The 127,767-nt window shown below is 54.4% G+C and overlaps 1 protein-coding gene across 9 annotated transcripts; it reads right to left on the minus strand.

Annotated features, from left to right (window-relative positions):
• Positions 1-34,136: 34,136 nt before the first annotated feature.
• MEF2D (myocyte enhancer factor 2D) lies at positions 34,137-121,469 on the minus strand. 9 transcript variants are annotated; one of them, XM_030965329.1, is made up of 12 exons: positions 121,376-121,469; positions 95,048-95,116; positions 76,647-76,936; positions 69,386-69,589; positions 59,376-59,513; positions 55,467-55,677; positions 50,860-50,916; positions 45,330-45,523; positions 44,321-44,341; positions 40,126-40,255; positions 35,757-35,988; positions 34,137-34,485 (listed from the first exon to the last, which is right to left on the minus strand). In XM_030965329.1, exons 3-12 carry the CDS (start codon positions 76,698-76,700, stop codon positions 34,155-34,157), a joined length of 1,572 nt encoding a protein of 523 aa, XP_030821189.1. In that variant the 5' UTR covers positions 76,701-76,936; positions 95,048-95,116; positions 121,376-121,469; the 3' UTR covers positions 34,137-34,154. The 9 variants fall into 9 exon arrangements, with proteins under 9 accessions (XP_030821189.1, XP_030821190.1, XP_030821191.1 ...); XM_030965330.1 differs by lacking the exon at positions 121,376-121,469 and adding an exon at positions 120,914-121,042; XM_030965331.1 differs by lacking the exon at positions 121,376-121,469 and adding an exon at positions 109,738-109,763.
• Positions 121,470-127,767: the final 6,298 nt, after the last annotated feature.

Consider the following 127,767-nt stretch of genomic DNA (forward strand, 5'->3'; position numbering starts at 1 on the left):
GCAGCTGGACCAGCAGCACCCCAAAAAGAGCAGAGCTTTGAGGATTGGTGCTGGGAACAAGTCACCGCTGGCTGCCAGCCCTGCTGTGAGAGCATCTCTAAAAACCATCCCCTCTCCCTCCAAATCCAGCTGCGACTGCTTGTGGGAAGGAATTCAATCTGTGCATTTCGAAATGAAATAGATACATGCAAATTTCTATGGTATTGGTGGATTTCTTTGTGGTGGCACTGCAGTGCCATTCCACACCTGCCCAAGCCAGGCTGCATGGGGCTGCGCTGGGAGGACAAGCGACACTTCATGTACCAGGGACACCTCAAAGGGCTTGAGCCATCAGGGCCTCCTTTTGTTTTCAGTTTAAAACTGTAAAAGGCCAGCAAAAAAATTCCCTCAATAGGGAAATGTCTATTTTCCTCAGATACTATAAAATCATTATTTTTTAAAAAAACATTTTTAGCTACTTTTCATCATTACAGGCTGAGAATTTTCAAATATGAAATGTCAAAAAAAATTACATATTTTATCCATCACAAAGTAAAAGTTCATATCCACTGGCAGTACCAACCAGCACAAGAATTTCTGCCCTTTTGCCAGCGCTCATACAATGAAAGGGCTTTGGCCTCAGCACCAAACTGCTCTGCTGCATTTCTGCACTGCCAACATAAGCATTAAACCCAGAACTTAAAGGAGATCCACTGAGTGAAATTCATAATTTTCAGCAATTATATTTGTATAGGCTCATTCTCCTCAACAGCTCACTGAATCACAGAAAAATCAGTGTTGTGTTTTCTCTTTTTTCCCCCCAGTTCCAAACTGCTGCTAAGCAAGAGAACGATGTGGAGAGCGGATACCTCGCTCCCAAACGAGTGTGTCTCCTATTAATGTCTCCAGCAGTTATGTGGCCAGAAGGGAGAGCAGAGTAGACAGTGCTGAGTGTTAACCAGTCAAATCATAGTGTCCAAGCAAGCTTAAACGGCCACATGTAAACTGCAATTTGGATCAATGTCACGCAAACACACAGGGCTTACTGCTACAGCACTCCAGGAGTAAATCAGGGAGAAAAAAAAGGAAAAAAAAAATAAAAATCAGCTATTTGCAAGACTATTCCAAAGCCCTTGGGGTGAGCCCAGCTCACAGTCACACAGACACTTCCACCACTGGAAATGGTTATCTCCCACAGCAAAAACTCAAATTAAAAAGAAATTCTATCCAGCCAAAGAGTGACGTGCTCCAACAGCACCCAGAAACTGCAGCAAAGCTTGTGGCACCAGGAACCCCCAGGGAGCCATCCAAGGGCTGAGGGGGCTGGAACTGGTTCCATTTCCCTCCCAGACTGGAGCACAAAGGGATGGGTGATGAACACGGAGGTGCTTTAGCCCCACAGTGTCACCACATCCCTGAATGGCAGTGGGGGTCACAAGCATTTAAAAAGGAGCTTTTTGCAGCTGGGAATGAGGTGCAAAAGCTCCAGAGAGGCAGCTTGGGCCTGATGGGCTTTGAACCCACCCTCTCCATCAGCAACCAGCACAGGCACCTCCTGCCCCTGGCTCCAGGCCCTCCACACATGGTTTGCTAAATTCTTGGAGGAGTTTCATCCTTGTCCCAGTTTACATCCCCCCACTCCTGCTCATGCCTTTGTTAGAGCCAAGAAGTGACACCATCCAAAGCAGCCTATGGCAGCGCCGCAGAGCCCGGGATTGGTCACCCTGGAACACCAAAAGATGCTCCCACAGCAGCACTCCTAGCCCCTGATTGGAGAAAAAGGCACTTTTCTCCTCCTTGAGGGAAGCCACGGGCCAATGGTGGATGGCACATGGCAGCTTCCCAGGGCTCAGCCTGAATAAGAGTCCCTTGTCCCCCTTCATACCCAGACCTTGGGCCACCACTCGGTGCCGACATCTCAGACACATCCTGGAGCACCAGCACCCAGCTGGACCAGCAGGAGTGGTGTGAGCACCCAGCAGGACTTCTCCTGGCCTGGGAAGGACGAGTGAGGAGAGCTCCGTGCCGAGAGCTTTGTCACCGCTTTGTCATCAAAGCCAAGGGCGTCCAACATCACCTTGAGATGCTCAGGGTGTGAGCATCCATGGAGGAGGTCTCCCCTTCCATGGAGGGTGCTCTCCCTGGGTGGGAGCATCCATGGAGGAGGTCTCCCTTCCATGGAGGCCTTCCATGGAGGAGGTCTCCCCTTCCATGGAGGGTGCTCTCCCTGCCCATGGAGCCGCTTCCCTGTTGCCCTGTCCTCTGCAATGTCCCTCTCTGGCTGGGCACAAACAGCCTGGCCAGGAGAGCAGCGCTTCACTCCCCTCAGGGAGGAGCAGCAGGATGGCAAAGGAGAGCAGGGAATCAGATAAGAGCCTGTAAAAACTTCCCTACATCCTTGCCAGCACCAGGAACAATGGCAGAACCTCAGCAGGAGGAAGGAACGAAGGTTCTCCCTAAGCTTTCCCCAAGCAGATCCTTACAGAACTCCACTTAACACACGTGCTAAATTATTCTGAATTAAAGGCCATGGGTGAGGGGGAATAAAATCTTGTTTATTAATTTCAAGCATTCATATGAGCAGGATAAATCTGTCCTGTCACATCCAGCGCTACAGCCCTTCCCAGAAGGAAGTGCCAGGGACAGCTCCTTCTGCCCTTTTGGGTTTTTTAGAGATCCCAATGAGCACATGAGCGAAACGAGCGGGTCCAGCACAGGTCAAAAGTCAGCTCATTTCTACATCTCGCACAAGAGGGTTTTCATAAAGTCACAAAGCTATAATTGCTCCTTTCCAAAATTAGTTCAGGTGCCATCACCCACATTAGCTCTTTATTATTATAAAATCTTTTTTGGTTTTGGTTTTTTTTTTTTTCCTCCTTGGAATCACCGTTCTGATATTATTTTATCTTAATCCACCATGAGATCTTTGTGTTCTTCTAAGCAAGATCAAGACACCTTTTCAAATAGGTTGCTGTGTTTTGTAGGTGGCATCTCAGGCACCCAGTCTGATTTTTAAAAGCAAGTGGGAAGCACCCAGTTCACCTCTTTGACTCAAAATTCCCTTCTAGGGTAGAGCAGATTAAAACATCCCAGTTTCCACAAGGAAGAGGCTGACACATAATCCATTAAAGAGGGATAAGAACCAACATCAATTGGCAGAGAAGATAAATTAAGCAAAATCAAGCTCCCCAATTAGTCTCATGCGGTTCCACACACATGTTTTATATATATATATATATAAATCTCCCTTGTAAATCCCCAAATTAGAATCTTGAGTCCATTCAAAGCAACATTCATAAACAAAGGGTTAAAAGAAGAAAGGAAGCTTTTGGATAGAGACACAAGGGAAGAAAAACAAAGAAAACTGCAAGAAACCATTTTACAAATCACCATATCCCTCTTTCTAATACTGATATCAAGTTATAGCTGTCAGGGAGGAAAATTTATGTATCTGTATAACAGATAGAGAACAGGGGGGAGGGAAGATAGAAAAAAGGAAAAAGAATCCAGCACTCGTATTTGCAGAACAACCATTAATAAACATTGCTCTGTTGCTGCTTTATTAAACAGATAATCCAACACAGTAATCTGTATTGATTTATGGATTTTCTGATGCTCTATGACTGGTTATGCAATGAAAGTTCATCCTTGATCTGTAGTCTGGGTCCTGGACTTAACTAATTCATAATCTGATTGGAAGTTTTACTTTGTTAATTCAATTACAGTTAACGGCCGAGGAGAGAGTGGCAACATCTTTGTCTTTGGTTTCTTCACATGCCCAGAACCAGTAAACTCTTAAAATCACAGGAGGCAAATAGGTTCTTTAAAAAAAAAAAATCCTACCTCGGGTTTTAATTCCAGTCTCTGAAAGTTGTCTTTTCCCCCATTTTTTCCGCCTCTCATTTCCTTTCTCTTCTTTTTTTCTTTTTTTTTTTTTTTTTTTTTTTTTAAAAATATATTTTTCTTTTCCTCCTCTTCCTTTTTGATGAATTTCCTTTCTTCTCCACATCCTCCTCAGGCGTGTAATGGGGTTATTTTTACTTTCGGTTATCTAGCTTTATGAAGAATCGACACCACTCATACAGCTAGATAACCAAAGATAACAACCAACCCCTGGAGTCTACAGCATCAGCAGGAAAAAGCCAACCTCCTCTTCTCCAGGGGCTCGGGGGCACGTGGCTTTTAAGGAAGGAACGAGGGAGGAAAACGAATAAAAAGAGATGCAAATATTAGCAGCCAGATCCGTAATATCTTCACACAGCTCCAGCCCTGGCCCTGCTCCTGCAGCCCGAGCAGCCCAGGGCACAGAGTCCTGAGCATCGCTGGGACAGGCGGGCTCAGGCCCCTAGGAAACGCAATTTGGAGCAGAATTACAGGATAACCACGCAAGGGCTGCCTATTTTCTGCCGAGTTTCAATTTGTTTCATTTGCAAACCAAATGATATTCTGCAGGTGCCGAGAATTAAGCCCACATTATTTTTAATAACTATCAAATTAATGCATTCAAACTGGTAATAATCAAAGCAAATATAATTTGCACCCACAACTTAAAATATGCATAAAAGACCAAAAGGACATTTCCCCACCCACAAATGCGTTTAACGCTCTCTAAACAAAATGACTGCGAGAAAAACCTGCCTGTTAATATAAATAGTAACTTGTGATGCTTTGGATTCAGCCAAGATCTGGAGGAACAGCGATGAACAAACACAGAAAACACAGAGGAAATGATGAAAGGGATGGAAGGGAGGAAAGAAGGAAGGGAGCGACTCCTGCTCGCGGCTCAGGACCCCGGCCCTGAGCAAGGACCGCGCATCTCGGGCAGGGACCGGGACCAGCATCCCTCCGTTCGTTCAGGGGGAGAGCGCAGCTTTCCCCCGCCAGCGAACCGCATCCCCGGCTTTCCTCTCCCCGCATCCCTCCGTCCTTTCTTCTTTCGCGGGGAACACGCATCCCTCCGTCCTCGCTTCGGGGGCTCTGCTTCCCTCCATCCTCCTTTCCCCGGGGGCGGCGGGGAACCCTCATTCTCCTTCTCCAGAGTGACCTGCGTCCCTCCACCCTTCCCTTCCTCCGGGGAGGAACGCGCATCCCCCGCACCGTTCCTCCCCTCCAGGGCAGCCCGCATCCCTCCATTCCTCGGGGAAAGGAACCCGCATCCCTCTCGCACCCCACATCGCCTCCACCCCCGCGGCCCTCCCTTCTCCCCTCCGCTCCATCCCTCCTTCACCTGCATCCCTCTTTCACCCTTCTCTCTGCGGGGAGCGCGGAGCCCTCGCTCCGCCGAGACCCCGCGGCTCCTCCGCCCCCGCGGAGCGCAGCTCCGGCAGCGCGGGGGGCCCTGCCGGCGGCTCGGCCCGGCTCGGCCCGGCTCAGCTCGGCCAGGCTCGGCTCGGCTCGGCTCGGCTCGGCTCGGCTCGGCTCGGCTCGGCTCGGCTCGTACCTGGTGCCCGCAGCCGCTGCCCGCAGCCTCTGCGCCGGGGGGAGCGGCGCGCGGCACTTTTCATTCATGCTTTCACACTCCCGGCCCTCGCCGCCGCCGCTGATTGGTCCGGACCCGCCTGACGTCACCCGGGCCGTTCCCACCCCTCTGCAGCGCTCCCGCTTCATCAATGGGCTGGGGAGGGGCCGCGGGCAACCTGGCACCCCCCAAACCTGGCACCCCCCAAACCTGGCACCCCCAAACGTGGCACCCCCCAAGCTGGTACCCCCAACCTGGCATCGCCCCCCGGCCCCGCCGCCGTCCCGCCTGCCCCATCGCCGCCACCGCCTCCGCCGTTCTGGCCTCTCCCGCCCGGTGCCACCGCCATCGGCACGTCCAGCATCACCCTGAATCGCCACCATGGCCAACATCATCCTCATCATCATCTTCTTCATCGCCACGCTCATGGCCTGGGCTTCACCAGGCTCAGCGCGGCGCTCCTCATTACCACGGGCATCGCCACCACCCCCAGCGCCACCGCTCACGGCCACCAGCCCTGGGCGGCACCAAGTGTCCCCTGCCCCAGCCTTGACCGCCCTGCCAGCACCAATGTCCCCAGGTCGCCCACTCTGTGCCCCCCAGGCTCAGCGTGCCGGGCTTCCCCTTCTCTGGGAGGCGAACACCACCCAGTGCCAGTGCCAGTGCCAGGGCCTGGCTGCAGTGTGCAGATCCCAAATGGAATCAAATGCTCATTTACTTCTGTAGTTTTAACCCCACCGTTAATTACCCTTTGATTTCCCTGCTATAAAATATATCCCATTAAAAAAAAAAAAAAACAAACAAAAAAAAAAACCCCAATCAAACAAACAAAAAAAAAAAATCCACCATGATTTTTCCTTGAACAAGAACAGAGGATTTGGGCTGGTTTGTTGGTTTTTTCTTGTTTTTTCATTTTCTCTTTTAAGTTTCTTTACCTTGAAATTATTTTTTCCCAGCTGGTTTGGGCTCTGTGAGTTTGGGCTGGGAAGTTACTCATGGCTTTTGTCTCTTTCTGGAGCTGGATTCTCCCGCTGCCACCACCGGTGCAGCCAGTCCGACCTGCCAGGGCCTTCTCTCCCAATTGCCCCCACTGGGAAAATGGGAACCCACGGGTGTGGCGCCCATCAGGCCCAGCACTGGAGTGGGGAAAGGGGGTTGGGGGTGTGGAAATAGCCCCAAAATAGCCCCAAAATGGCCCCAAAATAGCCCCAAAATAGCCCTGGGGCTCTGCTCCTCAGGCTGTTCCACCGACAGCCCCTCCCCGTGGCCTCCTGCCCGGTTCTCTGCGAGCCCCCCTGCACAAAAAGGTTTTTGGGGTGCCGTGTTGCACCTTTCCCCTTTCCCTTCGTCCTTCCAGGCTTAGCTGGGGCGAAAAACGCCGATTTTGGGGAAACTTTATGGGTGCTCACGGGGGAAGGGAGGGGCTGCAGCACCCATTGGAGGCACCCAGGGGTCCTCCCGCCTGCACCCCCATATCCAAAGTACAGCCCCCGATTTCTATCGGGGCACACAGACCCTCCCTGACCCCTCCCGAGGCCGCTCGCCCCCCGAGGTTTCTTTTCTCCCTCCGTGGTTCCCCAGCACCCACCTGGGCCAGCGGCTTCTCCGAGGGCAGCGGGGGCCGGAGCCGGGGCCGGGGCTGTCCTGGAGGAGAAATCGAAAAGAGGAGAGAGTTAAACATGCAGCAGCTCCCGCGGTGCCCACGCAGCTCGGTGGGGTCCCGGTGGAGTCGGCTGTGACCATTCCCCACCGGCACTGAAATGGGATTTTAGGGCCACAAAAACTGAAATGGGATTTTAGGGCCACAAAAAATGAAATGGGATTTTAGCGACACAAAAAATGAAATGGGATTTTAGGGACACAACCGCCTGCCTGCCCCTCTTTTGATTCTTCTCTTTATTAAATTCACTTTTTTTATTATTCTTAATTTTTCATTCCAGTCCCCTCCAGAAATTATCATTATTTTTTTTAACCTGCCAAAAAAAAAAAAAAAAAAGAAAAAACAAGACGAATTTTGCGATTTATCTTGAAAAAGGCTGTAAAGACAGGGATTTCGCTTTCAAATTTAGATTCACCCTGGGATTACCCCGATGACAGCGCATTTTTATTTCTAATTTTATTTAACATCGCGTTAGAACCAACCCGATCTGGGAGGATTTAGGGAAGGGCACGAGCGATTTGCAGAAAATGCTCGGGTGTGTTCTGAGTGTCTTGACAAATAAAAACCTGCTCCGTGCTTTGCTGCCTTTCTGGGGGGAAAAAAAAAAACCCAATCCAAACCGCAAGGAAGCAGAAGGAGCCGCAGCGACCGCGGGATCTCCCTTTGAACGGCAGATTTGAGGATTTCCAGCCTTAAAACTTCCACGCACATCAGTGCATATATAAAAACTTGATTTCCGCGGGCTAAAAACGGGGAGGATCTGACCCGGTGGGTACCGTGGGGTTTTTTTTGCAGAGCCGGGAGTCCACGTACGACCCCAAAAATAGCCCAAAATAAGCCCGGGTTGATTTTTCCCCGCTCACTCTTTGAGCGCAGCTTCTTCCCCTCGCTGAGGAAAGAATCAAGGACGGATTGCAGGCATGAGGCTTTTCAAAGACCAAAAACAAAATAACAACAACAAAACAAGGACAATAAGAACTAAAATATAAGTTAAAATAAAAATTAAAATGAAAATGAAGATTAAAGCTTCCTTGGCAGGAAAAAAAAAAAACAAAAAACCAAAAAAATAACCCAAAAAAGCCATGCGGGCTTTTCGATCGGCGGCAGGATTGGAACACCCGGGCCCGCTGTAACCGAGAGGGGAATTTCGGCCGGAGCACCACGTTTGGCTTCAATAACTTATAAAAAACCCCTAAACCCGTTTAATTTAGGTGCCCTACACGGCCTGAGGAGGGGGAGCCTTAGCGAGGCCACTCCAGGGCAGGAATTCTCGGGGTTCGAGGGTATTAAAGGAGCGGCTCCCACCTTGTTGTGGTGGGGGGAGAAATTTAGGAAACGCCGCACGGGGAAAAGTTCCCGAGGAGGGGAGGAACCGTTCCCCCTCCGTTCTGCCTCGGAGGATGTGCAGAACCTTTGCTCTGGGGTTATTTCCACGCGCGTTTCATTCATTTGCTTATTCCAAATTTGGGATCCAGCTCTGCGCATCCCACCCCTCCCCAAATTCCTGCCCGGGGATGGGGGCACCAGGACCCTTCTCTGCCCTCTCCCCCGGTGTCCGTGTGCCCGCCGCCCCTTCCCCGAGGCTCGGTCCGACCCCCGGGCACCCCCGAGGGGAAGGCGCTGTCAGGAGCGAGGATTTGGGGGTCCCTCCTCCTGCTCCCCACGAGAGGCGCCCAGAGCATCCCCTGGAGCAAAGCACAAAGCCCCGGGGCTTGGCCAGGCCGCTCCCATCCCCTGCCCGAGGCACTGCAGGAGCGGCTCCGCACCCCAAATCTGGATTTTCCAGGCGGGTGAAGGTGAAAGAAGTGAATCCCTCACCCAAAGCGGCTCTGGGTCACCCGCAGGCCGAGAGAACAGCGCGGGGCCGTGCGATGGACGCGCTCGGCCGTGCCCAAACTTTCTCCGCTCGGATGCCGGAATGCCGCGGGACGGGAGGAAAGGGAAAAGGGCAAAGGGAAAAGGGAAGGAAGCTCCCCCTGCTCCGGGGATTTAGGAGCAACTCCGACCCCGCAGCCCCGGCCCCAGGCAGGAGCTGGACCCGCTCCCGGGGCATTTTCCCCCCGGCCCCGCAGCGCTGCGGCCCCCAGCCCATAAGAAAGACGCTTTCAGAGTCCTCTCCCCCCTCCCCCCCCCGTCCCCCCCTTACTTTTTTTTTTTTTTTTTTTTTTTTTTTTATTATGGTTTTCTCACCGAGTCCAATAAATCGCGCGGCTCGTCTGGCCTCAGACGTGTTCAGCAACCCAAGCCCCGCCGCTTTTGTTCCGCCAAGTCTCACATTGTTTGTCCGGCTGTGCGGGGAGGCTGCGGGGGCTCCGCGGGGGCTCCGCGGGGGCTCCGCGGGGCTGTGCGGGGCTGTGCGGGGCCGGGGGTGGCTGAGCGCTGCTCCCCTTCTTTCTCCTGGGTCACCCCGACTTCTTCACCCACCTGGGGGATGCGCCCGATGGGCAGCGGGTCCTGCCTGCGCTAGTCACCAGCTTGGAGCGGTGCGCCCTGCGTGCCAGGCTGCCCGTAAAGCTCTGCCTGCCCTCAGTGCCCTCGCTCACCTGCCCGCTGTGCCCTGCTCGCGGTGCCCTCGCTCACCCGCCCTGCCCTGCCCTGCCCTGCCCTGCCCTGCCCTCACCTGCCCGGCTCTCCCGCGGGTCCTGGCGGTGGCCCCGAGCCCGGAGCCGCCGCTGGAGCGGAGGAGCGGGGGCCGTGCCCGCCGTACGGATATATAGGAGCGGCCGAGGAGCCTCCACGTAGCCCATACGTAAAGTGTACGTGGGAGAGTTAAAAAAAGTTGGGATGCAAATGCGGGGCCAGCTCCGTGTTGTTGGGGGGGGTGTTCTCCGCGGATGGGGGGAGCTCAGAGCCGCGCTATTTCCAAGCTTCCTTAACCTCTGGATTGCTCGAAATCGATCGGCAAAACGCAGCGAGCCTGGCAATTAGGAGCTCATTACCATATATGCAAATATGGCAACCTCTCTCTCCGCAGCCACGGAGGCGCGGGGAGAGAGAACCGCAGCAGCCTTTGGGGGTGGGAAAGGGGTGAGGCGTGCGGGGGAACGGGGATAACGGGGGGAAAAAAGGTGATTTGAGGGTATTTGGGTGTTTCTGGGGGAAAAGCAGCCGAACCGCGGGGGCACAGAGCGCTCGGGGGGCGCAGCCACGCGGGGCCGGGGCCCGTTCGCCTGCTCCCAATTCCCTCTTTAATTCCAATTCGTATTTTCTCCCTTTGCCATAAACGAGCAGCACGGCCCGGCCCCGGTACCGGGGCTCGCCCGGGAGCCGCTCCCCAAAGGGTGCGGTGCCCTCAGCCCGCCCCGGGAACAAAACCCGGGAATTCGGAATAAAACACGCGCGGAGGGCCCGAGCCGGGCTCCGAGCGCTCCAGCCCCGGCCCCAGGGAGTGTTTTAAAGGTAACCTCTGACTTCTTGCGTTTTATTAACAACCAAACCCCACCACGAAGCGGAGATCCCCGGCACACGCGCTGCACCGCGAGTTCCCCGGTTACCTGCGGGTTTATAAACACCGCGGGGCTTTTTCTTTTTTTGCTCGATAAGCAGAGATTAGGGGCAAAGTCTCCCTGGCATTTCCTGAGTGTTGATTAAAGCTGGGGGGACACGGCAGGAGCAGCGCAAGGCGCGGATTTTCCGCCGGCCAGCGGAGCGTTTTCGCCCGTGGCACCTCCCAAAGTTTCCCCCGGCGCGGGGCTTCCCCCTCGATTTGGGAATTGACTTTGTTCCCCTCCTTCCACAACCTGTAATCACGGCGTATTAAAAAATAACTCCCGTTTCGGCTTGAGCTCCGATTTTCTTCCCTACAGAGGATTATTTTCTTCTTCCCCCCTAATAAAGAACATTTTCTCCCTTTTGCCCGCCGTTCAAACGCCCAAATAACGAGAATGAACTCAAAATCAGGAATCAATCCCCTATTTTTTGATTTAGTTTAAGTGATAAAAATACAGATAAAAGCACCCAAAGTGAACAAAACCTCGGCGAGGGATGGGGGCGGTGGGGGTGGCAGCAGCCCAGCCCCGGGGCACGGAGCCCGCCCGAGCCCGGGCTGATAACAGCAACAGCCGTGAAACAGAGAGAATTGCGGGCGTCTCTTCCCTTCTTTCTTTCCAATTTTTTAGATAAAATTTAATTTTTTTTTTTTTAATATTTGGGAAAAGCCTTTTCCTGCAGTTTCCTTTCCACCTCGGCAGCTGAGCCGCTTTTCCCAGCCCCGTCCGGGTCGCTGCTCTCTGCATTCCTCTACCCCATTCCTCTTTAATTCCCGACTCACCAGGATTTTTTTATTATTTTTTAAATCATTACTATCATTATTATATTTTAAAAATCTATTTATTTACTGCAAATGGCCAGAAACGACGAACATCCTGCGCGGCCGCGGGCGGAGGAGCCCCGACCGTTTCTGCCCGTCCCGGCTTTTATTACTATTATTATTATTATTATTATTATTATTATTATTATTATTATTATTATTATTATTATTATTTTATATATTTCAGCCGTCGTTCCTGCAAACCCCCCGTGAGTTTGGAAACGTGGACAACGCTGTATGGAAAGGAAACTCAAAAATTTGAAATTCCCTTTCTGTCCCCCCTCTCTTGGCAAATTCGCAGCCACCGACGCCCGAGGAGAGGAGCCGTTTTCCCTGCAGAAATCCTCACCACAGCCCCGAGAACCTCTGGCATCACTTCCCCACCCTCCAGCGAGGACGGCGGCTTCGCCCACGAGATTATGCTTGAAAAAAAAAAAAAAAAGGAAAAAAGAGGTGGATTATCATTTTCCCCCCCAAAAAAGTGGATTATTATTTTTCCCCCCCAAAAAAGTGGATTATTATTTTTTCTCCTCCTTATCCCTAAGTAGCAATTCAAGAAAGTGAGGAGCTTTGCTTTCCGCCGGGACAGACGGTGATTTTTGGGTCTCAAATCTCCTCTTTATTTTCTCTGAGAGCGAACTTTGAAGAGGAGGGGTTGGAGCAAAGCGCTTGAGCAATTTCTCCCGGTTTTTTTCGGAATTCTCTCGGCACTGCTGGCTCCTCCAGCGTGCTCCAGCCCAGGAGCTTTGTGCCCATCTCATTTCGCGTTTATTTTTCCAGTGCCAGGGGCTGCCACCGGGCACGAGAAGGGACGTCAGTGCCGCAAAACGGGCGGTTTAAACTTATTTTTGCAGGGAGTTTCTGCTGGAAGGCAAATCCCGCTGGGTCTCAGATGATCCTGGGGGATTTTCACCGGGATTTTCGGGGCGGGGGTCCCGGGGGAGGGGGAGGCAGCGACCCTCGGGACCCCCGCCCCGCGCGGAGCCGCGCAACTCCATTAAAAATGGAAAAAAAAAACCTCCAGAGAACCCGAACAAAGCCAGATTCCCCCCAGAAGGGTGGGGTTTGCAGCGCACCAGGGGAGGGGGGAGGGACGCCCCCAGCCTGGGTAATCCCGGGGGATTTTTGGGTGCTCCGGTGCCCCCGGGTGTGCCAGGATGGGACTCGGGGAGAGGCCACGAACACCAGAGTGGGAATGGGGGGCACAAATTCAGCAGCAGCACCCCCAAAACTGAGCGGAAGCGGCTGGGATGTGCCCAAACCCGGGCGTGCCACCCTCCCCTGTGGGCACCTCGGCCGGGCGTGCCAGGGGTGTGGCACAGGGGGCACAGAGGGATTTCAATCCAGACAGCAAAATTCCATATCCCCCAGCAGCTCCCTGCACCCAGGGCACCTGCAGGGGGATGCTCTCCATGCCCTCTGAAAATGCCCTCTGAAATTGCCCTCTGAAATTACCTTCTGAAATTACCCTCTGAAATTACCCTCTGAAAATGCCCTCTGAGATGCCCTCTGAGATGCCCTCTGAGATGCCCTCCTGCAGCCCTGGGCGCTCACTTCTCTCTCCCCGAGGCCGTGGGGGTTTGGGGATCCTGCAGGACCCCAAAAGGGAGCAGCCTGCAGGTCCCTGTTGGGATTTTTTAAGGAAATTCCCTTTTTTATTTTTGCCTGCCAGCTCAGAGGTGTGGGAGACGCAAGGTTCCCCCGTTCCTCTCCCAGCCCATTCTCCCCTCCCACGTTTTCCTGGGGATTTGCACCCAGACCCGACCAGTTCCTCATTTTCCCATTTAACCCCAGAAGAGCTGGGCTGAAACATCCCATAAACAGGGGAGAAGCTTTAGGGAGCTCTGTAAGAAGGCCCACATTGGGGTCAAAGAGGATTTTTGGTTTTTGAAATATTTGCACCGAGATGTCCCCACAAACAGGGGGTTTAGACAAGCTGTGGGTTATTTTCTGTACACAACGCCCACACAAAGGGCTCTAAATGTGTGTGGTTGCTGCTCTGGGACATTCAAACACAGGATTTTGTTTGCAAAAGCCCCAGGCACCCCAAAACCTGGGGTACAGCTGCCTGAGCAGATCATACCGCTCTCTGCCACAACACAGCCAGCACTGGCTGGCAGGTCTGGGGCAAGGGGAAAGGCTCTGGAGCTGGCTGGTCTCTAAATAAATAAATTTATTTATAAATGTCTTTCTCTTGGTGCCAGCCCCTACTCCACGCATGGCATTTTTCTGCCTCTGCTGGGCACTTGTGCTGGGCCAGGCTGTGCCACCGCCTCAGCGTCCTCCAGACAAAGAAAATGCCAACAATAGGCTGCGTTTGGGAGCAGGTGGGCGCAGGCTGAAGGACAGAGGCAGAGAAGCTCCAAAGCCGTGCCCAGGCTGTGCCAGCCTTGTTCAGGCAGCTCCTGCCCATCCTCATCCTCTGTCCTGGGCACCCACAGCCTCTGGCCTGGCTGTGAGAACGCTTTGCTCCATCCTTGACCCCTCAGCCAGACAAACCCTTCTGGCCTCAGCGCTGGAAAACCTCGTGGTTTCCTCCTGGCTGTGCCCAGCGAGCGCTGTCCTGCCTCAGGTGGAGGGTTTGGGAATTCAGGAGATTTTAATGGTTCACCCCAAAAGGCTCCATGCCTTCAAAGGCACCCATGTAACCCAGCAGCTTCAGGGGAAAAGGGGCTTGAAGCCTGAAAATAAGGAAATTTTATATCAGGTCATCTCAGATGTGATGCTGTCCTCAGCTTCAGCTCACCTCCAAACCAACATAAAAAAAAACAAACAAACAAACAAACAAAAAAAAAAACCAGGAAAAATCCCACAAACCCCAAATCTAAACTAAATATCAAAATTCCTTTTCTGTCCTGACAGGGAGCTCTGTTTTGTCCTGGTAAAATTGGGTGAAGTGTCCCCCCTGAGCAGAAGCTCGATGCCTTCAAAGGGCACCCATGTAACCCAGCAGCTTCAGGGCAAAAGGGGCTTGAAGCCTGAAAATAAGGAAATTTTATATCAGGTCATCTCAGATGTGATGCTGTCCTCAGCTTCAGCTCATCTCCAAACCAATGTGAAAAAAAACCCCAAAACCACGAAAAATCCCGCAAACCCCAAACCTAAACTAAATACCAAAATTCCTTTTCTGTCCTGGCAGGGGGCTGTGTTTTGTCCTGGTAAAATTGGGTGAAGAGTCCCCCCAGCACCTACCCCAGCTCAGCTGCCTGGTCCTCCTTGCAGCAGGTGCCTTTTCTTTCTCTTCTGCCTCAAAGGGCTTCGCTCTGGGCAGCTCTTTTGGAGAGCAGCTCTTGTAAGGGATGCCTGGCACGAACACGGCCTGATTACAGCCCAGCTCGTTAAAAAAATGTTCCCTAGGTACTGAAGGGGATAACAAGGATATTTAAACATTCCCAGCGTGCACCTTTAAGCAGCAGAAAATAAGGGAAATTGCCATCGTTTAATTCACTATTGCTCCTTTTGAACTCCCACTGGCTCTGCCTGCAATTGTTCCCTTCTCAGAGCTGGGAGCTGCATTACAGCAGCACCAGGGCTGCAGGTCCAGAGGGCTGGGAGGGCTGAGCACAGCAGGACCAGCTTCCCCACATGGCAAAAGGGCTGATGGAGCTGCTTTCCAGTTGGGTTTTGAAAGATTTCCCTCAATCGCCCAGAGCAGGCTTTGGGTTTGAGGCCCAGAGCCCCAGTTTGTAATTACTCCTCTCATATTTTGTGTGTGCCAGGGAGAGGGAGGGTGGAGCAGCGTTTCTTTTTTGTCTGTATCTCTGAGGAAGCTTTTTCCAAAGCGAGAGAGAAAAAAAAAAAATTAAAAAAAAAAAATTAAAAAAAATCCACAGCTGGTGTTGGTGGATGAGACACTCAGCCGTGTTCTGGTAGGGGGAAAAAAGACAAAGTCTAATTTTAGATGTTCTGAAATGCTTACAACATGCATCCCTCCAACTGCCTGGCACGGGCACCAGTGGTTATTTCCACACTGGCAGCAGGAGAGAGCAGGGACCTGGGATCGTGCACCAGCTTCTCCCCAGGTGACCCCAAGGGATGTCCCCTCTGGGGCCTTCCTGCCCTGGGCACTGCCAGGCATCAATGATTACAGGGCTCCTCTCATTTGGGGCGATTTTCTCACATTTTGGCTTCACCAGAACCCCTTTGGGAATGTCTCCATCCCCCCAAAAAGCAGCTTTGGGAACGTCTCCATCACCCCAAAATCCCATTCCCAAAAATTGCCTCCATCCCCCCAAATCTCCATTCCCAAAAATCAGCTTTGGGCGTGTCTCCATTCCCAAAAATCAGTTTTGGGAATGCCTCCATCTCCCCAAAATCAGCTTTGGAAATGTTTCCATCCCCCCAAAAAGCACTTTTGGGAATGTCTTCATCCCCCAAAATTAGCTGTGGGAATGTCTCCATCCCCCCACAAAGCACCTTTGGGAATGTCTCCATCCCACCTAAAAACAAATTTGGGAATGTCTCTATCCCCCAAAATCAGCTGTGGGAATGTCTCTATCCCCCAAAAAATCCCATTCCCAAAAATCGCTTCCATCCCCCCAATCTCCATTCCCCCAAAATCAGCTTTGGGAATGTCTCCATCCCCCAAAAAAAGCAGCTTTGAGAATGTCTCCATCCCACCTAAAAATAAATTTGGGAATGTCTCCATCCCCGCAAAATGCAGCTTTGGGAATGTCTCCATCCCCCAAAAAACAAATTTGGGAATGTCTCCATCCCCCCAAAAAGCAGATTTGGGAGCCCCACTGGTGAAAACCCAAACCATGCTCTGCCAGGCCATTGTTTGACAAGCAGCTCGTTGTTTCCAAGGGGTTCTTCCCCCAAACCCTGTCTCCCCCTCCCCATTTCCCCCAAAGTTCCTCTCTCAGCCCCTGGACCCCCAACCCCATTTCCCCCCTCCCAGATTTTCCTGGGGAATTTTGGTCCCAGACCCAACCAGTTCCTCACTTTCCCATTTAACCCCAGAAGAGCTGGGCTGAAATACCCCACAAACAGGGGGGAAGCTTTAGGGAGAGCCAAACCCCCATGTTCCCACCCCAAAACGTGGCCCAGGGGCAGCACAAAGAGCTCCGAGGGCTCAGGGCTGCAGCCCCTGGCCCAGCCCAGCCTCGGGGGAGGGTGAGGGTCTCAGCTTCCCCAGCCTCTCAGAAAAGTCTCCTCCATTCTAGCAAATAACCTTTCTGTCCAGAGACTTGCAAAGTTTTGCTTTCTCCCTCCAGGGTTAGGCACAGCAGGAGTGACAGAGAAAGCCAGAGCTTGTAGGAGGTTCCTGCGCACAATAACCTCAGAGGAGTTTAGGTCTAAAGACTAAAAGGCTCTATTTACTTTCACTGACAAGGAACAATCTAAGCAGATGTCCTTTGATGGGATTAGTTATTAATCCTTGAATCATGGGTAAATGGGAAAATGATCCATTATTTTCTGCAAAATCCTTCACTACTTTAGATTTCAAGGATGGGGTGGGGGGGGTTGTTAGCTGAAAGGTCTCGACCTGTCTGTTTTGGACATTTTTAAAATGTATTTTTTACAGTTTGTGCCGTGGAGCGTGACTGTGAAACAAAATTTAAAAATTAAAAAAAAAAAAATCAAGAAAAAAGGGGTTTGATTCCACTAAGGGCTGAGAGGAGTGCACTGTGTCAGACACACAGCAGTGATGGGCCTGGGCATTCCTTGGGTAAATACTGGGAGGTTTAAAATAATTATAAATAAATAAATAAATAAATAAATAAATAAATAAATAAATAAATAAATAAATAAATAAATAAATAAATATTATAATAATAATGAGAATTATGATGATGATAATAAGGATAAGGATAAGGATAAGGATAAGGATAAGGATAAGGATAAGGATACTACTACTAGTAATTATGATGATGTTGATGATGATGATGATGATGATAATAATAATAATAATAATAATAATAATAATAATAATAATAATAATAATAATAATAATAATAAATAAATAATGATGATGATGCCACCTCCAAAGGCCCATCCTCCAAGCGGCTTTGGTAACTCTGCCTGAATGTTTGGATGCTCCCAAACTTTCTGTGTGCTGCTGGGCATTCCCTGCAGTGGGCACAGGGATGAAGGAGGGAAAAGAAGAACTGGTGACACTGGGATGGCTCAGGGGACTCATTTCCCCAAATCCCTGCAATCACTTTGTGGTTTTAGGGGAGGAGCAGCCACAGCAGGGCCATCCCGAGGGCTGGGCAGCAGAAACATCCCTGCAGGAAGGGCTGGGGGTGCCCCAGGGGAGCTCCCACCCCTGGGTCCTCCATGAGTTGGGCACAGGGAAACAGGAGCTGCCAGAGGGCAGCGATGGATGGGATTTTGGGAAGGAATTCTTGGCTGGGAGGGTGGGCAGGCCCTGGCACAGGTGCCCGGAGAAGCTGTGGCTGCCCCTGGATCCCTGAATGTGTCCAAGACCAGGCTGGACAGGGCTTGGAGCAACCTGGGATAGTGGAAGATGTCCCTGCCCATGGCAAGGGGTGGGATGAGATGAGATTTTGTTCCCTCACAACCCAAACCATGCTGAGCAGCCTGCAGCATTTCCAGCCTGTGTGAGTGATGCAGGACCTGGATCAGCCCTGGGTCAGCCCTGGATCAGCCCTGGATCAGCCCTGGATCAGGACCTGGATCAACCCTGCCTTCCCTTCTGAGGCTGCTTTGGAGAAACCCCTGAGATTGGTTTCCCACTCCTGGGAAAGGACAGTTTGAAGCTGTCAAGCTGAAGTTTGGAGCTGGAATTGCCAGGGAATGAGAGGAAGGGAAACAGAAGCTGGAATTGCCCATCCCGAGGGCAAAAGAGCTGGAATTGCCCATCCTGTGAACAAACTGGAGCTGGAATTGCCCATCCTGTGGCTCTGTGGCCACAGCTCAGCTTTCTGGGGTTAACACCATCAGTCCCAGACAGACACACAGCCCAGCCCTGCCTCCATGCAGGGAAAGCAGGAATAGACTCCCAATGAATAATTTACTCTGCTTTCTTTTGATTTGTTCTGATTGTGCACAGCAGTGCAGGCTCGGAGGGGGAAACATGTTCTGATTAAAGATTTATACAGGGCCTATAATTTTGTTGTTGTTGCTTAAATCTACTTCAAAGTGTGAGCAGGGTGGGTGTAAAATAAACACTGGGCAGCAGCTGGGAGCTTTTGGAGGGGTGTGAGTGCACACACCAGTGCAGAGCTGGTGATCCCACAGATGGGAACTTTGTGCTCTGCAAAGGGGCTCTCCCAGGCCTGCTCCTCACACCAAATACAGTCAAAAAGAGATTGAAATTACCTCTATTCCCTCAAACTGCTAACTGCAGGCTCCTTCTGAGCTGAGACCACACCTCAAAATTTTAAAAAATATAAATTGGGCTTTATTCTTTTACTACTCTTTCACTATTCTTTCACTATTCTTTTACTACTCTTTTTCCATTCTTCTACTGTTTTTTGAGCACACAGAGAACAGTTTGTGGCTGCAGGGAGTGATTAGACCTGGAGCTGGAAGAGGATCTAAACAAAGATCATCCCATACACAAATTTCAGCTTCCTCAGTTACTGAAACTTGGAAATGCAGGCAAGAAAAATGTTGTATTGCACTAAATAGTTTATTTAGTGGTTGTCTTTGTATTGGGTGATGGAAAAAAAAATGTTACTGGGTAGGTCAGGTCACGTGGATGGTGTATTCTCTCTTCTTTTCACATGGTTGCTCCTTCACACACTTCCCCCCCCCTTTCTGTAACCTCTAGTGGTTCATTCTACTGTGGCCCCTCCCCTCGCCCCTCCCCAATGGCACCTCATTGGCCACGGTCCTCTTTTCCCCGCCCCCTTTCCCTTGGGTATAAAATTGCCCCACATTGGGCGCCACCTGCAATAATCCACGGCTCTCTCTGGCCTTTGTGTGGGTCCAACCCGGCCAGCTCGAGCCCAAGCCCACAGAAAAACTGCAGGGCAAAGGATTTTCCCTTTTTTTCCTCCCTTTTTGCCCTGGCTGCCACATCCCTGGAGAGCAGAGAGCACCTCTGGCACAAAGGGAGAGTGAGACAAACAGAATCATCCCCATTGCCAAAAATGCCTTTGATAAACCAGAATCATCCCCATTCCCAAAAGTGCCTTTGATAAACCAGAATCATCCCCCATTGCCCAAAAGTGCCTTTGATGAGCCCTCAGGGTTGCCATTCCCGGCTCCAGCTGGCCAGGCAAGAGCCAGAGCTTTGTCCAAAGGGGCTCCCAGAGATCCTAGGCTGCTCCTTGGAAAAAACAGATTGCATCAAATGGCATTTTCAGCGAAAAAATGGGTGTTTTGGGGCTGGCTGGCAGAGCTCAGCCAGCAGAGCACCTTGGGACAAAGCCCTGCAAGGAGAAGAACCTTCAGAGCTGGGTGGATTTGATCCCACTTTTCAAACTGTGTTTTCCCAGGGGTGGGAAGCCAATCTCAGGGGTTTCTCCATTAATTAATTAATTAATTAATTAATATAATTGTGGAGAAACATTATTATATTAATATGATATATATTATATTATATTATATTATATTATATTATATTATATTATATTATATTATATTATATTATATTATATTATATTATATTATATTATATTATATTTTAATATAATAATAATGTTTCTCCATAAGCAGCCTCAGAAGGGAAGGCAGGGGTGACCCAGGGCTGATCCAGGTCCTGATCCAGGTCCTGCATCACTCACACAGGCTGGAAATGCTGCAGGCTGCTCAGCAAAGAGTCAGGGCATGGTTTGGGTTGTGAGGGAACAAAATCTCATCTCATCCCACCCCTTGCCATGGGCAGGGACAATTTTCACTATCCCAGGTTGCTCCAAGCCCTGTCCAGCCTGGTCTTGGACACGTTCAGGGATCCAGGGGCAGCCACAGCTTCTCCGGGCACCTGTGCCAGGGCCTGCCCACCCTCCCAGCCAGGAATTCCTTCCCAAAATCCCATCCATCCCCGCCCTCTGGCACTGGGAAGCCATTCCCCCTTGTCCTGTCCTGGGCAAACCCAGGGCACCACTGGGAATATCCCTCTGTCTGCTCTGGGGTGCCCTGACCCCCATGGAGCACTGACTTTGGCCCTCATTCATGGAGAAAGTTTCCTAGAGTTCAAAATAAACCAGAATCCACAAAAGTGTGAAACAGATTATAGAGAGTAGTGTGGGTGCATCACTGGGTGAGAAATTGAGGTTTTGGGATTTTTAGTGTGCAAGATGGAGGGCACAAGGTGTCGTCCTGGGTTTCTTCTTCCTTCTTCCTCATGGGTTTGAGTGGCATTTTGTAATTGCGCAGAAAAATCCGCACTGGGATCAGTTATTGGGTGAAAAGGGAAAATAATCCAGGTGTCATTTCTTAATTGGATAGTTTAGTCTTAAAAGACCTTGTAACAAAAAATTATTGGCCATTTTGTGCCTTCTAATGAAAAGCTGCCCAACTCATGGTTGTGAGACTGTTTTACTGATAAATAATAAACCCCTGAGTCCAAACATGAACTACTGTCTGGAGTGCCTTCAATCAGACTCAGAGAAACTGATGCTGTCCCTTTAGGCCCCTGTCCAAAGTCCTGAGCCCCTTTAGGCCCTGGAAGGAGCTCGGAGGTCTCTCTGGAGCCTTTACTTCTCTAAGCTGAACATCCCCAGCTCTTCCAGCCTGTGTCCAGAGCAGAGGGACTGCAGCCCCTGGATCATCTCTGTGGCCTCCCCTGGACTCACTGCAGCAGCTCCTTGTCCTCCCTGGGCTGGGGAGCCCAGAGCTGGAGCAGCTCTGCAGGGCAGGGTCTCAGCAGAGCAGAGGGGCAGAATCCCCCCTCACACGCTGCCCACGCTGTTGGGGATGAGCCCAGGGCAGTGTTGGCTTTCTGAGCTCCCAATGCACACACTCAGTTCCTATCAAACACATCTCTGTGGCTTTAGTCCTTCCCAAGGAATTCATTCCAGACTGAGGAACTCAGGAACTCGTTCCAGACTGAGGAACTCGTTCCAGACTGAGGAACTCAGGAATTCATTCTGGACTGAGGAACTGAGGAATTCATTCTGGATTGAGGAACTCGTTCCAGACTGAGGAATTCAGAAATTCATTCCAGAGTGAGGAATTCAGGAATTCATTCCAGACTGAGGAACTCAGGCATTCGTTCCAGAGTGAGGAACTCGTTCCAGACTGAGGAACTCAGGAATTCATTTGAGACTGAAGAACTCAGGCATTCATTCCAGACTGAGGAATTCGGGAATTCATTCCAGACTGAAGAACTCGTTCCAGACTGAGGAATTCAGGAATTCATTCTGGACTGAGGAAATAAGGAATTCATTCCAGAGTGAGGAACTCATTCCAGACTAAGGAATTCAATCCAGAGTGAGGAACTCGTTCCAGACTGAGGAAATCAGGAATTCATTCCAGAGTGAGGAACTCATTCCAGACTGAGGAACTCGTTCCAGACTGAGGAATTCAGGAATTTATTCTGGACTGAGAAACTCATTCCAGACTAAGGAATTCATTCCAGAGTGAGGAACTTGTTCCAGACTGAGGAACTCAGGAATTTAGGAGCTCCCCAGCAGTTGAGACAATGAGCAATGGAAACATCCCAAACTGACCCGAACCGCCCCACGCTGCAGCCCCAAAGCCTCGAACCCCCATTTCCAGCCTTCTGGGGCGCGGTGATTGACAGCTGTCAATCAGCACCGCACCGCGCTGCGCTCTGCTGCCACCTGGCGGCCGCTGAGGGGAAACGCGCCCAGCCCGAACCTCCCCAGCGCCCCCCGAACCCGACCCCGGCCTAGAAATTGTTAAAGGAAATAAAAACCCGGCCTAGAATTTGTAACAGGAAATAAAAACTCGGCTTTGAATTTGGTACGTGAAATAAACCCGACCTAGAGTTTGTTAAAGGAAATAAAACCCCAGCTTTCAATTTGTTGAAGGAAATAAACCCAGGTTTGAATTTGTTGAAGGAAATAAACCCGTTTTTGAATTTGTTAAAGAAAAGAAACCCAGGTTTGAATTTGTTAAAGGAAATAAAAACCCGACCTAGAGTTTGTTAAAGGAAATAAAGCCAGTCTTGATTTTGTTACAGGAAATAAACTCGGCCTAGAATTTGTTAAAGGAAATCAAAACCCAGCCTAGAATTTGTTACAGGAAATCAAAACCCGGACTAGAATTTGTTGCAGGAAATAAAAACTCGGTTTTTTGAACTTGCTAAAGGAAATAAAAACTCATCTTTAAATTCGTTAAAGGAAATAAAAACCGGGCATTGAATTTGTGAAAATAAATAATGTATGGGGGCTGGACCAGGGGGAAGGGATCTCCCCTGCACTACTTTTGCAATGATAAGGTGATTCTTGCACTGATAAGGATATTCTTGCAGTGATAAGGTGATTTTTGCAGTGACAACATGATTTTTGCAGTGAAAATGTGATTCTTGCAGTTACAAGGGGATTCTTGCAGTGATAAGGAGGTTTTTGAAATGATAAGGAGATTCTTGCAAGGATAATGTGATTTTTGCACTGATAAGGCGATTTTTTGCAGTGATAAAGTGATTCTTGCACTGATTAGGTGATACCTGCTTTGACAAGGTGGTTCCTGCAGTGACAAGGTGATTTTTGAAATGATAAGGTAATTCTTGCAAGGATAATATGATTCTTGCAGTGATAATGTGATTTTTGCTGGGTCTAACCCCTCAGCCTGGCTTAGCTGAAATCCCAGATCCCAGTGGGGTTTTTAAGGCTGGAAGAAACCTCTGAGGCCATTGAGTCCGACTGTTCCCCCAGCTCTGCCAAGGCCATCACTAAAGCAAGTCCCCAAGTGCCACATCCAAGGGTCTGTTCAATCCCTTCAGGTGACACCCCCACAGCACTGGGAGGTCTGTTCCAGTATCTGGCTGCCCTTTCCATGAAGGGATTTTATGAATATCCCACCTAAACCTCCCCTGGCACCCCTGAGGCCGTTCCCTCTGCTCCTGCCCCTGTTCCCTGGAGCAGAGCCCGACCTGGGGCTGTTCCCTCCTGGCAGGAGCTGTGCAGAGCTCCAAGGTCCCCCCTGAGCCCCTTTTTCCCCAGGTTGAGCCCCCCCAGCTCTTTCAGGCACTTCCCCAGCTCTGCTCCCTCCTCTGGACACTCTCCAGCCCCTCAAGGTCACGAGGGGCCCAAAGCTGGATGCAGGTGTGGGGTGAGGTCCCTGCTGCCCCTCCTGTAGGTGCCAACCCCAGAACATCCCCAGGTCTATCCTGAATCCAGAGGTGCCCACCAGGCTGTGCCACAGGGACCTCACCCCAAAATTACCCCCTCAGATCACTTGGCATCCTCACAGAAATTAATTTCCACCCCCTGTGGTTCTCACTGGGCATCAGAGGATGGTCCGGCCCCTCCAGGAAAGGTTTTGGGTTGGAAAGGCAGTGCCTGACCTGGAGGGAGGCTGAGAGGGCCTGGGGGAGCCTCACTTGGGGTGTCCTGGGGTGTCCATCCCTGCCCAAGGCACTGAAACCAGAAACTGAGGGCTGGGAATCACCATCTCCACCAGGAGCATCCATGGGGAGCCAAGAGCGTCCCAGAGGAGCCAGGAGCATCCCAGGGGTGTCAGGAGGATCCCAGGGCATCCAAAAGCATCCCAGAGGAGCCAGGAGCATCCCAGGGGTGTCAGGAGCATCCCAGGTGAGCCAAGAGCATCTCAGGCTATCCAAGAGTATTCCAGGGGAGCCAGGAGCATCCCAGGAGAGCCAGGATCATCCCAGAGCAACCCAGGGTATCCAGGAGCATCCCAGGGAGGCCAGAAGCATCTCAGGGGAGCCAAAAGTATTCCAGGACATCTAAGAGTATCCCAGAGGAGCCAGGAGCATCCCAGGGGTGTCAGGAGGATCCCAGGGCATCCAAAAGCATCCCAGAGAAGCCAGGAGCATCCCAGGGTATCCAAGAACAATCCAGAACATCAAAGAGAATCCCAGGGGAGCCAAGAGCACCCCGTGGGATCCAGGAGCATCCCAGAGGAGCCAGGAGCACTCCAGAGCATCCAGGAGCACCCCAGGCCATCCAGGAGTACCCCAGGAGTGTCAGAAGCACCCCAGGCCATCCAGGAGCACCCCAGCCCCAGGCCAGGAGTGTCAGGAGCACCCCAGGCCATCCCCTCTGCCCTGGGGCAGCCTCTCCCCCAGCCAGGGGTGCCCTGGTGCTCAGCCTGGCTGGGCCCTTCCCAGACAGGGGACGGGGATGGGATCTGGGAACCCCTGGGCAGGACAGGGGGGGCACCCTGCTCCTGCATCTGCAGCTGCTCCAGGGGGGTCCCACTGCCCTGAGCTCCTGCCCACGGGGGGACGGACACTGAGGGCAGGTGACATCCCCACCTCTGCAGGAGATGGAGCCCAGGGCGTCACCAGGACCTGAGATGGAGCCCAGGATGTCACCAGGAGCTGGAGATGGAGCCCAGGGTGTCACCAGGACCCTGAGCTGGAGCCCAGGATGTCACCAGGATTTCACCAGGATGTCACCACAACCTGGAGATGGAGCCCAGGATGTGGAACTGGAGCCCAGGATGTCACCAGGACCCGGAGATGGAGCCTGGGATGTCACCAGGACCTGGAGATGGAACCCAGGGTGTCACCAGGACCTGGAGATGGAGCCCAGGGTGTCACCAGGACTTGGAACTGTAGCCCAGGATGTCACCAGGATGTCACCAGGACCTGGAGATAGAGCCCAGGATGTCACCAGGACCCTGAGATGGAGCCCAGGGTGTCACCAGGATTTCACCAGGACCTGGAGATGGAGCCCAGGATGTCACCAGGACCTGGAGATGGAACCCAGGGCGTCACCAGGACCCGGAGATGGAGCCCAGGATGTCACCAGGATTTCACCAGGACCTGGAGATGGACCCCAGGATGTCACCAGGAGCTGAGATGGAGCCCAGGATGTCACCAGGACCTGTCCCCAGTGTCACCCTGCTGCACCCTGTCACGCAGAGAGCAGAAAAGAAAGAGCCAGAGGCATGGAAAATTATCAGAAACGTGTAATTTTTTTTTCTTTTTAATAGTAAACCTCTTTACAACAAATATAGTGAAAGAGTTTCCAAACAAAACTTATAAGAATTTCTCATGGTAATTATTATTATTATTATTATCATCATCATTTTTTTATATATTTTTTTTTCTCCTTATTGTGGAATATACAATAACGCATCACCGTACAGCACAAAAAAAGGAAATATTGAAAAAACGAAAATCGACGTCTCAACCACGTGCTGCAGTCCCTGGGAAGGAGCCACTGATTGTCAAGGGAGGAGAGAGGGAGGGAAGGGGACAGGGAGCGGGGATGGCATCCCCAGGGCACGGGAGCTTCCCAGCCAGGCCAGACCCCGAGGGTGCAAACACTTCAGAAAAGATGGAATTCGCCGAAAATCGCGGTTAAAACGTCACAAACTCCGGGAATAAACCCTCCCTCGAGGGACGGGGCCGGTCCCGCTGCTCCTGCCCCGCTGCCCAAATCCCTTGACTCGCACACACACACACACACACACACACACACACTCACGGCTGGAGGAGCATCAGGAAAAAAAAAACAGGTTAAAAATATATATATATTTATATATATATATATTATAGATACAGTTTCTCCTTTTTTTTTTGTTTTGTTTTTGGGTTTTTTTTTTCCCTTTTAAATTGCTTCTCAAAACAATAAATAAAACTCCTCGGGGTGGGGGGGAAGTGCACGTCCTGGTTTGTTTCTAGCTGTGCAGCACCCTGGGGGGAGGATGCAGAGCTGCCTGTGCTGAGCAGGGACATCCAAGGAACCATCACACAGAGAAGCTGACCGGGGGGAGAGAGGGGGCATTTAGGATTTTTAATTTTTTTTTCCTTTTTAGTGCATTATTTAGAAGTCTATTCTATTTTACAAAAAGGTTTTGCAGACACCCCAGAGTTTGCTAACACCTACCTGCTTAACTGAGCTATGGGGAGCCAGGGGAGCAACGGGAGGACCTGGAGGCTGTGGGGGACAGGAGAGGGAGCAGCAGCTGGGCCACGATGGTCCCCACTCCTCCAGCATCCCTGGTTTGCTGCAAATGCTTGCAAAGGGCCGTGGGGAGGAGGGGAGTCGTGGCCCGAGGTGGGCTGCTGGGCCTTGGGGATGCCAGGAGCCCGTGGGGACATCCCAGGAGAGAGCTTGGGGATGGTGCTGCAGCTCTGGAGAGGGAGGAGCTGGGCCAGTCTCAGGCAGCAGCATGAAAATCTCATTCTGAACACCCATCTGCAGTGAAAAATCCCTCCCTGACCCCCAGCACAAAGCTGGGGCTCCCCGTGGCCCAGGGTGGGTGTGGGGGGCGGGGGGGAGACACGGGGATGAGGATATTGCAAATCCCTCAGTTCCCAGTCTGGGGGATATTGCAAATCCCTCAGTCCCCAAAACCTTCCCAGGGATGGGGATATTGTCAATCCCTCCACTCCTGAAAATCTTCCCAGTTTGGGGGATATTGCAAATCCTTCCCAGCCTGGGGGATATTGTCAATCCCTCCATTCCTGAAAATCTTCCCAGCCTGGGGGATATTGTCAATCCTTCAGTTCCCAAAAACCTTCCCAGCCTGGGGGATATCACAAATCCCTCAATTCCCAGCCTGGGGAATATTGTCAATCCCTCAGTTCCCAAAAATCTTCCCAGGGATGGGGATATTGTCAGTCCCAGTTCCCCAAAAACCTTCCCAGGGATGGGGATATTGTCAATCCTTCAGTTCCAAAAACCTTCCCAGCCTGGGGAATATTGTCAATCCCTCCGTTCCTGACACCTTCCCAGCCCGTTTGGAGCTGTTTTGGCCACACCACCCTCTTCTGGTTTAAGCCCAGCACATCCCAAACAGGCAGAGAACAGAGCTCGGCAGGAAGATCCTGGGAAGTCACCCGGGTTTTCCCTGGCTGGGGAGAAGAGCGGCGCTGGAACCACCCTGCTCCCTGCTCCAAGGTCCCTGACTCCTGCCCAGAGCGTGGCAGAGACCCTGAGCATCCCTGCCCAGCCAAGAGATCCCCATTTAAAGGCACCCCCGGGTGTGCTGAGCTCCCCAGAGCCCTGGGGGTGCTGGGAACCCTGGGGAAAAGCAGCCATGGAATGGAATATATCCCAATATACCACTGCTGGATCCCAATATCCCACTGCTGGATCCCAATATCCCACTCCTGGTTCTGGGACACGGAAATTTGGGGAAAAGCAGCCCTGGAATTGAATATATCCCAATATCCCACTGCTGGATCCCAATATCCCACTCCTGGATCTGGGACATGGAAATCTGGGGAAAAGGAGCCCTGGAATGGAATATATCCCAATATACCACTGCCAAATGGTTGCTCCTGGATCTGGGACATGGAAATTTGGGGGAAAGCAGCTCTGGAATTGAATATATCCCAATATCCCACTGCTGGATCCCAATATCCCACTCCTGGATCTGGGGCATGGAAATTTGGGGAAAAGCAGCCCTGGAATTGAATATATCCCAATATACCACTCCAGGATCCCAAAATCCCACTCCTGGATCTGGGACACGGAAATTTGGGGAAAAGTAGCCCTGGAATGGAATATATCCCAATATCCCACTGCCAAATGGCTGCTCCTGGATCTGGCACATGGAAATTTGAGGAGCAGGGAGCCCGGGGAGGGGGTGCAGAGGAAGAGCCAAGAGGGTTAAACAAGAAATCGCTGTACAACTCGGCCATGTCCAAAGTCAGTATTATTACAATATACTCTGACAAAAATATAATCTCATTTCATATCAATACAACAAAAAAAAACAAAAACCAAAAAAAAAAAAAAAAAACCAAAACCAGTTTTCTGTACTGTTACCGTTGCTAACAGATTGAAACTCGCTATTTACAGTTACAGTAGCCAGGTAAAATACTACAGGTGAGAGACCAGAGAGAGGAGGGGCAGAGGGACAGAAGGGAGAGAAAATCACCAGGGGAAAAGGGGAAAATAAAGGGGGAAAGGCCCTCTTACATCCCGAGTGTGGCTTCCTGCATTGGACAAGGAAGGGTGGTGGATGGAGGTAGTGAAAACATAATACTTGTTTATGGGTCTGGTTGGGTTTTTTGTGGAAAGGAAAAGAAAAAAAAAGGAAAAAAAACAAAAAAGAGAAAAGTGAAGTGAGAGGGGAAGGTGGAATAAAGGATGAACATGGGAAAGGGAAAGCAGAGCAAACCTTCAGCTGAAGCCCACTGTTAGACACTCTCCCACAGCCCAGGAGAGGTGATGGGGACGAATTTTCACCACTTTGGGTGGTGAAAATCCCCCAAACGTGCCCAAATTGTGCCCCCAGCTGGAGAGATGGGAGGCAGGATGTGGCAGAGCTAAGGAGTGGCTGGGAAGATGCTCCTTCCCCAGCTGATGGATGCTCTCCCCTCACCCCAGGAGGGTCAAGGGGACCCCCAGAGCACCAAGTGCCCCTCAGCCCAGCCAAGCCTTGTCCCCAGAACTAGTGACAAGCACCCCAATATCCCAATTCCCACCCAAAGTGATGGGGGGAATCCCCCAGCCAAGCAACACAAGGGGAGAAAAAAGGATAGGAAGTGAAATTTTCAAGGAAAAGGTGGGGGTTTTTTTGTGAATTTGCTTTTTCCTTGGTTTGCGGAAATTATTCTGGAGAAGAAGAGGGAAGTGAAAAAGGGAGAAGGAAAAGGAAACATGTTCTTTCTCTTTGCCCCACTTTCCCCCAGGCCCATCACCACCAGCTCTGGATTTAACACTTCCACTGCCCCCAGACCCCAACCCTGGCAGTGGCCTCAGACACCCCACAGTAACAAACCCCTCCCCAAGGGACCCCCAGAGTGTCCCTGCCACAAGCACAGCCCCCATGGGGGCTCAGGTGCCCCTGACACCCCCACAGCCACTGCCAGCCTGGCCCAGCACCGAGCCCCTCATCCAAACACCCTGCACAGCCAGGCTCTGTCCCTGTCCCTGCACAGCCAGGCTCTCTGCTACCCACAAAACAACGCCCTGAGCAGGAGGCACCCTGTGCCTGGGCTGACCATCTGATTCCAGCTGACCATCCAAAAAAACCTACCCCACTAACCCAGGTGACCACCAGTTGACCACCCAACCTCAGCTGATTCCAGCTGACCATCCAACTCCAGCTGACCATCTGACCCCAGCTGACCATCCAACCCCAGCTAACCATCTGACCCCAGCTGACCATCCAACTCCAGCTGACCACCCAACCCAGCTGACCATCCAATTCCAGCTGACTATCCAACTCCAGCTGACCATCCAACCCCAGCTGACCATCCAATTCCAGCTGACTATCCAACCCCAGTTGACCACCCAACCCCAGCTGAGCACCTCCACAGCCCCCAGAGCAGGCAGGACCACCCCCACTGGTCCATCACCATCCTCACTGCACCCAGGCAGTGTTTCGGGCCCTTTTTAGTGCCCTTCCCACTATTTTAGGTCCTATCCATCATTTAGGGTCCTGCTCCATCCCTAAATCTCCTCCAGGGCTGGGCAGGTGACTTCCCGCCCCATCCTTACTCCTACAGCAGCAGCACCACCTGAGCCACACCCTGGGACCTTCTCCCTTCCTTCCACCCTTCATCCTCCTCCTCCTCTCTGCACACACCTCGGCCATCCCAGCCCATGGCAGAGCTCTGTGCCCCCCCCCCCACAAAGGGATGAACCCCCCCGCTCTGCCCCTGCCCCACACCTGGCACCAGCCCAGCACAGACACCCCAAAACCGGCACAGACACCCCAAAAATGGGCACAGAGACCCCAAAAACGGGCACAGACACCCCAAACCCCAGCTTTGCCAAGCCCTGGGGAAGACCAGCCTCCCCAGGCTGGGGGTCAGAGCCCCCCCTGTGCCAGCCCCCCCGGCTCAGCCCCCTGGCACCCCTGGCACCCCGCGGGCAGGGGGCCGTGCCGCCGCCCCCACCCCGCCTTACCTGGGCTCAGGTGAGGGCTGGAGCATCCACAGAGAGAGAGAGAGAGTTTAGAAGGTAAAGATCAGAAACAGACTTTGGTTAAGTAACCACACGTTTAGAAAGGAATATATCAGTTTGGAAACATCTCAGTGCATACTTCTTATATGAAAATATACACAAATGTATTTCATTCTCCAAAAAAGGAACAATTAAAAACAAAAGCAAACTAGCCCAAACACAATATATTAGCTGTTTTTTTGTTGGTTTTTTTTCATTTTTTCTTGTTGTTGTCATCCTTTAAAATCTTTAACGCTACACTTTGTTCAGGTTACACTTTTTTTTTTTTTTTTTTTTTTTTTTTTGTAAATGCTTTTTTTTTCTTCATGCATTTTACACCTTTATAGCCTTTGAGAATAAATAAGCTCCATTTTGCTTCCACATCTCTAAAAACTGCAGCATTTTAACTATTGTCATTTAAATCGTGCAATTTTTTTTTTTTTGCAACACCCCTTTTTAAAAAATGGAAAATATATATATATTTTAAAACTAAACCCTATACAACGCAAAAATTCCAAATTAAAAAAAAAATTATACACAATTGTAACTGTCAACAGTACAGATGAGCACGAGAAATAAAATTAGATCAGAAACATATTTATAGAAGCACAAAGGAGGGTGTTGGTTTCTTAGATTGTCATTCTTCTCGTTGTCTTTTGAAAATTAGGAGGAGTTTACCAGATACTACAGTCTGGGGGAGGGGGGAAATAAAGGATAATGACCCGGACAAAAAAAAAATATAGAATATAATAATAATAAAATAACCCCAAGCCCCCAACAAAGTAAAGACCCCAACAAGCAGCCCCCAAACCCCTTTCACTGCGACGTGAGGCCAACGGCGTGTCTGACCTGGGCATCCCCACCTCCCCACGAGCCTGGCACAGCTGTGGGTACCAACCCAGAGCTGGACCTGCCCCTGGCACCAACCCAGAGCTGGACCTGCCCCTGGCACAGCTCAGAGCTGGACCTGCCCCTGGCACAGCTGTAGGCACCAGCCCGGAGCTGGACCTGCCCATGGCACAACCCAGACCTGTAGGTACCAACCCAGAGCTGCAGGTACCAACCCAGGGCTGTACCTGCCCCTGGCACAGCCCAGAGCTGGAACTTCCCCTGGCATCAGAGCCATCCTTGCCCCTGGCACCAGCCCAGAGCTGTACCTGCCCCTGGCACCAGAGCCATCCTTGCCCCTGGCACAGCCCAGAGCCATCCTTGCCCCTGGCACAGCCCTGAGCTGGAACTTCCCCTGGCACCAGGGCTGTACCTGCCCCTGGCACAGCCCAGAGCCATCCTTGCCCCTGGCACAGCCCAGGGAGCGTCGAGTGCTGCAGCTGCAGATCCAGCCAGGCAGACCTGACCCTGCATCTGCCCAACCCAGCGTTTGTCTCTTGGTTTCATGGTTCCAGCCTCTCAGCTTCCAGGCAGAAGTGTGAACTCGGGAGTCAGGGCGTGAAGTCAATGAGCAAAAATTGTTTTTTTTTTGGTTTTTTCCCCCCTCCTGAGGGTCGCTCTGCACCGACGGTGCTGAGTGCTGGGGGGTCTCTGCTGCTGCCTCCTCTCCGGGGTCTCTGAGCCAGCTGGGCCCTCCTGCCATGCTGCTCCCTGTGGGGTTCCTTGGGTTGAGTTTCTTTTTTGTGAAGACAAAAAAAAAAATAAAATAAAATACAGAAAAACGAGAGCGATGAGACGTCATTATCCCGCCTAATTTCCAAAGCAAGGCCGTGCAAAGAGAGCTCAGGTGCGCGTCCAGGTACGTCCGGCGGGGCGGGCGAGGAAGACCACGGTCCACAGCAGCTCTCCTGCTTCCCCAAGGGCTGGCAGGGATGAGGGAAGGGAGGAAGGTCTGCTCCTGGTGCTGGCATTGCAGAGGTGAGAGCCGAGCGTGTCCCTGGTACCCGCTGGGTGTGCCTGGGGAGGGGGCACGGGGGGTTCAACTGCACAAAACCTGCCAGGGGTCCTTGCTCCTCTTGCCCACCCAGAGCATGGAACAGGAGAAAGAATTCCAAATTGATGGCTGGAGAAGAAGAAAGCTGTCCTTTGTGGCAGAAATTTGGTCTTTGGAGGTGTGGAGAGGAGGATTTTGTCTGGCACCACGCCTTGATCTGTCTCCGTGCCTTGATCCACGAGCAGGGATGGTGGTGAGGGTACCCAGAACGCCGGCACTGCTGAGCACCCACCACCCTGACCCACACAACCAGCTCCTCATTTTCCCCCAGCTCTGAAGGTCTGAAGGATTTCCTCTCCTCCAACCACTCCCTTTAGGCCGCCCTGTTCATTCCACAATAATCATCAGCTTTTTTTTTTTTTTTTGGTCTTGCTTTTCCAATTAGAAACCTTTTGGTTGGGAAAAGTTTGTAAAACCCCATAAATTTGGTTTGTCCTCATGCTGGGAGGTTTTTATGCCATCTGCCCCATTCCAAGGCTGAGCTGGCTGCTGACACCTGGCAGAGGGATGCAGGAGGGGGATAAACCCCAGCCTGACTCAGCTCCTCTCCCTTTGCTCTGCCTCAGGGTCCGGCTGAACCCCAGGAACCCCCAGCTCCTCCAGAGCCCCCCAAGGCTGGCCAAGCTCCAGCTGGCAAAGGTGGCATCCGGGCAGGTTTTGTGCCAGTTTGGGACTGTCAGCCCTGGGGTGGCCCTGCACAGGGTGACAGGGCAGCAGGCTGGGAGGGGGAACCAGCACAAGCACCTGCAGGGAAAAGCCCATCCCTAATGGCTACACCAGCCAGGAACGGCCCCTTCTCCTCCGAACCCTCCAACCATGAGCAGGTTGATGCATTTTTTGGGATCAGGGCACCGACAGCCATCCCTGGGAAACTGCCAGAGCAAGTGGCAACATGAGGAAATTCCTCAGTTTTTCCTTTTTCCTTCCATCAAATCACTGCTCAAGGCTCAAGGAGATTCTCTGCACAGCTCACTTGGTTGCCTTTTGAGGCCTAGAAACCTTCAGGCAAAATCTCGTTAGGATCATTACTTCAGTTGCATCTTTCAGTAAAAAAATCATTTCTTCCCATTTTCCTGATTTAAAGCTTTGGCCCATGTGCAACATTTCTAAAATGTTTTTATGGACGTTGTTTGCTAAAACCCACAATTTTCTCTCCAAACCAGCACTAAGATCCCCTCTCCACACACCTGCTGTGCCCAAGTGGAGCTGAGGGAAACAGGAACTCCAGTGTTCCAGTGACCCTGGTGAGGAACAGTGGAGTTCCCTGCTCAGGTAGGAAACGGGACTGTCATGCAAATGGGACTAAGCCTTAAAAACCTGCCTCTTCCTGCTCCTGATGCAGCTTCCCTGAAGCAGGCTGTGGATGTGGCTGCATCCCTGAGCTGCTCTCCACCTCCCTTCCCAGCTGCTGCAGGAAAACCCTTCTGGAGGAAAACCTGTGCCTAGCAAAGCCCTTCAAGCTGCCTCATGTCTGACCTGCCCCTCCCTGCACAGGCAGCCACGGGAATGGCCAGGAAGGTGCATTTTGGGGTGCTCTGTGCCCCATCTCCCCCCAGAGCCCATCCTGCTGCAGGTGCTCTGTCTTAGGGCTAGGGTCCCACCTCCCAGGGGGTTTTGGGGGCCCTCAGGGGAGTATCCCTGGGGGCTGCTGGGCTTGGTGAGCACACAGACACCCCCCTGCAGCCCCCATTCCCCCAGCCCTGGCCGGATGTCCTGCATGCGTCCCTGCTGCTGTGCTAGAATGAATGCCTACAAAATCCTAAAGCTATTTCTCAGGCAGTTTACGATAACTCCCCCCCCCACGCCCCACCCCAGCCCATCCCCATCACCCGTTTTACCCTCCCCTTGCCCCTTCCCAGCCCCCCCGGAGCTCGCAGGGATGCTGGTTATGTGACCCAGGTATCCAACCGCATGCGCTTTACGGAGGGGCTCTCCCCCTCGGGCTCGCTGCTGGCCCGCAGGAGACCCAGGGAGGAGCCAAAATCGGGGCGGGCGGGGTCGTCCCGCTCGCTGCTGCCCTCGTAGGAGCTGGTGTTGCTGCTGAGGCTGTCGACGGGCGAGCGGCCGGTGGGCTCGTGGCGGGGCTGGTGGGGGAAGGTGCTGAGCGGGGTGGCAGTGTTCCTCTCGCGGTTGGGCGACACGGGCTCCGACTTGATGCTGATGTTGGGGTTGGTGTTGACAGTCAAAGTGGTGGTGTGGGATAAGTGACTCCCTTGTCTGGTCAGGGGGAAGAGGTTGGGAAAGGAGGAGGAGGAGGAGGAGGAAGGGGGAGAAGAAGATGGAGGAGGAGATAATGGGAAATCTCTCATTATTATCTTTTTGGTGGCCTTCTAGCCTCCAGTACACAGAATTCAGAACTTTCACACACTACCATCCATCATCCATCCATCTCATCCATCCATCCATCCATCCATCCATCCATCCATCCATCCATCCATCCATCCATCCATCCATCCATCCATCCATCCATCCATCCATCCATCCATCCATCCATCCATCCATCCATCCATCCATCCATCCATCCATCCATCCATCCATCCATCCATCCATCCATCCATCCATCCATCCATCCATCCATCCATCCATCCATCCATCCATCCATCCATCCATCCATCCATCCATCCATCCATCCATCCATCCATCCATCCATCCATCCATCCATCCATCCATCCATCCATCCATCCATCCATCCATCCATCCATCCATCCATCCATCCATCCATCCATCCATCCATCCATCCATCCATCCCTTCATGGTGGAAATGTGGCTTTGGCTCAGTGGCTGGGGCAGTCATTGGTCCCCCCTCTTCAATTCCTGCCTCTCTTTGTCCCATGGTCTCAATGTGATCATGGGCAAGTGGCTTAAAGCTTTATCTGACTCTGTGTGGGTGCTTTATTCCAGAGTAAAAGCAGATCAACACCAAAAATCCTGCTCTAAGGTGCAAGTGCCTGTATCTTCTGCCCTGCAATCTCTTTGCAATACTAAAAGCCACTTTCTTCTATACCAGCAGGGCACAATTGCAGGCACCTTATCCTGCAATGTCCATCCCATCCAGCACTGCCTGCTCTCAGCTCCCCCCAGGTGAGTGAAGGGATCAATCCTACAGTGGACAGGCAGCAGGATGAGGCTCTGGGAGCATCACCAAGTGCCCAGCCAGGGACTCTGGGTCACTCTTAGAGCCAGACAGCACTGCCCAAACCCCACAGCTGTGCACAGGGACTCTGGGTCACCCTTAGAGCCACAGGGACAGCACTGCCCAAACCCCACAGCTGTGCACAGGGACTCTGGGTCACCCTTAGAGTGACAAGGACAGCACTGCCCAAACCCCACAGCTGTGCTGGGCACACAGCTCCTGCCCCCAGGAACACGGACCCACCAGGGCCTGGCACTGCGAGTCTGGAGAGCACAGGGGGCTCTCCCAGCTCCCTGGGGCTCTGCAGGTGTGGCACCCCCAGAGGAACTGCCCATTTCCCTCTGGTGTCACTCACATTAGGTTTCCTAGCGACACCGGGACCAGGTGCTGCTGCTGCGGCTGCTGCTGCGGCTGCTGCTGCTGCTGCTGTTGCTGTTGTTGCTGCTGCTGCTGCTGTTGCTGTTGCTGCTGCTGCTGCTGTTGCTGCTGCTGCTGCTGCTGCCAGGCAGAGATGTTGCCAAGGGACAGCCCTCCAGGTGAGCTGAAGGCCGGCAGCGAGGAGAGCTCAGCGCTCGTCAGCTGATAATCTGCAAAGGAGGAGCCCTGCAGTCAATTCCAGGTCAAACCTGCCCTGAGCACTGAGGGAGGATGGAGACACACCAGAGACACAAACACACAGTGTAGGGGTGTCTGTGGCCAGAGCACACAGCTCCTGTGTGCATGGTTTGCGTTGGAGTCACACAATCAATGGGGTTGGAAAAGACCTCTGAGATCCTGCTCAAGCTATGACCAAACACTGCATCAACAAAGGGACATTTAAAGGCCACCTAGTCCAACAGGCAGGGACACTTCTCACCATCCCAGACTGCTCCCTGTTCAACCTGGCCTGGGACACCTCCAGCAATGGGGCAGCCACAGCTTCTCTGGGCAACCTGTGCCAGCACCTCCCCACCCTCAGTGTGAACAATTCCCTCCTTCTATCCAATTCCCTCCTCAAATCCCCTTCTCTTCCACCCAGAGGGTGCTGCTGGCAGGACCTGCCCCCTCCACAACACCCCCAGTGCCCCTGCCATGGCAGGAAGGGCCATGAACACCTGAGACCCCCAGAGCCCCTCCAGCCAAATGCACAGAGCCAGACACAGCTCCTGCCCTGCTGGGGAAGCAAACCTGGCAGCTGGCACCCCCACCTGTGCCTGGGCACCCTCACCTGGGCCTGGGCACCCCCACCTGTGCCTGGGCACCCTCACCTGGGCCTGGGCATCCCCGCCTGAGCATCCCCATCTGTGCCTGGGGCACCCCCACCTGTACCTGGGGCATCCCCATCTGTACCTGGGCATCCCCACCTGTGCCTGGGGCATCCCCAGATGGGCCTGGGGCACCCTCACCTGTACCTGGGGCATCCCCACCTGTACCTGGGGCATCCCCATCTCTGCCTGGGCATCCCCACCTCTGCCTGGGGCACCCTCACCTGTGCCTGGGGCACCCCCACCTGGGCATCCCCACCTGTACCTGGGGCACCCTCACCTGTACATGGGGCATCCCCATCTGTACCTGGGGCACCCTCACCTGTGCCTGGGCATCCCCATCTGTACCTGGGGCATCCCCACCTCTGCCTGGGCATCCCCACCTGTGCCTGGGGCACCCTCACCTGTACCTGGGGCATCCCCACCTGTGCCTGGGGTATCCCCACCTGTGCCTGGGGTATCCCCACCTGTACCTGGGGCACCCTCACCTGTGCCTGGGCATCCCCACCTGGGCCTGGGGCACCCTCACCTCTGCCTGGGCACCCCCACCTGTATCTGGGCCGTACCTGGGACAGCCCCACCCCCGCCTGGGACACCCCGCGCGCCGTGTCCCGGGTGGCAGCAGGGGGCGCTCCCTGCCCGCCATGGGGACACGGAGCTGTCACCGTGACCCCCCCTCCACGGACACCCCGGGACCCTTTCCCTCCACTGTCCCCCCCCGCTCCATGGGCACCGCGGGACCCCTTCCCCCCACTGTTCCCACCCTCCATGGGCGCCCCACAACCCCACAACCCTTCCCCACATTTGCAGGGCAATGCCTGTCCCAGGCAGAACCCACTGAAAATCCCAGTGGGGCATCTCAAACCAGGGGGGGATTTTACAAAGAACGCTGGTGGAAAAAGCCAGGGAGGGAAGTGCTGCTCCTTGAGGAGATGGTCAGACCTTGGTCAGCCGTGTCAGCCCAACACAGCCACCCAGCAAACCCCCTCACACCCTCTCCTCCCCCTTTCCAGCGCTAATTTTGGGTGTCTCGTGGTTCCAGCTGTCCCCACCCCAGCAGCACACACAGAGGTGGCTGTGCTGCTGCTGAACTGCTGCCAGATCCCCAGCACACCCCACCCAACATCCCGGCACCGGGTTCCCTGCTCCACACCCCCTGCACTGCCTGTTCTGCTCTGGGAGCTCCTGACACTCCTGGCTGTCCCTGCAGCCCCCAGCAGCTTGAGCTGGAGCTGCCCCAGGTCACAGAGCTGGGGATGGGCAGGTTTGACACCCAGCACAGGGAAGGGCACAGAGCTGTGGCCAGAGGCAGCTCAGCACAGCTGCACCAGCCTGGAATCCAGGCAGTGCCCACCCAGTGCCCACCCAGTGCCCACCCAGCACCAGGTGAGTCCTGGGCAATGCTCCAGGCAATGCTCCAGGCTGGGAGTTTGTCAGGGCATCTGCAGCCCTCCACCACCTCTGCAGTGATCCCCTCTGCAGAATCACTGAATTATCTGGGCTGGAAAGGCTGTCCCAGACCATGGAGTCCAACTGTTCCCCCAGCACTGCCAAGGCCACCACTAAGCCATGTCCCCAAGTGCCACAGTCACCTCTGTTAAATCGCTGCAGGCATGGTGACACCACCACTGCCCCAAGGCACTGTGGTTCCAAGGCCTGAACATCTTTTCCACACAGAATTTTTCCCTAATATCCCACCTAAACCTCCCCTGGGGTGGTTTCTCCTTGTCCTGCCCTTTGTCACCCAGGAGCAGAGCCCAGTCCTGGATGTCCCCTCCTGTCAGGGCGTTGTGGACAGTGACAAAGTCCCTCCAAACCTCCTTTTCTCCAGGCTGAGCCCTCTCAGCTCCTTGTGGAGGACTCCATGGTCTGGGACAGCCTTTCCAGCCTGGAGAAAAGGAGGTTTGGAGGGACTTTGTCACTGTCCACAACTCCCTGACCCTTCACAAATGAAGCCAATTCCTGCCCAGCTAACAGGGCAGCTCTGGCACAACTGCCAGGTTCAGAGTTTGTACCCTACAGTGGTGCCCCTAAAGCACCTGGGCAGGAACACAGCTCTGCCCACGGTCAGCTGTGACAAAAAATAACTACAGAGAGCTGCAATTCAGGCTCCTCTGCTCTGAGCAGTGCACAGGGCTCAATTAAAACCTATTTTGGGGACTCTGGCTGGCTGGCAAACCACATGGTCACACAGGAGAGCAGCCCCATCACGCACAGCCAGCATCTCTGGGACTGCACCTACTCATTAGGACAGGGAGGATCCAACTGCCACTTCTGCCTTCTTCCAGACAAGCAGCTTTTGTACATTTTTTGCAAACTTTTCTCTGAGCCAGAACAAGTTGCACAGGCAGCCAGCAAGCCCTCAAAGTCTTGCTGGAGGACTGACAGGTGAGAGATGAGCAATCCTTGTGTTTGGGCACTGTCACTGTCGCCTCGGGCTGGTTTCAATCCAGCACCCAAATCACATGTGGCTGGGAGCAGGTTGGTTTGCATTCTTCCCAAACTTTCTGAGGGATTTGTTGTCATTATTACAACACCCACTGAGCTCTGAGAGCCCGGGGATGGGTGTAGCTGTAATTAGCATCCACTTGCACAGTGCAATGGGCTGCATCAGGCCTCACAGCCCTTCTGGCTATGACAATGAGCTCTCACCACTCACACAATGAATTCCCCTGGTTTTAGTCCTGTGGAAGGAACCCCTGCACTCAAGCATGTGCTGGCTGCAGTGGAGAGTTCCAGGAGCATCACTGCAGCTGCTCAGGGAGCTCAGGCACGTCTGCAGCAGCACATTTCCCTGTGCTGTGAACTGAGACACCTGAGAGCTCTGCCCTGGCCAGGTCCTGTCTGTGTCACAGCTCTGCCCTGGCCAGGTCCTGTCTGCTTAGAGGAGCTCTGTCCTGGCCAGGTACTGACTTAGATCTCTGCCCTGGCCATGTCTCACCCATGTCAGAGCTCTGCCCTGGCTCCTGTGTCACAGCTCTGCCCTGGCCATGTCCCACCTGTGTCACAGCTCTGGCCTGGCTCCTGTGTCAGATCTCTGTCCTGGCCATGTCCCACCTGTGTCAGATCTCTGTCCTGGCCATGTCTCACCTGCTCAGATCTCTGTCCTGGCCATGTCCCACCTGTGTCAGATCTCTGCCCTGGCCATGTCTCACCTGCTCAGATCTCTGTCCTGGCCATGTCTCACCTGTGTCAGATCTCTGTCCTGGCCATGTCTCACCTGCTCAGATCTCTGTCCTGGCCATGTCCCACCTGTGTCAGATCTCTGCCCTGGCCATGTCTCACCTGCTCAGATCTCTGTCCTGGCCATGTCCCACCTGTGTCAGATCTCTGCCCTGGCCATGTCTCACCTGCTCAGATCTCTGTCCTGGCCATGTCCCACCTGTGTCAGATCTCTGTCCTGGCCATGTCCCACCTGTGTCAGATCTCTGTCCTGGCCATGTCTCACCTGCTCAGATCTCTGCCCTGGCCATGTCTTACCTGTGTTGTAGGCTGTGGGCATGGCAGAGAAGGGCAGCCCCTGTGTCAGCAGACTCGGAGTGGCCACGGACACGACTGGTGTGGTGAGAGAGTGAGTTGCTTGAGAGACACCCAAGCGCTGTGTGTTTTGCTGTGGGAGCAAACAGGGAAGGAGTTAAAGCCCAGATGATTGGAGTTGGGTCATTGTCAGAGGTTGTGGCCCCCCCAAACCCCCTGGACATGCACTGGACTGAGCATGGAGAGCGTGGGACAGGCAGGATTGATCCTCTGGCCATTCCACATTGCAAAAAAGCAAAGTACAAACCACAGCAGCTACTGACACTCATCTGCAGCTCATGGCTTGAGTGCCCTCCTGCCCAGGGCTGGGTTTCACCCACCAGCACCAGCCATGCCCCTGAGTGCATGGAGTGGAACATGAGCAGGAGGCCTCAGACAATTCCTCACTGCTTTCCAGAGTGAGCCTTGCTGAGCTTCCAAGCAGTGACCAAGGCACCAAAGCAAACCCAAACCAGCTGAGGCAGCACAGAGCTGACATCTCCCCGCAGCTCTGGTGGCCAGGAACAAGGCCCTGCCTCAAGGGAAGCTGAGGACACCAAGCACTGGCCTCAGGATTTTAAAAGGACTCTGGAATCCCTAAACTCAAAGCCCAGTGCTCAGCAGCCTGCTGGCTCAGTGCCCTCACAAGGTTTTGGTGACTCAGGTATTAGCAGGTCCGCCGTGGAAAAATTCTGCCCTTGGACCAGAGCACCCCAAGCTCCCCCGCTTGGTTCTCCAGGCAGTTATGTGGGCAGATCTATAGGTCAGATTCAGCCCTGTTTACAAGGCAGATAATCTGGGCTGTCTCTGCTGATCTGATTTAGATCAGACTCAAGAGGCTTGACTCTAATCCCAAGCACCCAGCACACGTCACCCTGTGAAGACTGGGGCAGTGCCCAGCCTGAACCACGCCTGGCACGAGGGTGGAACTGTGCAACCCAGGGCTCCCAGGGCCTTGCAGGGCTGGGCACACACTCTGCAGTGCTTCCCCATGGCCAGGCAGACTCTCCTGGGACAGGGCTGGAGCCTGGCACCCTGCCCTGCCCACCTGCAGGGGGTGAGAGCACCTGGCCGTGCAGGATTTGCTGCCCCTGCACCCACACAGTGCCCAGCCCCAGGTGCCCCCTGTGGCCTGGGCAAGGAGATTAGCAGGGCTCGGAGTGCTAAAGCTCTGGGGGGCTGCAGGAGAAGCTTTTCCTGGCACACATCCTGCTGGCAGCCAGCCCTGGCCATGCCCACTGCTGCGGGTTAAGGACGTGGCACAAAATGTCTTCACAAAGGCACAGCCCTGGCCCTGTCCTGCCTGAATGAGACCAGGGGGACGCAGCGCCCACAGCCCCAACCCTTCTGCAGCCCCCATAGCCCCATATCCCCTCTCTGCATCCTCATATCCCTTCTGCCCCTCTCTGCATCCCCATATCCCCTGTGCCCCTCTCTGCATCCCCATATCCCCCTCTCGCCCCCACAGCCCTTCCTTGTGCCCCCATAGCCCCATATCCCTTGTCCCTTTCTCTGCATCCCCATATCCCCTGTGCCCCTCTCTGCATCCCTATATCCCCTGTGCCCCTCTCTGCATCCCCATATCCCCTGTGCCCCTCTCTGCATCCTCATATCCCTTCTGCCCGCTCTCTGCACCCCATATCCCTGTGCCCCTCTCTGCACCCCATACCCTGTGCCCCTCTCTGCACCCCATATCCCCTGCCCCTCTCTGCATCCTCATATCCCTTCTGCCCCGCTCTCTGCATCCCCATATCCCCTGTGCCCCTCTCTGCATCCCCATATCCCCTGTGCCCTTCTCTGCATCCCCATATCCCCTGTGCCCCTCTCTGCATCCTCATACCCCTTCTGCCCCTCTCTGCATCCCCATATCCCCTGTGCCCCTCTCTGCATCCCCATATCCCTTCTGCCCCTCTCTGCAGCCCCACAGCCCCATTCTGCCCCTCTCTGCATCCCCATATCCCTTCTGCCCCTCTCTGCAGCCCCATATCCCTTCTGCCCCTCTCTGCAGCCCCACACCTCTTGTGCCCCTCTCTGCAGCCCCACAGCCCAATTCTGCCCCTCTCTGCAGCCCCACACCCCTTCCTTGTGCCCCCACAGCCCCATACCCCTTGTGCCCCTCTCTGCAGGGCCCCGTGGCTTCCCTGGAGGGCACAGGGATCACTGTGGCACAGGGACACCAGCTGGGCAGGCTGTGCCAGCCCCAGGGACACCCCTGACACCCCAAGGTGAGCGTGGGCACTGTTGTCATTATTACAACACCCCGACTTTCACCACAATCCATGCAGGGAGGAGGTGTGCAAGCTGCCCCCCACACTGTGCCACTCACACCGTGCCCACAGACAGCTCCCAGCTGGTACCACCCATGCAGCATGCTGCCAGGGCATGGACCCTGCTGGCCCTGGAGTGGTGGGAGTGTGGACAGGAATGGGGGGACACCTCTCTGAACCCTGGCAGGGAGGAGAGCGTGCCCAGAGCTGCAGGAGCAGCACTGAGGGTGCCAGGGCTGGGGCTGTGGGCACTGGGCATGCACTGGAGGGATCCTGACTCATCTCACAGCTGCCTGGGAAGAGGTGGGAGCTGCCACGTGGAGAGAGGATCTGCTGTGTGGGCTGAGCAGTGTGCAGGGAGCAAAGCTGGGGGGAAGGCTGGAGGAGCAGGGGGGATCTGTGGGGCACACACCCTGCAGGGCCCCTCCTGAGGCAGCAGTGCCAAGGTGCCTGTGCCACCCTGGCCACGTTTCATCACCCTCACTGGCATCCACCTCACTGCTGCCACCTTGAACGGGGCGAGTGTCACAGACATCTTTTATGGAAAACCCTTTCTTTGGGATTTTTCCTCCTGAGAAGCTGAGAGGCCTCAGGAACAAAATGCAATCAATGGTTATCTGCTGCTGTGGAATGCAACAGGTGCATCTGTGATTGGTCTCATGTGGTTGTTTCTAATTAATGGCCAATCACAGCCCAGCTGGCTCGGACTATGTCCAAGACAGAAGCCTTTGTTATCATTCTTTCTTTTTCTATTCTTAGCTAGCCTTCTATGAAATCCTTTCTTCTATTCTTTCAGTATAGTTTTAATGTAATATATATCATAAAATAATAAATCAGCCTTCTGAAACATGGAGTCAGATCCTCGTCTCTTCCCTCATCCTCAGACCCCTGTGAGCACGGTCACAGGTGAGGATGGTTTTTCACTCCAGGTTAATTCAGCCCAACAATTAAAACTGCAAATGCCAGCCCAGTGGATTTCCAGCCAATGCTGCTGCAGTGTGCAGCCAGGGAACAGGCACAGGGATCAGCAATGAGCAGATGGGGAGGGGGGAGTGACTGCTCTCCATCCACACGTGGGGAAACTGAGGCACAGAGATGCTGGAAGGGTTTGGGGACACAAAGAGCAGCAGAATTTGTGTCAGCCATGCCTGGCCCACCCTTGCCCTGGCCAGGAGTGTCTCAGTGCAGGCTGCCAGAGGGATATTGGCTTTCTCCTGTGTTTTTGGAGAGTTTTTCCCTGGCTGTGTGCTCTGCATCCTGCAGCAGCTCCTGCCCTTCCCTTGCTGGGCTGACCTGCCTCCCATCTGCCCTGCACCAGAATAGCAACAGAGTGAATCCTTGCCACAAACAAGGTGGCATTCACTTTGCTGCCAGGGAGAGGAGAAAAAAAGCCATAAAAATAACACAGAAAACTGCCCCGTGCACAAGGGAGGTTCAGGGAGTGCACTACCCAGCCAGTGGATTCACACAGGCTTTAAGTAATATCTTTAATATGGGAAGAGCCTGATTTACTCCCTGTCTCTTATGTGCTGGCCACGGGCCAGGTCTCCCTGTGCTGGTGGCTCCAGCCAAGCCCCATGGGCAGGTCCAGGGCAGTGGCAGTGCCCAGCTCAGCTCCACAGTCCCCAAAGGGACCCTGGCTGACCTCCCCAGGGGGACCAACACAGCAATTTTGGCCAGGGAGGAGAAACAGGCCCTTTGCAGCTCATGCCAGCTCCTTTTCCACTGGGAGCTGGGTTTTCCTAAGAGCTGTTTTTCTCTGGATTTATTTTCTGCAGCAGGATCTAAGCTGGTGACCACCCCTGTGTGTGCCCCACGCCAGGCCAGGGCAGGACTGAGGGGACAAACAGCACACGTGTCACCACACCATGCACACCCAGGGGGGAACTCACCAGAGCCAGGTGGTCCTCGGTCTGTGCAGGGGAGAGCAGGGAGAGAACCGAGAGCACTGTTAACTGCCACAGCCCACCCCAGCAGCACCGTGCCCACTGGCACCTCACCCTCACCTCCACGGGGCACACACGGGGCAGGGTGGTGATTGGGAGAGGGTCTGTACCATTCATGGGGCACAAACAGCTCACAGTGGTGACTGGGAGAGGGTTTGTACCATTTAATGGGGGACAAACAGCTCAGAGTGGTTGGTGTATTTTACCTGCAAACGGTGTCTGTACGGTTGCACCACAGGCCAAGATGGGCCGGTGTGTTTGTACCATCCATGGGGCACACAGAGCTCAGAGTGGTGCCTGATGCAGGGTTTGTACCAGCCATGGGGCACAAACAGCTCAGAGTGGTGTCTGGTGTAAGGTTTGCACCAACACAGAGTAATGGGCCTGTATGGGGTTTGACCACAAGGGGCACACAGCTAGATGGTGCTGGTGTAGGTTGCACCATCCATGGGGCACGGCATGTCTGTGTTAACCAGGGGCACACAGAGCTCAGTGGTGCTTGGTGCAGGGTTTGCACCATCCAAGGGGCACACAGAGCTCAGATGGTGCCTGGTGTAAGGTTTGCACCATCCAAGGGGCACACAGAGCTCAGATGGTGCCTGGTATAGGGTTTGCACCATCCAAGGGGCACACAGAGCTCAGATGGTGCCTGGTGTAAGGTTTGCACCATCCAAGGGGCACACAGAGCTCAGATGTGTGTGTGGTTTGCACCATCCAAGGGGCACACAGAGCTCAGATGGTGCCTGGTGTAAGGTTTGCACCATCCATGGGGCACACAGAGCCCACAGTGGTGCCCGCTCCGGGATGCTGCAGGCACGAATCCCATCCTTCCCCCTCAGATCTCCCCTCCAGCACAGCCCCATCCAGCTCCCACCACCACAGCCCCAAATTCCCCTGCAGCCTGTCTGCTGGCAGCCCCTTGGTGCCCCCTGGCAGCCCCAGCAGCGGCACTCACCAGGTGGTGCATCAGCCCCTTGCTGCCCTGCGAGGTGATGACTCGCAGGTCGGGCTTGCGGCTGTTCGGGGCCAGCTGAGCTCCGTGCGCCCCCGGCGGCGGAGGGGACTTGGCCGGGATGATCTTGCCCAGGCTGCTGCCGTTGGACACGGGCAGGAGCCCCGGAGAGGCCCTGGCACTCACGTAGCCATTTCCTGCAGGAACAGGGGGCACAGAGAGGGAGCAGGTGAAGGTTGGTGATGATGAACCACACTGCACTGGGGCTGCATCAGTGCTCCAGTGCTGGGGAAGGTGGAGCAGGAAAGCCTTATCAATATGATTGTCTGGCAAAAGATTTTGAGAATATAGAAACTATAAGTGAGATTGAAATGAAAGCAAGCTTTGAGATCCCTCAGTTACTGAACAACTGGAAAACAATGGTGTGGCCAGCTGAAGGTGATCCCCTTTTGATGGAACAACACCCTCTGCTTGCAGACAGGCCCAAGGGTCAGAGCAGCCCCTACAGCTTGGCAGAAGGGGCCCAAAGAGGAGTTTTTAGGGTTTAAAATGTAACACAGTATGGTAATGTAATGATTCTTACAGGCTGTATGGAAACGCTATAGGATTTGTATCTTGTACTAGATTGGTTAGTGAGAATTAGAATATTCAACACAGAAGATTTATTGTATTGTAACAGGAACTTCACTCTCTTGCCCTATTAAGCTCCTACCCTTTTTACTCTCTTACCTTTTTTACTCCTTTATGCTCTTACCCTCCCATCCTCTCTCCCCCTCTCTTCTCTCAGGCCTGCTCTGAGCTGTGCCTGGCAGCTCCCACAGGGCCCTGCACCCAGGCCCCTTGCAATAAACCCCAAATTCCAAAAGGCCCCTGCCCCCAGGCCCTCTGCAATAAACCCCAAATTCCAAAAGGCCCCTGCCCCCAGGCCCTTTGCAATAAACCCCAAGTTCCAAGCCCTGGCTTCAGAGATCTCTGCTCTCCATCCATCCCAACCATCCATGACTCCATGACTGCTCCTCCTTGCGTGACAGCAGCACCTCATCCCCTCCAAATCCCTCCTGCACCCCAGCAGGTTCACCCCAGGACAGGCAGCAGCCCCTGAGCTCCCCAACCTGCAGGGACTCCCCTTTGTTCCTGCAGAAACACCCAGCAAATCTCAGAGCCTGATGTGCAGCCAGGCTCCTTCTCTGCTTTGCTTGGGCACCACAGCCCTGCCAAGATGGGTAATTACTGGCAAATTCACTTTTAAGGTCTCTTTCTGCTACTGGGGCAGTGAAAAGGGGCTGTGGCACAGTGAGGACTCAGTTCACTGCTCCCACTGCCCCTTTGAAGATCTGAGGTTCCCTCCTTTCCTCCTCCTGCTGCCCCACTTAAGGATTTAATGTGCAAAGAGAGAGGGGGAAAAAAAAGAAGAAAGGAAAGGAAGAAAAAAAAAATAAAAAGGAAAAGATTTGATGAACATCAGGAAAGGAATAAATTGGATCAGATTACTGTTCTGATGAGGGTTGGTTTTTTTTCATGAATAGGCCCCAAAGATAGAAAGGCGTTCAGCAATCACCAGGATTCAGCCCTCACATTCATCGCACGTTAGACCGGGAAAAATAGGTCGCTGATTGCATTATTAATGACATGCACATCGAGCTGCATCTGCATTTCAGCAGGGGCTGCTGCCAGCAGCACTGCAGCCACGGGGGCTGAGCAAAAACCCTAAAAACCCTGCCCCCCTGGAGCTGCCAGGGTGGGCACAGCGGGCACGGGGGGTGGCATTGGACACGGGGGGTGGTGATGTTCCCCTTGATCCCACAGATAGCACAGGGGTGGCAATGCTGCCCTTGGTCCCACAGATGGCACAGAGGTGGCAATGCTCTGATCCCACAGATGGCACAGAGGTGGCAATGCTCCCCTTGATCCCACAGATGGCACAGAGGTGGCAATGGTGCCCTTGATCCCACAGATGGCACAGGGGTGGCAATGCTCTGATCCTATGGATGGCACAGGGGTGGCAATGCTCCCCTTGATCCCACAGATGGCACAGAGGTGGCAATGCTCCCCTTGATCCCACAGATGGCACAGGGGGTGGCAATGCTCTGATCCCACAGATGGCACAGGGGTGGCAATGCTCTGATCCCATGGGTGGCACAGAGGTGGCAATGCTGCCCTTGGTCCCACAGATGGCACAGGGGTGGCAATGCTCTGATCCCACAGATGACACAGGGGGTGGCAATGCTCCCATTGATCCCACAGATGGCACAGGGGTGGCAATGCTCTGATCCCACAGATGGCACAGAGGTGACAATGCTCTGATCCCATGGATGGCACAGGGGGTGGCAATGCTCCCCTTGATCCCACAGATGGCACAGGGGTGGCAATGCTCTGATCCTATGGGTGGCACAGGGGGTGGCAATGCTCCCCTTGATCCCACAGATGGCACACGGGGGCAATGCTCTGATCCCACAGATGGCACAGGGGTGGCAATGCTCCCCTTGGTCCCACAGATGGCACTGGCTTTTAGATTTATCAACAACAAAGGTGTAGAAATTCCTCAGGTCACCTGCAGTGCTGGTGGCCATGGAAAAGCCAAAAGAAACCCTAAACTCTTTGATATTCTCCTTCCAAGACCATGGAAAAGCCAAAAGAAATGCTCAACTCTTTGATATTTGTCACAGACATCTTTGATGAAAAATCCTTTCCTTGGGATTTTTCCTCCTGAGAAGCTGAGAGGCCTTAGGAACAAAATGTAAACAATGATTATCTGCTGCTGTGGAATGCAACAGGGGCATCTGTGATTGGTCTCATGTGGTTGTTTCTAATTAATGGCCAATCACAGCCCAGCTGGCTCGGACAGAGAGTTCAAGCCACAAGCCTTTGTTACCATTCCTTCTTTTTCTATTCTTAGCTAGCCTTCTGATGAAATCCTTTCTTCTATTCTTTTAGTATAGTTTTAATATAATATATATCATAAAATAATAAATCAAGCCTTCTGAAACATGGAGTCAGATCCTCGTCTCTTCCCTCATCCGAAGACCCCTGCAAACACTGTCACAGATATTCTCCTTCCCAAGGCCATGGAAAAGCCATAAGAAATGTTAAACTCTTTGATTTTCTCCTTCCCAGGGCATGGATGCACACGGGGCTCTCGTGGTGACCCTGTTTGAGGCACTCTCTGTATCACTGTGCGTTGGGGAGGCTCCCTGTGCTGGAGAGGAGCTGCTTTGGGTTCCAGTGCTGCCACCACTCACCCCCAAGGATGGGTGGGGTGGCCTTGGGCTGTCCTTGCTGCTGTCATTGCCATGTGCACCCAGCATGGATCCAGCCAGGCAGAGAAGGGCTGCACTCCCACCAGCACTCCCCAAGCACAAAAAAAGAGTCTAAAAGAGGAGCTGTGACCGTGCTCACAGGGGTCTGAGGATGAGGGAAGAGACGAGGATCTGACTCCATGTTTCAGAAGGCTTGAGTTATTATTTTATGATATATACTATACTAAAACTATACTAAAAGAATAGAAGAAAGGATTTCATCAGAAGGCTAGCTAAGAATACAAAAAGAAAGGTAACAAAGGCTTGTGGCTTGGACTCTCTGTCGAGCCAGTTGGACTGTGATTGGCCATTAATTAGAAACAACCACATGAGACCAATCACAGATGCACCTGTTGCATCCCACAGCAGCAGATAATCAATGTTTGCATTTTGTTCCTGAGGCCTCTCAGCTTCTCAGGAGGAACAATCCTACAGAATGGATTTTCCATAGAAGATGTCAGCGACAGGAGCCCTCTGGGCTGCCCCTGCAGCAGCCTGGTGTGAATCTGAGCGGGGACACTGCGGGCTCAGCATCCCCCCACGGGGCAGGGCTGGGTGCTGCAGCCCGAGGGCGGCACAGGCACGGAGCGTGGGCAGGGTGCAGGGACACAGCACTGCAGGATCCGGCCAGAGGCACCCGCAGCTGATGACTCAGAGGCAGCAGGTGATCACTGAGTGCTGCAGAGACCGCAAGGGAAGGAGGAGGAGGAGGAGGAGGAGGAGGAAGAGACGTAGCAGGTATTTGAGAACTGCCAGAGCCACAGTCCCCTCCCAGAGGCACGAGGGGAGCCCCAGGGAGGGTGGGGGGGGTCTGGGGACAGCAGGGGTCTGGGGCTGGCCCTGCTGCTCAGCCCCATTTCCTGCAGTGGCAGCAGGAACGCAGGGAATGCTCGGGTGACGTCAATGCTGACATTCAGGGGCCCTGCCAAGCTCTGCACCCGCAGGGGCTGCTCCAACAGCTGACACGGGGGTGGATGGGGGCCCCAGAGCTGCCTGGGGGCTGTGCCACGCTGGCCCCTTCCCTGTGCCCTCCAGGATCAGCAAAGCTCCGTGCTGGGAGACACTGAGACACTGCCCCACAACCCACCCCGGCAGGTTTTGCTCTGGGAAGAAATCCCTGTGGTGCTGGCACAGTGCTACCCAGCACAGGGAAATGGCAAAATCCAGAATCCAGAGTGCAGGGAAATAGGGCCCCAGAGCTGCCTGGGGGCTGTGCCACGCTGGCCCCTTCCCTGTGCCCTCCAGGATCAGCAAAGCTCTGTGCTGGGGACACTGAGACACTGAGACACTGCCCCACAAACCACCCCGGCAGGTTTTGCTCTGGGAAGGAACCCCCCTGGTGCTGCCCAGCACAGGGAAATGGTTATTCCTGGCAGAATCCAGAGTGCAGGGGATGGGGTTGGGTTGCCACGGTGCTGCAGAACCACAACTGGTCCAACCCCACCCAAAAACCAGTGGGACCTGGCTCCAGTTTGGTTTTAACTGGGGCAATGTGGGATTCCACACTTCTCTGTGCTGTCAGCTGGACACCTACTGCAAAAAGGGGTGAGGAGTCAGGCTCAGGAGCTTTTGCTTCTGCCCTTGCCCTCTGGGATGGATGGCATCTACCCTGCCAGGCCTGGGAGCACTGCCAAGGCCTGTGCTGAGAGCAGCAGCTGCTTCCCAGCACTACCCAGGGCTGGCTCTGCTTTCTGGGCTGTGCCTACACCAGCACTGGCCCAACATCCTCAGCCTGCAGATGGCAGAGGCAGATGTGGGGATGGAGATGTTGTTAGTGCATTTTACAGCAGAGGAGCTGAGCCATGAGGCCTGAGCCTCATTAGCACCGAGGCTCTCACAGTGGAAAAGGGCCTTAATGAGCTTCTTTTCCTTGCAGTAAAGTTCCTTTATAGGGCCCAAGCACGAGGAGGAACTGGCTGTTAATTGAACAGAGAACTGGCTGCAGCACCAGGAGCTGAAGCCAGAGCTACCCAAATCCTGGTCTTTGGGGGTCACCTCCCTGCTCTGCAGCTCCCCCCAGAACCCTGGGTAGATGGAGACTCCTTGGTCACTGGGGAGTCCACTGAAACCAGCACCCCCAACAAAGGCAGCCTGCAGCTCCACGTGCCAACTCCTTGGCAAAACCTTCCCCAGCGCTTCCCCATGGGCTCGACAGCAAAGCAAAATCCTGTGGGAGGTGTGGGGAAAGCAGGAGTGCCCCATGGAGCAGGGGCAGGGGCTGAAGGCTCCTTACTCACCCACGGGGCTTGGGCAGGCTCCGTTGGTGTTGTTCAGGTCTCCCCCAAGCATCGCCCCTGCAAAGCAAGAGGAGAGATGGGATCAGCAGCAGGGCAGGAACAGGGGGAGCATCCCTGCTCCTGGGGGGCAGGAAGCACGGTGGAGGAAGGCAGAGGGGAAAAAAGCAGGACTGCCTTGCTGGGGAGAAAGGCCTGGGCAAAAGGAGCAGCGTTCCTGGTGATCAGGTTGGGAAATGTTATCCAGGCAGATCCGTTTCCTTTGGGAAGGAGCCAGGTGCACAGAGCCTGCTCCAAAGGAGGCAGCTTGGAAAACACTGCAGCTGTTTTATTCCATGCCCCCTTTTGGGGGGGACACAGAGCTGGTGCTGCTGGGGGAGAGAGAGCCCCAGCAGCATGACAGGAAACAAAATCCCCCCTGTAATGTTCACAGGGACGGAAACCATCCCACACTGCCAGGACACCACAGAGATCCCCACTCCCAACACTTGCAGCAAAGCGCTGAAATTCCCCAGCAAACTGGGAAAAACTGGACCTTTTTATTCCCAAAAACCAGAACGTTTTGCCTTCTCCTGGAAGAAGACTCGATCTTTCTTCTGCCTTGTTATGAAGTTATTTCTGAAAGCCACCGATTCCCCAGCCGGGGCTGCCTGACCACGGCTGCAGCCAAGAGGCGGCGCGGAGGCTCCGGAGCTGCGACCGCAGTCAACCCGGAGCCCTGGGCTGGCCAACAGGGAGCTTTCGGTGCCAAACCCCACCTCTAACCACGGCCCAGCCCTTCCCAACCCAGATGGAGAAACCTGAGACACGAATCTTTATCCAGCCCGTGGCTCTCAGCGAGCCCCTGGAAGCTGGAGGAGGCTGGGAGGGCTGAGCTGAGGGAAGAACAGTTAAATCCTCACATGGTCCCAAAAATTGTATGGCCTGAGAAAGGGTGAAGTGAGCCACTAGATGTGACACGGCAGCACCTCCCTGAAGGGATGGGGATTGTGACAGTGGTCACAGGGGTTCTTGATTTGGGGAAGAGATAAGAATATTGACTCCATGTTCAGAAGGCTTATTATTTTATGATATATATATATATATATTATAACTATACTAAAAGAAATAGAAGGCAAAGTTTCCAGAAGCTAGCTAAAGTAAGAATAGAAAAGAAAGAAGAATGATAACAAAGGCAGACAGAGTCCAAGAGAGCTCGGCTCTTGATTGGCCATTAATTATAAACATCCAAGCTGGGCCAATCTAGAGAGACCTGCTGCATTCCACAGCAGCAGATAACATTGTTTACATCTGCTTCTGAGGCCACAGCTTCTCAGAAGGAAAAATCCTAAAGAAAAGATTTTTCATAAAGAGATGTCTGCGACAGGGGATGCAAAGCCAGAGGTCCCTGTGCCTCCCAAGTCCCACAGGAGGAACTCCAGCAGGGTTTTGTGGCTGTGCCCTGCTGTGGGACCCCACCAGCACGCCAGGCACTGTGCCCATGCTGCCAGAGAGGGCTCAGCTCCTTGGGTGAGTGGTGCCAACCCACGCCCAGCCCTGTACACCCCCCTTGGCTGCCCTTCTCCCACAGCACCCCCGAGCCAGCAGCACCAGGCACTGTCAGGGTACGCTGTGCATTTGCTTTGGAAACAACACAACCAGCTAAAAAAGATTGAGGGGGGAAAAAAAAAGAGTTTTTCTAACATGCAAGGCCCTGGCTCCTATAAACAGGATTTCTTCCGTGTCCCAGGCAGCCAGTGAATGAGAGACACAGATGGCCAGACTTGGAACACCTCTGTGCTCACAACCGCAAAATGATCCCCTCAAACGAGCAGGGAGAGAGCTGGAAAGAGAGAGCCCCCAGAGGGGTCTGCTTCACCAGGAAGCCTCTTCTGCTCTCAGCTGAGGGGCCTCAGAGAGGGCAGGAGATCCCTGCAGCCTCAGCCATGGCTGCCTGTGCTCAAGGAGAGCTCTGCCACCCGGCCTGCAGTGAAATGAATCCTCCCTGGGATCAGTCCTGGAGCAGAATGTCCCCTCTCTGCTCTCTGGGATCAGCCCCAGAGCAGAATGAATCCTCTCTGCTCCCTGGGATCAGTCCTGGAGCAGAATGTCCCCTCTCCTGCTGCTCTGGGATCAGTCCTGCAGTAGAATGTCCCCTCTCTGCTCTCTGGGATCAGCCCCAGAGCAGAATGTCCCCTCTCTGCTCCCTGGGATCAGCCCTGGAGCCGAATGTCCCCTCTCCTGCAGCTCTGGGATCAGTCCTGCAGTAGAATGTCCCCTCTCTGCTCCCTGGGATCAGTCCTGGAGCAGAATGTCCCCTCTCCTGCAGCTCTGGGATCAGTCCTGGAGCAGAATGAATCCTCTCTGCTCTCTGGGATCAGCCCTGGAGCAGAATGTCCCCTCTCTGCTCCCTGGGATCAGTCCTGCAGCTCTGGGATCAGTCCTGGAACAGAATGTCCCCTCTCCTGCAGCTCTGGGGCCTCATCCTGACACCTGAGTGCCGTGAGGCACCTTGGAGATGGGGGTGAGAGCAGTGAGCAAACCAGCTGTGTCGGAACCACGGCTCCTGCTGCATCCCAGCCAGGCCATTCCTCCTGCTCACCCCGACCCAGCGCAAAGCTGCTTCTGGCAGCACCTCCCAGCCTTCTCTCCCAATCCCTCCCCTTTGCAAAGCTCCCCAGAGCTCTCAGAGCCCCAGGGGCCACAGCTGAGGACCCAGATGTCCAGGTGGTCACTGGCACCAGCTCTGCCATTTGCAGCCTGGGTGACTTTTACAGCGACATCCGAAACAGCAGAAATATTCTTTATGACCATAAAAGAGAGCCAGGCTGTGGTCACACTGTGTCCCTGTCCCCTGTGCCACTGCAGGGGACGTGGGTGACAACTGCTCTCCCCCCAGCCTGTCCTGTGCCACCATGGGCTGGCCCTGCTGGAAATGACTACTGCTCAGAGCTGTCAGCACAGCCACATGAGTAATCACCCACAGCCAACTGCAGGCAGCACGGCCCAACTCAGAACAGCCCTTTTTAGGCAGCCAGAGCCATGTCACCAGAGTGCCACCGGCGAGCTGGATGCCAGCAGCCACCCCCGAGCCCGGGCATGGTGCCAGGCGAGTCATCCTGCACTGCCCAACCCAACCCAGATCCTGCAGGGATGCAGCTCCCAAAGAGACCCAGGCAAGGTGGGGAGGCTGCCCTCAGTTTGGGGCCAAGGCACAAACAGGGTGGCAGGAGGGCAGGAGCACACATTGAGGGGCAGGCTCCTCAAACCTGCACTGCTGTGCTCAAACCCACACTGGCACCATGCAGGGGATGCACCAGAGCCCAGTTCCCCACCAGGAAGAGTTCCTGCAGCACAGCACAGCTGTTGGCCAAGGGGGACACAGTCAGGCTCCTCAAACCTGCACTGCTGTGCTCAAACCCACACTGGCACCCTGAGAGGGATGCAACACTGCCAGGGTGCTCCTGCCACCCACGGGTGCTGCAATGTGCACCCTGGGCAGGGGATGGAAGCAGCACAGGTGTCCCTTCCCTCAGTGATGCCCCACACTGGGTGCTGCAAGCCCAGCCAGCCATCCCCAAGCCTGGCCATGGTGCCAGGCGAGTCATCCTGCACTGCCCAACCCAACCCAGATCCTGCAGGGATGCAGCTCCCAAAGAGACCCAGGCAAGGTGGGGAGGCTGCCCTCAGTTTGGGGCCAAGGCACAAACAGGACATCCATTGCTGCCAGGAGCACACACTGAGGGGCAGCAACCCTTCCAGGGTGCTCCTGCCACCCACGGGTGCTGCAATGTGCACCCTGGGCAGGGGATGGAAGCAGTACAGGTGTCCCCTCCCTCAGGGATGCCCCACAGTGGGTGCTGCAAGCCCAGCAGGCAGGAATGATGAGGAGGTGAGTGTTGGGGAAGATGGAGCAGGAAAGCCTTATCAATATGATTGTCTGGCAAAAGATTTTGAGAATATAGAAACTCTAAGTGAGATTGAAATGAAAGCAAGCTTTGAGATCCCTCAGTTACTGAACAACTGGAAAGCAATGGTGTGGCCAGCTGAAGGTGATCCCCTTTTGATGGAACAACACCCTCTGCCTGCAGACAGCTCCAAGGGTCAGAGCAGAGCCTACAGCTTGGCAGAAGGGGCCCAAAGAGGAGTTTTTAGGGTTTAAAATGTAGCACAGCATGGTAATGTAGTGATTCTTATAGGCTGTATGGAAATGCTGTAGGATTTGTATCTTGTACTAGATTGGTTAGTGAGAATTAGAATATTCAACATAGAAGATTTATTGTATTGTGATGGGAACTTCGCCCTCTTACCCCTTTTACTCTCTTACCCCTTTTTACTCTCTTACCCCTTTTTACTCTCTTATGCTTTTGCTTTCTTGCCCTTTTACTCTCTTACCCTCCCATCCTCTCTACCCCACTCCTCTCAGGCCTGCTCTGAGCTGTGCCTGGCAGCTCCCACAGGGCCCTGCACTTGGCCCTTTGCAATAAACCCCAATTTCCAAAAGGCCCCTGCATCCAGGCCCTTTATAAACCCCAATTTCCATGACCTGGCTGCAGAGATCTCTGCTGTCCATCCATCCCCACCGTCCTACCCCCGATGCTCCCACAGGTGAGGGGCTCACAGTGGCTCACCTGCACTGGCTGGCCTCTGTGGCAGCCCTGGGGACACGGTGTTCCTCTGCAAGGCTGGCTGCTGTGGGGACAGGAGCCGGGGGTCTGTCAGCGAGGAGGTCACCAGCGACTGGGTGACCAGAGAGCTGCCAGGGTTGCTGAACTGCAGCGAGTTCTGGTTGGTCACCGGCACCGTCACGGGCATGGCGAAGTTCGGAGCGGGCACTGTGGACTGAACAGAGAGCAGGGGGTAAAGGGGAGCCGGGGTCCTGCAGCACAGCACAGCACAGCTGCTGGCAAAGGGGTCAGGCTCTTCAAACCTGCAGTGCTGTGCTTGAACCCTGGCACCTTGCAGGGAATGCACCAGAGCCCAGCTCCCCACCAGGGAACACCAGGAAGAGTTCCTGCAGCACAGCAGAGCTGCTGGCCAAGGGGGACAGCACGGCTCCTCACTGCTGTGCTCAAACCCACACTGGCACTTTGAGGGGATGCACCAGAGCCCAATCCCCACCAGGAAGCACAGCACAGCTGCTGGCCAAGGGGGACCATCAGGCTCCTCAAACCTGCACTGCTGACCTGCAGTGCTGTGCTCAAACCCACACTGGCACCTTGCAGGGGATGCACCAGGGCCCAATCCCCACCAGGGAACACCAGGAAGAGTTCCTGCAGCACAGCACAGCTGCTGACCAGGGGGACCATCAGGCTCCTCAAACCTGCACTGCTGTGATTTAACCCACACTGGCACTTTGTGGGGATGCACCAGAGCCCAGCTCCCCACCAGGGAACACCAGCAAGAGCAATGGGCCATCCTCCTGGACATACCCAAGCTCTGTAAACAACTGTTTTGGCCTCTCTTTCAGGCTGTATTTATTTACCCCTTGTGTTTTCAGGGCAGGCAAGAAGGAGAGGCTGGGAGCAGCCCAGAGCATGAAGGTGGGCACCAGCCTGGTGGTCTGCCCCCACCAGCACCAACAGCAGCCCAGCTCGGCGCTACCCTTCACCCCAAGCAGGATTCTCTTCTCCCTTCCTCAGGCAGCAGGAAGCCAGCAGTAAATCCCCATTCTGGTGGCCAAGCACCTGGGAAAGACTCGTTTTGCTCCACAGAGCCCCTGGGTCACTCTGAGATCCTTCCTGTCTCCTGTGGGAGCTGCTGGGAAGGACGAGCTGACGCCAGGGATGCAGGAGCATCACTAAAGCTGCAGGTTGAGGACCAGCTTCACCTACCAGCGTCCCGTGGGAGCCAGACCCGCTGTGATTATCCCAGCCGTTTGTCTTATGGCACTGATCTGCTCTTCGTTAACAGGAGCTGGCACCTGCTTAGAGGCTTTAGCACGGGCTTTGCTTAAGTCCCACTTTAATTTGCTCTGCGATGGAGAGGGAGAGTAGCCCAGCACTAAATGGGACCATCACAGAGCCAGAGTGGAACCCCAGCGAGGGAAGAGAGACTTGCAGCCCCTTCTCCTCCAAAAATCTGCTCCTCTATAGGTCCTGCTCCTTAGGTGAGAGAGGGGCATGGCAGGAAGGAGTAGGACAGTGCTCACCCACGCCTCCCTGCCAGGAACTGTCCCCACCTGCCTCCCAAGGGCATCCTGTCCTTCAGAGATATCCCGTGGCTGCAGCCAAGCCGCGGGGCCAGCGGCTCTGAGCCTGCGCCCTGGGGCTCAGCAACTCCTACAGCACCAGGGAGAGCTGCAACACGGAGCCCTCCCTCTGCTCAGCCTTGGGAGCTCATCCTGCACGGCAGCAGAATCACAGGAGGAGGAGGAGGAGGAGGAGGAGGAGGAAGGTTTCTCGGGCGTTGCACGAACACCGGAGCAGCGTTGTGTAATAAATCACTGCCAACGCGTCCGGGTGCCTTCAGAGCTCCCAGGGAGGGAGAGGAAGAGCTGGAGCTCCTCCACACCACGGCATGAGCAATGCCACGGTGGAGCTGTGAGCTGATACACCAGCCCAGGAGCTGAGGTTTGCCTTAATGCACCTGCAGACAGGTGTGAGGCTGCCACTGCCCCAGCACAACGGCAGTTTGCACAGGGGTCCAGAGTCTGGGGGAGAAGATGCACACATCAGCCAAAATCCACCATTTCTGCTCTTGTTAGAAGGGAGGGCAAACACCAGAGGCAGAAGCCCCACGGGGCCCTTCGTTAGCAGACACAGCTGTCGTTAGGCTGCCCCTCTGGGTTAGTTCTGCTCACACACAAAACCAACCCAGCGTTAAAATGGAAAAGCGTCTTCTTCAACCACACACTCCACCTGCACTGCTCGGCCCCTCGCTGCCAGGGAGGTTTAGTGGGGGAGCCAGATGCTATGCCCTGATGAGGAGCCACCCAGCACTTGAATGCCACCTGCTGAAAGGACCTCTGGGCACAGATTGTCCCTTTGGATTGGCCTGTCTGGATGATGGGAGCCTACTCAGGGCCCTCCCTTTGCAGCAGACACGTTCTGAGGCTGAGCAGCCCCTGCTCACAAGGGTGTTCTGCACTAAGGACAAAGCTCAGGTGGCTTTTCAGCCTATTTTCCACTGTGTGCCAGGTGCTGGGGGGATGCAGGTCCTGCTGGGGCTCTACTCCCACCCCACACCCTGGTAGGGTGGGAATCTGCACCCCCCTAGTGAAAGCAGGGAGGCTGAGGTAGATCCATGTCCTGACAGAGCTAATGCTGCCCTGAACCCCTCTCCTCGTTGTCACAGCAGAGCTGCAAGAGATCATCACCACCTGCACTTTCCTCCACCTCCTCAGCCCTCCCAGGTCTCAGGGCAGCCTCCCCACCCTCTCCACCCTGAGATCTGGGGGATCAAAATGCAGATTTTGGGATCCTTGCGAGGCTCGTGGAGCAACACAGCGCTGAGTCAGCAAAAAACCACCAAAACCTGGAGATTTCACAAGGCCCAGTTCTCAACAAAAGCCAGAATTTCAACTTGTGGGGGCTTGCAAAGCACAGAAGGGCAGATGATTTTGGGTGGAGCTGCGTGTGTCACTTTTGCTGTGCTGCATCCACCCCTGGACAGGAGCCGCCCCCCAGCTCCCACAGCATTAATTACTGCTGCAGCAACTCGGGGCTAATCCCCTGAAGAGCCCTTGCCTGCATCAATAGTCTCTGCTCCCTTGAACTAACAACTAATTTGAAACGTGGTGCCCCCTCCTCCTCCCGTCTCCTGACACAAATCCCTTTCAGCACTGTCCTGATGCCACCCCAGTGCCAGTGACAGCTCTGGGATCACAGGCTAAAACCTCCCTGGATTTCTGCCACAGCCACCAGCTGCCCTGAGGGCTCGCTGGATTTGGGGGGAATTAATGTGGAACAGCCCAAACCAGGCTGAGCTTTGCAAGGATGTGAGAGGTCGGCACCCTCCAGCAGCTCACATGAACACTGGGATCTTAACCCAGACAAAAATCTGGAGGATTTTTGAGGAAAAGAGGGTGAAAAAGGAGACCCTGATCCAGTAGAGGAGACAAGCAGTACTATCCTGCACTGCCTGGCCAGAGCCAAGGAGGGTCAGGAATGATTCTCCCAAGGATGGGCAACAGGAAGGGCACTCAAGAGCCAGGTGCATTCAGGGCTGCAGGGGCTGCTGGCATCGGCTCCAAAGCAAAGCCATGCAAAATCCAAAATCCACCCCCCCATCACCTGGAGGCACCGGGGAGGGGACCAGGGGGGCTGCAGGCCACCAGCTACTCACTGCGAGCCGGTAACTCTGCATCATTTTATCAAACTCCTCATCAATCTTTTTATATTTCTCTTCCGTCTGCGGGGTCAGAGCAAACACTTCGTCCCCCTCGGGGCTCTCGCACTCCCTGTGCTTCTTGTTCAGCGCCTGTTACGTGTGGGGGACACAGGGGGGCCGGGGACAGGGCGAGGGGAGGTCGAACAGAAGAGAAACAAAACAGAAAAGAACATATAATGAAGGATTTCCAGCCACGGGCAGGTACTTACACCATATCTCTTGAACAGGATATCCAGATCCTCGCTGCCTTTGCGGTATTTATCCTCCATCAAGGGGCTCTGGTCTATGGAGTCGTCGCCGTCGGGCTCTGGGCTGTCACAGCCGTTAAAACCTTTCTTTCTTAACGTCTGCAAACACAACCGGAACAGTCTGAGATGGGCAACAGGGGCAGCTCCCTGGGCAAAGCCAGGGCACCACTGGGAATATCCCTCTGTCTGCTCTGGGGTGCCCTGACCCCCATGGAGCACTGACTTTGGCCCTCATTCATGGAGAAAGTTTCCTAGAGTTCAAAATAAACCAGAATCCACAAAAGTGTGAAACAGATTATAGAGAGTAGTGTGGGTGCATCACTTGGTGAGAAATTGAGGTTTTGGGGTTTTTAGTGTGCAAGATGGAGGGCACAAGGTGTCATCCTGGGTTTCTTCTTCCTTCTTCCTCCTTGGTTTGGGTGGTATTTTGTAATTGGGCAGAAAAATCCGCACTGAGATCAGTTATTGGGTGAAAAGGGAAAATAATCCAGGTGTCAGTTCTTAATTGGATAGTTTAGTCTTAAAAGACCTTGTAACAAAAGATTATTGGCCATTTTGTGCCTTCTGATGAAAAGCTGCCCAACTCATGGTTGTGAGACTGTTTTACTGATAAATAATAAACCCCTGAGCGTTTATTTAAACATGAACTACCATCTCAAGTGCCTTCAATCCAGAAACAGAGAAACCAACAACTGGTACCACCACAGGTCCCCCCAAGAACTTCCCCTGGACCAGGACTTGTACAAACCAACAGCATCACCCCAAGACATCAGTGACCTCCATGGGGTTAAAAAATCAGGATACAGCCCCTGGGGTTTGATGCCAACTTAGGAATTACAGCATGGGGAGCAACAGAGTGAAACTTCCTTATTTTCAAAGGTTCTGCTTACACCAGGACTGACTTTGGCCCTGCAGGAACTCAGGACCCCAAGAACATGCCCTGGCTTGCATGGACCAGAACCTGCCCCTGTACAAATCAACAGCATCGCCCCAAGATGTTGCTGACCTCAGTGGGGTTAAAAAAAATACAACCCCTGGGTTTGATGCCAGGGTATGTCTAATTTAGGAATTACAGCATGGGGAGCAACAGAGGGAAACTTCCTTGTTTTCAAAGGTTCTGTTTACACCAGGACTGAATTTGGCCCTGCATGAACTCAGGACTCCCAAGAACCTCCCCTGGCCTGCACAGACCAGAACCTGCCCCTGTACAAATCATCATCCCAAGACATTGCTGACCACAGTGGGGTTAAAAAATCAGGATACAGCCCCTGGGTTTGATGCCAACTTAGGAATTACAGCATGGGGAGCAACAGAGAGAAACTTCCTTGTTTTCAAAGGTTCTGTTTACATCAGGACTGAATTTGCCCCTGCACGAACTCAGGCATCTTCGTCACTTTCAGGTGCCACAACATCACGAGGGAAAAAAAAAAAACCTTCATGCTCTTTGCTGTCCTGCAAAAGCAGGGAAAACCTGCTTACAAACAGCCAAATAGGAAAATGAACCCCGAAATTATCGGCAAATTGTCAAATCTGACAGAATTTCCTGACAAAAGCAGACGAGTGGCATTTGCCAAATGGAAGGGCATCACACGACAGGGCACGTGGCACAGTGACAGCTGGGAGCCCTGCTGGGGGTGACACAGGGGTGATGGTGACACCACTGGGCAGCACACCCCACGCCAAGCCTGGGCTCACAAACAGGAAAGGTTTGGGCACTGCTACATGGAGGCAATGAGGTGAGACAGCCACTCCTCAACAGGAGGAGCCCAGTGACCACAGGGCACAGTGACACCCCAAAGTCCCTCTCTCATCTTCAGCAGCACTGAGATCCACTCTGAATCCCTCTATTTTCAGCACACCAAAAGCAATTAAGGCATTATGATGGAATCAGCACTTGCCAACTCTTTTTCTTTTTTTTTTTCAGGAGTCAAAGATACAGAATTTCCTGGAAGTCTTGATCCCTTTTCATGCCAAATTCAGCAGGGGGAAAAAAAAATAATAAAATCTTGACAATTCTCTGTCTTCCTAAACAGCAACAACCATCTCCATTCTGAGGCCAAAGCGTATTTGGGAGTGGCTCTTCAGCTACCTGAGAGCTCCAGGAAGCACAGGGCCTCTGGGGAAATCGAACCCTGCAGTGAATAAATCCCACGTGGGTTGGGAACACTGCTGGTGGGATTTGCTCAGCACCACAGGTTGGGCTCAGCGGATCCTTCTGCAAGCAACGGGCACCACACCCACCCCAGCCTGTTCTCCATCCAGCTGAAGCTTTTCACAATATTTTCCATTCAAATTGCTCCTTCCTGGCCCTTCCCAGGCACCACTTTCACCCTCGTCACTGGATTCACAGAGGGGAAATGTCCTGGCTCACATACAGAAAAACTGCACTCACCCCTGACCGTGGTGGCACCTGATGCCCTGTCTGGTGTCACCAGTCATTCCTGACACCTAATAATTATTAACTCATTATCTGATAATAATGATTATGAATAATTCTTATACCTAACATTAATATTATACCTAATACATTCTATTCTATTCTATTCTATTCTATTATGTTATGTTATATTGTATTATATTGTATTATATCATATTGTATTATATTGTATTATATTATATTATATTGTATTGTATTATATTGTATTATATTATATTATATTATATTGTATTGTATTATATTGTATTATATTGTATTATATCATATTGTATTATATTGTATTATATCATATTGTATTATATTGTATTATATTGTATTGTATTGTATTGTATTGTATTGTATTGTATTATATTATATTATATTATATTGTATTGTATTATATTGTATTGTATTATATCATATTATATTATATCATATCATATCATATCATATTATATCATATTATTATATTATATTATATTATATTATATTATATTATATTATATTATATTATATTATATCATATTATATTATATTATATTATATTATATTATATTATATTATATTATATTATATTATATTATATTATATTATATTATATTATATTATATCATATTACATTATATTATATTATATATTATACTATATCATATATTATATTATATTATATATTATATTATATGATATGATATCATATAATATCATATCATATTATTATTTTATATTATATTAATGTATTATATTATGATAATAACTTAGTAATTCCTGGTGTCCCTAATTCCTGAGTGTCTGTAGAGCAAGGCACTGGGAATCAGTCACTGCCCTGAACAGGAGATTCCCAGGCCTTTTTCTGCAGTTTCCTGAGGACTTTTCCCTAATATTTTTCTATTTTTATACATGTCCTTGTTTGTTCTCAGAATGGCCCAAAAGAGGAAGAGGTGCTGCTGCTGGGGAAGGAACAGTTTTGCTTTTTTTTTTTTTTTGAAACTGCTTTTTGTGGATTTTTTTTTCCCAAAACCTTTTGTTTCGCCGACGCAGCCGAAAAACAGAACGTTGAGCTTTTCTCTAAAAAAGAAAATAAGTTTTTTTTCCTTTTTCTCTTTCAGAGGCAAAATGGAAAGAAGTTGTCTGGGTTTCCTTCAGAGACTCTCTGGTGTCTAACACGGGGCTGTGCCCACCTCGACACAATTCCCTTTGCAGGTTGGGAAGGTAATCCCTCAAAAAAAAAAAAAAATCAAAATAAATCAAAATCAAAAAAAAAAATCAAAATCAAAAAAATTCTAAAAAATCAAATCAAAATCCAAAAAATCAAATCAAAGTCAAAAAAATCAAATCAAAATCGAGTCAAAATCAAATCAAAATCAAATCAAAATAAAAAAATTTAAAAATCAAATCAAAATCAAAAAAATTAAAATCAAATCAAAGTCAAAAAATCGAATCAAAATCGAATCAAAATCAAATCAAAATCAAATCAAAATTTTAAAAAATCAAAGTAAAAAAATAAAAAAATAAAATCAAAATCAAAAAAATTAAAATCAAATCAAAGTCAAAAAATCGAATCAAAATCGAATCAAAATCAAATCAAAATAAAATCAAAATAAAAAAATCAAAATAAAAAAAATTTTAAAAATCAAATCAAAATAAAAAAATCAAAATCAAATCAAAGTCAAAAAATCGAATCAAAATTGAATCAAAATCAAATCAAAAATCAAATCAAAATTTAAAAAAATCAGTCAAAAAAAAATTTAAAAATCAAATCAAAATCAAAAAAATTTAAATCAAATCAAAATCCAAAAAAAATCAAATCAAAATCGAATCACAATCAAAAAAAATCAAATTTAAATCAAAATAAAAAAAAATCAAATCAAAATTTTAAAAAAATCAAATTTAAATCAAAAACCCACCAGCAGCCCCAGCATTTTGCCATAATAAATGGAAAAAATTTTAAAATATATTTTAAATTATAAAATAAAATATAAAAAATTTTAAAATAAAACACATAAAATCATGCTGGGTGTTTTTTTTCTAAAAGTGTGTCAAGGAAAGCAGTGGAATGGGGTGGATGTGGCTCTGCTCACCCTTAAACTCAGCTCACAGCATCACCCCTCATCTCTCCCCAGCTCCTCTAACACATCTCTGTGTTTGCTAACCAGCTTTACCTTGGTGGTTTTGCTCTCCCCACAAAACATCAGCCATAACTTCACTGTCTGCGAGACCCACAGCTCCTTGCAGGGTGGGTTTAAAAAAGCCAAGGAGGGGCAGCTGTGGTGTCACCATCCCTGCTCCTGCAGGAAACCCACCAGCAGCCCCAGCATTTTGCCATAATAAATGGCAAAAAATTTAAAATATATTTTAATTATAAAATAAAATCTAAAAAATTTTAAAATAAAACACATAAAATCATGCTGGGGGTTGTTCCCTCCGCAAGTGTGTCAAGGAAAGCAGTGGAATGGGGTGGATGTGGCTCTGCTCACCCATCGCATCACATCTCACAGCATCACCCTTCATCTCTCCCCAGCTCCTCTAACACATCTCTGTGTTTGCTAACCAGCTTTACCTTGGTGGTTTTGCTCTCCCCACAAAAAATCAGCCATAACTTCACTGTCTGTGTGACCCACAGCTCCTTGCAGGGTGGGTTTGCAGCAGCTGAGCCGAGAGGGGCAGCTGTGGTGTCACCATCCCTGCTCCTGCAGGAAACCCACCAGCAGCCCCAGGAAACATCAAACCAGAACAAAAATGCTTCCTGCAAACCTGTGAGCTGGGACAGCGACCCTGAGCTGGGATTGTGACCTCGGGGCTGGATTGTGACCTGTGACACTGCGAGGAGCTGCAGGCAAGGGGATGGGGACGAGCCCCAGGGCTGAGCACGGGGCTGCTCTGCAGCACAGGAAGCACCAGGCTGGAGTGGCAGCAGGACACGAGCCAGGGCAGCGTGCCTTGCAGCAATCTGCTGCTCTCTGAGACAACAAAATGAGAGCTTGGGGACAACAAAATGCCATTTCCAGCCATACGGGCGTTGGCTGCTGCTTCTTTTGGGTTTTTTTGCAAAAAAAAAAACGTGCATCCCACATTTTGAGCTTTTTGTTGAGATGATGTAAAAGGAAAATAATTCTGCTGGAGCGGGAATCAAACCCAAAGATTCCTGTGTTTGGGATCTCTGCAAGGTCTTTCAGAAAAGAACTTTCCTTCTTGTTCCTCCTCTTTCTTTTTGCCAGGGGAAAAAAAACCAGAAGATACAAAGAGGTTTTCAGGAAACCTTTCTGTCACTGGGCTGCAGCCAGCAGAACACAACAATTTCTCATATGGAAGAGATTTAAAAGCAGTTCCTTTACAGCAGAAAATTTTCAGAGAGAACCAGGGAGAATTTCCCATTGCAAAGCCCACCTCAGTCATCATCTGCCCCTCTCCCTGCCATGCTCATTCCATCAGGACCCACTGCACATCCTGCTTTTCCAGGCAATATTCTCACTTCCATGACTGCAGCTCACAGGGGAGCAGATTTCCAGCCCGAAGAGGGGAAGAGAGCAGCAGGAAATGCAGAACATGTGAGAGGAAACGATGCTCGACCAGGATGCAGCCGACTTCCCTTAGAGGAGGGAGCCTCAACCACTCCGGGCTTTGGGGAAGTCTGGATGAGGATAAGGATGAGAATGAGGATGAAGACATTGACACTGGCAGCTGCCCCTGCATTTCAGCACCTCCCCAGCATCCTGCAGAATGTCTGATTTCACACATCCTGGGCAGTGACAACCGCGGGAAGGCGAATCAGGGGAAAATCAGCCCCTCCAGGACACTCAGCCAAGGGAAGGGCAGAAACAGCTGGGTGCCTTTAAGTGGCTCTGGAGCGTCCTGGTGCTTGGTGAGCTCTGCTCTGTCCAAGTCCCTTCTGAGGAGCTGGCACGTCAGCCAGGCTGGCAGGAAACGAGAAGCGACAGCGAGCCCCAAAGCCGGCGTGATCCCGGCTGGGCGGGCACGTGGCACCCAGCGTGTCCGGCCGGGGGCTCAGCTGGCCCCCCGAGTCAGGAAACCCCCCTCTCTGCAGCAGAGAGATTTTCTCTGACTGAAAAGCCTGCAGTAACCAGGATTTTGTCTGGCACGGAGAAGCCGCGGGGGTTGCGCGGCTGAATCCTGCTCCTGATGGACACTGCTGAGCCCTGGCACTGCTGAACCCCCCCTGTCAGCAGCCAGGGCATCCCTCTGGCTGTCCTGAGCAGCCCAGACCCCGCCAGGGGGCTCAGGGACCCTGGCACAGAGCCCAAAATGCCCCTGTGGTTTTGATTATGACCCGTGGAGCAAATTACCAACCTTGTATGAAGATCTGCAAGCCATGACAAATTAAGTACAATAATAGTGAAGTTATCACGAGGTGGAAAAGTAGATTTGGGGGTTTTAGAATGGGGGTTCAGGAGACAAGATGAAGGGATCTGGGTGTGTCCAGCCTTTCTCCTTCTTCTTCTTGGCCTCCATCTTCTGCTGTGATGGTGGCACTTTTGGATTGGTTTAGAGTAGAAGCTCACTGTCTAACACAGGTGATAGGTATTGGGAAGTAATTGTAAATATTGTACATGTAGTTTTTGGTATAAAGACATAACACCACCCCAGGGCACGCAGAGTGCCTGGAACTGTCCTGCTGAGCTGAGCTCGGCAGAACAGGAGAAAAATTTTTATAGATAAGGAACAACAAACAACCTTGAGACTGAGAAATGAACAGCCTTGACTCCTTCTTCGAGTGCCAGGGTGGGAAAAGAGACTTTGGGACTTTTCTCAGGGTCACTGTGACCAGCAGAGATCCCAACAGGTCCCCACAGGGAATGGGCCCCAAAAGGCAGCTGGGGTGTGGAACCCATCCTGAGCTAGGGCTGGGTGTGCTCAGCGTGGAGCAGCTCTGCCTCTCACTGAACATCCAGGGGAGAAACCCCCGAGGACATTGGGATGGGGTGTCCCAGTCCCACCCTCAGATGCACCTCCCCAGCACCAAAAACCAGGAGATCTCATGTTTGCTGTTGTTTTAAATGTAATTTGGACAGAGTAACTCATCCTGCCTTGAGCTGTGGTACCAGTGCTGCTGGCCCCAGCCTGGCAATGCTTGGCTTAGCCCTCCAGAGCCACTGCTCACTCCCCTTCCACCAGAAAAACAAAATCAAGGGACTCCTGCCTCAATTCCTCCAGGTCCTGGCTGCTCCTCATCCTTCCTGAGATGCTGCCAGAGCCACTCAGGGCCGAATCCCTCAGCAGGAAAGGCAGGCAGACATCCCAGGGAAGGTGGGTTGATGCAGCAGCCCCTTGAAATCCACTTAAAATCACATTTGGTGGCAAATTCCCAACCTGGGTTGTCACAGTCTCTAAATGTTCAATTGTGGGGAAGCTTCCAGAATGAGAAGATACTTTTTGTAAGAGTCAAGTTCAACTGGGAGCCACCAAGAAACAGGAGATAAATTGGATTTGTGTGCAGTGGGGACACAGCTGGGCTGTTGGAACCTGACCTGGGCGAGGAGAAGCAGAAATCAGCACCAAGAGCAGCAATGATCTCCTGGGTGCACGGATTCAGAAAACATTAAAAATCTTCGAGCAGCCCCAACCCTGCTCCCGGACACGACGAGGATGAGGAGGGATGCTTGAGCAGCCTCCAAACCTGCCTGCACCCCAGCAGGTTTTGCTCCACGAGAGCTCTGCCAGCAAGCCAAGCCGAGCCCGGCGTGTTTGGGTTTTTTCCTTGCCATGCACCAATATCCTTCCGCTCCCGATGTTCCTCTGGCTGGCTTTGGATGCAGATCCAGCTTTTCATGTGGTGCAAACACAACGTTTCTTTGGGTGCCAAGGACTGTGTGTAACTTGTCGGCTTGGGAGTGTTTGCATCTTGGACCATAAGGGAACAGAGAAGGCTGCCCAAAATGTTTATGGTATTTTTAGGCCAAGACAAATCTGTTCGATGGTGCGAGCGCGGGCTGAGCATCCTAGAAGGGCTGCCAGCATCTGCACAGCAAAAGGGGCATGACCTGCCTCCAACTGGCCCAAAAGGACATTTTGGAACCATTTTCAAGGCCCCTACAAAGCTGTGCTGTGGCACAAGGGTCTCCAAAGCCCAGCAAAGGAAGGCAGATGCTGCGAGATGCTCGGCTCAGCCATGGGGTGAAAACCTCAAGTCCAAATCTCTCAAAAAGACACATTTTACAGAGCATAAAAAAGAGAAAGAAAGCAAGATTTGGGGGTGCAGAGGCAGGCTGGCTTTTTTTTCCCTTCTCCTTCATGAAATCAAAGGCTGAGCACACTGGCCAAGGGGCACCAAAGGAATTCAAAGGCAGAAGCAGAAGCCCAACTCCTCCAGCAGTGCAGGCTGTGCTGCTCCACTCTGCCACCAGCGGCTCTGAGGGCATTAACTGATGCCCATAATGCCACTAATTACAAAGCCAAGCCCTTCATTTGCCTGTCTGTCCAGGTTGAATGGCAGCTGCCCCCATGCTGAGGACCTTGCAGCTCCATCTGCACAGCCACTGTGAGGGAGAGGATGTGACCAAGGACCAAGGCACTGCTGGCACTGTCCTGAGAGCCAAATGTGCCCCATGCTCCAGCCCAGAGATGCTCTGCCAGCACCAGGGACAAGGACAAAGCTGAGCAGAGGGCCACTGTGGGTATCTGAGCGTCTCCTGTGATGCCAGCAGGCTGGAGAGAGCAGCCTTGAAGTGAGCACAGTTTGGGCAAGGTGCCAGTGGCAATGCTGGGCATGGGTCAGGCTGAGAGTGCTTGGGCCATCCCTGGAGACCCACAAAACATAGCCAGACAAGCCTTGAGCAAACCCACCAGCCCATGAGCTTGGCCATGCTTTCAGCAGGCCCTGGACCATCCCATGAGCTTGGCCATGCTTTCAGCAGGCCCTGGACCATCCCATGAGCTTGGCCATGCTTTCAGCAGGCCCTGGTCCATCCCAAGAGCTTGGCCATGCTTTCAGCAGGCCCTGGACCATCCCATGAGCTTGGCCATGCTTTGAGCAGGCCCTGGTCCATCCCAAGAGCTTGGCCATGCTTTGAGCAGGCCCTGGTCCATCCCAAGAGCTTGGCCATGCTTTGAGCAGGCCCTGGACCATCCCATGAGTTTGGCCATGCTTTGAGCAGGCCCTGGACTACCCCACCTGGTCCATCCCACTTGAATTCCCCTGCAATTTGGCCACTGGTGCCCTCCCACAACCCCACTGTGTCTGAATTTCAGGAGGGGGCAATGTCCCCAGCTGCACCAGGCACTTCAGAACAATGTCCCCAGCTGCACCAGGCACTCCAGCAGCTGCCCCAGGCGCTGCCTCCAAATCCATCCCATGGTTTGCCTGGATTCCACAGCAGGGTCCAACACAGCAAACCTGCACCTCAAGCTTCAGGACATCAGGTCACCACACAACTGGAGACAACTCTACCACCCAGAAGGGAGTATTTTCATGGGTTTGCTGAACCAAAACCATGCAAAATCCATCTGAGTGTGGCAGATCTGCTGGCTCCATGCCCTCCCTGCACGCAGAGTGGTCCCAGCCTCAGCCCTGGCCCCACCCTGGGGCACAGCTGGGCCTCACCTCGATGATGTCCGCGTTGGTCCGGCTCTCGTGGGGCTCGTTGTACTCGGTGTACTTGAGCAGCACCTTGTCCATGTCGGTGCTGGCATACTGGAACAGCTTGTTGGAGTGGTTGAAGATGATGAGGGCGATCTCACAGTCGCACAGCACGCTCAGCTCGTAGGCTTTCTTCATCAGGCCAAACTTACGCTTGGTGAAGGTCACCTGAAAGCAAAGACAGCCATGGTGAGAAGCTGTGGCCACGCTGCCAACAGCCCCCAGAGATAAATGGAATGACCACAGGAGGAAGAGCAAAAGGAAGGGGAATGCAGAAGGAATATTCTGTCTCAGTTTCCCCAACTGGACCCAACCCCAAGCTCTCCTCTCTCGCCTCCCTCTTCCCAACGGTTCCTATTGCTGCCTATTTTGGGATCCTCCAAAGGCAGACACTTCACAAGCACAAAGATGATTATCAGCCTTGGAAATCACATATTGCCAAATCAAGAGAAAATAAATTTCAGCAAAATCCCCAGCAGAGCTGCCATCTGTCCGGGGGCTGCGGGTTTTGAAGTGGAATATTCAAGCCATGGAGATCTTGTCCTCGCTCGCTGCAGCTGCGCTGTGAGTGCCCAACCCTGGGGGCCACAGAGCTGGGGCTCAGCACCCCAAAACCACCCAGGGCTGCCCCCTCTCCTGCTCACCAGCCCTCATTTATCCCTTCCCCAAGGGCACCACGAGCTCCCCCGTGCCGCTTCCACCTTGCTGTGCCTTTGTGGGACCTCACTGGGGTGTTCTCCTTTCCTTGCCTGCCCAACCGGGGGCCCCTGCCTGCCCAGCCCGCCCTGCCCTGAGCTGTAAGCAGAGCAGCAGTGCTCCTGGAGGGCTGGCTGGGGGCTGGGGCTGGGTGCTGGCTCCAGCAGCAGCTCCAGCTGCAGGGCAGACGTTGGGCTCTGACTCCCAGCCCACGCTCAGCTCTCCCCACCACACTCCTAACAGGAGCCAGCTGGTGCAGAGGGAGCTGGTTTGGGGCTCCCTGGCCCTGCTGCAGTGCAGACAGAGCTGCTGAGGGTCCCCCGCCCCCAGAACACGCAGCACACTGACGGGGAAGGCACGAGGCCTGGTCAATGCCCTCTCAGCAAATAAAAACCAGAAAAATAAAATAAGAGGCAGGAGGTCATGGCTTTGCGCTAAGTATGGCTCTGGGGGCAAAGCAGCCTCCAGGGGAAGGGCTGGAGATGAGCTGAGATGCCCTAAGGTGCCAAGACCTGCTCCCCCTCCACATGGGAAGGCTCCACTCCACTCTGGGCCTCCACCACAGCACCAATTCTGCAACTGAGCAGCTTTAATTTGCAGAGCTGAGGGAGGAGAGTGAATGAGGCTGCTGCATCCCAGCCACAGCCCATGGAGTTCACCGTGGTGTTACCAGCAGCACCCAGAATGCAGCCTCAGGGTTCCTGCAGCCCTCGAGACAAAACCACGTGTGGCAGGAGGGCAGAGCAGGGGCAGCTCTGGGCACACTTGGCACGGGAGGCTGCTGCCCCTCCCCACCACCTCCCAGAGATAATTAAGCACTAATGAGATTCAGCTCTAATCGCCTCAGCCCCTGGAAAGTGCAGGGCTGGTCCCTGCGCTGCTGTGGCCGCCACGTGCGCCTGCTCTGGGCACTCACATCAATCCCACCAGCAGCACCCCAGTGCACTCTGCTCAAATTAAATCACCTGAGGGCAGCTCCTTTCACCAACAGCTCCCCCTCCCCAGCAGCATTCTGCACTTCTCAGCCACCCCAAAACCTCTGCTGGGGGGCAGCTCCCAACACCAGGAGCTGGCAGTGCCACAGGTGGGACCCAGCTGTGGTTCTGCTCCTGCAGGACAGGCTCGAAAACCAAAACTTATCTCTCTGTGCCCTTCCCCAGCAGGACCTGTCTCCCCGCCCCTTTCCCCAGCAGGACCTGTCTCCCTGCCCCTTCCCCAACAGGACCTGTCCCTCTGTCCCCTTTCCCCAACAGGACCTGTCCCTCTGTCCCTCTGTCCCCTTTCCCCAGCAGGACCTGTCCCTCTGTCCCTCTGTCCCTTTCCCCAGCAGGACCTGTCCCTCTGTCCCTCTGCTCCTTTTCCAAGCAGGACCTGTCTCTCTGTCCCCATCCCCACCAGGACCTGTCCCTCTGCTCCTTCCCCAGCAGGACCTGTCTCCCTGTCCCTTTTCCCACCAGGACCTGTCTCTCTGTCCCCTTCCCCAGCAGGACCTGTCCCTCTGCTCCTTCCCCAGCAGGACCTGTCCCTCTGTCCCTCTGCCCCTTTCCCCAGCAGGACCTGTCTCTCTGTCCCCATCCCCACCAGGACCTGTCTCTCTGTCCCCTTCCCCAGCAGGACCTGTCCCTCTGCTCCTTCCCCAGCAGGACCTGTCCCTCTGTCCCTTCCCCAGCAGGACCTGTCCCTCTGTCCCTGCTGGGGTGGCCTCCAGGCTCTGACTGACCCTCCAAGCAGCTGGAGGAGCCCCAGCAGGAACACAGGAGGCTCTCCACCTGAACACACAGCCCAGGGTTGTTCCTGCAGCCACAGTGCCAGGGACACTCGGGCAAACCAGACCTCGATGGGCTCAGCCACCAAGACTGGAGGCAATGGGGTGAGGCTGAGATGTGGGGTTCAAACAACGGGGCAGCTCTTGGCCTTGAAGAACAGCGACAAGCATGGTTTGGGTTCTGCCCTTGAGCAGTGAGGAGAGTGGGGTCACCTTCCCCAAATCAACCAGCAACCTGGGCAGAGCTCAGAACACAAAGCAGCAAACTGCCCCTCTAGAGATGAGGGGATATTCCCTCTGCAGACAGGGCCCAAGAGCATCCCTCCCTATTGGCACTCCTGCATCTTGCAAAGAAAAGCAAAGATTTGCCATTTAGCCACCACATCACACAAAAGCATCACCCAACAGGGCTTTGTGCATCCACTCATGACCTGGGACAGAAACCTCAAACCTCCCCTGACACTGGGCATGAGCCTCATCTAGAAGAATTAACCTTGTAAGTCTAAGAGGGTAATCAAATCTCATGCTCCAGGGCGTAAGCCGATCACCAAAGGGGTCAGGAAGGAATTACTGCCCCACACTAGCAGGGGATTTTTTGCCTTTCCCCTGATGTAAACCATATTGGCAGTTGCCAGAGTCAGCAGCCTGGCCCTGAAGGACTGATGGCCTGATCTGTTGTGGCAAATCCTCTCCAGTAATTCCTCTAATGACATTAGTGACTCTTACTTGCTCTCCTCCCCTGGTTTTGGCTGCTGCTGGAATTCACGGAATCACACAGTGGTTTGGGTGGGAAAGGATCTAAAAGCTCATCTTGTCCCACCCCCTGCCATGGGCAGGGGCATCTTCAGCTATCCCAGGTTGCTCCAAGCCCTGTCCAGCCAAATATTGCCAAATATTGTCCAATATTGCCAAATATTGCCAAATATTGCCAAATATTGCCAAACTGGCAAGAGAGGAGAGCTTGGGGTTGGGGCCTTGGGCACTTCCAGGGATCCAGGGGCATCCACAGCTTCTCTGTGCCAGGGCCTCCCCACCCTCACAGGGAAGAATTTCCTGATATCCAATCTAAATCTCCCTCTTTTCAGTTCAAAACCATTCCCCCTTTGTCCTGTCGCTCCAGGTCCTTGTCCAAAGTTCCTCCCCAGCTTTCCAGAGCCCCTTGAGATCTCCATGGAGCCTTCTCCAGGCTGAACAGCCCCAGCCTGGCTGCAGAGCAGAGCTCCAGCCCTCAGAGCATCTCCATGGCCTCCTCTGGGCCCACCCCAGCAGCTCCACGTCCTGCTGGAGCCTCTTGTGGGCACCACCACTGCTGAACCCCTCATTCTCCAGGCCATCCCTGCACCATTCCCACTGCTCTCCTCCCCAGGCACGCCAAGGAGCCACCCCAGGGCATGCCAAGGAGCCACCCAGGCATCCCAAGGAACCACCAGGCATGCCAAGGAGCCACCAGGACATGCCAAGGAGCCACACAGGCATGCCAAGGAGCCACCCAGGCATGCCAAGGAGCCACCAGGCATGCCAAGGAGCCACCCAGACATGCCAAGGAGCCACCAGGGACATGCCAAGGAGCCACCAGGGCATGCCAAGGAGCCACCAGGCATGCCAAGGAGCCACCCAGGCATGCCAAGGAGCCACCAGGACATGCCAAGGAGCCACCCCGGCATGCCAAGGAGCCACCAGGACATGCCAAAGAGCCACCCAGGCATCCCAAGGAGCCACCAGGGCATGCTAAGGAGCCACCCAGTGATGCCAAGGAGCCACCAGGCATGCCAAGGAGCCACCCCAGCATGCCAAGGAGCCACCCAGCATGCCAAGGAGCCACCAGGACATGCCAAGGAGCCACCCAGGGATGCCAAGGAGCCACCAGGACATGCCAAGGAGCCACCAGGCATGCCAAGGAGCCACCAGGACATGCCAAGAAGACCCTAGGGCATGCCAAGGAGCCACCCAGGAATGCCAAGGACAGTACCTGGCACAGCTGGGGCATCCAGCCCTGCACTCCAGCAGCTCAGGAGAGCTGACCATGCCCCCTGCCCCCAGCCAGAGCAGGGGATGGCTGCTCTGGGGGCAGGGCTGGGCTGAGGATGCTCCCAGGCTGGGTTTAAGGCAGCTGAGGATGCTCCCAGGCTGGGTTTAAGGCAGCTGAGGATGCTCCCAGACTGGGTTTAAGGCAGCTGAGGAAGCTCCCAGGCTGGGTTTAAGGCAGCTGAGGAAGCTCCCAGGCTGGGTTTAAGGCAGCTGAGGATGCTCCCACACTGGGTTTAAGGCAGCTGAGGATGCTCCCAGACTGGGTTTAAGGCAGCTGAGGATGCTCCCAGGCTGGGTTTAAGGCAGCTGAGGATGCTCCCAGGCTGGGTTTAAGGCAGCGGAGGATGCTCCCAGACTGGGTTTAAGGCAGCTGAGGATGCTCCCAGACTGGGTTTAAGGCAGCTGAGGAAGCTCCCAGGCTGGGTTTAAGGCAGCTGAGGACGCTCCCACGCTGGGTTTAAGGCAGCTGAGGATGCTCCCAGGCTGGGTTTAAGGCAGCTGAGGAAGCTCCCAGGCTGGGTTTAAGGCAGCTGAGGATGCTCCCAGGCTGGGTTTAAGGCAGTTTTGCTGGCAGCCTGCAGCACAGCACAGCAGGCAGGCACACATCAGCTCCTCATCACTGATCCACAGCAACAGCAGGAGAGGGAGGGGAGTGAGAAGGCACCTTGGCTCTGGGGACACCTCAGTGCAGCCTTCCAGCTCTTCAAGGGGCTTAGCAAACACACACACAGGGACTTTTTACGTGGGGAGATAGTGGTGGGACAAGGGGCAGAGTTTGAAACTGAAAAGGGGGAGATTTCGATGGGATATTGGAAGGAAATTGTTCCTGTGAGGGTGGTGAGGCCCTGGCACAGGTGCCCAGAGCAGCTGTGGCTGTCTCATTGCTGGAAGTGTCCAAGGCCAGGTTGGATGGGGCTTGGAGTAACCTGGGAGAGGGGAGGTGTCCCTGCCACGACAGGGGTTGGGACAAAATGGACTTTTAAGATCCCTTCCAACCCAAACCATTCCATGATTCTGTGAGATAAAATATGGGACACCTCTGACTCTGGGGGCTGGATGCTGGCACTGCACATGTCAGCATGGCCCAGGAGAGAGCAGCAAGAGGCTTCTCCCCCTCTCTGCAGCTCCTACCACAGTGGATAGAGCAGACCCCACTGCCTGCAGCAGTCCTTTATCATGCCATGTCCCATCTTCCTGTACGTCCTTTTTTCCCAAAGAAAGGGAGCAGTGAAAATTGATTGCAAAGCTGTGCTGGTGACCAATTAACCAGCTGCTGCTTTGCTGACACCCCGTTTGATCAGGCTGCTGGCTGGGAAGCAAAGCAAGATGTGCTGCACTGAGTTGGAGAGCAATGCTCCCGTGCTGGGTTTTGGAAGAACCAGCCCAGCCAGGGAAAAGCAGCGTCCCCCAGCCCAGGGAACTGGGATCTGGGGACACCTGACATCAGAGATGCACTAAAGCCATCACACCCAGCCATGCAAAGCAACTCCTGCTGCCAAACCCCACCCAGGGCTGGGAGACCTCAGCAAGGGCTCAAGAGCAGCTCATCCCTCAGCAACAGCCCCATCCCTCAGCTGCTGCCTCTTTCCCTTCCCCAAGGTCTATCCAGCCATTCCCCTCCAGCATTACCAATTCTTTTCCATTTGTCTGAACAAGGTTCCAGTCACTGCAGATCCCTCACTCCCCTCTGCACCCCATAAAATACACTCCAGATGCTTCAGTAACCCCTGAGGCCCTGCTTCCTCCTCATGATGGATATAAACAGCCCCAGGAGCAACTGGGACATCAGCAGAAAGTATTTGATGCCCACCCCAGTCCCCACCACCAAGTGAAGCTATAATGAGGAAAATCTGCCATTTCCTATTGTTTTGCTGAGGAGCAATAAAGTGGTTCATCCAATTCTGTTCTCTGACACTCTTTAAGGGTTAGGAATACATCCACACGCTTTTTCACTGGTTTTTTTTCTGTTTTTCTGGAGTGAAAGTGGCAGGCAAGAAGTGTGGCAGGCCAGGCTGGACTAAAGGCAGAGGCTTGGATCTGCTGAGCCAAACTCCAGGAGCACAGAAAGCAAAGGGAGCTGCCTGGAAGTCTTGTGGTAATGGGAAATACATGGACAGAGTCCTCCCAGAGCAAACCTGGGCTGGCAAAGCGCTGCTGCTCCAGCACTCCAGTTTAAGGAACATGGAAATTTGGGAATAATCTGCTGGTTTTTGTTTTCCCTCTGAGATACATCAATGCATTCCTGCACACATGCACATGCGTGTCTCGGGCTTGGCTTCAAAAGAGCCCAAGGAAAAAAGCCCTGGAGTCATTTAAGTCTACAATTGAGGGGGGGAAAAAAAAGGGAATAATTTGAGTTGTTTGCGTTCAGCAAAATGGATACTTGTTGTGGCTGTTTTTTATTGGAAAAACCACATGGAAAATGTCAACTGAAATATATTTTCTGCAAGACAAAAATAAAATTAAAAAAAAAAAAAAAAAAGGGGGGGGAGAACTAACGAAGTGGAGAAGATACTTTCTTCTGGAAAAGCACTTAGATGGAAACAGCTCCAGGAGCTCCAAGGCGAGGAGCAACGCCTTGGTCCTGGATCCGCCTGGATCCGGCCTAAATCTCTGCTTATTTTATGGATTGGGAGAAGCACAGCTCTGGCTGCCCCAAGTGGGATGGAAATGGTCATTTTGGAGCCCCCAAGGGAAGAAGGGTGAGGAGAGGCAGCAGGGACACACAGCACTGACCTGCCGGTTGCGCTCGTCCGTGATCCGCTGGATCTGGATCTTTTTCCTCCCCATCTTCTCGGGAAATCCTCAGCACAGCCGGGACCACTCGGGCTCAGGGAGGGGAGCAGCAACCCCACTTTAGAATGCTTGCATCAAAGAGCCTGGGGGCTTTTTCTCTCGGACGGAAAACAAACCCAAAAAAAGCCAAAACAAAAAAAAAAAAAAGGATTTTGGCGCTGCTCAGTTCATGGTACCGTCCTGCACAGGCAGATCCAGCGGGGATGAGATGTCAGCAGCTGCTCAGAAACCTGCAGAGAGACAGAGATAGCAGTGAGACTCTGCTCCCAAACCCCATCCAGGCCCAGCACCCCACCAGCCAGCCAAATCCCACCCCCAGCTCAGAGTGGGCTCTGCTTCTTTCTCCCACCCAGCTCAGGGCCAGGAGAGCTGCAGAGGGATTCATTTATCCAAACTGGTCTCCAAGAAGCCCAGGGATGGAGGCCAGGAGCACGCATGGCACAGGACACACGATGCTGGGTGAGGAGGAGGAGGTGGCAGCAGCGAGCCCCCGAATCACTGCTCCTCTGTGACACTCCAGGCTTTTTTCTTTTTTTTTCTCTTAATAAAGTCATAAGCAGTCGAGTGGCTGGTGATTAGCTCGGGCAATTTAAATCCGTCTCCAGTTTCTGCACTAATCTCCAATTTGGAATTTTGAAATGTCTTTATTTGATTACTTGAAAGGAACCTTATAACCAGGCACAGAAACCTAATTTTTATAGGGAAGGAGGACTCTGAAGGCAGCTGAGACAGCCTGGCCTTCCACTGGGCTCAGCCACAGCTGGACACTGGGTGTTTCCGTGTACCTGGGGGTTGTCTTGTGCCCAAAACTCTCCCCAAAGGGACAGTTCTGCAGGTCTCAGGGGTTCCCATGTTAATCTGCATCCCCCAGCACCAGAGGCTGCATCCAGATGTACCAGGGCACCTCCTGGCACAGCCCCCCAGCCCATCTCCTGTCATTTTCCAGCACTGCAGAGAGGGGACAAAGAGGGAACTTCATCCAGTTCATTTTCCACAGGTACACCTTTCTCCCTGCTCTCTCTCTGAGCACTGGATAACAGCAGTGATAACATTGCATTTAAGGCAAGGTGCCCTGTGCCAAGACCCAGGCAAAGGGAAAAGCCAGTCCCAAAATAGCTTCCTATCTGCCTCAGCTTGGCAGTCCCCAGCCTTGTCACAAAAAGCATTAAAAAACCCCAAAAAACAGGTTTTTCTCCCAAACCTATATCCCAAATTCAAAGCAGCAGCCACAGCCAACCTGACCAAACTCCTCCTGCTCCTCTCCCACCCAGAGCACCCCCAGACCTTGGCCCCATCCTCACCTCCTCATCAGACCATGCTCCAACCAAAAACCCAAATGGTCTCACTCCCACACTCGGTTTTGGGGTTCACTGAGTCATGTGAGTCATTCTCTGATTTTTTGGGGGTAAAGTTATTCATCATGAATAACTTTATTATTGGTTATTCATCAACCATGTTCTGTGGTTTCAGTGCAGGAGAACAAGGAGTCTTTTCCCCATCCTGACATCCACAATTTGCCCTCCAGGGAGGATGAGGTATGGGGAGGCCAGGAAGAAGACCAGAGAGATAAAGGGCAGCAAAACCTGGGGTTTTTATCCATAAATTCCACCAGTAAGACTCTTTGCAAGGACAGATCATACAGGGATGGCATTTAACTCTTGAGTCATTATTTACCAAAATAGGTGCATGTTTCCTTCCCAGCAGCAAAACAGGAGCAACCACCCAGCTGTGAGGAGCACTGTCACCATGGGGAACACTGAGCCAGTGCCACAGGCATATCCTTTGGCTGCTGCTCCCCATCCCACTGTGGGAAACCCCAAAAAGACAGGTCCCAGAGCATCACCAGCTCTGGGGCATCCCCAGTTCCAGAGCATCACCAGTTCTGGGGCATCACCAGTTCCAGAGCAGCATCAGTTCCAGAGCATCACTGCTCCAGCTCACACCATGTGAGTATCCCTCGAAGGTCCGTGATACAGCAAGAGCCAAAAGGAAAATGAGGATTTTTATTTCATCCACCTGCAGTGTCCTCTTGGTATTTCCCTCACTGTGAGCCCACCCAGGAGAGAACCCACAGCCCAAAGGCTCAGAACCAAGGTGAGGATTTTGGAAGAGGAGGAACTTTTTGTCGGGTTTGCTTTGCTGCTTTTCCCTTCAGAGTCGCCACTTCTCTAAACTGGCTGAAAAATATTCACCTTCAGCATCTTCAAAACCACCAGCAGCAGCACAAAGTAGCAACAGCTCCTCAACCAGACACAGGACAAGATGCTAATTCTTTCCGTGTGCTGCAGCTCTTGGACAGAGAAAGCCTCTGAAAGACAGCGGATTCACTGTCCAAACCAGAGAGGAACTCTCCAGAAGCAACAATAAACACTGCAGAACAACGGGCAGTAAATTTAAACTGAGTGAAAGGAAACATATTTTAACACAATTTCGTTGTGGGACTTGTTCACAGGATGCTGTGGCAGCCAAAAGCTGCACAGTGCTCAAAGGGATGGGATGTTTGTAGGGATGAGGAAAAAACCCCAGGGCTGCTCATCCCTGCCCTCGGCCCCACACCAGCTGGTGTTTCTTGCATGGGAGCAGTGGGATTCCAACCACATTCCCCAGGCCACAAACACACCCCAAGTGTTTCAAACCAAATCCCCTTTTTCAACCACCAAACCAGGTTCCTCCTGCCTCTCTGAATCCTCACTCTGCATCCTCAGCACCTTGGTCCCAGCCTCAGGGTTTGCTCATGCTGCTGGATCAAGTTTTCCACAGGAAAAAGGTGACTTCACAGGTTTTTGCTCATCATCATGGGGAGAAAAGGAGCTGCCATGTGATGCTCTTGACCCCTGTACCCTGCACCAGAAGGAGAACACCCCAGGAGGAGGGCAGCCCTTGGATGGGGTGAGGAGGAGGGATGGAGAAGAGCACAGCATGTTTGCTGCCCTCTGAATGCACCTGACAGAGGGGATTTCAAACCCCTCCCTTTTCCCTTCATGGAATTGGGGTTTTGGGGTGAGTTTATTTGTTTTCAGGTCGGGTTTTTTCCCCCACCATATTTTTAAACCCAGGTATTTTCACGTTTCCTGCCCAGGTGGCTCTTTCAGAAGGTCCAACCACTGGTTTGAGTTTCTGAACAGCAGCTGGAAGAGCAAGAAACCTGGAGAGCCGCCCTCATCTCTGCTGGCACTGCTGCTGGGGCTCACCCCAACCCAGGAGGATCCCCTCTGCCCCCGGGGCTCCCTCTCCTTCACCACCACATTGCTTTGGCTCCCTGATTGCCCAGACTGAGGCACCAAGATCAGCCAGGACCCTCCTCCGTGATCAGGTGGAATTTCAGCACCTGAACCCTGCACAGACAAGTGCCCAGAGCACAGGACTGCTAAATAACTTCTCACTTTTAGCGTCTCAAATGATTTTCTATACAATAACCCCAATCATTAAATCATCATCTCCTCCTTCTCAGACAGCAGCTTCTTCCTTTCTCCCGAGCCTCCCTTTCCAAGGAAACCACCGAGCATCCCAACTCCCACAGCCTGCCAAGGAGGGTCCAAGGGCATGGAAAGGGACCTGCAAACCCGCTGGAAAAAAGCCACCCTGACCCTGTTGCACTGGCAGGACTCTCAGGCAGGATCAGGGAATTCAGCACGAGAAGCTCAGGGCTGGAGGAGCTCCCCCCTCCCCGCACTCAGCTCGCACAAGTGTGACTATCACGGCAATTAGCACACATGCCAATTAACTCCGAGCAGGTGCTGGTTAACTCTGTGCTGAGTAATTCATCCCCGGCTCCCAGTAAATTGCTCCAAATTGGAGAGACAGGCGAGATAGCAGAGTTAGCATTTTGCAAATGGGGGGAAGAAAGAAAAAGCGCAGAGGAATCTCAGCTGGGATATGTTTTTACAAAACAAGGAATCTGGGGGGCTGAATCCCCAGCTCCGAGAGCTGAGGACACAGAGGAGCTGATATCTCTTTCAAGTCTTTATTTCGGAATTTTTTTCTTATCTACTGTACAGATTTCTGATCTGTTTCACCCACTTCTAAGTGGTTTCACCTTTGCTTTGCTCAAGCAGCGGGAGGCTCTGCACTGCTCCAGAACTTGTCACTTTTCCAGCCCCACGTTTCCCTGGGCACAAGCAGGGGACACTGAGAGTCTCACATCCACTTTCTACAGCCATTTGCTATTTTTAATATACTTTTATTGCATCCCTTTTTAGTTGCTCCTTACTAAAGTTAGCTCGACACACCGCCCCTCTCCAGAGCAAAGGAATTCTGCTGCCCTTCCTTAACACCCCCCTTGCAGTGCTGTGTGCTCTCAGCACAATGTCAGCTGAAAGAAACCAAACCTTGGCCATGCAGCTGCAGAGGCAAGATCAAAAAGATTAATCTGAAAGCTTCGGGAAGATAAATAAAGGCAAATAAACGCATCCTTTCCAAAAATGTATTTTCCTTTGGAGCTCTTTGCTTTTCCCAGCATGTGGCACCGTGCTCCTCAATCCACTCGTGCCCGTGCAGGAACACACAGCAGAGCCAGTGACATGAGTGAGGGCAAAATTGGGATGGGTTGGCACCAGTTCAAGGGATGTTTTCCTGATCTCCATCCCCAAAACAGGTCCAGTGCAATGGGGACATCCTTGGCTGCAAGGAAACCTGCAAAAGGAGCTCCAAAGGACATCTGAAGGTTGGGAAAAGAAGAAAAATGCTGCCCTGTGAAGACACAGCTCATCTTATGGAGGCACAGAAAGTCCCAGTTGGAAGGGAGAAATGCAGGTGACAGGCATGGCAGATCACAGCCCAAGCCAGCAGCTGCTCTCTCCAGGCACCCAATGCTCTCACTGAGGGACCAACCCATCTCTTACCCAAGATTTGCAGCAAACACATCCCCAAGATGGGTTTTTCCTTAGCAGGATCCATCAAATCAAGGTCTGGCTGGGAGTAAGGGGAGGGTCCTTCCTGCCACATTCCCCCCAAGAAACAGGAACTGAATTAATGGACCCAAGCCCAAGCATATTTGGGGGGGGGGGGGGTCAGGTTTATCCACATACAGAAATGACAGCAATAAAATGTCCCAGTCCTGCAGCTTCTCTGTGGGAAAAAGGTCATGGCAAGGGAGCTTCAGCACACACCCTGTGGGCAGCTGGCGTACAAGGTGCTATAGAACTCTAGAATGGTCTGGACTGGACAGATTCTTAAAGCTCATCTCATCCCACCTCTCTGTCACCCACTCACAGGGACAAATTTCTTCCCAGGACCCCATGTAACCCTGCTCTCCGGCAGTGGGAAGCCTTGCTCCATCACTCCAGGTCCTTGTCCAAAGCCCCTCTCCAGCTCTCCTGGAGCCCCTGATGCACTGGAAGGAGCTCCAAGGTGTCCCCAGACTCCCCTACAGCCCCAGCTCCCCCAGCCTGGCTCCAGAGCAGAGGGGATCCAGCCCTCAGAGCATCTCCATGGTCTCCTCTGGACTCACTCCAGGACATTTGTGTTCTTCCTCCTGAGCTGGAGGCAGCACTGCAGGGGTGTCTCACCAGAGTGGGGCAGAGGGGCACAATCCTGGCCCCTCACATGCTGTGGGACAGCTGGGCACAGCAGTGGCTCTCCAGGCTGCCAGCACTGACAGCTGGGCCATGTCCATCTCCTTGTCCACACCAACTCATCCTTGCTGTCCACTCACAGCAGGACAGCCCAGGTGAGGAATGCAACCTGAGCTGGCCTGCAGTGGGAAGTGGATTGCACCACACTGAGCCCCTCCTGCCCCTGCTGGGTGGGGGAACAGGCCAAGGGGGGAGGAGGCAATGATGCTCCTGAGGTGACAGTGGTGCTTTGGAGGTGGCAGTGGTGATTTGGAGGTGGCAGTGGTGATTTGGAGGTGATAGTGGTGCTTTGGAGGTGGCAGTGGTACTTTGGGGGTGGCAGTGATGCTTTGGAGGTGGCAGTGGTGATTTGGAGGTGATAGTGGTGCTTTGGAGGTGGTAGTGGTACTTTGGAGGTGGCAGCAATGCTTTGGAGGTGGCAGTGGTGATTTGGAGGTGGCAGTGGTGCTTTGGAGGTGGCAGTGATGCTTTGGGGCTGGCAGTGGTGCTTTGGAGGTGGCAGTGGTGCTGTGGAGGTGATAGTGGTGCTTTGGACGTGGCAGTGGAGCTTTGGGGGTGGCAGTGGTACTTTGGAGGTGGCAGCAATACTTTGGGGGTGGCAGTGGTGCTTTGGAGGTGGCAGTGGGCCTTTGGAGGTGGCAGTGGTGCTTTGGAGGTGGCAGTGGTGCTTTGGAGGTGGCAGTGGAGCTTTGGAGGTGCCAGCAATGCTTTGGAGGTGGCAGTGGTGCTTTGGGGGTGGCAGCAATGCTTTGGAGGTGGCAGTGGAGCTTTGGAGGTGCCAGCAATGCTTTGGAGGTGGCAGCAATGCTTTGGAGGTGGCAAGAGCAGCTGCTGCATCACTCCTGCCACAAAGCTGCAGCTTTTACCTCGAGAAGCAGCTGCATGGAGAGGTGAGGTGGCCCCAGTGCCCCAGCAGCCCCCAGCCCAGCTGAGACCCTCCACCTGCTGCCAGCAGCCACAAAAGCAGCTGCAAATAACGAGCAGCTGCAGCTGAGGTCTCTGAGCCTCACCTTGAGGACACCAAGTCCTGCACTGACAAAGAACGAGGCACTTCCCCACCCGTGGCCAGGGCTGGATCCCATCCCTTCAGGACATGGATTTAGCTCAAGCCACCTCTTGAACCCGCCTGTTTAACTGCAGTTCTTGCCTTCCTGTTTCCTTTCTTGCTGCCTCTTGTGAGCTAATTGTTGTTTTTTTAACATATCCTCCATGCTGACACCAAGGACTTTTAGTTTCCTTCTGTGTGGTTTCTGGATCAGCAGGACTGACTTCCTTCTCCTTTGCAAAGCCCCTTCCCTAAAACACACACAGCCAGAGCTCATGTTCACGTTGCTCTTCCTCTCTGGCAAAGCCCCTGGCACGGTGCTGTGCCATGGGGGCAGCGCTGCCAGGGGAATGTGGCACCCAGGAGGGATGCAGCACCCAGGGATGTCCCTGGCAGGGCAGCAAGGGAGGTGCCAGCGAGTCCCCAGCACCCTGAGGGACTCCAACCCGGCCAGCTTTGCATTGTTTAGCACCTCTTTATCTCCAAACCGAGATAAAAACCGCACAAACATGCTCGAGTCTCCTCCAAAGCTTCTATTCTGGTTTCAGGATGATGCTATCTGGGTTCCTGTGTCGAACCTCCAGATGCAGGCAGGGGGAGGGGAGAGGAAGGCGCCCGAAACATGGCTCCAGAGCAAAGCTCCTGCTCACAAACGCAGCTGCCTGACCCTGCCCGGGGCCAAATCCCACTGGCCAGGCAGGTGCCAGCCCAGTGCTGAGCTGCCAAGCCTCCTGCACCCATGGCAGGGATCAGATTTCCCTGGGATGGGCAGCCAAAGCAGCCCCAGTTGCTCCTGCCAGCTGCAGGTAGCTCAGGGGAGCAGCAGTGAGGCTGGATTCAGCCAGGCCCCCAAGGAATTTGAAAGACACACACATCTATTCCTGACCCAGATTCAGGCACTCTCTGAAGAAAAGCAGATGCCAACCGTGCAACCAGCTCTGCTGAGCTGTAACAAAACCTCACACGGTGCCAAGCTCGGCACAGGCTGAGGCAAAGCACAGCCCTGATGCTGGAGAAGTGGGGTTGGCTGAGCAGGGATGGGTGAGAGAAAGGATTTGGGGGAAATTATTAAACCGGGGTTGTTCTTCTCTTCCCCTGCACTGTGTGTGCCAGGGTGGAGTCAGAAAACATCAGCACAAGGATGACAGTCCCAACACCAGCACAGGGTGACAGTCCCAATATCAGCACAGGGGGGATGACAGTCCTAACATCAGCACAGGGATGACAGTCCCAACATCAGCACAAGGATGACAGTCCCAACACCAGCACAGGGTGACAGTCCCAACACCAGCACAAGGTGACAGTCCTAACATCAGCACAGGGTGACAGTCCCAACATCAGCACAGGGATGACAGTCCCAATATCAGCACAAGGTGACAGTACCAACACCAGCACAGGGTGACAGTCCCAATATCAGCACAAGGATGACAGTCCCAACACCAGCACAGGGTGACAGTCCCAATATCAGCACAAGGTGACAGTACCAACACCAGCACAAGGTGACAGTCCCAACACCAGCACAGGGGTGACAGTCCCAATATCAGCACAAGGATGACAGTCCCAACATCAGCACAGGGTGACAGTACCAAGCAACATACAGCACAGGGATGGGAAGTCCCAACATCAGCACAGGGTGACAGTACTAACATCAGCACAGGGTGACAGTCCCAATAGCACAAGGATGACAGTCCCAACATCAGCACAGGGATGGGGATGTCAGTCCCAACATCAGCACAGGGTGACAGTCCTAACACCAGCACAGGGATGACAGTCCCAATATCAGCACAAGGATGACAGTCCCAACATCAGCACAGGGTGACAGTCCCAATATCAGCACAGGGATGGGGATGACAGTCCCAACACCAGCACAGGGATGGGGATGACAGTCCCAACACCAGCACAGGGTGACAGTCCCAACACCAGCACAAGAACCGGAGGCAGCACCCAAAGCAGGAGCCCTGGTGCCCTACAGCCCAGATCACAGTTTCACCCCACACCACAGGCAGCCAGGGATGCCAGCACATCCAGCACAGCACATCCAGCACATCCCAGACTGGGGATGGGCTCTGCACAGGCAGGGTGACAGCCAGTGACCTTCTCTGCACTGCCAGCATGGCCCAAGGCAGCAGAGCCTGGAGGGGACACAGGGGAAGGAGGCTGGGCAGGAGCTGCACTGGCAAAGCCACAGCCCTGCCTGGTGCTGTCCAAAAGCCAACCAGGGAACCCTCACCCAAGGTAAGGATCCAGTTTCAGGAAGGAAAAGCCTGTGGGACCAGGACAAGTGGGGACTTGCAGCCCCTCACACCACGTGGCTGCGCAGAGAGGCAGCTGCTCCTCTCTCCTGGAGATGCTACAGGGAGGGACGAGTCACTGCAGGGCTTGGAGCTCAACAGCAGGGCTTGGACAGCCCCCTGCTAAAGTGACCTTCAGAGCACCCTGAGAACAGCAGCCAAAGGCTGATGCAGCTGCCAGATTAAGCCTCACGACCTTGAGCAGTGACCTTAGTGGTGGCATCCTTGCAGCAGAGGTCACCCACCACCCTGAGCCTGACTGTGGTGCCCCAGGTGGCTCAGCAGCTTCCTCAGGTGTGCACATCCAGGCTGGGAACCCTGCATGCCCCGAGGGCTCCCCAGCATGCACAGAGCTTCCCCTTCCCCAGTGGTACCAACTGCATGCACAGGGCAGCCCTGTGCCATCCCCATCCTTCAGCCCCATCTATCCTCACTCCCAGCCACCCTCATCTCCTTCCACCTTTCACCCTCCATCCCCAACCACTCCCATCCCAATCCACCTTCACACCCAGGGAGCAGCAGCCAGACCCCCAAAGCTGCTCCCCTTCCTCCATGTTCTCTTTCTCTCACCAGCTCCAGAGGTGCTCCCTGGGGGCTCCCCAGTATGCAGAGAGCATCCCCTTCCCCAGTGGTACCAACTGCATGCACAGGGCAGCCCTGTGCCGTCCCCATCCATCCTCCAGCTCCATCTATCCTCACTCCCAGCCACCCTCATCTCCTTCCACCTTTCACCCTCCATCCCCATTCACCCTCCATCCCCATTCACCCTCCATCCCCATTCACCCTCCATCCCCATTTACCCTCCATCCCCATTTACACTCCATCCCCATTCACCCTCCAGCCCCATCCACCCTCCATCCCCATCCACCCTCCATCCCCATCCACCCTCCATCCCCATTCACCCTCCAGCCCCATCCACCCTCCACCCCATCCACCCTCCATCCCCATTTACACTCCATCCCCATTTACCCTCCATCCCCATTTACCCTCCATCCCCATTTACCCTCCATCCCCATTTACCCTCCATCCCCATTCACCCTCCATCCCCAACCACTCCCATCCCAATCTCACCCTTCACACCCAGGGAGCAGCAGCCAGACCCCCAAAGCTGCTCCCCCTCCCCCATGTTCTCTATCTCTCACCAGCTCCAGAGGCAGACACTGGGGGTAATTTTTCCCTCTGCACTAAAGTAGGGTTTTCTAAATGATGGGAAGCAAGAGCCCATTATCCAGCTCTTGTTGCCCACCCCCACGGCTCCCTGCAGGGCATGAAATAACCACCTGCCAGCTCCCCGGAGCCCCTGCGCCGTGGCAATGAGATCTCAGCTTCCCCTGTCACTATTGTCAGAGCAAAATTTAGATACCTGGTAATGAGGAGGTTTAATATGACAGATGAGAGGTTGACTCATTAAAAAAAAAAAAAAAAAAGAGCAAGAAGGAGAGGGAGCTGAATTCGGGGTTGGATCCTGCACTTGGTAAATCAGGAGGTTGTCACAGCTCAGCCTGCACTGCTGGGGAGCAGGAGGAGGAGCTCTGCACCCCAAACCATCCCCACAACAGGGACTGTCACTGGTGCTGAGGCCACAGGGAGGAAAGGGGAGCCATGGGCATGGCTGCAGTTTTTGGGGCCATCCAGTTCTGCTCCCCTCCTGCTCTGGGGTGGGGGGATGTGAGCCCAGGAGAAGCTGCAATGTTTCACTCTGAGGGTTTTCCTCTCTCCATGAACCCCAGCAGCACCCCAACATTGCCTCCACCCTCCTTGGCACCCCTTCCAGGGCAGCCTCACCATGGGTCAGCATCACCACCGTGGTCACCAAGGACACGGAGGGTTTGTCACACAGCACCCAAAGGGACAATCACTGCCTCCAGCTCCAGCACAAGGCAGGATCTCAGCACTGGCACCCACTGGGGCTCCCAGGGGCAGCTCAGCACCATCAGAGCAAAGCAAATCCCTCCCTGCTGGGAATTTGGGGGCTCTCCATGAAGGGATTTCCTCCAGCAGCACAGGGGACAACTGTCTCTCCTCCTGGTGGGTTTTACCCAAGGGAAATTCCATCAGACCCAACTGCTGCTCCAGGCCATGCAGAGAGCAATGGAAACCCACAGCAGCCCCACAGGGCACAGCTGGGAGTGAAACTGTCCCAGGGGAACTCTGCTCTTCCCTCCTGTGTCAGTGGGATGGGGACTGGGGGAATGTCCTCAGCACCAGCCTGGCACATCCTCCTGCTCTTTGCCCAAGGGCACTGTGGCACAAATCATGAAATCCTAGAATGGTTTGGGTTGGAAGGAAACTTAAAACTCATCCCAAGGTTGCTCCAAGCCCCATCCAACCTGGCCTTGGACACTTTCAGCGATGGGTCAGCCACAGCTGCTCTGGGCACCCTGTGCCAGGGCCTCAGCACCCTCACAGGGAACAATTTCCTCTCAGTATCCCATCCAACCCTGCCTGCTGGCAGTGGGAAGCCATTCCCCCTTGTCCTGTCATTCCAGGCCCTCGTCCCTCCCCACCCAGGTCCAAAGCCCTCTCCAGCTCTCCTGAATCCCCTTCAGGTGCCAGAAGGGGCTCTGAGGTCCCCCTGGAGCCTTCCCAACAGCTCCAGCTCCCTCAGCCTCATCTCCATCCCCAGCCCAGACAAACGCTCAGTGACTCTGTGCCCCATCCCCACCCAGAGCACCCCAGAGCAGCTTTGCAGACCCTCCAAAGCCCAAGGTGGGCTCAGCCTGGGAGCCAGGGCTGCCTGGAGGCTGGAGGTCCCCAGTGCCACCCCAGAACTCAGCCCTGGAGCACAATCCTCCCTCCCAGAGCACAACTCAGCAGTGCCACTCCCAAAGGCTCAGCCCCTTCCCAAAGGCCACCAAGATCTTTCAAACCAACCTCCCACAACCATTTCTTTGTTGGATTTGCACCCCCAAGCACTGGTGAGTAGCAGCCATGGTGCCCAAAGGCTGCAGATTTGATTTAATTTGCATAAACTGGCTGCTGATTGCATCCATGCCCAAGGCAACCATCACTTCTGGCAGGTCCCAATGCAGAGGCAGATGTTGCTCTCTCCATCAGGGTTTCCATGTCTTGAGCTCCTGGGGAGGAAGCACCAGGTTCCCCAGGGGCTGCAGGGACCAGAACTCATCTGGGGTGCAGAGGAGCTGGTGAGGTCAGGATCCCCCATTGCTGGGAAGGTGATGGTGGTCACCAGAAGGATAAGAAGCAAAAGATCTTCATTTGTCACTGATATGGCAATGCTAATTACTGTGAGGGTGACGCCGTAGCAGTGCTCACTAGAAGGAGATCTGGATGGAAAAAATCTGGCCAACAGCAGCAGGACCAGGCAGGACCACGCTCCTGCCTCCATCCCAGTGCTCAAACTCCACCATCACAGCTCCAACCTGCCCGTGGCGCTTCCAGCCTGGAAACAAAGCCACCAAAACTGTCATCCTGGCCATCTGCCTTTCTCAGAGGTGACATGCCCACCCATCTTTGCACATTCCCCAAAACCCACTGTGGTCCATGGCCACGGGCTCCTGCTCAGAGCCACACTGCAGCTGGAAGCTGACCACCAGTCACTGTTATTCCATTTAATAAAGGAAACAAAGGCCCAAACCTAGCATGGGGACTGTGAAAAACCAGAGAGCAAGGCCCTGGGCACAGGAACCTGTCTGAGAAGGAGCCACCAAAGCCCACCAGGAGGGCACAGACCATGGTCTGGCTGCCACTGAACCCCAACCCAACTCACTCTGAGCAAACAGGAAGAACTGGGACAAGATGCCACATGGCAAAGACGGGTTTAACTTCCTCTTCTCCTGTGCTGCCTTGAAAACACAGTGTCTGCAACCCAGCCCATAAATAAATCAGCCACCAGCAGCACTCTGCTATCCAGAGCCCAAGCAGGGCACCACTGGAGCATCCCAGGGTGCAGAGACACAAACTCAAGGTCCCTCATCCCCAGCACGGCACAGGGATGCCCCCTGTGCCACAAAGGCTCTGCCATCAGCTGGGACCTGAGCCCAGCTCAGTACCCACATGCATCCTGAGCCAGAGGGGTGAGAATCCGGCCCCAGCTCATCGGGCAGCTCAAATCCACCAGGACAGCTGGCTCTCAGCTGTTGCTGCTCACTCACAGCGCACACATTCTTGTCCCAGGCACACAAATCCTGTCCTGCTGCTCCCCTGGGCCACAGCAGTGAGGCCATGAGCTCTGCTGACCCCACAGCAGCCCCTACAGACCTGGATGATGGTTCCCACTGAGACAGATCCATCCAGAGCCCATCCCAGCACACATCCTCCTCCAGGAACAGCACCCTGTCTCAAAAGGGGATTTTTTAAGGCCAAATTCTGTGTTTCAGCAAGGGGGATTTAGGTCCCCAAGAAGCTGAGCCCTTCTCTTCAAAAGTCACGTGCCAGAGGGATGATGATTGTGGCCAGCCCTGGGGATGTGGATGTTGCCCACAAGGACATCCCAGCAGAGCACGGAGGTGACACTCAGGAGAGCAATGGGAAATGCCAACGTTTGGCACCTTCCAGAAGCACTATCACATCCTGGTGTGGCACACTCCAAAATCTGTGCTGGAGAATCACTGGCATATGGCCATGGCTCAGGCCAAGGGTTTGTCATGGCTCCAAGCCATGTTATCAGAGGGATGGCAGAAAAGCCACTGGGATGCTCCTGAAGCACACAAGAGATGGACCCCGAGGGCAGGTAAGAGCCACTGTGAGTGTAGGAATGCCATGGATAAACACCAGCCACAATTCCTCTTGGAAAAGGGAAAATATTGGGAAGGAAAATCAAATACCATAGTTTTTTGTCAATACTCCCCATGCAAAGGTGGGATGAGAAAAGGTAAGGCATGAGTTTGTAGAAAGAAATGAAAATATTGCGATCACAATTTTTGCTGAAGGATGGGGATGTAAAAATGTATCAATGAAGAGTTGCCCAAATGGGTGGTTTACCCAAAAGAGGAGGAGGAAGAGGAGGAAAGGGCTCTGCAGCTGTTGTTGCCTAGGGCAGTACTGAGGGCAGCCACTGAATTCCAAAAGCAGAAACCTTGGGACCCTGTAGTGGCTCCCAAAGAAAGGAGACCGCCCTGTGACACGTCCCTGCAAGGCAAGCAGAGGGGAGAACCCACCTCACCCGGCCAGCAATGGTAAAGGGCAGGGTTTAACCCAAAGCACAAAGTTTATCCTCCAGCCCCATCCATGAGCACCAGAGCTAGAGCAGCACATGCCTGGGAAGGGAAACGCTTCTCCCTCCCTCCCTCTTGGGAGGGAAACACTAAAAGCACTTCTGAAAGATCCCCTTCCTACAGCTCTGCACCTTCATTTCACAGACATATGAACATTACCAGCATTATTAACAGTTATCCCAAACCAGCAACAGCATAAAAACCCTGAAAAAAGATTTTTCTAGGAAGAGCCAAGCTCAGCCCTGGTCCCAGCCCCACCACATCCACCCCGGCCAGGCTGGGCTCTAGAGCAAAACAAACGTTCAGGAAACAGTCAGGGGAGGAGAAGGAGCTGGACAGAGAGCCCCAGCGTGACACCTGGCCTGACACCAGTGCCTGGGACCTGGCTCACCTCCGATGTGCCCGCGGCTCCTGCCGGGCACCCAGCCCTGGCCGAAAGGACCCAGCGCCAAGCAGGAAGGTGTTAAAGTCCCCAGGACCAACCTCCGAGGAACCACAATAAATAACCTCTGAGTAAACACGGCGGCTGCTCCCCATTCGCCTTCCTGTTTGCTTTCGCAGATCCGGGCTGGGACGTCCACTTCCAGCTGCTGGCCCCGGCCCGGCCCGGCAGAGCTCCCGGTGGAGCCCCGGCACCGGCACCGGCACCGGACCGGCCCTGGACAGGGGCACAGCCTTCCCAAAGGGATTTATCCCCCGGGACACGCACTGATCCTGCGTCTGAGCCCGTTCCTGCTGCCGCTTCCTTCCTGGTTTATGTTTGTTTTGATTCCTAAAAGAGGAAATCCCAGCTCACCCACTCCCCATCAGGGAGCCATGCTCACCTCTGTGCCTCAGTTTCCCCCTCTCTCCCTCTCTGCCCACCCAGCCCTGGAAAAAACAACAACAACAACAACAAAAAAGCAACGGGTCCTGATTCCTGATTTAAGGGCACTTCTGTGCTTTACCACGAACACAAAGGAGAGGGAAAAACAACAACTCACAGCGAGAATTTGTGTCAGGAGCAACAAGGGGGTCCGGGGTAACCCCCCCCGGCAGAGCAGCGCCGACCGTGCAGGCTGACAATAGATAAGGGTCTAAATTCGGCGCTGGGCTCCGGCCCCGGGCTCTGTAAGGCGATCGGGGTGGGGGAGTGAGTGCCGAGCTGTTTATTTGGCTCCAAACTCCGCACCGACACTGCAGCGTCACCCGTGTTTAAAATAGGAAGGAACGAAAAGACGGGGGAAAAAATAAAAAAATAAAATAAATAAAGAAACAAAAAGGGAGAAAAGTGCATGCACGCGTTGAACAATAACAACAAAATAATAAAAAAAAAAATCAAGAGTAAAGGAGCCGGGAGAGGGGGGGTAATAAAAGGAAACCCAGTTGGGCTGGCGAGCTTTAAAGCGACGCCTGCCTTATAAAAAAAGAAGTTGCTAATTTTAACTCTCCAGTGGAAAGAGTGAGAGGTACTTACAGGAGACAGGGTGGCTGCGTCCTTCTCCGCGGCTGCTGCGCGCTGAGGGCCGCGAGGCAGCGCCGGCCGGAGCCGCCATCCCCGAGCGCTGCCCCGGCCCCGAGCCCCGGCACCCCCAGCGCGGCGCTCTGAAGGGCACAGGCAGATGCGGAGGCAGCAGGAGGGGGTGGTGGAGCCTGCAGGGGGGAAGGGAGCGGCCGGAGCTTGCCAAAAGCAGCGGCCGGGCTCGTTTCCTCCGGCACCCCAGCGCCGGGGCCGGCCCGTGGCGAGCGGGCGCCGCAGGACCCCCGGGAGGCGTGAGCCAGCTGCTGGGTCAGATGACATTTCTGCGCCGACGTTTCTGACCAAGCTGGCTTTTCCCCAAGGGAAAAGGGCTTTGAAGACACGTTCCCCCCCCCCCCCGCCAGTGGCAAAATAGCGGATGAGCTCAGAACCCAAAGCGCAGGGCAGTGCCGTGACCAGAGAAGGCCACCCGGCTCCACGGGGACTGGAAAGGTGACCTCCAACAGCTCAGCCACATTTCAGCTGCGGCAAACACAGCAGGAACCCACTGCCTCCCCAAATTCAGTATTCCATATCCAAAAGGGTCAAGAGTGGGGATTTGGTTTCATTGTGCCCACTGGCTGGATTTTACAAGCTCTCCCTGGAGATCAGGAGATCTTGCAAAGAGCCAGGTGCCAGGTGAGGTGGCACACTCACACCTCAAGGACAGTGGGAGCCTGGAAGTTGTGAACTCCAGCTGCCAATGAACCTCCAAGAGAACACAGGCAAGGGCTCAGACCTGGTGACCCAAGGGCTCTTCCCAAGCAGCTGGAAATCAGCCTCAGCATGCAAAATCTCACCGGGAGAGAAGCAGGGTGGCACATCCCTGCATGCAGGGCTGGACACGTCATTTACCGAGCAGCAAGACCATGCCACCGTCTTCAGGACACGAAAGAGTCGATTCAGTTAAGGTCACAGGCCCTAGAAGAGTCTTCTGTCACAGAAGAAGGTTTGCCTGGCTGGCCTCAGACGAGGCTGGCCTCAGACAAATGCCTATTGATGGCAGGCAGCGATGCTGCACGCCCAGGACGCGGCTTCACCGGGATTCAATCGCCCAGTGCCGGCCGTCACAGCTCCCGAGGCTGGGTCGATACTGCTCCTCTAATTGCTCAGCTCCTGTCACTTGCACAGCCAAGGGACAAGTCCTAAAGCAGTCCCCAGAGATGCTTTTCCGAATCCTCCTCCCCGAGCGCGCCACTGGCTGAGCTGCTGCTTGGAGCGAGCAGTTCTGCAGTTGCAGCCATCACTAAACTGCTCCTCCTCGCTCAGAACTGTGTGCTGGCAGAACGAGGGCTTTGAGGGAGGACACTGCCAACCCAAACCCCAAGAATTTGTGTGAAACTAGAGAACAAGGAGCTGTTGTCACTGGCCAGAGCTGGCAGAGTTGGGCAGTGATGAGGGGGAGAAGGCAGTGACAGAGATCCTGCCACCGCCCACCTGCATCCGGGCTGGGGCACACAATGTGCCCTGTCCATGGGGACTGGGGTGTTTGGGAGCCAGGGAAGGTCCTGCCCTCCATGTACACCCCACAGCAGACAGACCCACTGCCCCAAGACTCCAAGTAATCACTCACCACACTGAAACATGTTCCCCTTAGGTACTACTAGTATTCCTTTGTGCCCAGAGGAATGGATCAGAGCTGGTCCCACACCAGCCCCCAGAACACTCCCAGAGCACTCAGTTCAGACAGACCCAGCCAAGCCCTCAAACCCTCCTGTGCCCTGGCCCATCACTGGCACACACCAAGCACCACTGAGACACAGCAGGGCCCTGCTGCTGCACTCCCCTGACCCAGCCTGGAGAGCTGCTCTTGGTTCCTATCAGCAGATGAAGCCCTTGGTGCTGACCTTGCAGAGGACGCAGTGATGCTGCCCCCATCTCCCATCACCAGGCCTCCAAATAAATTACCCTGCCCCCTTCTCCAGCACTAAAAGTCATCACAACCCCACAAAACTGCTCACTAAGCAGTCGTGACAGAGCCCCCTCCGTTCAGGAGCTAGGGGCATATTATTTTTAAAAATCTTTCCTTTTATCGATTTCACTCTCAGGTACAGAAGATGCATTTCATGAAACCATAGAGCCCTCATAAAGCAGCCCGCAGTGGTGTCTGTACCACAACCTCACTGCAGACACAGGAGACACAAACATTTACTGTAAGAGCAATAAACAGGCCAAGAAGGTTGAAAAGGAAGAAACCCTGGACATGAGGCCCTCTCCCAGCTGCACGTTATTTTAGAGGAATGCAAGGGACAAAATAACAGCAGGTTTGGCCACAAGTCTTGTCCACACTGGGAGAAAACAGGGCAGGAAAACCCTCCTTTGCACTGATACATGGGGCTGTGTTGCAAAACACCCAAAGAACCCCAAATCAGTGCTGTGGCTACGGCTGGGAGCCATCCGAGCTGTGCCAGCTGGGGAAGCGAAGGGGAAGATGGGCACTGGGGAACGGCAGCAGCACCCACTGCAGGGCACCACCTCCCTGCCCTGCTCTGGGGGCTCTGCTGCCACCCCACACACCAGGACCCCCGTGTTCAGAGCAGGTGAGGGGTGCACAGTGCAGCAGGGTGTTCCCTGTGCCCTTCCTGCACCAGCCCCCACTGGAGCAGGGCTGCAGGATCTGCTCAGCACCACTGTGGGAGCCTTGAGCTGCACCCTCTGGGACCCTCTGCAGCTCCCAGCCTGCAGCAGGGGAGACACACGCAGCCAAGCAAACCCAAAGGGAAGGCAGGAAGCCAGAGTTTGGGATTTGCCCCATACCTGCTATGCAGCCTCCTGCATCTTCTGCTCCTGGCAGGGATGAGCTGCAGCCACCGCTCCTCAATCCAACTGCAAAGACAAAGCAAGGAGCTGTCAGTGTGAGGGGACAGAGGTGGGGACAGAGGCAAGGACAGGACTCCCCATGTGTCCCATCCAAGCACAGCCAGCTGGAGGGAACAGTGAGGGGAGCCCAGACCTGGCTGCAGGGTCCCCTCGGGCACTGCCCTGATCCTCAGCATCGCTGCAAGGGCCGTGCTGGCTGGGTGGGACCTGGCCAGGCACCTGCAGGGATCCAGGGAAGCAGGAGCCCTCCCTGGGGCTGTGCAACATGGAAAGCATCTCGGTGAGACCAGAGGGAAAGACATTAAAAAGAGTTCAGGAATGAAACAAAAATGGACATTAGTGAGGGATGTGGCCCAGGCCGACAGCGTGGCCAGCAGAGAACTGCTCAAAGTTTACATGAACTTTGTGTCTTCTGGGAAGATTCTCATGCACATCCCACAAGAAAAAGCACTGAGCAGCTTGCTCAGACACTGTCCCCGGGAATGCATGAGCACAGGTGCTTGGCCCAAGGAGAATCTGCCGTGGCCCAGAAGGAAACGCAGCTCCTAAACTCATCCCACTCACACTGGCAGATGGGAGGAGACCCATGGGGCAAAGCCCAGTGGCTTCAGCTGCCCTTGTGCTGGTCATCTACTGGTGGTCACAACCCTCTGGCATTGTGCAGAGCCCATCACCACCACAGCACACTCCCATGAGGGGAACGGTGCTGAACAAAAGGGAAACTGAGGCACAGAGCTCCCGAGCTGCAGCCTCGCCCCAGCACCTGCACCAGAGCGAGGAATTGTGCTCAGCTTTCCGGCGTCCTCATCCTCCGCTCCAACCACAAACCAGCCTTCCTCCCCCGGCCTCCTCCCTCCCACAGCCAGCTCATTTCCTGCCATTACAAAATTCCCCCTGAACAAAGCTGGAGCCAGGAGCGGCTCCGGCCGGGGCTGCCCCTTCCTCCTGCTGCAGGAGCCAAGCACAGGGGACACCCCTGAGGTGTGAGCGCTCCCCAGCCTCAAACCTCACAGAACCCGGGCAAATGGACCAGGCACAGGGATCCCCCCTCCTCAGGACAGACAGACGAGTCTGTCCTCCACAACGGGGAGCAGCAGGGACAAGGATGGGGGGCTCCTTGTCCTATTAAGTCCAGACCAACCTGTCACCCCCCAGGACCACTCCTTCATTCCCCTGAATAAAACAGTGTTCTGCAGAATGACTGACTGCTTGGGGACAGGGACAGCCACAGAAGAAGCAGTGCCACGCTGCAAGCCAGGACGAGGGAAGTGCTGTTAATGCAAAGGGTCTCCCTTGAGGGTTCCTAAACCTCCTCTCAGTGTCTGAGCAGCTCTCTCTGGTCTCAGCATGCAGAGCCATGCAGGGGTGATGGCAGAGCCATGTGGGGACCGGGGACCAGAGGCTTCTGAACCTCCTCTGAGAGTCCCAGCAGCTCTCTCTGGTTTCAGCACTGCAGAGCCATGTGGGGATTGGGGACCACAGGCTCCTAAATCTCCTCTTGGTGTCCCAGCACTGTCCCAGCTCTCTCTGGTCTCAACACTGCAGAGCCACAAGGGGACCAGGGACCAGAGGCTCCTGAACCTCCTCTTGGTGTCCCAGCAGCTCTCTCTGGTTTCAGCACTGCAGAGCCATGTGGGGACCTGAACAGGCTCCTGAACCTCCTCTTGGCGTCCCAGGAGCTCTCTCTGGTCTCAGCACTGCAGAGCCATGCAGGGCTGATGGCAGAGCCATGTGGGGACCTGAACAGGCTCCTGAACCTCCTCTTGGCGTCCCAGGAGCTCTCTCTGGTCTCAGCACTGCAGGGCTGGTGGCCGAGCCACGTGTGGACCAGGGACCACAGGCCAGGCTGAGAGGAGGATGTGGCCAAGGCTGGCTCTGCTTTGGGGGGACTGGGGTCAGCTCCACAGCCCACCCGGATGCAGTGGGGGACATGTGGCCAGGCTAGACCTCAGATGTCTGTACAGAGCTGTTTTCTCTCAGCTGGACACACCAGGAATGTCCAGGATGCCCACGGTGCCATGGGACAGCCAGCACAGCCACACGGTCACCACTCACAGACTCTTGCACTGACACAACTGCCCACGGCTGGTGGTGGGCAGCAGCCACATCCCTGGCTCCCAGAGCCCACCAGGCCATCAGGACAATGACTTTGGACAACAGCTGACCCCACCCAGCCCTCGGCCGTGCCACAGTGCCCCGATGGTGACAAATAACAGCAGTGCCTTTGCTGACCCAGTGTGGCAGATGAGCTGCCCTTGTAGGGCCAAGGTGAGGAGCTCCAGGGGGAGCAGGATTGGTTTTGGGGTGTTCAGCCTGCAGATAATTCTGACATTGCAAGGTTGAATGAACAGGGATGAACAACACACGTGGGGTGACAGTCCTGAGACCCTGACCCTCTCCAGGCTGACAGCTTTAGGGCTGCTTCACACCCTGCCCAAGCTGCAGAATCCGCTGCCCTTTGGACCTGGTGGGACTTCCAGCACCAGCAAACCCCAGTGAACCCCCAAGAACCCATTTTGCAACGTTCTGAGCTGGTACAAAGGAGCAAAGCCCCCACTCAGTGGCACTGCCAGCTCCCTTGAACGTCCATGCTCGTCCTTTGCCCCGCCAGGAGAGGATCCTGGCACTGCTCCCAGAACCTCTGGAGCATTTCAAAAGGTGACATTCGACCTGCACAGGCCCTGCTGAGGGGCTGGGGCTGGGTCAGGCCACCGGCCACTCCCAGGGCTCACCCCACCACACACGTGCCTTCCAAACCTTCTCGTTATAAACAGAGAAACGCTGCTCAGGGAAGGGGGAAAGTATTGTGTTTTCAAAATGCTGTTATTTTATAAACTGAGGGGGAAAAAACACATAGGAGAGGGATGGAGGTGGCAAAGGCAAGTGAATTCCCCTTTCTGAGTGAAAAAAGAAGGGGAGAGAGAGGGTAAAGACAAGACAATCTTTATGCCCAGCTTTGGGGCAGGGATGCTGAGCAGGTGCTAACATTGCTCCTATTTGAAAACCAAAGCTTTGGTTTCACCAAGTAACCAAGCAAAATTCCTGAGGGCAGGAGAACCAGGGGAACCTCCTGGGATCCCCATTTGTAACTGATGCAGTCAGGCTGGCACAACCTGCCATCAAAGGCAGCAGGGAGCTGCTCCAACCTGCCCATAAGGATCCTGGAGGATGTGCAGGAATGGCTTTGGTGACTTCCCTGGGTATCTGCTCAGCTGATGCTCAGCTGTGCCACACACAGCCAGTCTTTGCTTACACCCTCAAACACATATATATTCCCACATATATAACTCCCCAAAATACATACATTCCCATATACATAGCCCTCTCAAAATACACATATTCCCATACATGTAACCCACCAAATACCTATATATATATTCCCACATATATAGATAAACCCCCAAATACAAATTTATTCCCATGTATATAAACCCCAAATACAAACAACCCCTGCCTACATCATACATACATAAAATACCCCCAGATAAATAGCCATGGCCACTGCCATGGGGACTTCCAAGCTCACATCTGGAAAGGCCAGAAGAGATGGATGGCTGACCCCACTCAAACACATATATATTCCCACATATATAACTCCAAAAAATACACATATTCCCATATACATAGCCCTCTCAAAATACACATATTCCCATATCTGTAACCACCAAATACATATATATATACATATATATATATATATATATATATTCCCACAGGTATAGAAAAACCCCCAAATACAAATTCATTCCCATGTATATAAACCCCAAATACATACAACCCCTGCCTACATCATACATACATAAAATACCCCCAAATAAATTGCCATGGGGACCTCCAAGCTCACATCTGGCAAGCACAGGGGAGATGGATGGGCACAAGAAGCAGCTCTGGGGCTGGAGGGGCCAAGAGGGAGGCGCAGATTGCGGAGGGGAAGAGCCCTGACCGCAATCTCTCCTTCCCCTTTTTTCATGTTTCCTCTAGCAACGGGCTCGGGGCTGCAAACATTTGGATGTCAAACCCAAACTTCCCCCCCTCAGGCTCCCAACCCAGCCCACTGCTCCTCTGCCAGGTGCTCATGGACTCCCACCCCAAACCAGGGAGATCCTAGACCCCATTTCCCAGAGCTGGGCCATGTCAGTCTCAGGGAGTCCCAACAACAGCAAAGAGCAGACAAAATGAAAAAAAAAGAAAGGAAAGAAAAAGAAAAAGAAAAAGAAAAAGGAAAAGAAAAAGAAAAAGAAAAAGAAAAAGAAAAAGAAAAAGAAAAAGAAAAAGAAAAAGAAAAAAGGAAAAAAAGGAAAAAAAAAAAAAAAAAAAAAAAAAAAAAAAAAAAAAAAAGGAAAAGGAAAAGGGAAAAGGGAAAAGAAAAAGAAGAAAGAAGAAAGAAGAAAGAAGAAAGAAGAAAGAAGAAAGAAGAAAGAAGAAAGAAGAAAGAAGAAAGAAGAAAGAAGAAAGAAGAAAGAAGAAAAAGGATTTTCTCCATTTTTCTCCATTTCCCCAGTCCACAAAACTAAAGCATCTCAGCCATGGCCCAGCCTTCAGTTTGCACCAGCCAATATCTCCAAGGTTTAATTAGACCTGTTGAGCCTTTCCAGTTGAGTTTCCTCTGGCTTGACACCGAGAGGTGTGAAGGAACAAACTGGGAGAGATCTCACTCCAAGCAGGAGCATCAGGCAGGACAGGCTGGCAGTGAAACACAGCGAGGAGCCCCAGCTCCCAGCCATGCAGTGGTGCCAGAATCCCAGCAGCACAGCACCAGGGGCTGGAAAGGGGGACAGGAGGAGGAAATCCACCTCCAGTGGCACAAAGCATGACAGTGCAGAGGTGAGCAGCGCCCAAGAACCATGGCACCAGCCAGCTGTGCCAGGAGCACATGCAGAGCACGACCACCTGCACTGAGCTCCTCCAAACCCCACAGAGGGATGGCACAAAGGCACCCCAGATCCAGGCAGGGTAGGAATTGTTGGGGCTCACCCCCTACTCCTCCAGACCCCACAGAGGGATGGCATGAAGGCACCTAGATCTAGTCAGGGTAGGAATTGTTGGGGCTCACCCCCTACTCCTCCAAACCCCAGATCCAGGCAATAGGAATTGTTGGGGCTCACACCCCTGCTCCTCCAAATCCCACAGAAGGATGGCACGAAGCCACACCAGATCCAGGCAGGGTAGGAATTGTTGGGGCTCACACCCTGCTCCTTCAAACCCCAGATCCAGGCAGGGTAGGAATTGTTGGGGCTCACACCCTGCTCCTTCAAACCCCAGATCCAGGCAGGGTAGGAATTGTTGGGGCTCACACCCTGCTCCTTCAAACCCCAGATCCAGGCAGGGTAGGAATTGTTGGGGCTCACACCCCTGCTCCTTCAAACCCCAGATCCAGGCAGGGTAGGAATTGTTGGGGCTCACATCCCTGCTCCTCCAAACCCCAGATCCAGGCAGGGTAGGAATTGTTGGGGTTCATCCCTGCTCCTCCAAACCCCACTGAGGGATGCCATGAAGGCACCTAGATCTAGTCAGGGTAGGAATTGTTGGGGCTCACACTCTGCTCCTTCAAACCCCACAGAGGGATGATGCCATGAAGGCACCCCAGATCCAGGCAGGGTAGGAATTGCCAGGGCTCACACCCTGCTCCACCAGGTCCCCCTGCATGGCACCAAACACAGCCCTGGGTTTGGGCAGGGGAGCTGGAGCTGCTCTCCAGGCTCCAGGCAAGGTCAGAGCAGCACAGCTGTCACTGCAAGTGTTGCAACAGCGGCTGCTGGCCCTGCAAGGACCACGGGGACATGAGGGGGCGTCGAAGGGGGGGTGGTGGCACAAGTGCAACCGTTGGAGCCACCGAGTTTCACTCTGGCTGGCTGAGTTCCCCTTGGGCAGCAGAGATGCAGAACTGAAACCTGCAGCTGTGTGGCCGTGGGGGCGGCCGGAGGTGCAGCAGGGCTGGGGACGGGCACGGCTCCCGGAGCAGAGCCACGCACCAGCACACCAGTGACCAGAGGCTGCCGGGGGACCTGGGCAAGCTGGAGAGCACAGGCAGACAGGGGTTTGCTCTGGCTCACAGCACCCATCTTGTTTCTGTCCTCTCTGCACAGCTGGGCCGCCCAGCTCCCTGCAGCTGGCACATCTGGTGGGAGCAGGAATACCCTGGGTGTGCAGGTAGCCACAGCTGGGCAGGCTCCCCGCTCCAGGAGCTGACACTGCTGCAGGGCAGGGCAATCCCAGTCCATTGGGCAAGTACTGGGCAGCATGGAGTGGTCCCAGCACCAGCAGCACCTCCTAATGCAAGGAAACTGAGGCACAGAGAGGGGATGTGAACCACAGAGCTGGACACACAGGCATCTCCCAAACCCCAATTTGCTCCCCCTGAGCAAGCCACTCACCTCCTCGTCCCAACCTGCTGGCACAGCAGCACAAGGAAGACCCCAAAACTGACCCCAGAACCCCCAGCGCCCATCTTGCTCCTGCCCTCTCTGCACAGCTGGGCCACCCAGCTCCCTGCACATCTGGTGGGGGCAGGAATACCCTGGGTGTGCAGGTAGCCACAGCTGGGCAGGGGCTGACACTGCTGCAGGGCAGGGCAATCCCAGTCCATTGGGCAAGTACTGGGCAGCATGGAGTGGTCCCAGCACCAGCAGCACCTCCTAATGCAGGGAAACTGAGGCACAGAGAGGGGATGTGAACCACAGAGCATCTCCCAAACCCCAATTTCCTCCCCCTGAGCAAGCCACTCACCTCCTTGTCCCAACCTGCCAACACAGCAGCACAAGGAAGACCCCAAAACTGACCAGGGACATCATGGGGGCTCCTCTAAGAGCACAGGGACATCAAGATGTGGGTGCCCCACACCCCAGGCAGCCAGTGCTTGCCCTCACCCCGGTGACAGTGACAATACTTCAGGCCACATTGCCACCTGCTGGCACCAGCCCTGGGGGCTGAGAGCATTGGCACCTTCCTTGATGGGGACAGCAAGTGGGTATCAGGTCTGGGATCATGTCCAACAGGCCACTGCCATATCCAGCTGGATCAACCACTCCTCACCTTCCTGAACTCGTTCTATCCAACTTCATGGCAGCCTGGGACAGCGCATGTGCAACCCAACCCCATCCCAGAGGTGCTGAGAGGGGCTGTGGGGCCCACAGCACCCACACTCTCCTGAGCACCAGTGAAAGTGCTGCTCCAGGGCTGCAGGAGACTTCACAGCAGCAGGGAGAGCTGCTCCAGACCTGCAGCTCCAGCTCCTGCTGGCATTTCCAGAGGTAAAGCAGACATGGCACCATCAACTGTTTTGCCAGCCAGACTCCCTGCAAACCTCTCCTGTGTGCTGCTGCCTCTCCCCAGAGGCCACAGATCCAATTCCCACCTGTCTCTCTGGCCATACTCTCCCTCCTGTCCCATGGGGGGACAGATCTCTGCCACTGCTCTGCAGCCATCCATGCACCCAGCCATCCACATCTCTCATCCCACAAACCCTGCCTGAGGCACGGGGGAGGGCAAATGCCACCTGCACACACCTGACACACACCAGCAGTTCATCCCTCACACTCCTTGGCCACTGACTAACCCAGCCCCACATGGGTTACACAACCAGAGCTGCAGGAAAATCAGCACAGGGTGTGGGACAAGGAGAGCCCTGTCCCCAGAGGGCAGCAGGTCTGGGAGGCACAAGGAGCAGGTGGGTGATGCTGGAAGGGATCTCACCCCAGCACACCCGTGCACACAGCAGCATCAATGGCCTCAGCACAGGCAGGGCTCTGATGTGGATCCACGTGAGCAGCTCAGGGAAGGCACCAGGAGCTGCTGTGTGCATGCCCAGCATGGGCAAAGCTCCCAGGCAGGTGCCAGCTCCTCTCACCTCCCCTTTGGGAAGGATCCTGCATGGCACAGGTCTGCAAGGACCCCACGGGAGCTGCCCCAGGCAGACACAGCACTGGGAACCTGGCTCTGGGTGTCTCCACCCTCTGGTGTCCAGGCCAGCTCAGCCCCAGCTCTGGCCCTGCCACACAGGTCCAAACTCCAGGGCCACGGGGTGAGGTGTGGCCAAGCCAGGTGGGGGAGACAATCACCACCACTAAGAGCAAAGCCCAGGCCCCTCACGGCCTTGCTCTGCCATCACCTGAGTCAGGAGCCACCAACCATGGGGAAATTCTTCATTGCCACAGCCTGGGCAGGTGCTCAGGGTACCACCTGAGGTCACAGCCTGGCCTCTCCCCATGGACACCAAACAAACGTGATCACCCACGTGCAGAGATTCCAGCCCATCCACCTCCCTGCTCTGACAGGTGGTAGCAGCTCCTAAAACACCTCTCAGCTGCCATATCTGACATGCTGGGCTGGCAGAGGGCTTTCCCACTGCTGGCTGCCAGATGAGCCCCCAAATCCCTCCCAACAGGACTGCAAAGGCAGAAGGAGGAGGTGAGCACATGTGAGGTAGGGGGACCAGAAAAATCTCCAGCTTGCTGCTGTCCCCCATTCCAGCACAGCCCTGCTGGAAGCCGAGAGCTTTTTGTAAACTGTTTGTAAGGGCAACTTGAGGAGGAGAGGGAGGAGAGGGGCTGCTGTCAAACACCAGCACTGGGAGGCTCACACTTCACCCTGGGCTGTGCTGTGGCCCCTCTGGTGTGTCCGGAGTGGAGCCAGCCCTGGATGGCCAGGGCTGCTGCCTCCAGCACCCTCCAACAGCCCCTCTGCACCCTGCCAGCAGTGCCAGCCATGGGCAGCAGCAGCATCAGAGCAGCTGGAAAATCACCTGGCACAGACCCCATCTGAGCCAGAGCCAGGGCTGCTCGGCCTTGGGGAGCAGGAAGGGTGTTCACCCCCAGGCAGTGTGCAAACCCTGACCCCTCACACACACTCAGAGTCTCGTGGCTGAGCACGGATCTTTGCTGCATCCAGAAAAGCAGGTGGCACATCCTGCTGGAGCAAGGCTTTGCCACCCAGCCGCCTCTGAAAACGCAGCAGGGAAAAACCTGAGCCAGAGACACAACCATCCTCGGGGTTACAAATCACCCAGTCCAAGCCCCAGCTCCCTTCACATCCTTGGCAAATCTCTACTCCCCAAACTTCAGACCCACTATTAAAAAAAAATCACACAAAAAAAACCCAAAAACAACAAAAAAAAAAAAAAAGATTAAAATATTTCTCCCCAGCGAGGTGCAGAGAAACACACATTTGGTGCCATCGTCAGCAACTCCTACACCACCCCCCACGTTCACCACTGCAAGGGGGGAGCACAAGGGGGTTCACAGGCACCTACACTGAAAAAAAAGAGATTTCTGCCTAATTTGGTTAATCAGCCCAACCAAGCAGCATGGATCCATAGGAGACTGTCCTGTGCTCCCCCTGCGGGGCAACAAAACCTCCGTGGCCAGTGCGAGCATCACCTCCCTCTGACAGAACCACGACAGTGATCCTTGGAAAGTTCCAACTCCCAATGCTGCTCCCAGTTTGAGCATACTGGTAACAGCAAATGCAAAAAAAATAAAATAAAAAGGGTTTATCAAGTCGTGGAATCACCAGAAAAACTCATAGTGCTGTCAAAGGGGAGCAAAACCCTTCAGTGGCTAAAGGAAAATTCAGAGGGAAGGGAAGGGAAGGGAAGGGAAGGGAAGGGAAGGGAAGGGAAGGGAAGGGAAGGGAAGGGAAGGGAAGGGAAGGGAAGGGAAGGGAAGGGAAGGAAGGAAGGGAAGGGAAGGGAAGGAAGGGAAGGGAAGGGAAGGGAAGGAAGGGAAGGGAAGGGAAGGGAAGGAAGGAAGGGAAGGGAAGGGAAGGGAAGGGAAGGGAAGGGAAGGGAAGGGAAGGGAAGGGAAGGGAAGGGGAAGGAAGGAAGGGAAGGGAAGCAGCTCACTGGCCCAGAAGCCAATTACAACAAATGGAAAGTGTTTTGCTTTTTAATCTCATGATTTTTTTAGCTAATCTCTCCTTTGGAAAGGGACGATCAGCTCAGCAGCAGGATGCTGCCAGGGGGATACAGCACGTGTGGAGTCCCAGCTGGAATGGAAACTCAAGCCCTTGCTCTCCAATCCTGTCCTTTTGGGGTGGATTTATCCTGGTTTTGTCTCAGAACGACTGTACAGGGGCAGAGAAACAACAGCAAAACTTTGGGAACCTTCTGACCAGGGGATTTTGCTGCGTTTCTGTCTCTCTTTTCTGAAGAGGGGAGTTTTCTCTTTTCAAAATACTCTTTTCACTTTGAGTTTTTCACCCGTTTGCACAGGAGGATTTAGAGGTGGGAAAACCCTCCCCAGCTGCTGCAGACCCTTCTGCTTCTGTGGGCTTTGCCCTCCTTGGAAGAAAAGCCAAGTCCTACTCCTCACCTGCCCAGAGATTGTGTAATCACAGAATTACAGAATCATTTCAGTTGGAAAAGACCTCTAAGGTCAAGAAGATGATCCTTTTCCTGCTGCAAAGGAAGTTCCATTCTGGGGAAGTTCATAAAAATGAGAAGTTTTAGAACTGAAAAGGACCACACACACCCAAAAATGCATTTGTCTCCTTCTCCAGTCCTGGGCAAGACCTCAACAGGATCCAGCAGAAGGGGAAAACCAGGCCCAGCAGTCCAGGAGAAGACAGGACCCTCCTCATCCACCACCACTGGACAGCACACCAGAGCTGGGAACCAGCTGGAACCTCTTCACCCACCCAGACTCTCCCAAGCACGTGGAGAGCCAGAGCAGGGAGGAGGCCCTTGGATGCCATCCCCAGAGCCCATAAATTACAGCAGGGAACAGAATTGCATTTGCCCTATTTCTTATCTGCTTGGAAATTGCGCTGCTTTCCCAGCTGCAAAGGCAGCTCTGTTCCCAAGAATTTCAGCAAAGCCATGACCTCTTTCCAGGATCGTACAGTATATGGTGGCGGGGAGCCAGGGCTAATTATAGGCACAGGAAAAGGGGAGAGAGGCATTTGGAAAAGCTCTACCTTCCCAGCCACGGGGAGTGGGGCAGCACAGCCACAGCCAAGCACCCCGAAGGGCTGAAAAAGCCAGGGAAGGAGAGCAAATCCCAGGGATCCAGTCCTCCTGGATTTCACTATCCTCGTTTTCTGGAAAGGTGAGGAAAGATGGAAAGATGACGGAAAGATGAAAAGCCAGCATAAATCTTATCTCACAACAGTTCACAATTCCAAGGCGCTCTGGTGGAGAGGGGAAGCCCCTCGGGGGGAGCAGGACAGGTACAGCACCACCCCAGCCCCAGCCAGAATGTGTCAGTCCCACACCCAGAATCTCCCAGCAGAGACCCCATCTGCAGAAGGTGAACGATGCCACAAGCCCCTCACTGCGCCCTTGTGCCCCAGCACGACGTGCAGAGATGCTCCCCAATCTGGAGGCAAATAAACCGGCATTAATTTACAGCCCAGCCAAGGCTCTCAGGCAAAGCTTAGAGCCGAGTTCACTGTCACTCACTGAGCAATGTCACAGGAGCCACCTCCCTCCCTCGACCCAGTGCAGAAGTGGACAAGGACATGGTGACACATGTGCCCACGAGACCTTCCAGCAGGGAGGAGGCCGGGCAGGAAAGTACAAAACAGGCAGCGACTCTTTTAACCACCAGGCTCCTCTTCAGAGCCACATTTCTGCACGAAACAAAACCTGGGGAAGGTAAAAATCCCACCTAATGTTTTTCTTTGAGGAAGGAAAAAGAAAAGGCAGGAACCTTCTCGCTCGCCGCAATGGTTTTCATTTTCCACCAAATTAACTCGAGCCTCGACTCTGGCTGCCGGCAGATCCCCTCCTGCCTGCTCACTGCCTGTGTGCTTGTGGGAATGTGTGGGTGTGTGGGTTTTGTTTTGCTTTCTGCACCGCTCTGCAGACCATCTCCTGCTCCTGGGCCAGCGCAGCCTGCACGGCTCAGCCCAGCTCCACCACCCAGCAGGGTGGACACCCCACTCCTCCAGCTACACCTTCCTCCTCCTCCTCCAAGGGCTTCCAGAAACATGGCCTGCAGGTATCCCAGCCCTCAGGGTGCTGCAGAGCTGCTGTCAGTGCCAGCCACTCTGAGAAGGTCCCCGTGTGGAGGGGAGGGTGCAAAGCGCTGGCATGGCTGTGCCCCTGGGACAGGGGACAGCAGCACCAAGCAGGGCACCAGCACAGCCTGCCAGTGGGAAAGCAGCTCTCACTAAAGGAAAGAACCTGCCTGCCCATGCTGGGTCCAACTGATGCCCTTTTCTAACACTCCCATGGCAGCAGGAAGGGGGATCAGTGCACACCCTGCTCCTGGTGAGACCCCTGGGGTCACCTCCTGCCGGCTTCCAGGGTAACAACCCCAGCTAAAACCCTGCCCTTGGTGCTCCCAGAAACGACCTAAAAACTGACCAAGCCTTGGTACAAACCAAAACCAGCACATTCTACGTGACACCCCTCTCCCCAGCTCCAACACTCCTGATGGGCACATCAAGGAATGGATGGGAAGGCAAAAAGAAACAGAAACATCCCCACAGTTCACACCAAACACCAGCGCCCGGCACCCCCCGGCACCCACCCCAGCCCAGCAGCAGCACAGAGCACAGACACCCATCCCCACAGAGCCGAGCCCACCTGGCTGCTGCTGCTGGCACATCCTGGAGGAGGTTGGGCCAAGGCAGCCCCTTCCCTTCCCTTCCCACCCAGCTCGGCGGGCGCCGCCACGCACGGCTCAGCCCTAACGGGATAACAAGCTCACAATGAGATCCTAATGAAGGATTAGCGAAATACAGTTTAAAGAGATTAAGGCTGGGTGCAGCACTGAAACTTTTTTATTTATTTTTTTTCCTCCTGAGAGCCCAGCAGAGGTGAGACACAGATTAGAGCCAACATGGACGGAGCTGGCAGTCGCCGCTGGCTCCGGCGACTCGGGATGGTTTTCGCATCGCATTCGTGCAAAGAGGGGCCAGGGCTGTAAAAAGGATGGAGGAACACACAAAAAATGGCTCGTGGCGCCTGCAAGCCCTGCCCAAGGCGCTTCACAGCCAGCCAGAGGCTTCCTTCATCTCTCCCCTCCCACATCAGTCCCTTCCCATCTGCATCCCAGCTGCGCCCGATGCTCTCAGTCCCGTCCATAATGACTGTTGATGTTATCCGCCCAAGCCGGAGCCTTCCAAGGAGCCCCAGGGAAGCAGGTACTCAGCTCTCATTCAGGGAAAGTTATTAATAGTAATTTCTTGGCTCTACACAAACAGAGCAAGAAGTCAGCCCTGGCCTGGGAGAGCTTGGCGTGACTGCCAGCCCCACGTGCTCCGAAAGGTCAGGAGTCTGGTTCGCCCCCAAATCAAACGAGGATGTTTAAAATAGAAGGCAACACATCTGGGGTTGCTTTCTGGCTTGTTTTGACCACTCATATTTTTTTCTTCAACCACCAACACCACATATTTTCTCCTCCTGAGAAAGGGCAACGTGACTGTCGCCCCATCACGGGCACTCAGGAGTGGGAATTTGCTAAAGCAGCCCCAAGAGTGCAAATGCCCAGGGGAAAATGGGCAAGCAAGGCTGGTGCTGAGGGATGGGCTCATCCCACGAGCAGGGGGGCAACTGCTCAAACCCACCCCTCATTTCAGCCAAGTCCTCAAAAGCCACGCGACAAGAGGGAGGTGGGGAGCTGAGAAACATCCCTGTTGAGAGACTACAAAACAAATCAAATGAAGATGTTTGGAGCAGGTCCAGATGTTTATTAGTGACGCACATGGAGGTATAAATAATTATCCGGTAGGAATTTTGTTCACAGGCAGCTCTCCCTTATCTAATCAGATCTCAGTGCGACATGGCCCCGGCCTCCCCCTGCTTAAAAAGTCTTGAGAAAACCAGATGCAAAAGAAAAAAACCTCACTAGGGGCACCAATTTAATCCCATTAATCACTGGATACTGGGAGCAGAGCTGCCAGCACTCAGATCTCATCCAGGCACAGCTTAAGGGAGGATTTTTTCCTCCAGCAGGAGCACTGGCAGAGGGTCAGATCCTGCACGAGGGTGCAGAGAAGGACCAGGAGCTGAACCCTCACACCCTGCCCCACGTCCAGCACCAGGCAGGGGTAAAGTGGCATCTGTGGGGACAGGAGCCACCGTGGCATTGGCTGGGCCCCTCCACACCAGTGCACAAAGAGCTGCACAAGCTCTCTCCTGTAAGAAACCAACTGCTTAAAATATAACTGGCCAACAAACCCCTCCCTTGTCCGGCTGCGTGGTACCGAGCGGCCTCTCCACGCCCGGACACTGCAATTACCTAAAAATAAATGGACCACAAACCTCAAGAGGCCAAATGGCTGAGGGGGATGAGGACAGCAGGGAACGTGCCCCAGCAGCACCGAGCCTGGCTGGAGGGACCAGCAGCCATGAGCGGCTCTCAGGCACCACCACGAAGCCCAAAGCCAAAGGGTTCACATGCAACCAAAAAAACAAGTCGAAAAAAGGTTTTAATTGCTCAAAAAGCACCACCTGAGCTGATTTTTCCTGGCCCTTAGCATCACCTAGCCCATGGGAGGTGCTGGCCCACTGAGCTGCACCGCCACCCCCCACATCAGCAGCCCCTCACCCTGCCAACCCCCCCCAGCACTGGAAATGCCAGCATTTCCCATGGTTTTCCAAAAATTTAACCAACCCAACCCACCAGAGGAGAGGCTGCAGAGGGTTTTGCAGTGGCCAGAGAGGAGCAGTGTTGGAAACTTACTGTAGGAAATTGGCCGCTCGGCTCCAGCTCCTTGTCCCTACTGGTGGGAAAGTCTATAAATCTCTAATAAAGAAAAAAAAAATCAAAAAAATCCCCTCCCATTTTATTCCTTCTCTCTCCCCCCTTCCAAAGGATTGCGAAACTGAGAGGGCAGCCAGGGCTTGGATTCGCAGCATTTCTGAGTTCCTACAGAGTCTGGGCTCCCTGCCACCAGCAACAGCGGCTCTGGGGGTGTGGAAAAAGGGAGGAAAAAAAAATAAAAAGAAGAAGAGGAGTAAAAAAAATATATAAAAAAAAGTCCTGTTTATTTTGGGGGATGAGAGAGAAAGCTTGCACTGCACAGAGCAGGGTGGAGGGGGAGCGAGGCTCTGGCACTCCTGCCGGCACCACACGTTTGGGAATCAAAAGGGTTTGGTTAAAACACCTCAATATTGGGTGGGAATCCTGAGCTTGCAGAGGATGCTCTTTCCCAGAGCGTACATGGGCAATAAGCAGGCTCATTTAGAGGGAGGCAGCACCCCCCAGAGCAGCTGGAGCCCCTCGAGGGCACCCATGGGTGCCAGCGGCAGCTCTGCCCTGCCCTGGCCTGACGCGGCCCCGGGTGCTGTAAGGGGAATTACTGAAGACAGGCTGGAAGAAAAGCCTGCTCCAGCCATGACCCAGATTCCCCTCCAGCCTGATCCCTCACTGAAGTCATAATCCTTGGAGGGCTTCTGGTCTTTTTTTTTTTTTTTTTAAATACATCCCTGAGCGTTGCCATGGTGACGAGGGGGATGCTATAATTTCAGCATTATAGACTTCAGCGCGAGAACAGGAGGGAGAAGGTGGTGGAAATATGGATGAGTTGCACTGGTAATGCATTTTTAGGGAAAAAAAGAATTAAAAAAAAAAAAGAAAAGAACCAAGGCAGCACCTTTGCTTGGGCAGCAGAGGCTGGAGGAGCAGGCTGAAAGGATGCAGGGGCTCACGGAATTCTGGAATGGTTTGGGTGGGAAAGGACCATAAAGATGTTCTCATTCCAACCCCTGCCATGGTCAGGGACACCTTCCACTAGACCAGGTTGCTCCAAGCCCTGTCCAGCCTGGCCTTTGGAACTTCCAGGGATGGGGAAACAACCTCTGCCAGGGCCTTACCACCCTCAGAGGGAGGAACTTCTTCCCCATATCCCACCTAACCCTGCCTTCTGTCAGTGTGAAGCCATTCCCCCTTGTCCTGTCACTCCAGGCCCTTGTCCAAAGTCATCTCCAGCTCTCTTGGAGCCTTTTAGGCACTGGAAAGGACTCTAAGGTTTACCTGGAGCCTGCTCTTCCCTGGAATGGAGACCTGCTCCTGTGCCTTGGCCAGAGTAGCCACCTTGGGGCATCGCTGGCACAGCAGCTTCCCTGGGCATGGGCACTCCAGACCCTGCAGAGCTTTGGGGGGTGCAGGCTGCCACCCTGCCAGGACACAGCAACAAGTCCTAAATCCCCCCAAAAACCTTGTGGAACCTAAGGTGCCCCTGAGCAGGACCACCCTGTTTTGGGGTGGCCTTAGCCCATCCCTCCACAGCTCAGCACCCAGCCCATGCCAAAACTTTGCAAAGAAGCAGCTCCAAAAGAGCTGCCCTCTCTTTTTACCTCTATTTCCTACCACCTTTCCTTTCCACCTGCAGGTCCCCAAGGCATCCCATTGTGAGCAGGATATGGGAGACCCTGCGCTCTTGTCCAGCTCTCTGTTGGAATAAAACCCAACACTGCCCATGAGATACCTCGGGGCGTTCTTAAGGTCACACCACCTTGGCTCAGCCCTACAGAGCCCCTGGGCTGATGTCTGGGAGTTTTCAGGCAGGCAGGTGACCTGTGACCCCACAAGAGGGATGAATCAGGAACCCACCACTGCCCATGAAATATCTCTGGGTGTTCTTAAGGTCACACCACCTTGGCTCAGCCCTACAGAGCCCCTGGGCTGATGTCTGGGAGTTTTCGGGCTGGCAGGTGACCTGTGACCCCACAAGAGGGATGAACCAGGAACTCAATGGCTTCAGCCCCCCACAGACCCCAGGGAGTTCGAGCTCTCCTGTGGCACAGAAATAGCAAAACTGTATGAACAGAAGCCCAACCAGTTTTAGCCACGTTTCCACCCCGCTCGCAGCCCCGCTGCCGGGCACTGAACCGGCACCTGCTGTGACGAAAAATTTCCGAAAGACGCACAAATAAAAATAAAACCGTACACAAACACCTCTGCCCAAACCCAGCCCAACGGCCCATGACCCCATCACAAGAGAGACGGGCTGCCAGGGACTCACGGGGTCCCAAAGGAAGCCACGCTGCCCCTGGGGATGCCAGGTCCACACCACGCACAAGCGGGGAGGTGAGAAAAAGCTCCGGTCTGGTGCATGGCACTTGGCACTGCATCCTCTGATCGTGCAGCCTGCACCCTTCAGCCTCTCTGAGGGGTGGGAGAGAGATCCTGACCACAAACCCAGGTGGCCAGGGTCAGGGGCACTGAGATATCACTGTCTCAGTCCTGCACTGGAGCCCTGGTGCCCGGGCACAGCTCAGTGAGGATCCTGGAAGGGAGCTGGGACAAAAGGGTGTCCTGAGCTCTAAAAGCCTAAATAAAACCACAGCACATCACTGCAAAAGTGGGAACTCCAGTGCAGGGTGGCAGCGGGTGCCAAGGACCCCCCAGCAGGACTCAAGGTGCTTGCTCCTCACTGCAAAAAATCTTGTATAACCCCGGTGGAAAAAATATCGTGACTGTTTTGTTTCCGAGCCAGAAGGGGAGCCAAACACCCAAACTACCACCTTCAGCATCTGACCTGTCAGGCCTCGGGCCATCAGGGCGCTTTCAGCAGTGCCCCGAGCTCCAAATTTAGCCTCAAAGGTATTTATCTCTGAGAAACTAAAACCAAAGCTCCATTTGCATAACAAAAAGACCCCGATGTTCGGTGCAAGTGCTGCTGGCAGGGCAGAGGACATGCAAAGCAACCTCTCTCTCCAAGCAAAGGCGCTGAAGGTCACCCAGGCAGATGCTGAGCTCACCGTGGCCGGTCCTCTCCACTGGAAAGGACAAGGCAAGAACATCTTCCCATAAGGAAAGCATCTTCCCAACCTTCCCACTTCCACCTCGTCCAGTTGAAGCAGCTCCCTCCAGCACAAAGGCAGGTGTGAAATCCTGCTCGATAAAGAACACACATCTGGCCTGAGAGCTGAAAGACCTGAGGGCAACTACCAGAACTTTTTCAAACTCTCTCAATCTGTGTTGAGAGCTGGGGTCACCATTTTCCTCTCCTGGCTGCCAGTGGTTGGCACAAGGACAGGCGGCTTGGTCCCCTCCAGAGCAGTGCCCACGGGGAAGGAGGAGGAACCCAACCCTTGGCCTTTCTCCAGCAGCACCCAAGACCCCTGGGGTCCCCAGGAGCCCCCAGCAACTCACCCCATGGGACCCCCACCCCTCCCGTGGCGGCAGGCACAGCAGCTCCGTGCTCAGCTGTCAGACACCAGGTCAGCACCCGCTGCCACGCCGTGCCCGCGTGCCCGCAGCTCAACCTAGCACGTGTCCCTTTGTTTTGGGACAAAGTCCCTCCAGGAACTGGCACCACCCGACCATCTCCTCCTTATCTCACAGCGACTGAATGTCCTCCTGCCCTGCCATCCTCACGGCTCGCTCAAAGCTCATCTGTGCCAAACCCCAGGGCGCCACACCGACCCCAATAAAGCATCGCTGCGCCCCAGGCCGCCCCAAGAGCCAGATGTTCACCTCTCCCCCCGCAAGGAAATGCCAGCTCTGGGGGAGAGGATTGATGGAGGAGCAAGAAGCAGCCACCAGCTGCCGCGGGAAGAGGCCTTGGCTGCCTTCACCACCAGCATCTTGCTCCAACCATTTGTTCTGCTTCTATTTTCGAAAGCGCCGGGGCTCAGCGCTCGGCAGATCCCAGCCTCCCTCCCAGCCTCCCCACCGCCGAGCGAGGCGACAGATTTCTGCTAAGAGGCAGCGCAGGCTCCACTCCCCATCTTGGCAGCATCCATGCAGGACTGGGGGATATTTTTGAGCGAGCGAGCCGAGAGGTGCGAGTTTTCCCGGCGGCTCGTTGCCGGCGCGTGGGAAGGAACGGCCGTGGAGTCAGGGAAGGTTGAGGATGGATCCGTGATGGATCCCTGTGCTTCAAAGCCTGGAGATGGGGCGTCAAATCCTCCTCAGTCATGCAAAGCCACACACAGTCCAGGGGTACATGGAGCTCTCTGGGGAAGCACCACCCAAGGGGTGAGGCTGGAGATAAGGCCTGGCTTCGGCTGCATCCCAACCCCCTGAGCCCTTCCCAGTGCCCCCACAGAGGAGAGCTGGCATGCACAGGCTGTCCAGGTGACCCCAAGTGCTGCTCCTCACTGGAATACTCGATGGAAAACTGCCCCACATCCAGGTAAGCCCTGCCTTCACATCCTGTTCCAGTTATTGAAATAAACTTGCTGCTACCGCAGGGTTTTCCTAGGGGCAGAGACATGTCTCCAGGGAACATGTGGTTTACCCCCTGGGATAAACCCAAGGGTTGGAATGAGATGATTTCTGAGGTCCCTTCCCACCTAAACCATCCCATGAGTCTGTGATAACCGTGCCTAGAGGCACCTCCTCACCTCCATGACCTCCCCAGTGGTGCGCACCAGAGACACTTGATGACACACAACCACTCTGCTTTCGCCCATGGTTCTTCCAGCAAGTTCTGAACCAGTCCAAGCACCACATGTCCGACAGAGCCAGAGCTCCTGCAGGAATTCCCAGCAGGAGGAGGGCAGCAACACCAGGATTTTCACAAACTGTGGGGTTTTCAGCCACCCCAACCTGCCAGTCATCATCGAGCCGAGCAGCTCCAGGGTGCCCACCCAGAGGAGGTGTCACGGGTGCCACAGGACACTGCACCCCAGGGATGGACACCATTCCCAGCCACTGGCATTAGGACAAAGTGGCTGCTTCTCCCAGGGCTGGCAGCTCACTCAGATGCCAACAAGAAGCCTGGGTGGGTACCAGCTCCACGGGGACATTTGTCATGGTATTTAGACAAAGCACGACAGCTCAGTCCTCACCTATAGTTACACAAACACACAGCCACCCTCTGCCTCTGTATATCCAAAATGGGTGAAAAACACTCATTTCTGGCTGTCCCAGAAGGTTCTTCCCCATGGATGCCACCATGGACCAACGGCACCCATGCCTGGAGCCTGATCCCTGCCATTCCCTGCCCCAGCCCCTCAGTTTATCTCCTGCTCCCAGCACTGAGCACAGCAGCTGCAGGGCAGGACAGTCCTGGTGACGGCCCGTGCAAAATAAAAAAAGCCTGGTCAGTCAAAATAATTTGTCCACATTCTTTATTGTAATTTTTTTCTTCCCTGTCAGTGGAAACTCCTGCTCCGGCACCATGTCTCAAGGTTACTGCTAGGGGTGGGGGAGGATTTCAGGTTTTACAACTGAAAAATTCCAGACAGAAACCCAGAAATGTTGCCAGTCTTTTACTGAACAGAAGTTCTTTATCCAATTAATTTATTTAACCTTTTTTTTTTTTACACTTGATGCAGCAGGTTTAAGCAAACTCCTGCCCCTCAGATTTTGTCTGCTTTGATAGAAAATTGTCACTGATGCCATGAACATTTCCAATTCTCAATTTCCTTTTTAAGGAAAACCAAACCAGATGAATCTGACCCCACATATTTTCCCCACCTGCACGACATGGGATGTGTTCCTGGGTATGGCGCCTAGCAATTTTTCCCTGAAGCCTTCCAAAAACCGGAAAGGAAAAAATTTAAGAGTAAAAAGAAAAATTTCATCTTCAAAATAAGAAGAGAAAAAAGATGCTTTCGAAAAGGATGGAGGAAAGTCACTTTGTTCCAAAAGGCACTTCCATTTAAAAAAGAAGATGAAAACTTCCAAGCAGGGCTATTTATAACCACTGCTTATATCCATCAATAAAACCTTGCACCTGAAGCTCCACCACAGCCTCCAGAGCAGGTACCCCCAGGCCCTCAGCCCCAGCACCCCCGGGGCCGTGAGCTGCAGGATCCATCACCCAGTAGATGCTGATAATCCCCCTAGGCAGAAGGAGGTGAGAGGAGAAGGAGAAATCCCACTAGAAATCCTAAGAAGATCCCTTGGCAGCCCTGGGGTGGGTTCGGGTCAAGGACCTGGCCCCACAGGCAGGTATCGCTTCCCAAATCTTGTTACTACTTTTTGGGGATGGAAAAAAAAGGTAAAAAAAAATAATTTGGGAGCCATGGATTTGTCCTGCCTCCTTCCTAAAAAAAAAAAAAAAGGCTGATGCAACAGCAGTGCTGCAGTGGGAGGTCACCCTTCCCCACAGCCCCCAGCGCCCAGCCAGGGGGGCTGCAGGGCTGGAAGCGGTTTGGGGTTTGTGCTGGACGCTTGCAGCAAGCTGTTTGAAGCTCTGGAAAGAGAAACCATTCCTTCTCCTCCTCCTCTTCCTCCCTGCCCAGAAATAGGTCATTTAATTACCCCCTTTCCAAGCCCGAGCAGCACTGACTCAGGACTGGAGGTGGGAGCGCTTCCACCCTGCGCCAGCAGCAGCCCAAAGCCACCGTGCTGGGCTTTGACCTTGAGCCATTGTGCCAGCAGCACTGGGCTGACAGGGCACAGCCAGCACAGATGGCAGGGGCTCAGCTCCCCACCTCTGCATTCCAGCTCCTGCTGGTCACTCACAGCCAGGAGGGTCAGGCTGGGGTGCTGCTCACCCCCTCCACACACAGCTGGGCCATTGCTGCCTCCAGGAAAACCAAGGGCTGATGGCAATCTGGGAAATCCTACGTGTCCTGCTCAGCCCCTGGCTGCTTTGGGATGGGTGGGAAGGTCTGGTGCTTTCCTCACACTGATCTGGGACAAGGACAGCAAAGGCACAAGGGCGAGAGGTCACCGTGGTCTCAAGAGAGAGGCTGGGTCTGACCGAGCAGCACTGGTGGCACGGCCACCACCGTGGCTCCTGGGTGGTGGCTGGAGCCTGGCACATCCCAGCACAGGCACCATCCTGCCCTTCCAGCTTGTCCTCACCGTGCACCAGGACACTGTGGCAGCACAAGAGCAGCACCACACGCCTGCTCTGCTGGGGACTGCAGGGGCACGGAGCTATCTCAAGTCCCACTGGGCAACATGGCAGTAGCCAGCACTGGGAACAGGCCCCAGCAGCTGCTCCAGCATTCCAGCAGTCAGCCAGGACATGTCACCATGAGCAGAGCCCTCCGGGTGACACAGATCCCCACCACTATGGCATGCACCTCGTGTCATTGCCCCCTTTTCTACAGGGGAAGGTGCTCACCTATAGCTAAGAAGCAGCCCGGGAATCATGGAGCAGCTGCTGTGTCCCTCCAGCCTTGTCGTGACCCACACAAAAACAGGCCAACTTTCCCCAAAAAACTGTTCCCATGCAGCTCAGGGACCCAAGTCTCCCAGCTTCTGCGCCCCCATTTAAGAGAAAGCAAACCTAGACCTCATCCCCCCAAAACAAATCACTCCAAACTGGAGTATTTATCCTTTGCTCTCCACATGGGCACTTTTTTACGATTTTTTAAAGGATGAGGGCTCTTGTCTGTTTTGCAAGCAGTGGGGAGCTACAGCAGGGAGACACCAAGATTGAGGGGAAAGGAAAAATTAAAGAAGAACCACAAGCAAAGCAAAGTGGAGTGCAAGATGCAAACCGACAGATCCGGGGAGGCAGAGCTGCTGGCAGGCAGACGGCGAGATCCATCTTGAAAGCAAAAGCAAACTGCTGCTCACACAGGCAGAGGGAAAAACCTAGAGGTCTTCAGCACTGCCTGAGCTCTGATCAAACAAAGTGATTAACAAATCTCAGCTTCTTATTGAAAGCTTCTCTAATTAGAGGAAAAAAGGAAAGGAAAAAACAAAACCAAACCCCTGAGAGTCACATCGAGTGGTGAAGTCCCAGACTGTGCTGGGGGAAGGTGAGGGGGTGATGCACCCCACAGTCCTGCTGGCACAAGGAGAGGGCAAACACAGCCAAGGGCACCCAGTGCCACACGCTGCCGTGCCGCCCCAGCCTTCCTCCTCCTCCCCTTCCTCCTCCTCACTGGCTCTCTGCTCACCGCGGCGGGCTCAGCAGCAGAGCTGAACCTTCCCGGGAGCAGGACTGTCATCTACAATAGAGTCACCTCTGAACCCGGCACGGCTCAGCCGCCAGGAACTGCCAAAATAGCGATAAAAATAAGAAAGAGCCCCTGGCCTGAGGAGTTCACCCTCCGAACAGATGGGACGGCAGCGGGGTGAGGCAGGGGGATATTTTTAGCTCTGCTTGCAGATGGGGAAGTCCGGGACAGCATCGACTCGGCAGCCCCACTGCCGCCTGTGCAGCTCACCGTGCCTTGGGTCACCTCCACGCGCACTCCCGGGTATTAACAGGATTTAATGGGATGCTGCCTGCTCACTTCCCGAGCCTCAGGCACCACCTTCCAGGCCAGCTCACACCATCACAGCTCCACATGGCATCTCACCACCACTGCTGGGGCACCCAGTGGGGCAGCAGTGGTCCAGGGGAGCAGAGTGGATGTCAGCAACCCACACCCCGCTGCCTCTTTCCCCTTCACTCCCAAAAAGGCCACGTCCCTGCAATCCATCACAGAGGAGATGCCACGCAGCACCCCATGGCGGGTCCCTCCCAACACACTCCAGGCGATGCCAACCTGACCCTGGCAAGCATTCTGGCTTGGAAAAAAAAGAGGGAAAAGCAATTTCTGCCCCCAATTTCAGCCCTCTACCACAGAGGCTTTTTTAGGTTCAAATGACTTGCCCAGGGTGTTAAACGCAGAGCTCTCCACACCTAGCTGAAGCCCTCCTGCTCTTTCAGGATGTGCCAAGCAGCATCTCCCCCTGCCCTCACACCCATCCTTCCCTCGTGAGCCAGGGCCTGCACCAGCAGTGACACCTCCCTGCCGGGCAGCTCCCAGCACACGGCAGGTGGGTCCCGCTCCCATACTTTTCGTCCGACACTTTTGGCTTTGTTCTCCCTCTCACAAAGCCGCCGTGAGGCTGCCCTGGCAGCACGAAGGGACCTTGAAGTGGATGCAGTTTATGACCATATTTAGGCTCCTTTATGTTGCCAGAGTCACAGTAAAGGGCTGCAGCATTAAATGAGACTCAGACCCCACTTGTTTCACTTGGCAGCCTGGGAAAAATCCACCCCGGGTGACTCCAGCACCGTCCATGCCTCCGCCCTGCCCGCTCGGGGACAGCACAAAATAGCAACAGCCCTTTCCAGCTCTGCAGTTGCACTTCCCAAGAGGAGCCAGCAGCCCCATACCAGTGAGGAGGGGGGAATTAAACACATTAACCACCTCCCCCGTTCCGAGAACACCACCAAAGCGTGGGGAAGCAAAGGGACATGCCCAAGGTCACCTATTGCCAAAGCCAGCACTTCCCAAGGTGCCAAGAGCCCCCCAGCAGGACTGAGCACACACGGGGACGTGACCACTCAGCACCAGGAGCCCCCGAGCCGGTTTGTGCTGGGGGAGAGCCCGGGCAGGAGTGGAAACCCCCGAGCCACCTGACACGGGGAGCTGATGTCCCTTCAACACGAGCTCGTTAAATCCCTGCTGTGGCAGAGGCACCGGCGAAACCCGAGCAGTGGCCCCCGCTGCTGCTGCTGCTGCTGCGGGGACATCGGCCACCTGCTCGGAGCCAGCACAAGTGCGGATGCCTCAGCTCGACAACTGCAGGGCCTGAAGGGCAAGGTGGGAGTGGAAAGGAGTATCCATGAGGCCCATCCACAGGTCTGTGACCTTCAGGAGCCCGTTCCAGTGATCCTGAGGGCAGGGCGAGCAGCTTGCTTTGGAGGTCCAAAGAGACAGGGGCAGCTCAGTGCTCCCACGCCAGGGCCACCTGCACTGAATCAGCTCAGGGAAGGAAAGAACATAATGAGAATAACCCTTACCTACACCCAAAACCTGCACCCCTGGCCCTGTCACACTGAGGCCGGCACAGCCCCTTCGCCATCAGCAGCAGGATTTCAGGCTGGCTGTCCTGGGACAGTGGTTTGAGAACATCCACCTTGGCAAATCAACGCCAGCCCAAAAACCCATACACAGCCACGCACTGCGGGAGAAGGGGCTTTGGAGGGACAGGATCAGGCCTTCCCCGGGGCGGGGGCAGGCAGAGGCGCTGAGCTGAAGTGCCAGGGAATTTGCAGCAGCACAGGTGTCCCTGTCCCTGCCCAGACCCCTGCCCACAGCAGGGGGGAGTCACTACCCAAAACCGCGCGGCACTCCGACACTTGTGGAGGATTAGGAGGAGGGGACAGCCCAGCTGGTGGCCGTGCAGAGCTGGGGGTACCATGGGGTACCTCGGTGCCGGGGTAAGAGCGGCGTGTGTGGCACAACTGATCGCGCTGCTCTTGTGCGTGAGGAGAGAAAAGGCAAATAAATAAAAGAATAAAAACCAACGACAAAGCCGAAGGGGTTTGGGAGCTGCAGGGAAGGGATAAGCTGCGGTCGAACGGGTGTCACAGATGCCGAAGAGCCGCAGATGCCGGGCGCCCTGTCAGCGCATCCCCGCTCAGTATCGCCGGTCCCTCCGGCCAAGGAAGCGCCCGGCACCGCGGGGAGGCCGCGGCAGCAGTGACGCGGTTCGGCCCCACACGACACCGGGCTCCGGCCGCTGTGGGATGGAGCCGAGGCGCTGAGCCCCCCCGGACAAACAATCCCAGCTGTCGGCTCCGGAGCCGGCTCACGGCCAAGGCATGGACGCTCCAGGACTCGATTTACCCAAAATCTGCTCTTGCCAATCAAACCGCAGCCCCCAGCGGCAGCCGGAGCCGAGCCGGCGGGTCCCCCCGCAGCCCCCATGTCATCGCCCTACGTCCTGCCAGGGAGGGCACCCCCCGAGCCCCGAAATCCGCCGGGCCCTGCTTCTCCCTGCGTCCCGCCAGGCCGCAGCGGGTCCCGCTCGGGGTGGGCGCAGTGTCGCGGGTGGGTTCGTGCTCTGTCACCACGGGGGTCCCACGGGGACATTGCCCAGCGCCCCGCAGCGGGGTGGGCGCCCCCAGTGCTGCCCCCGCCGCACCGGCAGCACCCAGCGGGACCATCCCCGTGTGCCGCACCCGACACCCGCATCCCCTCCGTGTCCCGCATCCCCTCGGTGTCCCGCACCCCCTCCGCGTCCCGCGTCCCTCCGCGTCCCGCGCCGCCCTCACCTGTCCCCGCAGCGCCCAGGCCGAGCCGCCACCTCTTCCCCTTCCTCCCGCTCCCTCCTTCACCTCTGCACCATTTTGGTGACGGTTTGTTTTGAAGCCGAGGGGGGAGGAGGAGGGAGGAGGGGGACGCGGGGGAAGGATGTGCCGCTGCCACCGCCGCCGCCGCCGCCGCTGCTCCCGCCCCCGCCCATCCCCGCGCCTCGGGGCGGCTCCGTGCGGCTCCGGGGGTCGGGGGGGGTCCCTCCGCTCCGCTCCCCCCACCCCAAACACCGCCGGGCTGAGCGGGGCTCCGCGCCCCCCCAAGGCCGCCCGGGGAAGGGGGGCCGTTCTCGGAAGTAAGCGCCAGAAATCGCGAAACGTGAAAAGAAATCCAAAATAATTAAAAATAACAATTAGAAGGAGGAGGGGGAGGGGTGGGGGGAAAGCCGACGGCGAAGAAGCGCGAGAGCGGGAGGGACCCACCTGAGCGGGGCGCGGACCGGCCGCTGCCGGGGCTGCGGCGGAGCCGGCGGGGAGCGACCATGGCCGGGCCCGGCCCAGCGTCAGGGGCGGCGGCGGCGGCGCGGGCGGCCAATGGCCGCGGCGGGGGAGCGAGCGGGGCCGGGGGGACGGGGTGGGACCGGGGCCAAGGGGGCTGAGCCGGGCCCGGGGAACCGAGGCCTAGCGGGGCCGGGCCGGGGCCGAGCCAGGCCCGACGGGGTGCCGAGCCGGGCACGGGCAATCGCAGCCCGCGGCGGGGCGTGCTGGGCCCGGAGCTGCCCTGGGCCGCCCTCAGGGGCTGGCCGGGTCCCACTCGTGCTCCCCGGGCTGGGCAGGAGCGTCAGGCCGAGCCCCGCGGCTACAGCGGCTGCCCTGGGGTGATGAGGGCACGGTGGGCTCTGCCCGGCTGCAATGGGGGATTGGGCTCAGGACAGCGGGTCAGTGGGGCCCAGGTGTCCCTAAAGCCACACAGGTGCCATCAGCTGCCCGTGGAGGTGCCAGCTGTGCTGCCAGCATGCTGGGTACAACACTCAGACGCAGTGGAATGTCCCAGTTGTGTGTCTGGCACGGAGCCCTCATGAGTACGATGCTGTCCGGTGTGCTGGACACAGCCCAGGGCTGCTCCTGCCTCTGCTGTCCTCACTGCACTGGGCTTCTCCCAGCCCTCACCCAGCCCTTCCCGCAGTGTCAGAGCACATGGCATCGGCACTGGGCTCCCTGTGCTCCTCGGCAGCCCAGACCCTGCTGCAAGCCGGGGCTCTACGTTCCCAGCTCCTAAAGTAGCTGCAAGCCAGATAAGTCGCTCTGTGCTACCTGCAAGAAACCCAACGGGTCGAACAGAGACTCCCCCCTATTCCAGGACAGTCTGGGGCTGTGAATTTGAGCAGAAATCTGGTTTTTAGGAGGTTGGGTAACTCGTTCTGTTCCTGTCTCACCACCATGTCCAGTGCTGCTTACCCACAGCCTCAGATCAGTGTCAGTGGTGGGCACAAGCATCGTTGGGGCTGGGGGGATGCAGACCACCCAGCTACAGCCCAGGTCTGTACTGGTGGGAGCTGGTGATCCCGCTGGATGAGCTCTCCCACCGCTGAGAATGCTGGAGGAGTGCCATATGGCAGGGCTGGGGGTCGGCGTGGAGCACAGGCTGTCCTTTCCCAGGCATGGCGGGCCTGGGCAGGCTCCCACGTGCCACACCAAGCAGTAAAAATAAAAATCAGGCTGATGTGGGACTGCTTCTGGCAGAAAAAGACTGGTGCCAGGGGTCAGAGCCTACCCAGTAGATGTTTCATGGGCTCCCCTGACTGGCAGAATGCAGCCCACCTTCCATACTGGTGACTCGGGGCCAGCACGAGTCTGGTGCAGCTCCAGCGCTCCATAAAAACACTGAGCGATGGCTCTGTCACGTACAAAGCCACTGTCCCAGCTCAAGGGGGCAGTGACAGGGAGGTCCCAGCCCTGTTGGGTCACATTCAGCTGGAGCACTGAGAATGTGAGTGCTCCCAGTGTCGCAGGGGAGCTGCCAGGCACAGGGACAGAGTCATTGTGTTTTCACCCGGATGATGCCCACAGCCATTAAATGCAGCAGCACGTGGTCCCCGTGCATCGGCCTCCACAGCACAGGGCACTGCACAAGCCCAAAACACCCAATTTCCTCCCCAAAGGCCTGGGCTGACCCGGGATGGGGCTGGGGTGTGCTCCCATCACAGCTGTTGGTCAGGGCCGGCTCTGCCCTGAGCTCCATCCCAGGCCGGGAGGGCAGGGAGAAGCTCCCCGGTGCCAGTGACTCAGCTGAGGGGGGTGTTTTGCAACACGCTGGGTGTGGGAGGCTGCTGGTGTGTGGAAAGTAGGTGTCAAATTATCCAAATGATCCAAGGTGTGTGGTGAGCTCAGGGCCTGGTGGGCACGGAGCAGCATTGGGGTGATGGACCCACACCCCGAGCTGGGGCAGGGGGTCCCACTCCAGGGCTGGAGGGTGACTCTGGGATCAGCTTCCCCTGGGTCTGGTGCCTTCCTCACACTGATCTGGGACAAGGACAGCAAAGGCACAAGGGCAAGAGGCCACCGTGGTCTCAAGAGAGAGGCCGGATCTGACCGAGCATCACTGGTGGCATGGCCACCCCTCTGACTCAGTGACACAGTTTCCTGCTGGCTCCTTTCCCCCATCCCAATATGTATTTCTAGTGGACTTTTCAATGTGTTTGGCTTTTTGGGGCTGTTTGTTGTCAGTTAGTTATTTTATTATATTTATTGTTAGAAATAAGGCTATTTTTAGGACGCTGTTGGTTTAGATAGAGATGGCATTAGTCATCTCACCAAGAGCTGTTTGCAGTCTCTCCTCAAGGATTCTCTGGGGTTTGTTTTCCAATCAACTGAGATCATGTATCCAAAGATATAAAAAATAAAAATAGTCAGAATAACATGCAGCAGCCGCGCTCTGGTGCCTCTCCATGAGTTACAGGGTGAAAACGAGGAAAGGATCCAACCCAGGATATTTATGAGACAAAGACGAGAACATTACTATGAACCTCAAAGTATTTTGGAAAGTCAGTTTGAGCTGCTTTTTTTTTTTTTTTTCTTTTTTTTTTTTTTTTTTGTCTCTTGGGAACCAAATGCTGAGTAACTCCCTTCCCACACCAGGCTGCTGCTTTGTACAGCTGGTGTGCAGCCTCTTGACAGTGGAAACTGCTTTCCCTTGCCCTATGCCAGCAGGAAGGAGGCAGGACTCCTGGGTCCTCCAAGATATGCAGCCACCTACACCCTCAGGCTATTAAAACAAAAACAAAACAGACCAAAAAAAAAAGCACCCAAAAACCTAAAGTGGGAAAGATATTTGTTCCTCTCCTGCACAGAGCTCAGGGAGGGGAGAGGGGTGAGGGCTGGGGGCAAAGCCAAGAGCTGAGAGCAGAGTCTTGTACTGCAGAGCAGCATCTCTACCCTCCTAGTCTCTCTCTCAATGTTCGTCCCTCTGAACCAAGTGGGAGCAGAATTCCATGTGAGTTTTGGGGAGACCAGTGTAGCTCTTAAAGATTGGGGTTGGATGCAGGGAGGAATCACAGTTTGTGGCTCATCTCATCCTTCCCTGGAGTGGAAGTGCTGCTCCTGCTTGTCCCTGCTAGTGCCAGTGCCATGGGTATGCAGAGCTGGAAGCTCTGGAAGAGGGAGGGGGATGGGGGTCCTGCTTTGCCACATCGGCTGCACCCTGGCCTGGGATGGGGTGATGCCCTTGGGGTAATGCCCCCACAGCCCATCTTGGATGGGGAGAGGAGCAGAGCCGGGCATGGAGAGGCACTCATGGGTCACTGCCAGCTCCCGAGCCAGGGGACAGCCCCAGTGACCATCACGGTCTCTGCCACCCCTGTTCCTGGCCCACTCGTGACCAGGATCATTCCCAGTTCCCCACCCCTGAGCCAAGGGACATTCTTGGTGACCACCAGGGTCTCTGCCAGCCCTGTTCCTGCCCTACCCAAGACCAGGTCATTCCCAGCTCCCCACCTCGAGCCGGGGGACAGTCCCATGGTGACCACCACAGTCTCTGCCAGCCACCCGAGACCAGGTAAATTCCCAGCTCCCCAGAGACAGCTCAGTGACCACCAGGATCCCTGCCAGCCCCGTTCCTTGGCCACCCATGACCATAGTCATTCCCAGCTGCCCAGCCCAGGGACAGCTCGGTGACCACCAGGGTCTCTGCCAGCCCTGTTCCTGCCCTACCCAAGACCAGGTCATTCCCAGTTCCCCAGCCCTGGCCCAGGGACAGCCCCAGTGACCACCAGGGTCTCTGCCAGCTCCATTCCTGGGGCACCTGTGACTGGGGTCATTGCCGGCTCCTCACCTCGAGCCGGGGGACAGCCCCAGTGACCAGCAGTGGCTCTGCCACCCCCATTCCGGACCCAGCCGTCCCCTCCTGCCTGCGCTGGGCTGGCACGCCCAGGGCACAGCCCGGCACGGTCGCTGCGTGCCCGAGCCGTGCCCGAGCCGCGCGGGGACAAGAGTGGCACACGTGTGGTGACAATGCGGGGGGGGCAGCGGGCAGGGAGGAAGCGTCGCCTTCACGTGGCCCCTGGGGGGGCTTGGGCAAGGCAGGAGGATTACTGCCCTGGCAGCTGGCCCTGGTCCCAGCCTGTGCCGGGCAGGGGGTGGGCAGGATGGCACGGGCTGCCCGCGATGCTGCGGGGCGATGCTCCGGGCTGCGTGCCGGGTCCCTCCTGCCCCGGCCGTGCACCCCCGCCCCTGCAAGCGCTGCCTTCCTCCCTGCCCCCCTCCCCTTCCTCTCCAAGTCTAAATTCTCCCACAGCGTCCATTGACGTCCTGCCTGCGTCACCGTCTCCAGCACAACCAGACAGCACGTGGGAGAGGCAGGTTAAAGCGGCAGGGCCCTGGGAGGGCTCCAGCTGCGCACCCCCGGCAGCGGGGCCGGCTGGGGAGGGGCTCCCCCGAGCCCCCCGCCCAAACGGGACCCGCTCCCGGCACTGCCGGGCCGTGGTTCCTGGGCAAACCAGCGCGGGCTGGGGGCAGATGAGGCTTTTTGTCACCCCTCACAAGGCTTGCACGGGACCGTGAGCGTTTTGCATCCTCCCTGCCGTGCTCCAAACCCACCCCAAATGGGGACCGGCGGCTCTGTTGGCCGAGGCAGGCAGCCTGCATTAGCGGTGCGAGCTCCTAAAGCTCCCAGAGCCAGACTCGCCGCGGATTTTTCCCGGCTGCCGGGCCCCCAGCCAGTCCCTGTGCCTCCACATCTGGGCTTTGCCTCTGCCCGAGTTACGGTGCAGCTCCTGGGGGCTGGGAGCAGCCTTTGCACGCAGGGGGAGAGCCGCAGCTCTGCCAGGCCGTGGGATGCAGCGAGCTGTGCAAGGGCTCAGCTGCGGGCTGCAGTGACTTTTCCAAGGGCTCAGGTACCTGCCCTGAAGCCCACTCATCATTTCTGCTCCGGGCCATGGCCTGGCAGCTGCAGCGCTGCAGGGACGTCCCCTTGGCGCTGTCAGGGTGGGCAGGAGAACACGCCGCCCCCCCTGAGCACAGCCCCGCTTCCTCGCTGTGTCCACGCTGCGACACGGGGGCCTATTTTTGTCCCTTCCCTTCTATTTATTGTGCGTTTGGAGAAAGCTGTGGTGTTTGCTTTGTGATTGCTTCCTTCCCGCCCATAACCTTTTGCCTTAAAACGGGATTCGCCCTGATCCTGGACCCAAGGCCGGGAAGCCTGGGCAGCGTGCCATGGGCGCTGGCACTGCAAGGCTCTTGGGGGACAGAGATTCCTGGCTCTGGCCCTGGTTTTGATGCAAAGCTGAGAGCAAACACGCTGCCCTTCAGCTCCCTGTGGAGCAACCCTGAATCTCCTCCCCTCGAGCATCCCCAGCCTCCAGCAGCTCCGGCAGTGCCACCCGGGCTGTGGAATGCTCAGCTCAGACAGATGGGCGAGTGGGAGCCATCGTGGTGAGCCCTCCAACAGGAGAGGGGGGAAAATTAAAATAACTCCTGTTGCAGAAAGCAGGCACCCTAAGTGAGGGCCAGCCCTTGCAGGCAACAGGCAGAGCATCCCCGGGCCAGCAGCACACTCAGTGGGACCATCCTCATCCTCACTGGCACACACTCAGGCACCAAGCCAAGGGCACAGTTACCAGTCCTGAGCTGTGCTGCCATGGCTGCTGGGTTTGGAGAACACCTGATAAATTGAAGGGGGTGGGGGAGGACCCCACTGCTGTTGCAAGGCATCGGTGTTGCCTTGGCCTGGCCGCTGGTCAGGATTGTTTATCCACAACCCCAACACACAAACACACAAACTCATCTACTGCTGAGGGTGATCCTTCACCCTGCTGCAGGGCGTGGGATCTGCTCAGCAGGGCTGACACTGTGGGGTAACCACCAGGGCCAAACCCTGCTGTGAAATGTCCTGAAGAGAAGGACTTGGAGCTGTTGGGGAATGAGAAGCTCGATGTGACCTGGCCATACAAACTGGCAGCCAACACAAGCAGTGCTGTCCCACCTGTGTGGGGCTCATCCCACAGCATGGGCAGCACCCAAAGAGGGGGGTTCTGCTCCTCTGCTGGGCTCTGGTGAGACCCCACCTGCAGAGCTGCCTCCAGCTCTGGGGCCCCCAGCACAGGAAGGACATGGAGCTGCTGGAGCGAGTCCCAAGGATGAGATATTAGAAGGAAATTCTTCTCTGTGGAGGTGGATGAGGCCCTGGCACCGGTTACCCAGAGAAGCTGTGGCTGCCCATCCCTGGAAGTGTTCAAGGTCAGCATGGAAGGGGCTTTGGAGTAACCTGGGATAGTGGGAGGTGTCCATGCCATGGCAGGGGGTGGAATGAGATGAGCTTTAAGGACCCTTCCAGACCAAACAAAACTGTAATTCTGTGATTCTGCAGGCAGCAAACCCAG

Source organism: Camarhynchus parvulus, chromosome 25 (assembly GCF_901933205.1).
Source record: "Camarhynchus parvulus chromosome 25, STF_HiC, whole genome shotgun sequence".
NCBI lineage: Eukaryota > Metazoa > Chordata > Aves > Passeriformes > Thraupidae > Camarhynchus > Camarhynchus parvulus.

Coding starts and splice junctions, on each gene's coding strand:
- MEF2D (XM_030965329.1), bottom strand. CDS start 76,700: ATGGGGAGGAAAAAGATCCAGATCCAGCGGATCACGGACGAGCGCAAC. Junction 44,342..45,329: donor AGGGGCTGATGCACCACCTG/GTGAGTGCCGCT, acceptor TCCCCTGCACAG/ACCGAGGACCACCTGGCTCT. Junction 35,989..40,125: donor GCCCACAGCCTACAACACAG/GTAAGACATGGC, acceptor CCTCCTTTGCAG/ATTATCAGCTGACGAGCGCT.